This window comes from Mucor mucedo (assembly GCF_025094135.1).
Source record: "Mucor mucedo strain NRRL 3635 chromosome Unknown EV154scaffold_117, whole genome shotgun sequence".
Classification (NCBI taxonomy): domain Eukaryota; kingdom Fungi; phylum Mucoromycota; class Mucoromycetes; order Mucorales; family Mucoraceae; genus Mucor; species Mucor mucedo.
This window is the reverse complement of record NW_026252401.1, coordinates 1-130,098: the sequence shown is the minus strand read 5'-3', so window position 1 is coordinate 130,098 and position 130,098 is coordinate 1. Positions and strand designations below refer to the sequence as shown.

Sequence of the window (130,098 nt, the reverse complement as noted above, 5' to 3'; positions counted from 1 at the left end):
ACCAATTTTTTCAAACGAATGAATGTATTAAATGATTCAATATGTATAAACAAAATTTTTTTATTTGGCTGAAGGCTGAAAGGGAGAGCTGATTTTAAAATATACACCCCCTTAATTATGCATTTGATCCGGTTTTTTTTTTTTTTTTTTTTTTTTTTTTTGGTAAATGGGTAAACGCTTACTATAAATTCGTCTAAACGAGTAAATGGGTAAATTTACCCAATTCGTTTTTTTTTTGGGTAAATGGGTAAACACTTACTAAAAAATTCGTCCAAACGAGTAAATGGGTAAAAACTTACTAAAAATTCGTCCAAATGGACGAATCAGGCGAAACATTATAGCCTTGGTGTTAAAACGCAACAGAATACTCATGCTCCCGACCCACTGATATGGGACAATGTTAACTGGAAACGATTCTAGCGAATAATATTAATTTAACTTAAGACGGGAAACAAAGTATAGATCTATTCCAAAACCAGAAAGGTTGACTCATCATTAAAACTCAGGAGAGTTGTGCAATATAAAAAGGATCAATTATTTTATAGCAGCAGAGTTCTTTTAGTCTATTTTTACCTCTAATAAAAATATACTTTTATCTCATTACTTTCCAATTGTATCAATTTTGTCAAATACCACATACAAAATGTGATAATAATGTAATGGATAATATTAATAAATGTCGTGATAATGCAATAGTGATGTATGGTGATAACAATATGTAATTTTATGGTGATAGATATTAGAGTTAATAATAATGTAAGTAATCAGATTGTCGAATTACTGAAGTAGTGTTGTGATATCTATATTTTAGGGTGTTACTTCCTTGATCGTTTTCTAGTAGCCTGATTGACATTGGGTACAAATCTTCTCTTTTGAGCTTTGGATTTCCTGGGCAGCAATTCGACTTCCACCGGCACATCTTGGTTCGGCGCGGATTGAACAACTGTCCGGCTAGTTACGTGATTTTCAAAAGCATTTGATCCATTAACATTTTTAAGCTTGACAAAAATATCAGTCTTGTAATAGGTTTAATAGGGTTAAGATTCAACTCTCAGTGGTTAATCAGTTAATAAGTAGATATATGCTTAAATATATAAAATAGAAGATAATGTATATTTGATACAAAGCTAGTGTTACAAATCAATTACTTCTGATTTGATAAAAAAAATATAAAGTATATAAAAAAAACAATGGTACGATAGGTACGATTATAAGTCCTTGTTACTTTATTTGACTGAAGTTTTAACTATGAAATAATGGGGTCTATTTGTTGTGTTTTGAGGTAAGTAAAAATTATAAGGCAGTTTATGAATAATTTGAGACTGTTTATAAGATTGTCTTTATTATGAAATAAAATGAACAAGTATTTATATAAAAAAGACTATCTGCTGTACCACTATCTTTAGTGTATCTTTGAAGTTGTTATCATTTTCCCAGTGTGTATCCTGTTACCTTTAACTGCTTATTTTGTAAATATGTTACACTTGGAATTACTGTCATCTTAGACACATTGTACTTCCATATCTTTAGTAAGCCTTTGTCACTGTGTTCTTGTAACCTTGTGATATGATAGTACTAACTATCTATATTGGGTAATTGATTCCTTAATCATTCTTAATGTATTGATGTCATAGATATAGGTTTATTTAATGTAGCAACAATATAGCAGATCACCACACTATTTACACTCTTTTGAAAGCTGACTGTTATTAGAATTGCTAGTCCATAAATTTATCTTGACTGTTGAATTCTACATGAATTCAAGGGTACGCTTGTCTCTAACAGATTGCTTCAATGATTTCTAATAATATTTTCTATCGGCTCTTCCATTGTATTCAATGTGTCAGAGTTCCAAATTTGGACAATTTATATCAATTTGGATTACCGATGATTTTTATTGTATGTGCGTTTAGCACAGCTAGGAGGTATTTATACTTGTTTGGGGAATATATAGAATGTGATAATAATGTGATAAAAATGAATATGGTGATAATGTAAAGTTGATATGTATGGTGATAGATTTAAAGATTGATTGTGATAAATATAAGTAATCAGGTTGTTGAATGTAGAAGTAGTGTTGTGATATTTATAATAAAGTGGTGTTACTTCTTTGGCCGTTTTCTATCGGCACTGGTTATCTGGGGTACAAACTTCCTTTTTAAAAGATTAGCTTTCTTTAAGCGGAATTCGATCTCAACATCCGTGATTAAGTCCGGTTCGGGTTCAAGAGACCGGGTCGTAATGTGGCTTAGCATAACAGTAGAACCATTTACAATTGTAGACTTCACAAAAATGTAAGTTTCAATATAGTTCTAATTCAACTCTCAGTGGTTAATTAGAAGGGGAAATAGGTAAATAAGTATTTAATACTGAAATAGAAGATAATGGTTTATTGTTCTAATGTTAAGGGATATATATACTAAATGTAAATATATAGGTGATGTGATAAATATAATAATAAGGTATGGTGATGGTAATAATAGTAATACTAGTAATGTTGATGAGTAATATAAACAGGTTGTTGATGTGAAATAGGTGAACCCGAAGTGGCGTTATGTATATACATTTAAGTGGTGTTATTCGGTTTGGGCCTTTTCCTATTCATGTGATTATTCTTGACTGGTACAAATCTCCTGTTCTGGTTCTTGGTCTTCTTAAGCCTAAGTTCGATTTCTAGAGGCATGTCTACGTCAAGGTCCGGACTTCGGGTCGGACTAACCCGGCTAGTCACGTGATTCTCTAAAGCATTAAATCCATCAACATTTACAAGCTTGACAAAAATTAATACGGTTGCGGTGTTGTTTGTGAAATCAATATGTTCCCCTTGATGTGATCGTTCCGAGACAAGACAATCAATCAAAAGTATTAAATAAGATGTAGTTGTATACGATGATGTTATGAACTGGTTCTTCTTTTCAGTTATTCAATTCAATTCAATTCAGTTCTATTCAGTTATTTCTATCCAATCAGGTAGTTCTAACACTAAGGTACACAGTTGTTTCTTAAGTAAAGTAAAGATTCTTTTATTATAATAAATTATAAAATTAAAGATATAATTGTCTATTTCCAATTCAGTCAATAGCCAATCATATTCGAGAAGCGTGACATTCACGTGTTTTTAGATGACGTCACTCATTCTCAGAGATAAACGTTACTTTGAATCCACGAACGTATCAAAATGTAATATGAATATAGCTAGTATTCGGGTTATCGTCGGTTGGACAATGGGTAGTGTTCTCAAACGATACGAGGGCAATAAATGAAAGGTAGCAGCAGACTATAATACCCAGCAAATAAATGGTCATGTTAATAAGTTTCGACAAACGATCCATTAATGCAATAATACACCTACGTTATTGGATGGCTAATAGAAATGATTCAAGTAGACAAAATACCAATAGCACACAAAACTACACACAGGTCCGAAATTTAGAGATAAAAATAAGATAAGATTTATTAAGATTCTGGCTTTTTGAGGGCCTTTTATATCTTTTACATTAATTGTGATTACATCAGATTATTCTTTGAAAAGCACGACATCTTGTACTGCAAGAGCAAAATGAGAAGATTACTCATACTATTACTATAAAGAGGGTGTATATCACACGTAAGACTAGATGTCAGGATCGATATTGCAGTAATCTAATCTTGTGTGAACAAGATGAACGAGGCAACACGAGAAGAGAACAAGAAAACAGGAACACGAACACAGACACAGACAACAGAAATATATCACCTCGCACTGAGTACAAATTGGTGACCCGCAACACAATTGACCAAAACGAGCTGAATCTAAACTTGTGCTCAGACACAATGTATTACTCTTTATGGACCTACAGTACTACTACAAGAGAAGTACGAATACCAAAGGTGAGGCAAACCTTGCACGAGGGCAAAAACACAAAGGAAACAAAGACAAACACCAAGCAAAACGAAAACAAAACTACCTTACATTCGCCTCATCACGACATTCCACACCAACCAAAGAGGATTTACCAGAAGGATCAAAAACGACTCTCGCTTCGGCCGAAGGTTTACGCGCTCACGTGAAAGTCATGTGATTGGCTCAATTGGAACAACCGACGAAACCAGAAAAGCATATGACAAAAATAAATGCGGTTTCTTGGTGTAGTCGGTTATCACGTCTGCTTAACACGCAGACGGTCGCCAGTTCAAGTCTGGCAGAAATCATTTTTTTTTATTTGCGTGGGCGTGTCGTGGCTTCGGTCACACAAGTAGTTTAATATTTAAAATAGTGTTCACTAAAATATAATAAAATCATCTTTTGATCTCCTAAATAATCTTTGATATATTCGGTCGTTACATAACAATAGTTCCTCGACAATTGGTAGCACCAGTTTATTAAAAAGAATTGTTTTTGTAAAAATAATAGAAGTAGTAACAACAACGATAACAAGAATTTCATGTTGGAACAATCTCAAGAAAATTTAAACAAATTTGAAATTGAGGAAAGAATTGAAGCTGCCTTACCAACTGCATTAAAAGCTGCTTACCATAAATTAAGAATTATAAAAGCAGAAGACATTATTGTACGAATTAAATCAACAGAGAAAAGAGAGGCACATTGGAATTCAATAATCAAACCATTAGTTGGAAAATATATATTGGAATTATCGAAACAACACTTAGAACATAACAACCAAGAATTTTCGAAGCAACACTTAGAACATCACAACCAAGGAGCATCAAATATGGCTGATCAATATACAAACGAATTATCCATAGCAAACACTATTGCACTTGCGGTGAAAGAAGGAATAGCTCAAGCAATTGGGGCAATCAATGCTTCCAATACAAACCAACAACAAAATAACAATATGGAAATAGATCTTATTATCAAACCGATGAAATACAATGGATCTAGGGATCCTTTCGTTATCGATAATTTCATCAAGGGAATAAATGATTACAAAGCATATAAAGAATGGGATGACGAGCAGACGTTTAAGTTTGCTCGTACTTTGATGTGCGACATTGCATCCATATGGCTGCGTAACTTGGAATTAAATGACAATGATGCACCAACTACTTGGACTAGCCTGCGTGCGAAAATTATTTCAGGTTTCAAGCCAACGAATTCAGCTTTAGTGTTTCGAGAACGTTTAGAAGAATTGCGACAAACAACCACCATATCCCAATACATTCAAGACTTTTTGACTCTAAAACTTGGTGTGCCAACAATGACGGACGATGAAGCGGTATCTAAATTTATCAGACATCTGAAAAATAAGGATGCGCGTGTACATATTCGAAATTTGTATAGAGGTGACAAATGTCCTACCATGGATGAAGCAATCCAAGCTGCTTATGTATTTGAATCTGCCCGTAATGAGCATGGAACATATTCATTTTTGCCGAACACCAACTCCATGTCTGTACCTCAACCAATCGATGATCCGATGGATCTCTCCGCACTTCGTGATATGGTCAATTATATCAGTTCCAATAGCCGCGGTATTCAACGTGGTAATTATCGTGGTGGATATAGAGGTAATTTTCGTGGTGATTTTCGGGGTGGCTTTCGTGGTCGTGGATTTTCTCGTGGGGAATCTAGAGGTGGATTTCGAGGGGGTTTGCGTGGGCGTGGTTTCTCTCGGGGACAATTTAGAGGTGGCTATCAAGGACATCAGCAGTATTATGAACAAGAAACTCGGTCATGTTATCAATGCCAGCAAGTTGGACATTTACAGTACAATTGTCCGCAAAACCGCCAAGAAGCTCATTATATGAATGATGGTTTTTATTACAGCGACAATTATGATTACGATAATGAACAACAACATGACTATTATCCGCAATCACATCCCTCTTCCCACCCCAATCCTACCCCTACCCCTCAACCAGTAATGGATAAATCTACCAATAAAGATAAATCTTCTCAACAGTATTCTCAAGAGCCTTTTATTCTTTATGCTGTATTGCCATCATCGGCTTCCTTTGTGCAACCGTTAAAACTAAATAAGGATATGATACAAAAAGATGTTGAATTCATGTTAAATGCAAATTCTACTCCTAACAAATTACCACTATATCGCATACTTATTAACGGTCATCCATGTAGCGTATTAATTGATTCTGGGGCTAGTGCAAATTACATTCATCCTCGACTTATTCCATACGTATCCAAAACAGCACCGACGATACAGGGTCAATCGGTTGAAACGGCGAATGGTCAATTAACAGCAATTTCAAAAATCGCATCGTTTTCAATAGCACTAGGAGATTATACTGATCGAATTGAAGCCTATGTATTTGATACAAAATTCGATGTTATCCTCGGTCGATCTTGGTTATCACAGGTTCAACCTGTTCCTCATTGGCCTACCGGTGAATGGCAAATCCGAATACGCAACAACCCATACCAGATAACAACTATTCGTCCTATGAAAATCCAAGTGCGTCAAGCAATAAATGAATTAAGTATCAAGTTAGCAGATCAACAGGAATCAAAACGGGATAAGCCAAAAATTACTGATATAGCAAATAGTACTAACAACGATCTCGATTTTTTGTTGACGGCTAAACAGCTCGACACATTGCTTAAGAAAAAGAAAGTAGAAGAATGCTTTTGGATCGACATTTCGGCAATCTATAGTCCAGAGGAGCTTCATGTTATGATGGAGACAGAATCAACAAAGACGCTTACGAATGAAGAAGCTGCAACAAAGAACATGAATGAGGCATGGTGTCAAGAATTCGCGGCCGCCTACCCAAAGGTTTTTAAAGGTTGCATTGACAGTTTGCCTCCAATGCGTGAATCAGTTGAGGACATGATTGTATTGGAACCTGGTGCCAAACTAGAATCGCGAGCTCCTTACAAAATGAGTCCTATTGAACTGCGTGAGTTACGACGACAATTAGATTTATTATTAGATCAAGGCTTAATTGAACCAACATCGTCGAAATACGGCAGTCCGGTTTTATTCGTAAAACGTGCGGCGGAAGGGAATCAACCAGCCAAATTACGCATGGTATGTGATTTCAGATCGGTAAACAAGGCAACAATATCTCAACGTATTCCTGTTCCCCGAATCGATGAATGCTTGGAACAGCTTCATGGCGCGCATTTCTTTACCTCGTTGGATTTGCAAAGTGGATTTCACCAGCAACGATTAACAGACGCTGACGCGGAAAAAACCACGATTAATACTCGATATGGGCAATTTCGATGGAAAGTAATTGCTTTTGGACTACGTAACTCGGGTGCTCAATTTATGAAAATGATGACATCTGTTTTAAAAGAATATATTGACAAAATATGTATTGTATACATAGACGATATTCTGATTTTCACCAAAGATAAGGATATTGATGTCCATAAGCAACATGTCCATCTCATTATGAAGAAATTAGACGAAGCTGGATTGATTGTTAATCGTGATAAATGTAAATTTAATCGCAAACAATTGACATTTTTAGGATACGATATCATTGCAAATGTTGGTGTCCTTCCTTCCAAAAAGAAAGTAAGTGCTATTATTTCCTGGCCGATTCCGAAAAATGTTCAAGACGTGCGCAAATTCATTGGCCTATGCCAGTACTATAAGTCATTTTTGCCTTCCTTTGCATCAATCGCGGCTCCTATTACGGATTTGACGAAGGGTGGTGGATTTAAGCGTAGAGAAATTGATTGGTCAACCGAATGTCAAATTGCATTTGATAAAATCAAACAAATGATAACATCGGCCCCAGTATTATTAACGCCTTGTATGACTCGCCCATTCCGCATAGAAACTGATTCTTCCGATTTTGGTTGTGGTGCAGTATTGTTACAGCAGGACCCAGATGATAACAATCAATGGAAGCCGTTAGCATACGAATCGCACAAATTTAGTACTCAAGAACGTGCCTATCCCGCTCAAGAACGAGAATATTTGGGAATACTTCATGCATTAAGAACATGGCGATGTTTTATCGACGGTAATGACTACGAAGTGTATACGGATCATTTACCGCTAAAATATTATCAGGATACCTCAAAAATCTCACCTCGTTTAGTTCGCTGGATGTCCGAATTGAGTATGTTTTCCCCGAAAATCATATACAAACAGGGTGTGGATAATATTGTTCCAGATTTTTTAAGTCGTCGTGATGGATCCAATTGTACTCCGAATGATATATCCTTTGAACCAAGATATTTGTATGATTCACCTGACACTTGCGCTGCAGTGAATTCGCTCAATAATGATCGGTCCGATGATCCTTTGATAACTGACCCTCTCCAAGACTGGCCCCTACATTATTTCAAAAATGAAGATGAATGGCCAGACCATTTCAAAACTCAATTAAAACAACAGCAAGATCGCTTTATGGTGAAGGATAATCATGTGTGGCGTCAATTTGTGGATAAATCAAAAACTACTGCTGATATGCCGGTCAAGGAAACATGGGTAAAATTTATTCCTTTTAAACGACGAGCAGACCTTGTTGAAGATTTTCATCGTGGATTTGGACATCAAGGAAAAATAACAATAAATCAACTCATGAAAACACGGTTCTGGTGGCCTAAAATGTTAAATGATATTACAAACTGGCTCTCTCAATGCCCAGAATGTCAATTACATTCACGCAAAGAAAAGAATGTTCATCATGCGCCAATGAAACCTTTAGAAGTCCCTCCTCCTTTTTCTCGCTGGCATCTGGATTTTATCGGTGAGCTACCTTTAACCAAGAACGGAAATAAGTGGATAATTATGGCAGTGGATTACAACACGAATTGGCCAATAGCTAAAGCCCTTCCCGTTGCTAGTGCGTCGGCTATTGTCAAATTTATTTATGAGGAAATAGTGATGCGTTTTTCTTGCCCTGTTGAAATTGTGACAGACCGTGGAGCCAATTTTATGTCGAAGATATTGAAGCAGTACATGGCCAAAATCAAATCACATCATATTTTTACCAGTGCCTTCCACCCCCGTACCAACTCGAAATGCGAAAGATTAAACCAAACATTTAAACATATGCTTACCAAATATGTTAAAGGAGAGGTACACAGCTGGGACGAATATTTGGAGTCTGCATTGTTTTCTTGTCGCATTCGCAAGCATGCAACCACAGGTCTGAGCCCTTTCTTCATGACGTATGGTGTCAATCCTGTACTACCAGGCGATTTATTACGACCTTTCATGGATCCGTTAACCGAAGAAGATCCTGAATTAATAGCGGAAGATGCATTAACCCACCTACGCTATTTACGTGAACAACGTTTTCAAGCCGAAGACCGTCTTAAAGTTCAAGCTGAAAAGGATAAGGAAAAATGGGATGCACTCATTAAAGGACAAGAAACTCAAACTTTCAAAATTGATGACTATGTGATGCTTCGACACGAAAGTAAAAAGGGTCTGGAATTCAATTGGATGGGTCCGTATCAGGTTCTCAAGCACAACCTAGACTTTAACACGTACCAGATTAAAGAAGTAGATGGAAAGGTTTATTCGTCCTGGGTACACACTGACAGACTCCATCCTGTAAAATATGACGGCTCCCCAATCGACAAGGCATGGTATATTCCGCGTATAGCAAGAGCAAAAGAAAAATAATAATTTTTTTCCTACCTTGAGCTCTTTTTGGAAAGGGGGTATTGTCGTGGCTTCGGTCACACAAGTAGTTTAATATTTAAAATAGTGTTCACTAAAATATAATAAAATCATCTTTTGATCTCCTAAATAATCTTTGATATATTCGGTCGTTACATAACAATAGTTCCTCGACAGGCGTGTAAGTGTCGTGGCTTCGGCCACACAAGTGTCGAGGAACTTGTCGAGGAACTATTGTTATGTAACGACCGAATATATCAAAGATTATTTAGGAGACCAAAAGATGATTTTAGGCCCTCACAAGCAACAAATTTTTTTTTTTAAAGATCCCGATTTAGGACTTTATTATTAATTTTTTTTTTTTATTTTTTTTTGTGAAAGGTTACAATTTTGCCAAATAGATGAATAAAAAATTAAATGGATATATATAGGCGATTATTGGTCATGAGTCGGAGACTCTGACTGTGTTACCAATTTTTCTTTATTTATCGAAAATATATTATAAAATAAAAAATAAAATAAACTTATACAATTATCAATTTTTCTTTCGCAATTTCGGTACTCAACCATTCGAATTACTTAATAGATCTATGTCCAATGAGCACGATGAATTATTACGACGTCTTCAAAACCTGGAGACGTTATTGCAACAACAACATCCAGCACATGCAGCAGCACCTGTGGATACTCACCTTACTGCCCGACCAACTGCAGTTGATCTTCAACCTTATGATGAATTTTATGCTGTTCTTCCTGATGCCGCCACAGATTTCTTTCGCTCGCCTCTCTCAGAAGTTGATCGCCGAAAATTTCTCAACCTCTGTCCTTCCAACCTGGATAGACGTTATCGTGCACCAGTATTGCAACGTTCTATCAATGCGGGATCACTTACTCGCAAATTTGATCAACAACTTGCCGACGTGCAATATCGCTTATCTGGACTTACTCGACCGATTGACCTTATGGCACATAATCTTGCCCAAGGACGTACCCCAACTATTGCTGATTCTACAAACTTTATTCGTACGATCCACAGCCTACTTTCTGATGTTGCCTCACATATCACACAACTTCGTAGTGATAACATCTGTCGTGATGCCGGCTTGCCAACTGTCCCACTTGCAGACAACTCAGACGATGAAGACACTTTGTTGGATACGACTCGTATTTTGGAACAATCCAAGCTCTCCAAAGCCCTTCAAGATGCTCAATCCAAAAGTCGCACTTCCCGAAAGAAAAAGGGAAAACGTTTTAACAGTAATACAAGATCCACTACTGTCGAATCAGAAGATCAACCCACCAAATCTTCTGACAAATCTAATTTATCTGGTACCACTTCAAGACCTACCACACCTTCTGCTCCTCGTGCTTCGCACTCTTCTTCTCACAGCTCTCGGGGTTTTCAGAAACGCTAACGCCTCAACCTGTTGGCGGACGTCTTCAATATTACCAAGACGCATGGACAAAGATAACAAACAACCAATGGATTCTCGACATCATTCAAAACGGATTTCGAATTCCCCTCACCGCCAATCCACCTCTTTGTCCTACCACTGCTTCAGTCAGGTTCCCGACAGCAACAACATCACAAGCACGAACAGCAATCGAGACAGAAATCTTTTCACTCCTAGAGAAGAAAGCGATAGAGACAGCCCATGGTCCCGGTTTCCTTTCCCATCTCTTCACCGTTCCCAAGAAAACAGGCGATCTTCGTCCCGTACTCAATCTAAGACCATTAAATCAGTACGTACCACGAAAACCGTTCAAGATGGAAACTATTCAACTCGTTTGCAAAATGATTCAACCTCAAGATTACCTTACCTCTATCGACCTACAGGATGCATTCCTCCATGTACTAGTTCACTCAGCATCTCGGAAGTATCTTCAATTTCGATGGAAGAACAGCACATTTCAATTCAGGACACTGGCATTCGGCCTATCTCTGAGTCCGATGGTATTCACGAAACTCCTGAAACCTCTCCTAAGTTGGGCACGCCGGAAGGGAATAAGGATATCTGCATATCTAGACGATCTAATCATTACTGCCAAGACCAAAGAATTGAGCCACCTCCACACCACTCAGGTGTGTCAAAAGTTGCAGGAATTGGGTTTCCTTTTCAAAGAATCCAAATCTCACCTCATTCCAACACAACAGATAGATCACCTAGGATTCACAATCGACACAACAAACATGTCACTTTCAGTTCCAGCATCCAAGCGCCGCGACATCCGTCGGGAAGCCTTGAAAATGTTACGAACCAAGTCGTGCAGTCTCCGCAATCTATCATCGTTTATAGGGAAAGCACAAGCAACCACTCCAGCCGTCTTTCCAGCCAGGTTAAGAACTCGAGAACTACTACAACTGAAGAATCAACTACTTCACCAAGGGATCTCATGGAACACAATGATTACAATTACACCACCAGCTTGCGAGAACTTACATTGGTGGATCAACCACTTAACCAAATGGAACGGTCTATCATTCTTACCAGAGACACCGAAACAAGAGGTATTCACAGATGCATCGAACAGCGGATGGGGAATTGTGATCAACAATCAAGTGATGAGTGGAACATGGACTCCAGAGGAATTAGAACAACATATCAACTACAGGGAACTAGCAGTGATATGGAAGTGTGTGAAGATGAAACAACTTCAGGGTCAGGTAATACGCATTTATTGCGACAACACATCAGCAATAGCCTATGTACGCCATTTTGGGGGGACCCGATCACCAGCACTCATGGAATTAGCATCAAAAATTTGGAACACTTGTTTGAAAACCAACACTCGCTTGCATCTCACATATATTCCGTCAGCAATCAACCCAGCCGATTCCCCATCACGGCAAATGATCACTCAAATCGAATGGAAAATCGATCAACTATATTACCAACAGTTAGAGAAACTATGGGGGATACACAACGTCGATTGCTTTGCGAGTCGAGAGAGTCACCAAACTCAACACTACTTCAGTTGGAAATGGGACCCTCAAGCACTATCAACCAATGCATTCCTGACCCCATGGAATCGATGGAAGAGAGTCTTTCTATGTCCGCCTTGGAACCTCCTGCCACGATGCCTTCAACATTTGAATCAGCACCCAACAACAGCAACCATAATCACGCCCAATTGGCCGAGTGCAATTTGGTACCCTCTGCTTTTATCCATGACCAAGGAACCACCTCTTCTAGTACCATCCAACATGATTCACCCCAACCTCCAAGGAGACGACCTATTCAAGAAGAATCAACAATGGGAACTTCTGGCTTGGAACATAAACGGCAAAGACTTCAATTAAATGGATATGATGACAATGCTCTTGCTATTTTTCTTAACCCTGAAGCTCAACCTTCAGTCCATAGATATAACCCTATCCAACAACAATTCATACGGTGGTGTGAACTACATCGTTTTAATGCTTCTAGTCCTGATCCTGCTCAAATCGTTAACTATCTTTCTTATGGTCATCTAACTTTAAACTGGAAAGTGGCAACCTGTCTCAATTATAAATCTGCAATACTTGAGTTATACGACCCATCTGCTCGTCAGGAAATACTAAAAGACTCAAACTTTATCAGATTTTTTACCAACTTGCGTGCTTTAACCATACGATCTTTCGACAGACCCGACTATGATTTAACTCCTGTACTTGACAAACTTCACTCTTGGGGACCGAACAATCTTCTTACTGCCGAACAACTTACAAGGAAACTGTGTTTCTTATTAGCTATTACTGGTTTTCTTCGTCATGCTGACCTTCACCGTATCAACATGCTGAAAACTTCTGTCCTTACCACCACTTCTCAACTCAAACTGGTTATAGACTGTCCAAAAGAAAAACGTGGAGGCTCTCCTATTGAACGTGTTGTATTTATACATCAACATCCTGATTCTCTTTTATGTCCTGTTCTAGTGTATCAAGAATATGTTGCTCGTATTGCTACTACTCCTTGTCTCGGTCCTCATCCTACTAGACCTTCAAGAACAATTGGTTTTCTCGTACGTAGTCTCAATGATTTCAACTCATCTGTGTCTGTTCAAACTATTAGCCGACATGTTCGTAGCCTACTCAATCATATCACGGTGCATGATAGCTCTGACCAACGTCACCCTCCTCCTCGTGCTCGTGCTGTTGGTTCCTCCAATGCTGCTTTACATGGTGCTAACCTGGATGATATCTTAGTGCATGGTTCTTGGGCTTCTGCTTGCGTATTTGACAACTTTTACCGGTTATCTCGTCAAACTGTCACTAACTTTACGACTATGGCTCTTTCAAGTAATCCTCTTGGTTTTAATACTCTGAATCCACAGTCAGAGTCTCCGACTCATGACCAATAATGTGTTATTTGTGTGAGTGAAATGAAACACTCACTTACATTATTGGGAGTAGGAGGAGACTCTGACTGTCCCTCCCTCCCTCCCTTATTTTATATATATATTTATTTTATTCCTGAAATTGCGATTTCTTTTATTGATAATTGTATAAGTTTATTTTATTTTTTATTTTATAATATATTTTCGATAAATAAAGAAAAATTGGTAACACAGTCAGAGTCTCCTCCTACTCCCAATAATGTAAGTGAGTGTTTCATTTCACTCACACAAATAACACATTAACAATAACATCGAATTTTCTCCAGTGCCAAAATTTTCGAAATATCCCAATAAAGGATTAAAATCCAACGACCCCAGAATCCTTCTATCAGATGAAAAATCAGCCAAATTGAGCTACTGAACTCACCAATGTTTTTTTTTTTTTTTTTTTGATAAAAGAGTTGTGTTTGTGATCCTCTTCATTTTTCTTTACCAATTATTAACTATCCAATGTTATTTAACCAAATGCCTTTCCAAAAGTACACTACCATCGTCATATGGGATTCAGCAAGCACCAACGTTTTGATCGAGTTGTTTTCCGATTACGTTGTAAACGTGGGTGTTATTCGCTCACCTCAAGCAAAGCTGAATTTGAACAAGGCAACGGAAGATGCTTTTAATGCCAGTGACGCTATCAACGGTAGAAGGGACTTTGCAGCGATGAATAACAAGTGGATTCGCCTCTGTGATACGTTCAGAACCAGACGAGACGATGCTAATTCTACTGGTAGTGCACCTCTTCAACACTGGGAGTTTCACGATCTGATGGAACAGGCAACATCGAGAATGCAATAAAACTGTAGTGGAGACTTTGTTGTCGGTAAAGTGTAGAAATGTCTGATTCCATAATCATATTCATATCATCATCAAGTCCAAATAAAATTTATTGCGATTCAGCAACTACTGTAACAATTTGAGATAGGTTCATTTTGTTTTCTCTAGAAATAAAAAGTATATCGAAACAATACAGTCCTTGAAAAATAATAACAGATAGGTTAGCATTTTGAGTGAACTTTATATTTTAATCGTTCAAAAAGGGTCATTAAAAAGCAACGTCATGGATTTTGGAAAAAGCTTTCTTTTGGAAGTCTGAAGTAACCTTTCACAAAAAAAAAAAAAAAAAAAAAAATAATAATAAAGTCCTTAATCGGGATCTTTAAAAAAATAATTTTGTTGCTTGTGAGGGCCCTAAATATAGAACATCTTATCGATGTTTGTATATTTAGTTGTAGAAAATAGGCATCCAAATATTCCATGCACTACTTCTCTTATACACTTACAGTCGTATAAGTTGTGTTTATCAATATATAAGTAAATGAACCATTTATATAAATAGCTGTTCTATTCTCTCTATGGGTAGCTAATCCATTGAGAGAACTATTAATATTAAGTTTCTCTTTCTTATATTTCTTGATTTGATCGGAGAAGCTTCTCTTCCCGATTGGTGATATCGTAACTCAGTGGTATAGAATTCTATATCCAACTGTCATTCGTATATCGATTTTAAGCCAATCATGCAATCTTTTTATATAGAAATATGTACTCATAGTAGGAGTCGTTGTGTAGCAGTATACAGGTGTATGCTGTTACTCAATATTAAAGGATGTTTTTATTCCATGTTTTTATTTTATTCGATTTATTTGTTTATTTTCTAATAAATCATACCCAAATACGACACTATCTTCTACAACCAAATATACAAATTTCGATAAAATATTCTATATTTGGGATCGTATTTTATTCATTACAAAGATAATAAATAAATTATCAACTATTATGTTCTACTGCCAACTATACTTGACAAACAAGTATGCATCTTTTACAGTAACCGTTGCATAATCTGATAAATAGGTGTCTTGTAACACTAAAGATTTATTAGAGTACCCGTGCTCCCGATCCACTGATATGGGACAACGTTAACTGGAAACAATTCTAACGAGTAGTAGTCATTTAACCCAAGGCAGGAAACAAAGTATAGATCTATTCCAAAGCCAGAAAGGTTGACTCATCATCAAAACCTAGGAGAGTCGTGCAATATAAAAAGGATTAATTATTTCATAGCAGCAGAGTTCTTTTTACCTCCAATAAAGATATACATTTATCTCATTATTTCTCAAGTGCATTATTTTTGTCAAATACCACAGATCTAAGGGTTCCCAAAATGCTCTTTTAACGGCAACCATGTTGATTCCAGGTATACAAACAATGGAAGGTATCTTGTGGTTAGCTCGTAATTGCCCCTCATGGCACTCCAGTTTTGCTCCCACTCTTCTTCATCGAAACTGTTCATACATCTATTCCATCTGATCATGAACTCGTTCCAATCATCATCTGTTAAAAAATAACCTTTGCATTCGGCCAAAACCTTCTTGTTGATATGCCAACTAGTGTTCGAACTTTTCGAGCTTGCACCGATCTTGCGCCAGTTCGAACGAAGCTCGAACCGAGTTTTTGTACTCGAGCTTGCGCCACTTTTTTTGGGTTCGAGCGAGCTTCGATCGATGCTCGCTCGAAGCTCGCTCGGCTAAAATGTCGATAGTAGTCACTTTAAAGTTAAGGTCCTTGAAAGACTACAGATGGCATTTCCCCTTGATTTTAATCTTTTCTTCCCTTTACCATTTTTTTTTTATTTATGCTCTAATAATTCCAATTAAAATGCTTTGGACTTTTATTTAATTGTACAACCAACAAACACATTTACCATAGAAAATGAAACACTGTTGCACACTATACCCAACTAAGCCAATTTTTTACAGCAACCATAGTAACATGACGTAGCAGAATTAATTTAAACTTTCATGTTCAAAAATCCAAATGTATTATAATTATGGATGCAGTAATAGTTTGATTTAATTATCCGAATTTGGTGTTATAGCTGGTGAAAAAAAAACTTTTCTTTTCCTTTTTCAAACTTCTATTTCAATAAATAACAATTTTATTATCATAATTTTCTGTAATTAACATCACTTTGACGTGCACTTTGTGTAATAAAAAGGGCGAGCGAGTTCGAGCTATCGTATTCGCAACCGAGCCGAGCTTCAGAAACTTCGAGCGAGCTCGAGCTGCAAAAAAACGCATGCGAGCGAGCTTCGACTGGAACACGATCGAAGCTCGCTCGAGAGTTTCGATCTTCATTCCGAACACTAATGCCAACGACAGATAAGAATTGTACTGGAATCAAAAATGGTCTCTAAAGCGCCTTTTCATGCCAAATTACGGTCAATAGCAATAATGCTGGGATCAAATGGTTCTACATAGCACCAAAACAGCTTCATACGTAATGTTGAAACCGCCCACTCATAATTGGCTTGGGTTTCGTCTTTTAAAAAACACCACATACAAAAAATGTCTAATTGAAGCAATCAATGCCAACAACGTGCAACAATGGCATACCAAATTTGTTGGTTTTGTACGTGCAATCTATCAAAAGCACTTGAGGGAAGGAGCTCCCGAAAATCATCGTCAGAAAGGTTAGGGGTGTTTTCGTTTAATAAAGGCATTAAAACAATTAAAAGTTCAGATAAACGTAACGGGATTGGGATGAAAGTAAAAAGATACAATTTATTAATGCTTTGACAGAGCAGCCCCGCATAAATATCAAAATTTAAGTGAAATCGAATTCGCAGTTTCATAGGTCAAAAAAGGCCAAAAAAAAATCGAGGGGGTGAATAGAGACTTTAATTTACACTGTACTAAAAAGTAAATTATACTGTTTGGAAATCAGATTAGTGTTTTTTTCCACCATTTTTTACACTATTAGTGTAAACACTTTCACTAATCTGTCCTTGAAATAAGCCAATCGCTTCTGTCAATATCCCATATATAAAGACCAACTTTTTAAAATTCATGTTATTGGCCTTCTACTAGTCTGTATTTGGACAGTGATAAAAGTCACTGTGAATGCTGTAGTGTAACACTTAATGAAAATCTGAGTCCCCTAAATTCTCTAATATAACAATTCCATTATTATTTATATATTACTGAGAATAAAAGCGCAGCCTGAAGGCCTGTAACCACATCTGGAGTCGGAGTCGAGGCAATTAAGATTGTCATAGGAACGACTGACAATTTAATTTCTATTTTGCGTTTTGGAATTCTACCATTAATGTTAAAGTGTTCTGTTTGATGTTATCATTTTAAATTAACCAACAGGTGGTAGGGTCTCTCCCATAATTATTCAATTAGGCATAGTAATTCATTTATGTTCCTATCTAGTTGTTTTTTTTAATATGATCAGAAATGAACGCAGTTTAAGAACTCGAGTAACACGTCCAGATAAATCAATACTCACGATAGCAGCAATAGCATCAGGAAATATAACCCCGTCTAGTTGGATGAATCAATGATGTTTGTTGAACCCTGTTTTTCTTGTTGCAGAAGAGAATAAAATTTGTTAGTTACCGTCGATTCTGATGAAGATATGTAAGGAAATCGGCCATTACATTTCACTAGTAAACAAAAAAAAGCAAAAAAAAATTTCCTATGCACTTTACGATTGCGTACCTCATATCTAAAACAAGCATTATAATATAATGATATCGGTTAAATTGGAAGTGGCATCGCATTATTATAATCTAGTTTATCCCGAAAAAATTTGACCTTTTAAGTTATAATATTATTGTTTATAAGTTCAGACAATTGCCTTATATCAGCTGGGTAAATAAAAGACACAAAATACGTTCTTCTTTGAATGAGTGATTTTGACAATGTCCTATCTTTTGTACTAAATAAAATACAGCAGGTAGTATGCAATCAATCTTTGCGACGGGTGTTTAGTTACTGCCTTTCCTTCAAAAAACGATACCACGGTTTACCTGTAGTGCAACCCAGAACTTAAAATTATCCAAATTTATATGCCATTGATTAAGATCTTGACATCTTTGGGCGATATCTTGTTGTACAGTATTGATGAATTTGTATTTAAACTTGTGTCTAATTTTATTTATTCTATCGATATAACAGTGAACGGACAATACGACGATGGTACCAGTCAACACAAGAGGCTTATCACTGGTAATTGTATAAACTTTTGCCGTGGAAATAAGACTTGAGCAAAGGGTCCATCGTAAAATTTTTAGAGTAACACTCATACAGACATTTAGGAAGTTTTTCGTACCTCGAAAGCACAAAAGACAGATGTAAAAAAAAAAAAAAAAAAAAAAAAAAATGTCGACGCATTCGATCAAGTTTCTAGTGTTATTTCATCGGCCACATTACATCTCACAGTGCCTACCAGAATTTTGTAAGTTTTATTGAAAGCATTGGTAAAAGATCTTATCTAACTAGGGATGGTATAGTTGAGGATTTTTTGTAACATACACAACCGTAGTTTGTAACTAAAAAATTCCTTATCTCTCATTGCCGAAGGAGTAAGTATTTTGTGTATATTACAGTTGTATGTCAATAAAGCAAGCTTACCACAGATTAAAGTCTAAAAGTGTTTTGTATTGAACGAAAACATGGTTTTATGTTCTGATAATCCCACGTACCCAATTTCTTTTTATGTGATCTCTGATCTCCAGCAGATTTCTCCCGAGTGATTATATTAAATTTGATATACTTTATATCAGTTATTTTAGATACGTGAGCACGACGTATGGTATTTCCTGACTGTGGGTATAGACAGCAATTAAAAAAGGGGATTTTTAATGATACAATCTAATTTAAAATTCTAAGGTTTCTATCAAGCACATCCTCTACTTTATGACGCACGCCAAACTTTCCATTTCTATCGTTTTCAAACCATTGTACCGTATCTTCTACAGTTCTTAAACTGTGCATATATTTGGAATCCAAAATTTCCTTTTCTGAAGGTAAAGCGTAACGTCTGTAAGGAAGTTCATGGAAATCTTGATCGTTGGAGAAGAACAATTTTCTTCTGATATTTGCGTGGAACCGCTTTACTTTGATGTCTTTCTCCAAATCTATATCTTCTAATGTAGCAGGGTTCCATTTAGGCTGTTTTTTAAGCACAACATGAGAAGTTACACCTTCAATAAAGTCATGAGCATACTAATATGTATCCGTAAGTATAAATAAGATCACGTTAGATGAATACCCACTTACAGGTATAGTCTGCCACAAGACATGTTCCATTCTTAAGCATTCCTTCAAGGACAACTTGGAACCACGTCTAATATGCTCGTGTGTAGTTTTAACGGCTGATGGAGAACGTTTCAAGATTGTATCGATTGTTTCAAGCGAGAGTTTAGATCCATCAGCTTTTAAGTCATCTAGGACATCTTCCATGTGCTCGTGTTTAAAACATGTATCAATGGTAATTCTATTTTGACCGTGTAAGGTGTAAGTAGCAGGTTGATGATCTTTCTTTACTGCAAAGTCTTCGATGGTTTGATGAACGATATCATGTGTAACATGGTCTAATTCGGCTAAACGCGTTTCCAAGGCTTCAATGCGAGAGGAAGGGACAAAGTGGGTTGCAAGTCCGGCAAATCTTTTAAGAAATCAAAAAATTAGCATGACTAACAGTAAAACCACTAAGAAAAAAAAAAAAAAAAAGTACATTACAAGGCATCTTCTCCTTTCACAATTCTACTTGTGGCACCCATATAAGCACCCAAATGTCCATCTAGTCGAGATAAAAAGAAACTTGCACCCACATCACAAAATAAACCAATGGCAGTTTCGGGCATAGCAAAAAGAGTATTTTCTGTGGCAATTCTGAAAGGAGCAAAACTACATAAACCACCACCTGCACCCACTGAAAATAAAATAAGTTTATCTCTGACCCTCTGATTCCTCTCCCTTCTCCTTACTTGTAATTCCATCCATTACAGCAATATAAGGTGTCTTCATGGTGCCCATAAAATGAAGCATATCGTACTCTGTTTCGATTTGATGAGCCAAATCATCATGTTTTTTGGGATCTTTGACGCTACAGACAACATCTAAAAGGATGAAGATAAGAGATGATATTAGCTCAAGATGAATGGATACCCTTATTTCAGGGTATACCTTTTACATCTCCACCAGCACAAAGGGCTCTTCCCCTCCCCTTAAAAAAGACTACTTTGGCTTGATCCGATACTTCCCACGACTTGTTTTGAAGTGTCAATCATAGGTAATTATTTTCCTCCGCAAAAAAAAAGAGGGTTTACCTTCAAGTTTGGATAAATGATGTCGACCATTTCCATATCAAGTGCATTTAACACACGGGGCTTATTGAGAATGAATTGACGTGACCCCAAATGTTTCTTAATAAGAACCGTTGGCTATGAGAAAAGAAAGGGTTGAGGATCAAAGATTATTTTTGCTGTAGTCCTATTTTTACCTCTACAGCGTTATGCTTTTGAGTGAACTTTCAAAAGGTGCAAACTGTTAATATTTGTGTCTTTTTTTTTTTTTTGCTAGAAACATATAAACTGCTTACTCCTCTTTTCAGAACAAGTTGCAATGTTCTCAAAGTCATTTCTTTATAATATGCAAATGGACGTAAAAAGGAACGTTTTGTTCGTTCTTTTTTCCCACATTATAACGAGTGTCGGAGCTATCTCCTTTTTTGATGACTGATAGCTTTTGTACAACTGTGTCAATGTGTTTAGCCTTTTCAATGGTTTAGCCTCTTTAAACGCTGCACTACTCCACGGTGCCAATTTGGCCGTTTTCAGATAGTTTTGCGCGCTTGTAAATATCAATCTGCGCCCAATTTGAATCATTGATCATTTTACTTTACCTGTTAAATTAATGCGCCTTTTGTTATCTCACTTATTCTCGTTTGTTAAAATAAAAACTTTTGACTACCTGATGGTCATTTTATCAACTTCGTCCAAAAAAAAAAAAAAAAAAAAAAAAAATCCCAGTATAAAGAGGATGATAGGACAAGGAGGGAAAATAAAAAAAGATGAGCCCAACCAGCTGATTGAGATCAATAAGTACACTTTTGCCTACCCTTTACCTTATTTACCTTTCAATAAAACAAATTAGACATATCTACAGTTATATACAAATGGATTTGCATTCAAGCGTCAGTCCAAAGTAAGGATTATTTGTCACCTGATGGTAACAAGAACCAGTCAATTTTAAGCGCGGTCCATATTGGTTTTCAATCCTTTCAGGTTTCTCTTATTGATCTTTGCGCTTGGATTCCTTGCAACAGTGGTGATGGGTAATTCCTTTTTGGCAACGCAGGTGATTTTGTTATCGCAGGGAGTAAGTAAAAAGGGAGCTATAATGCAACAAGTTCAACTTGACAGACTACCCCTCAGTATTCGTGTTTTTTGTAATATGCGTGTGAAAACGTTGCCAACACCAGACAGACTAGTAGCAGTAGGAGAAGGGTGTTCCACCACCACCACCACCACTGGACGGTGCCTTAATTTCTATTGATGCATGATTTTCAAGCCCCATCGTATATGTTGATGAGTAATAGGTCGTTGTGCATGGCCATATGAACGGATTTAATAATGTAGATCCCAATTTAACGTTAAAAAAACTTTTTTTAATTTGTCCAAAATTTAAAAGAGCTGTAACCCTACATATTGAGCATGGCCCTTAATCAAGCAGTTATATAAAAGATTAAATAACTTTCAACGATGAGTTAAAGCTAACATGGGTTTTTGTATAAGGTAAACTATCCATTTTGGGAGGTGTAAACAATGATGTGTGTGAGAGAACAGTGAGGAAAAATTTGTTTATTTTTCAGCTTTAGGGGGTAATTGGTTACGCAAATTTGCTAATATTTATAAATGGGGGGTGATGATTAGAAGAAAAAAAAAAAAAAAAAGAATGAAAAAAAAAAAGAGATTAAAAAAAAAAAAAGATGATAATTATAATGATGAATGAAGCTTGTTACAAAAGGTTTTTTTTTTTTTTTTTTGGTGTGTTGAAGGATAAAGATGTATATTTACTTGCGTTTATACATTCTTCTAGGTGGTTTTGGTGGTGGCAAAGAAGTCTGTTTGGCGTACATGTATTAGTAATCCAGATTAGAAACTTTTATTTCCTTTATTTTACCTTGTCAATGTATTCCCAAGATTCATCTTGAGTGTCAATATCATCAAAGGATCTCTTGGATGATTTATCTTCCAATAAAGCTTGAATGTCATGGAGAACATTAGCTTCACGAATGATTGTATTTGGTCGGCGTATTTGATAGTATTGATAGACAGATTGTTGTGGTTGATTGACCGATGATTGATAGATGGATTCAGAGAGTGATGCTTGAATACTATCTTCCAAGACTTCCTGATTGTCGGCAAATGATTGACGAACAGAATCCTCATAAATTGAATCATTGAGCATGGATTGGCCAGATGGATCAAAACGAGGATCAGTGGACTTCTTATTGGGTTCATCATCAACAAGATAATTGTGTTCGATTGGACATGAACAGAGTTTGTTGGGCTTCTTTTGTGGCTTTGAAGGAGCAGCAAATTGATTTGTTGTGGGCGTAAAGTCCATGATATAATCATCTTGTGATATTATGTCATGCTGACGATTCTCACAGACCGAGACTGGTTCTTCAAAGCAGATAAATTTTTTTTCGGCGCACACATACTTGTAAGCAGCAAAGGCACCGTAAAGAAGAGCATGTGAAATAGATTCTACAGCAGAAACAGCAATCGAACGAAGACGTTTAGCGGGAGGATACTGATCCTTTTCAGCAGGCACCTTCTTGATGGATTTGATTCTTCGTTGGTGAGGGTCATACTGTACCTCTTCGGCATATTGCTTCAACTGGTAGGGGTCATAACTACTGGAAGCGATGCTATAGTCATTATAAGCGGTCTTGACATTATTTAAGCGATCGTACATGCGCGCAAGATAGCGACGACGATAACTGGAAGACTCCAATGAAACTTTTTTATCAAACAACATTCTTATTAAAAGAATAAAAGGAAAAATAATAAAAAACGGCGACTATTAAATAAAAATAATGTTTTCTTTTTTGCTTGTTGAAATAAAGCTCAAGATCCGTAAATGATGCTTTTTCAGTTCTTTTATAATAAAATGAAGCTATGAAAAAAAAAAAAAAGGGTTTTAAAAGAAGAAAAAGGATAAACAAAGAGATAAAAATTATAGGGAGTGATGTGAATATTTATACCAAAAAAAAAAAATCACCAGACCTTCTGTTACAATTTGTTCCCGCACACACCGTTTCAACATATCTCTAATAGATTGTACATCAGTGTATTCAGCACAGATACAGAGAGAGCCACTTTATTACATCTATTGCTGCTTATTTACCTTTTTACAATTTTCATCTATCCTCATACCAGACCTTCATACATATGTAAACCTTCTTCACCCCTCTTTCAACTCCTTTAGTCAGTCACTCTTGCACTGAACCGGCAAATATTTTAAAATCTTAAATATTGCCATATGTTTGTTCTTAAGCAAGTTCGACTATTCTAATGTAAAAATAAAAATAAAACTGTAGACTGAACATTGCATAGAATACGATCAGCTCTTCAAGGGCTAACAAAGAAACCCAATGAAGAATTACCGGCTTCTACAGTCTATTTTAGATCTTGCTCATGTAGACACCATGACTGTACAAACACGCTCTTCTGCTTCAATGTGAGGGGGTCGCTGACGGTAGTTGTCCGGTTGAGTAAAACATGTATATCACTACCAAATAAGTAAAGTTTCCGTCCTTATCCCCGGTGTACCACCTGTAATGCTAGTAGAATTTAGAGTGGCGTTGGATTATATCTCTAATGATCAAAATACAAAGATTTATTAAAACCTTGGCAAAAGGCATCTCGTTTATCATAGCCAGCCTTAATTTCCCTTGCTTTAATTTATGGCTGCAGTAAGTATCATGTCTTTCCCCAACTGTCCTAATTATACACTCGTGTCCCGAGTGATATTTGGCTCAGGGGGGAAATAAGGAAAAAAAAAAGATGTCCCTGGGCAAATATCCTAAGCGTAATTTACTATTTGCCAAGTTCACAGCACTACGGCCTTATTCTAAATTTTAATGTCTCACATACCAATCTTTTTGCTTGACGTTTGTTTAATTTATATTTAAATGACAAGCGTCTATCTAAAGCAATTTTCAGGTGATATCTAAACTTTACGAACACACACACACACACACACACAAAAAAAAAAAAAAAAAAAATTGATTTGCACAATGCATCAGCAGACTTTTATATTTTTCGTACTTGTTCCGCACCCAAAATAAAAATGGCAAACCATAAAGGATCACTCGTTGCTTCCGTTGTCTCCAGCACTAAAAAAGGTCACCACAATTACGGTCTACTTAAAATAGAACACAATGAACCCACTTCAATAATCACTAGTGTCGATGCCGTAGTCTTATGTACCTTTGCCATTCCTTTTCATATATCCATACCCGACTTTCTTAGCTTTGTTGCTCCTGTCGACTCTTTTGTGAGCCACTATAGAGTGATTCGGTAAAACAAAACATAAATGCCTTTTAAAAACAAAAGAAAGAGCTTGCACATTAAAATAAATTATTAGTGACACCGTGCCTGATTCTTACATGGTCTTGATGAAGTTTCGAGATCCACGTTCAGCAAATGATTATTATAACCAATATAGCAACAGACTCTTTAGTTCCATGGAGGTAAGAAAGAAAGAAAGAAATAACTTGACCATGACAAGTTATTGAAGGCAACGATACTAATAAAAAAAAGTGTAGCCAGAGCGATGTCAAGTGGTTTATATTGAATCTGTCGAGACCGGATCTCACATGTCCCCGTTTCCTTTCCCAGAAGCAGATCAGGAAAGCGAGGAACAATTATCTGCTTGTCCCGTCTGCTTAGAACCCATGTTGGATACCTTGACGGGATTACTAACAATTTTATGCCAACATACCTTTCATTGTCATTGTTTGTCGAAATGGGGTGACGGCAGTTGTCCCGTATGTCGATATTCACAAAAAAAGCCTTCCAACGAACTCGAGCAACAAGAACAAGAACACAAATTAACAAGAACAATCCCAGAGGAAGATCGTAATATCGGGGATCAAGAGGATCCCAATGAATGTGCAGTCTGTAAATCTGTGCTTCACCTTTGGGTTTGTTTGATATGTGGGTATATTGGATGTGGAAGATATGCAGGATCTCATGCGTATGATCATTATAAGGAAACAAGTCATCTCTATGCTTTAGAAATAGATACACAGCGAGTGTGGGATTATACAGGTGATGGGTATGGTGTATCTATTAAAGATAAAAACGTGATTGACTGACCCCGTCTGACTTTATGATAGATATGTGCATCGATTAATACAGAATGCAGTCGATGGAAAATTGGTCGAATTACCGAGTAACACCGAGAACGAACATGCTGCATCTCAGGTAGAAATAATAATTATGTATGTGTGATAAAGGTCTAAAAACAACTACGGGACATAGGAAAAAGAAGAAGCAATAGCATTGGAATATAACTACTTGTTAACATCACAATTGGATTCTCAACGTATCTACTATGAAAACCAAATGGAAAAAGTATTTAAAGAGATATCTGGTTTAACAATGCAACTGGGACAACTGACAGAAAAAGCAAATGAAATCAGATCCAACAATCATAGGATAGAGACCGAAAACAAGGTGAAGGAAAAGGTCATCTCAGATCTTGAAAAGGGTAAAGAAAAAGCGGATAAGAAATTGGAAACCTGGAAAGAGAAATCTGAATCTACCAAACATGTGTGGCTAGAAGAAAAAGAGGTATACATATCAGAAATTCACATTTATAGCACGCACACACACACACACACACATTTATAACTCTTGTCGTTTTGTAGATAACAAACTCGCTATTACAAAACAACGTAGTGATTTTAAAAAGCATGGAAGATCAGGAAGCGGCCATCAAGGAATTGAGTGACCAAGTGCGAGACCTCATGTTCTTTTTAGAGGCGCGTGAAAAAGTACAAGGTCATCCTGAATTAGAAGGTGGAAATATCGAAACACACACGCCACAACAAAAGCATGGCAAGCGTAGAGGTAAAAGATAAATGTTGACTGCTACCACAAAAATAAATGATTGTATTGTTTGTTGATTCAAAATATATGCGATTTGTTTTATTTTAATGAGTGATAAAAGAGTGAGAAAAGAAATTTAAAGAGTAGAGAACAATTCATGGTACTTGGGCAAAGGCCAGTACTTATCAGCACAGAGCTTTTCCAATTGATCAGTCAAGAGACGAGCCTTTTCGATGACAGGAGACACCTTGGTACAGGCATGGTCAGCAGCAGCAAAAGATTCTTCAATATGTTGAGCTTCAGCCAAGACACTTTCTAAGCTTTCAGCAGCATCTTGAAGACCAGTACAGATAGGAGCTAATTGAGACAACCACTTCATTTCGGGTGCGGATTCAGCACTGATTTGCTTCATGAAAGCAGCAGATTCAGAGAGTTCACGACGATAACTGAAGGCAGCAGGTAAAACGTGTTCAATAAGCATACCCACAAGGGTTTGTGCTTCGATATGGATTTCCTTGGTATACTTCTCGGACAAAATATGATAACGAGACTCTAATTCGGGTTCGGTAAAGACACCGAGACGCATGAACATCTCCTTGTTCTTGGGAGTCAAAAGACGTTGGAAAGCTTCAGGACTCTTGACAATGTTGGGAAGACCACGCTTGGCAGCTTCTTGAACCCACTCATCAGAGTAGTTATCACCTTCATAACGAATGTTCTTGGTAAGGGTAATATACTTGCGGATAACAACGAGCATATCCTCATCAGAGGCAACAGCCTTATCACCCTTTTGCTTCTTAAGATCATCTCTGATCTCCATGAGTGCAGAGGCAATAGCAGAGTTAAGAATAGTGACGGGGAAAGAAGGTGATTGCTTGGAACCAACAGCACGGAACTCGAACTTGTTACCAGTGAAGGCGAAGGGAGAGGTACGGTTACGATCAGTCATATCACGGTTCAACTTGGGTAAAGTAGCGACCTTGAGATCAAGAGTGGTACCAGTGACACGCATGTGAGTGGTTTCAGTACCAGCCAAAACCTTGTTGACAGGACGACCTTCTTCAATAGCGTTCAAGACTTCGTTTAATTCAGAACCCAAGAAAGCAGAAATAATACCGGGAGGAGCTTCTTGAGCACCAAGACGATGGTCGTTGGAAGCAGAGGCAACACCGGCACGGAGAAGATCACCGTGATCATAAACACCCTTAAGACAGGCAACCAAGAAGAGTAAGAAACGGTAGTTGGTTTCGGGAGTAGAGGTAGGACTCAAAAGGTTGTCACCACGGTCAGTGGATAAACTCCAGTTACAATGCTTACCGGAACCGTTAACACCCTTAAAAGGCTTTTCGTGGAAAAGACATTTGAGCTTGTACTTGTGAGCAACACGATGCATGATATCCATGGTCAATAAGTTGTGATCGACAGCAAGCATAGCTTCCTCAAAGATGGGAGCAGCCTCAAATTGACAAGGAGCAACTTCATTATGACGAGTCTTGATGGGGACACCCAATTTGGCTAATTCAAGCTCAATTTCGCTCATGGCAGCCAAGACACGAGTAGGAATCTTACCAAAGTAATGATCTTCAAGTTGTTGATGACGAGCGGGAAGTCCACCAATCAAGGTACGACCACAAGTCTTGAGATCAGGACGGAGAGCATAGAGAGCTCTGTCAATCAAGAAATATTCTTGCTCTGTTCCCAAAGTGGTGAAAATCTCCTTGGTGCGAGGAACATCTATTAAAAATATTGTTTAGTTATATATATTTAAAAGTCAAATCCCAAACTGAACCAATCATCAAGCCAACTCAGTTTAGAAAAGGTAATAAATACGTACCATCCTCAATAGGCTCAATAAGATGAAGGATTTCCAATGCAACCTTGGAGATGACAGAGGAAGATCTCAAAAGAACAGACTTTTCATCAAGAGCTTCACCGTTATAGGAAATAAAGACGGAAGGAATGTAAAGAACCATGGTTCCGTGAGGACCTTCTTGAAGGAACATGGGACTAGCAAACGTTTGTTTAGTCTTTTCACTCGAGCGTTCACACACACACACACACACACACACACACTCTCTCTCTCTCTCTCTCTCTCTCTCTCTCTCTCTATTACTCACCTCTTGGTGTCCCAGACGGTATAACCACGAGCCTCAAAAGTGGTACGCATACCACCGGAGGGGAAAGAAGAAGCATCAGGTTCAGATTGTAACAATTCTGATCCGGAGAAGGTTTCAAGTGCAGTAACCTGTACAAATATTTATGAATTAGTACAACGACACACAAGGGAAAATGATTGATTGATTGATAAATAAAACTTACATCAGGAAGACCGTTAGAGAAGGTAGTCTTCAAGGTGAGGAAAGAATCGTGCTTTTCAGCAGTAGAATCATTCAAGGGTTGGAACCAATGAGTGAAATGAGTAGCACCACGCTCAAGAGCCCAAACCTTGGCAGCATGAGCAATAGCATCGGCAGTGACCTTATCCAAGGTTTGACCACCCTTGAGTTGGCTGGAGAAAGTCTTGAAGACAGGCTTAGGAAGTCTGTCAGACATTTCTCTGGTACCAAACACGTTTTTACCGAAAACTTCAGACATGAGTTCTTGTTTACCATTGTTCTTGGGGAACTCTACAGTACGATGGTTTCTACCTAAAACACCAGTGACGATATCCACACGAGCTTGTTGGGACATTGTTTATATATATATATATATAAAAAAAAAAAAAATAAAGATAAAGAAAAAAGATTATTTTGGTCAAAATTAAATCATTATATTGCACTGTTTTTTTTTAAATATCCGCGCGTCCCTCCCCCACCCCCCTTCCCTTTTGCCCCCGTTAAGCTTTTTTTTAAATTTTTAATACCGAGTCACGGGTGATCTACATTGTCTAATTATAAAATTCCCATGGAAGCGCTTGTTTCTTTGTTGTTTTAAACCCGCAGAATTATTCATTATGTAGAACTGGTCTTTTTAAAATTCATGTTTGGGGTAAAGACGGCTGTGCTTTTTGTTTACATGCATCTAATAATAAATAAAATCAAATGAGCCTTGCAAATAAAAATAAAAAAAATTATTTTAGGCGCAATTTAGAAATGATAAGAAAAAATAGTGCTTCTTCCTTTTGAGGCACAATTTATTTCTATGATTAATATCTTGCCTGCACCCATATTATACTCACAAATATAGTAAAATATACCATTCTGTATTGTCTGACAAAAATATTATGTTGTCCAGAATTAAAAAAGGGCACGTTACACGCGATTGTATTTTGTCGGATAACATTTCTATATTTTATATTTTTTTCTTTTTCTGTTATCAGTTGGGGGGAGGGCAAAGATAACACACGAAAAAACAAACTTTACCCGCTTTGATCGCGCTTTGTTTTTTTTTAGGGTAAACGACCCCCCAGTACTATTCAAACTCCGTTCCGAACCCATTCTGGATCTGCATCATTTCGGCTTTTGTTTGATCTACGTGAAATAACACGTAACATCTCTACAAAAAAAAAACATCTATAAAAACCCTAGCTTGTAGTTACAGCTTATCTAGATCATTATTATCATTTTTACCTCTTCATATTATGTCTCTTACTGCTACTCTTACTTCTGCTGCTGCTGCTGCTGCTGGTCATCGTCTTGGTGGTGATGAATTTAAGCCTGAACAAAACCTTTCTGACTTTGACGGTTACAAGTTTGCTCCTATTCGTGAATCTCAAGTATCTCGCGAGATGGTCACTCGTTATATGAATGACATGCTCTATTATGCTGAATCTGATGTTGTCATTGTGGGTTGTGGCAGTGCTGGTCTTTCTTGTGCCTGGGAACTCTCCAAGGATCCCTCCTTGAAAATCGCCATCATTGAACAAAGTGTCTCTCCCGGTGGTGGTTGTTGGTTAGGTGGTCAACTCTTTTCTGCCATGATTGTTCGTAAACCTGCTGACAAGTTTTTAGATGAACTCGAGATCCCTTATGAAGAAAAGGAAAACTACGTAGTTGTCAAGCACGCTGCCTTGTTCACTTCTACCATCCTTTCCAAGCTTTTGATGCGTCCCAACGTTAAACTCTTTAATGCCACGGCTGTTGAAGATTTAATTGTCAAGAACGGTAAAGTTGCTGGTGTTGTTACCAACTGGACTTTGGTCACTCTCAATCACAACACCCAATCTTGTATGGACCCCAACGTCATTGAAGCCAAGGTCGTTGTTTCCGGTACTGGTCATGATGGACCTATGGGTGCCAGTGGTGTCAAACGATTGGAGTCTATTGGCTTGATCAAGGAAAACAAGGGAATGCTCTCTCTTGATATGAATGCTGCTGAAGATGATATCGTCAGATATACGCGTGAGGTTGTTCCCGGCATGGTTGTTACTGTATGTGTTACTCTTTGTGCAAGCACAAAATTACCCACGACTAACTTTTTTTTTTTAATCTGTAGGGTATGGAGTTGGCTGAGCTCGATGGTGCTCCCAGAATGGTACATCCCGACACAAAGATGACTCATACTGCCGATACGCTTCCCCATCGATACTAACACTATTCTATTTAGGGACCTACTTTTGGTGCCATGTTAATCTCTGGCCAAAAAGCTGCCTACGCTGCTCGTGCTTCTCTTGCTAGACAAGCTGCAGAAGAGGAGAAGGCTTCTGTTTCCATCTAAAAAAGTGTTTCTGATATTTGGCGTCTTTTTTTTTCTTCTGTTATTATTTTTTTATATAGGTTTTGAAAGTTGGTTGTTGGAATAGTTTCTTTTTATTTCTGTACGACTGGCTCTAGGGGTGCTTGGTACAATCTTTTTTATTTTGTCCTTGCTGAGATCATACCCTTCGAACGTGATTTTCTGCATAATAGCAGCGCACGGAAGTTAGCCCATGTCAAATTCTTTTTTCCCCTCTTTAATAAAAAAAAACAATTTTTGTTCTTTGTCTTAAAAATGGGTTATTCGTAGCTTATGTCGGAATAGAATAGAGCTCATAAACTTGGGACTGGATAAAATATGAGCACACTTACAAAAATATAATCACAGTGGTGCACTCAGTGCTTAAAAACCCGCCACCTGTAGTAAGAACCCTCAATCAGTGGGTGGTAAACACGTTGAGCTAAATTATCTTCTAGGGCGGATGATTGTAACACTTTCTTGTAAAGGCACATTACGTGAGTGCTCCCAACTGAACAAATTCTCAATGTCTGCTTCTAATCCACGCTCATAATCGATCTTCGTAAAGGATAATCCCTCATCTGTTTCCTCATAAAAGATACACATCTTTATTTAGTAAAAAAAGATTCAAATAATTTAATCATTCATTTCTTGGAATATTTTAGATGTGATACGAGGTAAGTGAAATATATACTCAAAGTTAAATTTGAGCATCGGTGGTATGACTTGCAATTTATTTCTTTTAAAAGTAAAAGTAACGATGATGATGGCAGAAAATACCAGTCTCTCAATGACGATGCAATACACCGCCAAAGGTTAAAAAAATCGAGTATTTAATTCTTCCTCACACAGTCTCTGAAAAAGACAAGGATTTCTGATAAAATGCAGTTGGCGACCTTTTCAACTGGCACATACATACTCAGCACAGTAATCAAGTTTGCATCGTCTTAATGCAATTGTGGACGATGGGGTTCCTGTACGAATACACACACTGACTCAGCAGCATATGTAAGTTCGTTAATTGTTAAAGGTGCCGTCATGTCTTCGTGTAGCTGTTAAATTTAAAATTGCACAAGTGGTAATTATTTAGTTGTTAACAACAAACACTATCATAAGCTATTAAAAGAAAGAATCGGGGTTGAGGAATATGTCAACAGATATACAAAAATGTATAGTTGCCCTTATTACATGATAGTCGGGTGCACTGTATACCTTATTTATCGCTCTAAATAAATCACAGGATAAGGAGTGATAGTCGTTTAACGTGGCCATTTATTATGCCTCTCTTGTTTCAAAAGTTTATAATATGGTCGAGCTTAGACCGCGTACTTTATGGTGGATATTGTGATTATCAGTTTGGTACTTTGGGAAAGCTAATGTACTTCCAAAGAGTATAGCATGACCGGTCACATATAATTTAGTTTTCTCATCTTAGTCCAAGTCCCCCTTCGATACCATAGGAACAATGTTCGGGAATTAAAAATAAAAGACTAACAAAGCAAGTTTTGATTTTCATGCAGTCATACCCAAAACCTTAAACACTAATTAAAACTTGTCCAAATCAAAGTATCGGCTTTCTTTATGTACAGTTAAAAGGGAGAAGTGCTATGTTATTTTGATTCCTTTTATTTTAAAAAAGAATAGTCGAGAGTCTATCAGTTAGCGATTTACTAAGAGAGACAATTAAAATTAGCAAATATAATTGGGTTTGTGCCTTTTAGTTTATTACCTGCTTCATAGCATCTTTCTTACCCTTGCGGTCAAGGATAGCAACACGACTCTTATCCAACTTGAGGTTGGTGATGACAACCTTGGAGGGAGAGATACCAATAGGAGCAGTGGCACCGTTTACCTTCTCGCGGGAGACACGATCAATGTGAATAACCCACTTCTTACGGTAGACTTGGACAACCTTACCCTCACGGCCCTTATAGGTACCGCGAACAACCATGACCTCATCGTCCTTACGGACAGGAATAGAGCGACACTACATGGATTATTAGATTTGAGAGGAAAAAAAAAAAAAAGAAAAGATGGAAGGTGTATTTACGCTGTGCTTTTCACGGAGTTCCTTGGATAAAGGAGCACTCATAATCTTGCGACGAACATCGGAGGTGGCAGAGAAATGGGCCTTTCTGCTCTTACGGCGAGAAGAACTAACGTCTAAATGAAGGTCATGTTACTAATGAGCCCAAAAAAAAAAAATCAGGGTGGATGTTTTTTTTTCTTAATTTTCTCAAATCATCCATCCATTAATGAAGTACGTACCAGCACTGAATTTCATGGTTGAATAGGGTGCACAGAAAGAAGGATCGATGTATGCATCATAGCTCTATTCCCTTCAAAACTTCTCGGACTTTCTTGTGGGGGGTCCCGTTTCTGTATTGTCACCCCCCATAAGCTGGGAATTTTCCACGCATAGTTGGAGGCAACACTATAAAAAAAAAAAAATCACTCCGGGCCGGACATGACCAGATAATTCATACTGACTGTAACGCGTTTGATTCGCGTCTGTTGATTTTTTTCTTTCTCTCATTTTCCATTTGACTTCAAAAAAATGTCTCTCGTCAATATTTTAAATATCCAAGTTTTAGACAACCCCACATCATTTAAAAACCCTTTTCAATTTGAAATTACTTTTGAATGTAACGCCCCTCTTAAAGATGGTAAGCTTATAAACAAAAGAACCTAAAAGGAAAAAACGTTAATTAGAACGTGCTTGTAGATCTTGAATGGAGAATGATTTACGTTGGAGCTGCCGAAAGTTCTGAGTATGACCAAGTACTTGATTCTATTATGGTTGGCCCTGTTCCTGTAGGCGTTAACAAGTTCGTTTTCTGTGTAGGTTACTTCATTTAAACAAGACACACGCAGTGACTCATCTCTTTCTTATTTAGGCTGATGCACCAAAAATTGAATTGTTGCCTATTAAAGACTTGTTGGAAGTAACCGTTGTGTTATTGAGTTGTCTTTATAACGATAAGGAATTTGTACGTGTTGGCTATTATGTGAACAACGAATACACAGACGAAGTCTTGCGTGAGAACCCTCCTGAGCAAGTCATCATAGATCAGTTACAAAGAAACATTTTGGCAGATAAGCCCAAAGTTACAAGGTAAAATTGACAATTATTCAAACATTGTATATTGCATATTAATTTTGAATTTCCTACTTTTAGATACACAATTGATTGGACCAACCCTGAAAATACTATTCCTCAACAAACCGAGCAATCAGTTGATCAGGTATGATTTAATTACAGTCAATGATATTACCTGCTAACTTTTTTTTTCTTGTCTGTAGGATATGATGGTTCAATAAACAAACAAACAAACTCTTGAGAAAAAGCTTACAAAAAATACCATTTATATCAAAATCTTTCACTATTATGTACAATAAACAATCTAAAAAAAAAAAAAAAAAAAAAAAAAAAAAATGGAATTGAATGATAAACAATGAGAGTTTATTAAGACGTATGTAATGCTAAAGTTTATTTGTGAGTGTGTAATTTATTCAACAGAACATTGGAGAGGTCCTTTTGAGCGAGATTGGCTACAAACATCTCTGAGGAAATTGAAACGACGAATGTATCTGGTGGTATTTTTGATTACTTCAAGGCTAATCTCTGGTTCTTCTTCATCGTCAGTAACGTCTCCACACGAAAATCCGCCTGATGATTGTTGTGCTCGTCTTTTGTTCTCGTTTAATTTAATCGCGGCCATTTGTTCTTCGAGTTTAGAAAGATCGTTGCTTCTACTAACAATTTCTCTTTGAATATCACGGATTGCTCGATGAAGTGAATACAAGGTAAGTTCACTATATAAACAAAACTTAGTTTAATATCCTATGGCAATAACCCCTCTTTCTGCTTACCCTGCATTATGTTCATTCTTGATCTTATTGCGCTTCTTGTATTCTTGCAACTTAAATTCCATATTGCTCAAGGTAGACTCATAAGCTTCAGCCTTGTTTTCAATCATACTTAATTCATCCTTTGTTTCGGCGTCCATTTCTCTTTCATCCAGTACGTCAATAATTTTGTCATCAAATTTCTTGCCCAAAACAGTTATAATATGCTCTTTTTTGTCCGTCACTTTTAATTAAAAGCCTGTCAATAACATATTCAATTTGTTTATCATTTAACTCACATTTTTTACTGGCTGCAGAAAGAGATTGGAATGATTCCTTCATTTTGGTTGCCTTTACTTGATCCTCGGCAATACTTGCAATAATATTTTGTGTTAAAGTACCATATTCAGCAACGTCGCTCAAGTTCCACACAGAGTTCTTGTCTTTTAAGCTATCCTCTGTTTTCTGTCCACGGGCCATTGTGTTTGCCTTCATCACATCATTAATCTTTTCATGGATCGAACTTAACTCATCAATTTCTTCACACACATTGATATAAAGTAACTCAAACTCACGTCCCATACCATCTAAGGCTGTAGGCTTGAGCTTTTCTTTACCCTTGACTTCAGAAGTAGCTTGTTTAGTTTCAACTTCAGATCTTTTGCTTTCTACAGCAGCTGGTTTTGATTCAGCAACAACTGCAGCTTTCACTTCAGCAGGTTTGGGTTCGGCAGATTTGGCCGCAACAGGACTTTTTACGGTAGTAGGAGTAACCGGTGATGCACTCTTGGCTTCGCTAGGCTTGGTCAGTGGCGATGTTTCTGTTTTGGTTGCTGTTGATCCAAATGTCGTATTACCGAGTGCTGTAGGTGAGCCAAACAGTGGTTTACTTGCAAGAGAGTCCTTAGCCACTGGTTTCTTTTCCGCAGATCCCCCAAATGTAGTGGTGGATCCAAATGAAGGTGAAGTTGTAGGTGTTGTAGCTCCAGGCACTGTATTTTTTGCAAGAGATCCAAACCCACCACTACCAAGAGTAGCTGTAGATCCGAATGAAGGTGTAGTAGCTCCAGGCACTGTATTCTTGGCAAGAGATCCAAAACCTCCGCTACCCAGTGTCGCTGTTGATCCAAAAGAAGGTGTGGTTGTAGGTGTTGTGGCTCCAGGCACTGTGTTCTTGGCAAGAGATCCGAAACCTCCGCTACCCAGTGTCGCTGTTGATCCAAAAGAAGGTGTGGTTGTAGGTGTTGTGGCTCCAGGCACTGTGTTCTTGGCAAGAGATCCGAACCCTCCGCTACCAAGAGTAGCTGTTGATCCAAAAGAGGGCGTAGTTGTAGGTGTTGTGGCTCCAGGCACTGTGTTCTTGGCAAGAGATCCGAATCCACCGCTACCCAACGTAGCTGTCGATCCAAAAGAAGGTGCGGTGGTAGGTGCTGTAGCTCCGGGTACAGTGTTCTTTGCTAGAGATCCAAAACCTCCACTTCCCAGTGTCGCTGTTGATCCAAAAGAAGGTGTGGTTGTAGGTGTTGTAGCCCCAGGCACAGTGTTCTTTGCAAGAGATCCAAATCCGCCTACAGCAGAAGTCGAACCAAATGATGAGGTAGAGCCAAAAGCGGAGGTGGCGGGTTTGTTTGCTGCGGCACCAAATGCAGACGTAGTGGATGAAGAACCAAATGATCCAAAGCTTGATTTGGGTGATTCAGTGGATGTCTGTCCCAATGACATACTACCAAACGAACTCTCTGAGTTTGGTACAACTTGGTCGGATTTGGCAAACGAGGACAAAGGCTTATTAACTTCAGGTGCACCAAATGCAGGTTTGTTAGCGCTAGAGCCAAAGTTCGTGGTGGATCCAAATGTAGGCACTGCTGCGGCTGGCGTATCATTACTAGATTTGGCAGTGGCAAATCCTGCCGAGGGTGTTGCGGGTATCTTTTGTGCTGACCCTAAATTAGAAAAAGAAGGGAGCCCTCCAGCAGCAGAAGAACTAAAACTTCCGAAACTGAAGCCAGAAGATGCTGGTGTAGGTGAAGTGCTACTTTTACCAGATAAAAGATCGCCAAATGAACTAGTGCTTGTAGATCCAAATCCAGAGAAGTTTGGAGTCTGTGTGACGGTAGGAGTATGAGCAGCAACAGTAGGATCAGAAGCGGGAGCGGTAACCGGTGCTGCTGTTGAAGAAAATGTAGGCGGAACATAAGGTTCGCCTCTACGAGCAAGGTCTATGTTATAACAGTGATAAGCACACACATGACCTTCATCATTGAGAAAATATAAGACGGGCATGGGATCAACGGCTGTATCATCATCACCAGCATCGAACGATGGCAATTTTTCATCCGCAGTATAATCGATGGCCATACCAAGAGGATAGGTGTCCATTGAGGTCTCAGTAGATAAAGGCAAGAAAGCTAAACCATTCTCGGGTAAAGACCAAGTAGCCCATTCTCCTTCTTCATTTTGTCCAAGAACAGACACGTCCGTTGATGCAGCATTGGTAATAATGACAAGATGCTTGATTTCCTTTCCTAAATCACGAATAACTTCCATATAAAAATGATTTCCTCGTCCTTCTGTTGTAAATATAGGTGTGATTTCAGCTAAACGAATATAATCAGGCTCAGTGGATCCATTTGTTGGTTTTCTGTTGATAATATATCCATCATTCACAAAATCATCATCATCACTGGTACGTGGACGGCTATATAAAGCGAGGAAAATATGATTTTCGATCCATAACACGTCCTGAACTACGATTGTAACTTTTTAACACAGGATTATTTCAACTACTTGGTCAGAATATTTACCATATCTGTTTGTTTCTTCTTCCCCATGACCTGCACTCATGGCTGCAGGAATAGGTAATTCCGATTTTGCTACGCCCTTGGCATCAAAATGTAAAAGTTGTCCTTCAGTAGTTCCACATACAATTTGCTTTCCCTTGGGAGACCAACAAATCGCTGATATATTGTCCACGGGAATATCACACTGCGTATTTCCCGTATTGATATCGATAATTTTACAATGGTTGTCGTCAAACAATAAAGCTGTCAAGTTGGGAAGTGCTTCTGGATTAGGTCGTAAATCTTTAATATTGAGTTCCCAGTCGTAACTTTCGATTGGTATAACTTTCTCTTTCTAATACAGAAAATCAAAAAATAATAATAATAAGTAGATACATTTAAAAATACAAAGTTTCAAGAAGTTACTTTGGTCAGGATATCGTTGACATTATAAATGAACAAATTACCACCTTTCAAGCTAACCAGAAGCAAAGTCTCGTCGCCAGAGAATCGAACTTGTTGAACTGGTTTTTCCAGAGGGACACAAATAACGTCTTTATCAATGGTGACAGCAGCACCATTGTTGGCACTGTAAATAGCTTGTCGAAGTGATTTTGTGGTGCCAAAAGTGAAGCCTTTTATTTGTTTTTCATTCAAGCTTTAATATTTATACATTAGAAAGCACAAGTGTAAAAAGATTACCTTTGGTTGTAGCTGAAGCGTAATAACCATTCTTATTTGAGACGGCAAATAATGAAACAGTAGCTGGATACTTGGTTACTTCGAAAGGTTCCTCTTGCAAAATAACTTTGGCGTCAGGAACAAGACCTGTAAATTTAAAGAACTACGCATTTTATTTAGTTTTCCTCTCATTAGAAATTAAATGTTGAGACACGCTTGTTTACTTTGACGTCGGTTGGGTCAATGAGCTCGTTAGAATCTGCCAAGGCACTATACGGATTCATTTTGGTTTTGTTATAAAAAAAAAAATACGCGGTCAAAAAGTTGAAAAAAACTTTGGATATCAGTCAATACAAGTCACGTTTCAATATGTTTGATATATGCATAAAGTCCAATCCACGGGCCATAATCATATCAATTTTCTAAACTTAATGGGATAACCGTTTTTTCTTCTTCATTATTGATACATGCTACTTCTGAAAGACGGATAGACAATCACCAAGGTTCAGAATTGCTTGTATATACGCGTGGGGCTATTTGCAGATGTTCAATCAACGGTAAAAGAAGGCTCTTTAACAGGGATACAGCAGCAGTTCTAAATTTTTGCCTAATATTAAATTCATTGATGGAAGAAGATTAAATACCAAAAAATTAATCAGAACAGCAAAGCGGGAATCACAGAAGAGGGATCCAGAAAAAAAAATCAATAATTTTCCGCCATAATTATCATTATAGTTGTATCTTAACTTATAGTTACTCTTTTACTAAATTACCTTGTCCGACTAGGTAAGCAAAGTATCTGAATTTTATCTTCGCTGTACAAAGATTAATTACTTTTGTCTCAATTTCATTTCTTACTCTTCCAAAAAAGGCAAGCCAAACTTCTAAATAATAGTAACATCGTCTGAATATCAAGTGTAAAAACTGTAAGCGGATAGATTAATCGGACATGATAATAAGCAATTATCACAATGCATTAAGGATAGATAATAATAGATTCATGAATCAAAGTTAGTGTTCAGAAATTGTACCTGCAATAATTAGATAAAACATGTTTGGTTAGCTGTTCGCTCAGGCTTTTGCACATATGAAAATATTTTAAATTTGCATCAATAGGCCAAAGCAAACGACTATAGCCTATTTCTCTATTCGCTTGCTAACGACGATAGTGGGTCGAAAGACAGTTTTCTACAAGAAGCATTAAATGCAACTATCAAGTCACTGCTCCATGGTTTTCTTTCTTACCCTGTAAATAAAAACGCGTAAAGACTACGCATACATACACACAAACAAAAAAAGTTTACGTCTATACGCGTAGTCTAGCGGAAAGCAGATTAGAAGGCCGCCTTATATAGAAGAAACTAAACGTTCCCCTTTGGTCGCTCGTCCTTTTTTTTAAAAGCGTATAATACAGTCCTTCCTTTGAACAAATATTTTGAATATACGCTTGCATTTTTAGTAGAAGGTATGGTATACCAATTGGTCACTTGCATGCTAGCACAAGATATTTAGAGCCTAAAAATTCATGGCAAGGTGAAGAGAAATAGTTAAAGTACACCTGTACTAAGTTAATCGCGTAGTGCAGTTTTTCTCGCTTTGCTTGATATATATTAGAAGAGGTACATCACGAAAGTTTTTTGATTGTGCTATTGTGCATTTCTTGATTAGTTGAGCTGCCATTTTCTGTGACTTTCTAAAAATTTAAAGTTTTACAGCATTAAAGTGTTCATGACAAATCCGGGGTGAACTAGTCTATTTACTCAATAACCAAATATGTTTGCTTCTCGTCGTATTGCCGCCTCTATCATCCCACGCGTTGCTTTAAACGCTTCAGTACGTCCTGTACCTACAGCACGTAAAGCTTTTGCTACTACCAGCATTGCTCGTTTCTTAAACACCAACACCATCGAACAAAAGCGCGCTACCGTTCAACGTAAACTATTATTCCGTGAACACACGTGCAGAATCATGTAATTGACCGATTTTTGACCATAGATCCTGCTCCCCAATGGTCTGCTACTTCTCTTGTGGATGGTGAATTCAAAGAATTAGCTTTGTCAGACTACAAGGGAAAGTTCGTTGTCATGGTCTTCTACCCTGCCGATTTCACTTTTGTTTGTCCTACTGAACTTTTGGCCTTCAGTGATCGTATTGAGGAATTCAAGCAATTGGGTGCTGAAGTTGTTGGTGTTAGCGTAGAGTAAGTGGTTTTGTTGATAAATTAAAATGCGTATATTACTAACACACGCACCTTTAACAGCAATGTTCACTCTCATTTGGGTAAGTGGATAGATGATAGATTTCGATACAAATATTCAACTTTTTTGTAGCCTGGACCAATGTTCCCAGAAAGCAAGGTGGACTTGGATCAATCAACATTCCTCTTGGTTAGTTATCTTGCTAATATGAAGATGAATAATTTCGGCTAAATGTTTTAAATAGTTTCCGATATCAAAAAGGAGATTTCCACCAACTACAACGGTTAGTAAAAAAAAAAAAAAACGCCGTTCAATCTAGCATCTCGTATTAATGTGATTATACGTAGTCTTAATTCCTGAAGAGGGTTTGGCTCTTCGTGGTTTGTTCGTCATTGATCCCAAGGGTACTCTTCGTGTTTCTACTATTCACGATTTACCTATTGGCCGCTCTGTTGATGAGACTTTGAGAGTCATTGAAGCCATCAAATTTGTTGATGAGCACGGTGAAGTGTGTCCTGCTAACTGGACCAAGGGAGAAAAGACTATCAAGCCTGACCCTAAGGGATCTCAAGAATACTTTAACAGTGCCAACTAAACTAGTACATCAAAAATGAATAAAAAATGTCAACCTGTTTTTCTTTATTAAAAACATAATTAAAATGTGGTTGAATCTTCTGGATCATAGTTGTCGTTAATCAATCTATAGACATACGTTGGTGGGGCAGATCCGCTATAAATAAGAAATATAAGTATATGTTGGAACATAGCTAAAAGTATAACTTACAGATTATGGATAAATAAACTGACATAATCAGGACCAACATAATCGTAATAAGGATCAGTTATTGTCACCTTATCAATAATCGGTCCTTCTTGAAAGTTCAAAACATTTTGAGGAGATACAGTGACATTGAAAGCATCAGCTACATATGCAAACAAAGGCGACAATTTGTATAGTGCTGTACAGACTAGAACTGGAGTGGAATGATGTTTTGCTGCAGCTGCTAATAAATGAGAACCCGAAACAGAAACAAGTGCGCCGTTTGCGAGAACTAGGTTTTATGCATTAATAATGATACATACCTGTCTAGTCTGGTCTAAACTTACCAGCATGAGCCCCCAAGACTACCTTATTGACTCGAGGCATTGCTGCAAAGATTGCCGAGTCAGCAATAACCGTAGTATCAATACCGGCTTTGGATAATGAAAGTGCCATCTTGTGGCCCTGGTATCTATATGAGTCATAATTAGTTTGGCTCCAATTTTTACTTATGTTTAACGTTCTAACTTACGTAGGAGCAGTTTCAGCGACAATGACTTGAAATTTACGCTTTTGGGCAGCCCTCATCAAAAATTCCTGGACAGTGCGAGATATGCCAATTGTCATAATAACCTCACTAATATACGATTTTAGAATCTACAAGTGACCCACTTTCTTAACACTTACTTGGCATGAATAAAATCCAGTGCTTGATCTGCAATTCCTTTATAAATGGTATCTAAATCAGCAATAATTTCCTCGGTAATTTCTTGAATGATCAAAGGCTTCAAATTGTATGTGTCCCTAATTCTTTTTTCGTTCTCCTCTCTCTTTTGTTCTCTGACAGTTAAGGTAGACATGTCAGCCAATAACCTAAACATTGACGCCTGGGTCGACAATTCAGGGTGACCGTTTATTGAACCATTTATACTACTGGCGGTAGAAGACTGTTTGAAAATATTGGGCTGTTCCTCTTTATCTGAATCCTCAAATTCGTCTTCCTCGAAACTGGAATAATCAGGTGTAGCTTCTCCACGTTCATCTCTGCCATCAGTTTCTAATTCTCCTCGAGAAACTTCACGGATAACTTTTAAAACACGCTTTACAATATTACCCACGGCCAATTCTAAAGTATAATGAGAAACTGTTTTTTTTTCTTATTGGCACTATTCGTTATTTATGTTACCGTTAGGCTGAGCAGAAGCAAGTCGAGCACCAGTATGTGTAATGATGTCAATCAATACGTTAGCGTCACGCCAACGAGACGTAGAAACCACCTGTCGCAAGATAGTCGCTGTTTCTTTTGCTACATAATACGAGCCGAGAATTTGTCTAGGTAAAATGTCAAAGCAAGTAGAGATGGTATCGCAATTTTCATATATTACCGTCGTTTGAGCTTTTGAATGAAGTCCACCACTTGAGTTTCCAGACCTACTGGAAGGCTCATTATAAATAATTGAAGAAGGATAATCACCTTTTAAAATTGACGCCCACGGTATTTTAAAATCCAAGCCTCCACCGCATTTCTTGGTGTAGCACCAAGCATCATATTTAAGCAAACTCTTTGACCGCCCATTTGTTACTTCAAGTCACTATGAATTGTCTCTGTATATTTATTTACATGTATTTTCGAGACACGTAACCTTGTATCAAGGATGGACTACCGATAAAAAGACTTTATCCACCCAGTAAGGTGTAGATTGTAGCCTATAAGTCTGTCCATTAGGACTGATAAGCAGTTTATGTTTTAAAAAACAATAGGATCGATAGTAGTTGAAAATTACATCAAATGCACACAGCTTTTTATTAATAAAACAGTAAGATGGCACACTTAACTCTGAGAATGTGATAATGAAGCATTTGCTTGTCACTTTAACGTGCATGAATCCCTCCAATCATTTTAAAACTCACTTTTTCAATGTTGTTGTGGTACAGTAGTTCATTTAAAGAATCAAATTGATCGGGTAGACTAAAACAGTTGAGATGTATTAAAAGAAAGATTGCATGAAGGATTATAGAATCGACGATTATGTAATCAGTATTTTTACAAGCTATTGACATCTATGTCTATCTTGCCCACATTAACTGTAGATACATTATTAGATTCAACCAGCCTTACTTATTTGGTCATAGATAGCTCTTGTGTGCAGGACCTATTCGAGACTTCACAACTTCTCTATTGAGACAATGCATTATAATAAAAGCAAATCTTAATATACTATTTAAAGTAGCTATGATAGAAAAATGTACGTACTAAGACGTCCTGATTTTTTTGAATTGCTGTATTCCTTGTAAATGCATATCATACAAACAATTTTCAACATAAAGCCCGATGAAGTCGATCAAAGAAGAACCTAATTTTTCAGAAACTCAACAAAAAAAAAAGTGACTGTCACATCAAAATGTAGCATTTTTTTCATTTTTTTTTTCTTCTGTTGTTTTTGAAGGCTTCTTTAACTTTATCTTTTTTAAAATGGACGGTTACCAAGGTGCACCTATTCGTCAACCTGTTGCTATGGCATACTTGTGTGCTGGTAAGCTTTCTCTTCAATTGAATCACATTGTCATTGAATTTTTATGACTTACCTTTTTTTTTTCTCTTTTGTTAGATTGTGGCGCAGAGAATCAATTGAAGCCTAGAGAGCCCATCCGTTGTCAAGACTGTGGTCACAGAATCATGTACAAGAAGAGAACCAAGAGAAGTAAGTGTAGAAAAACATTTGAGCCATGATTTTTGTATTGACCATATTGTTTAGTGGTCCAATTTGAAGCTCGCTAAACAGAAAAACAAGTGATTATGTATATATCTAAACCACACGCACACAAACATAAAAAAAGAACTGTATTTGCCAAATAAATAAGAACAGAGTAGTATAGAATTTAAAATTTGGATTTACAATTAGGCGGTAGTACTTTGGTGATCATTAAGTGGGGAGGGATTAAAAGGACTCGTCGATACAAACTATGAGCACTGATTGTTTATAAAAGGACATAAGGCAAAGCTGGCATCCCTTATCCTTCTGTAATCGAGCAAAGAAAAAAGGATACCGTCTACATAGGATTACCGTGGAGCTTCAAAGTCAATATCCTTTGAGGCAACTTGAACATATTTATACAGTTTTTATTAGAAATAAGGACAATTTTTTTCTGTTATTGTCTGTCTGAATTTATGGTTATTCTATAAAGTAAAGGCAGCGGATAATGATCTTGTATTTTCATAGGAATAACTTTTTATTTTGGAGAATTACCTAAGTAGAAGCTTGAAAAAGTTGTGCTCTTTCTACAATTGGGTTTTAATTGTCATAGTACAAGTTACTTGTGAATTAAATAGTATAAGGGTTATACTTACCCTTCGTAATAAGAGGATATCTTTATGTCTAAAAAGCAAGCAGGTGCCTGAGAGATAAACATGCTTCTAAATTATGATTTTTTTGACAGACCTGAGATCGAATCTCAGGCCGTTGTCGACGTCACATTTGAGATATTGCTGATTTCAAGTGGCGGGAGTTGAGCCTGGCCTAAAAAAAACATTTCAAAATTTGGTCCCTCTTTTCTTGTATATTGTAGTGAACTTCATTAACATACAACAAAACACCCTACTCGTAAGTGTTGAAAACCAACTGCTAAAATGAAAAAAAAGTGTGATGGTTAGATACTGATCTTTTTTACTCTCTTTTTTATTTTTCATTTAACCTTAATCAACTTTTTTCTTGACCAAATCAAATCTTCAATTCATACATGTGTACATTCACCTCACATTCGCAACAAAATTCATTCTGCATCAACCATAATCTATACCTCATCCAATTACCACACTTTGATAAATTCGACGATTTACAGTTTTTTTTTTCATTTCCACTTCAAAAATACAATGCCCGTTAAAGAATTCAACACCCCCTATCCTGTCATTGACACCGATCCCCACTTCGGTCGTGTTGTCCGTTACATGAGACCTACAGATTATGCCGCATGGGCCGCAGGTACCGCTGCTGCTCCTGCCATTTTATTGGGAATGGGTAAGGATTGGAGTCAACGTCAAATTATGCGAATGAATTTTAATGGACAATTTATGAATAGAAAAAATGGATCCCGTTGGACCTATGCGTAACTTACGTCTCCCTCTCCGTATTGCCACTATTGTTGGTGCATTCGGTGGTTTCTTGTATGCTTACCAAACCAGTTCTCGTAAGTCGACTTTATTATCATAGTTGGATGAAAATGTCAAACGTTTCTTTTTTTCAATAGTCCGTTTCTGGGGTTGGACCGAAAATGCCGCTGAAGTTGCCAAGGATCACGCTGAATTGAGCCAACTCGCAAAGGAAGGAAAGCCTTTGTATGGTGAAAGTTACATGCCTGAGCACGTTCAAAATGCTTCTGCCAGAAACACCAGATACGCACAATTGAAGTTCTGTAAGTCAAAACTGGAACCAAGAATAACTATATTTTTTTATTAATACATTTGTGTTTTGTATAGCTGCTTTCCCATGGTTCAACTTTGCCAACCACAACAACCATGGTGTTGACACCTCCAAGTACACCGAATCCTCTTAAACATATAATATCAGCACTTTATAAAAAAATAAAAAAAAATCGGCTTTGTTTATCAAATTAAGGTTGAACAAAAGTGATTATATTTGAGTAAAAAAAAAATAATTACATTAAATGATTGGAAGGAGGTTTGTGAAACTATTACAGTAAAGAAAAATTATGGTTTGTTATAATGTAGTATTAATCTAAAGGTTTGGATAAAGAAATTATATAAAGGAAGGTGTTAATTTCTTTTTATGAAGTTAGCATGTAGTTTTTTATCATGATGTGATGGTGGCGCGACTCTTGCGTTTGCGGTATGGTTGTCGATGTGTATGATCCTTTTCTAGTTTGGAAACATGGTGTTTACCGTTACAACACATACGAACATCTTCTAATGCTTCATCATCATCATCGTATTCCAAGTCGACATGATCGTCTGTTGTGGACATTGATTGTGCGGAGGATGGCTGTTGAAATACATCATGAAGACGACGGAAACTGGGTCGATTTAATAATGATCCTGAGGTTCCACTAGATACAGATCGGTTGTTTGGGTTTTCGGCTTTTTTGGTATCGTTGAGAAGTGTTAAACCTTTACCGGATCTATCTCTAGAAAGCAAATGTGTGATAGCCTAAATCAAAATGTTAATATCTCGTCAAATATACCGTGAAAAAGCTTACCTCAAACCAAAGATCGTGCTTCTCCATATTGGGTGCGGTTACTTTGATTTGTCGATGGCTTGTTTGAATCAAGAGACTGACATTGGGTGTTCCATCAGTAGCGTAAGAGTAATTGGGTACAGATGTGATATTTTCGATCAATGCTATTTAAAAAAAACGTTAAATTCATGCGTAACTTCACAGACAAAAAAATATTTACCACTCTTTGCTTTAGATTCGTTTCCGTTAAGACCGGGGGCAGATACAGACCAATACAATGTGCGAGTGTAAGGATGGATCCAAAAGTATCTTTTATGACTCTTCTCAGAGAAACCACCGCCGACAGCCTTTCTTGTATATTTGTAAAGCCAGTCACCAATCATAGTCTGAGTGATCAAATTAATCATGGTAGGATCTGTGGCGCCAGTGCTACGAGTGACAGCATCGTATTGGGAAGAGTTCAGAGAACGCAGTTGTTCATTAGTGTTACTTGTAGAAACACTGGAGGCATCCACAGATCCTCTCTTGGCATCGAGGCGCTGTTGTTGTAGTATAGCAGTACGTTGAAGATCATCGTTACTGCGTGCAGAGTTGCTTTCCAAATCAGAGTATTCTAATGGACCCTTTCCTTTACTGTGCAAAGAAGATGGTGACATGGATCTACTGTCTGTGAAAGTCGAAGAAAGGCCAGCCTTGTTTAATAACTCATGGGGTGGTGGATTGGCAGGGCGTTGAGGGACATCTGCAGCAGTAATTTCACGCTCCTCAGGCTCCTCAGGCTCTTGAGCAAACACAATAGAGGGTCCGATAGTCAATTCAGGCCGTTCTTTTTTGGGTTCTGTCTCTTGATGCTTCAAGTTTTCAAAAAAGTCAACATGACTTGAGTCAATGTTAGGTAATACGAAGCGATCACGGTGACGCTGAGCAGCCTCGTCATAAGGCAAAAAGGTGATTGTATCTTCTTCTCTGGGTGAATGAACCAAAACGTTACCAAAATTTTCATCGCCGGGTTGTTCATCATCATCATCATTTCTTGAAGTTCTAGAAATATCAGAAGTTGGGGTAACAATAGCAGGATCTTCATTCTTAGAGTTCAGACCATGAGCGTGGTGTTTAGTATTGTCTAACACATCATCCTGATTATTTTGACTTGATTTGAGGGACTCGGCATTTTTAAGAGCTAAAGCAACAGCAGTGGCAATAAGAGAATCGGTTTCTGCTTTACTGTACATTTTTTCAGCAGGAGCGACATTACCGAGTTCCTGGATATCTTGTCCCTGTCTTGATCTTTCGGATACATTATTCAATTGATGGGGCGCAATCTTGTTTCCTAAAGAATCCTCACCAATGGCAAGAGTATTCACATCAGAAGGAATGGATCGGAGAGCATCGGAGTCCTCTTCATGATCAGATACCGATTTGTTGTGCTTAAGAACTGAGGCAGCTGCAGCAGTAGCAGCGGCAGCAATCATAGCATTCTTCTTTAAAGAGGATGACCCTTCTTGACCATCTGAAACAGTCTTCTGATTGTCATCAGATCTATCAGAACCAAGTTCGTTTTGAGTATGAGGAAGCACCACGGGAATTAAATGACTTTCGCTCAAATTGCTGTTTCGGGACTCGGGTTTCAAGTTATTAAAAACAGCACTATCGATGGTACGTCTACTAGATGGCTTGGAATTTGCGTCAAAGAATTCATCCTCACTATCAGAGAAAGTGTGGGATGCAATGGGAGGTATAGGAAGGATGGCACCTATTCCGCTTGCTGTGTTTTCTTCTTCACATTGGACTCCGATATCTGTCGATTCTACCTCATATTGTACGTTCGCATCAATGGCGTTAACAAAATCATGCTGAGCAGATGCATCTGCTGTGACGGGACTATCACTTTGCACGCCACATTCGACTGTTTCATTTAATTCGGACTGGGTGCTGTGATCAACACCTAATACATCATACTGCGTCTCGTGGTCAATTGCATCTAAACAGAATGAGTTTAGTAAATTCGGCTATAAACTTTTTAAATTAAAAAAATAAAACAAAACAAATATGCATACCTGTAGTGTGTTGATGTTGAACAGAGACATCCTTAGCTGAGCTCTCATATTGAACAACTGAATCCTTAGTTTCCACAAATTCGGACTGAATGAATGCGTCAACTGCAACAGCAGGAGTACTTTGAACACCAATATCAACAACTCGGGTTTCTTCAAATTGGGTTTCCTGATCAATAACGGAAGGCCCTTCCGATTGTGTGCATGAATCAACAGCGGCTTCCAAAGAAGCTAAACGGGATGCAGCAATAGCTGTAGCTGTGGCAAGCGCTGTGGATACAGCAGCAGCTTCAGCAGCGGCAGCGGCAATCGATGGGTCTTCCTCTTCAAATTGTGTTGAAGTACTAATGGCAGATTCTAACGAGGCAGAACGTGAGGATGCAATAGCCTCTGCAATAGCAGCAGCAGCAATTGAGGGGTCTTCGGGATCACTTTGAGTAGAACTATGAACGGCGGCTTCTAAGGCTGCAGTGCGTAATGCTGCAGCTGCAGCTACGGTTTTAGCAAGAGCGATTGAAGGGTCTTCGACTTCAGGTTCGTCGGATTGAGTAGACGTGTCAATAGCAGATTCTAAAGCGGATGAACGAGAGGCAGCAATTCCGGCAGCAATAGCGGCCGCAGTTGCAAGAGAGGCGGCTTTTGCAGCAGCAATAGCAATGGAAGGATCTTCTTTTTCAGGCTCGTCAGATTGGGTGGAGCAATCAATAGCTGATTCCAAGGCTTTGGAGCGAGATGAGGCTATGGCCGCGGCAGCAGCGGCAGCAAGTGCAATGGAAGGATCTTCCTTTTCAGGCTCATCTGATTGAGTGGAGCAATCGACAGCAGCTTCGAGGGCCTTTGCACGATTTTCAGCAATGGCAGCTGCGGTAGCAGCAAGAGCAATCGAGGGGTCAACGGGCTCAGGCTCTTCGGATTGAGTAGAACAATGAACAGCAGCCTCAAAAGATTTAGCACGAGCAGCGGCAATGATGGCCTCTTTTTCGGCAAGAGCAATGGCAGGGTCGACAGGCTCAGGTTCATCTGATTGAGTTGAGCAGTCAATAGCAGCTTCCAAAGCTTTGGATCGTGATTCAGAGATGGCACCAGCGATGGCAGCAGCACTAGCAGCGGCACTGGCAGCGAGAGCGGCAAGTGAAATTGATGGATCTTCAACGGGCTCTTCAGATTGGGTGGCGGTATCGACAGCAGCTTCTAAAGCCGCAAAACGGGACGCAGCGACAGCCGCAGACGTTTCGGCCAACGCAATGGAAGGGTCAATAGGATCTGATTGAACAGAGCAATCAACGGCTTCTTCTAAAGCCTTTGCACGAGATTCGGCGATAGCAGCAGCAGTTGCATCAAGAGCAATGGAAGGATCAATAGGATCAGATTGAACAGAGCAATCAACAGCTTCTTCTAATGCTTTGGAACGAGATGCAGCAATAGCAGCAGCAGTCTCTGCAAGAGCAATAGAGGGATCGATAGGATCAGATTGGATAGAACAATCAACAGCTTCCTCTAAAGCCTTGGATCGAGCAGCAGCAATAGCAGCAGCAGTCTCTGCGAGAGCAATGGATGGATCAACGGGATCAGACTGAACAGAACAATCGACAGCTTGCTCTAAGGCCTTGGATCGAGCAGCAGCAATAGCAGCAGCAGTCTCTGCGAGAGCAATGGATGGATCAACGGGATCAGACTGAACAGAACAATCAACAGCTTCCTCTAAAGCCTTGGATCGAGCAGCAGCAATAGCAGCAGCCGTTTCTGCAAGGGCGATGGAAGGGTCAATTGGATCAGATTGAACAGAACAATCGACAGAATCTTCCAAAGCTTTAGAACGATAAGCAGCAATGGCAGCGGCGGTGGCAGCAGCAGCAGCAGCAAGTGCTATGGAAGGATCCTCAGGCTCTACACCAATAGGAGTTTGAGATACCAATTCTAATTCTACGGGCTTGGTAGGCTCAACGGACATGGTAGCCAAGGATAATTGCTCCAATTTGGAACTATCTGTTTGGGTAAAAACCTCGTTCACTTGGGCCTCGGGTTCAGGATCTGTTTGTGTAATCATCTCAATACCAGGAATAGCTTTGGGCTCTTCATAAACATCGGTTTGAGTATAAATTTCAATACCGGTAGGTTTCATCAAGGCATCGACACCGACAGCAGCACCTACACCCGCAATCAGACCAACAGCAGCGTCTTTCATGGATGAGGTAGCGGGCTTTGACTCTTCAGGTGACTTTTGTGACATGGCCATACCCAATTCATCTCCAAGAGATCTGGTTACAGGATCGGCGGTTGAATCACCCAATGTATTGAGAGGTAACATAGAATCGTCCATGGGGTCTGTGTTCACTTCTGCATCTACCATTACAGGCTTTTGTAACTGATTTTGAGATTGGCTACGAGATAACTCTGAAGAGAGTGGTGTGAATCCAACTGTTTTCTTTTTGGAGACAGTATTATCAAAACCGGCATCACTATCATCAAAACTATCGACCTCTTCACTGTCATCGAGCTCTGACATGGAAGAGTAAGAGTAGATAGAATCGCCATCAGCAGTAGCATTTGGGGATGAACCTTTAGGTTTAATACGCCCACTTGTAGGCTTTCTACTGCCACGTCTCTTTGTGGAAGAAGAAAGGGAAGCTTTGTGTGGTCGCCTAGCAGGGCCTAACCCGTCCTCTCTTGTAACAATATTTGATGATGATCCACTTGCACCACGTGTTGGTCCAGCATCTACCCACATACGTGGGTCATTTTGTAATTGTTCGATTGTTTCTTGGGAATCAGCCAAAAGTTTTTTAAATTCGAACTTCTCGGTTTTTTCTTTATGCAGATTAGACCGTAAATTCGACACCATACGATGAGCGTGAGCCAAAGAAGTCTTCAGGGTCTCGACTTCCATTGCTTGGTTACGAGCTGGTGCTAGTTTTGGTGAAGATGGGGGCGAAGATGTAGGTGAGGTTTCATTATTTACAGCCAGAGTATTGGTTGTTTGATCATCAGTTGTGTCTCCAGAACGAGGATTTACTTCCGTGTCTGTTGATACGTGTTTACCAATACGAGATTGAGCTTTTGCGATTGCTAATTCTGAGGTGAGTGCCTCGATCTGCTTTGATTGATCTGACTTTTCACGTTGGATGGCAGCAGCATGACGACGGATAGAAGACATATCTTGTTCGTGACGTTGCTTCATGGTATCAATTGTATTTGTTAATTTCTCTTCTTTATCACGAAGTTTTTCAATTTCTGATCGTAACACATTCACTTGTTTATCCAATTTGTTTTGTTCTACATTCGCTTTGCTGAGATTTTGTTGGAGTTCGGTCACACTGATTGTTAATTCTTGTTTTGCCAATTCAAGATTCCAGGTTTCTTCCTTCAATTTTTCTAGATGTTTGTTAATTAAAAAAAATAAATCCCTTTTTTAAATTAAATTATATGTATTACCTTCATTTTCTTCTCGTTGACGCATTTGCTTTGCCATTGCTTCTGCGGCCCTTTCAAGATCAGCTTTTTGGTTCTCTAGCGTTCTTAACTTTTCCTCCTTCTCTTGTAATAAGGCCTGCATTTTTCTAACCTCTAGTAACAGCCCCTGACCAATTTCTGTAGCAAATTCGATATCGGTGTTTCTGCGGTCAGTATTCGGTATTTTTGATCGGCGTTTTGTTGGGGTTGAGCCAGTGGGTGGTGGAGGCAAGGGTAGTAAAGATGTAGAATCATGTCCATGTGTTGGAGGTAAAAGTGTAGAAGTTGATGGGCTAGGCAAAGGATCTAAACCAGAGGTCGTGCGTTGATTCAACAGCTACAAAGAGAGAGAGTGAGTAAAAAAAAGGAGTTTAATAAAAAAAAGTTCAGTCAGATAGGAGTACTTTTTTATGGTTACCTTTTCTTTATTACGAATAGATGATATACCTGGTGATAAAGGATGACTTCTATAAGAGCTCAAATCCCTTTCAAGTGATCGTAGTCTATCAACTGAAACTGGCTGTATTTCATCATTTGAAGTTGGATTGTTGATCACAGAGTCTATTTCTTTTATTCTATCTTGAAGTTGACTAACTTGTCTAGCCAATACGTTTTTTCCAATTCCGCTGCTTGTTTCCTGCAGTTGCTTTTGCTTTTCTACTAACTGCTGTTCAAGCTCCTGTCTCTGTCTCAGCTGAGAAGTTTTATTATTCTGACGAATTGAAACCGATGTAGAAGATGAAGGTGTTGGCAAGACGGGATGAGGGGTATTACCTGAAGTAGGTGAGGATAAGGAGTGTTGGGGAGGAGGTGAACTCATATTATTAATAGTGTATGTTTGTATTTGCGTGAGTTTGGTGTATGTGTATGTGCGTGTGTGTATATATTAAGGAAAGTAGTTTAAATTATTTTTATGTGTATGTCCTCTTTTTTTTTTTGTTTCAAAAGAAAAAAAATAAAAACGAAACGAAACGAGATTACTGTATATTTGACAAACTCAAGTGGCACATATAATTAAATATATATACAGTTATCAGTAAAAACACAAAGAGGAAAGGAAAGAGGAAAGAGAGTAAGAAAAGAGGAAAGAAAGGAAAAGAGCGATAAAGGAAAAACTAGAAATGGGGTGACGAAATAATAATAAGGTGGTTTGGTTCGTGACTAGTTAATTACTGCCCAAAGCTGTAGGTAAATCTGGCTCGTATCACGCTCAAATAAAACCCAACCTCGTTTTTAATTTTCTCTTCCTTTTCATTTGCAACTGAAAAATGTCGTCTGGTGCTACATTTATATTGTGATTATATTATGAATTACTTGGAAAAATATTCTTGCCTAATGATATGTTATTTATTTATTTATACAGAAACAACGGTGTGACTATGCCTGCCTTAGGACTTGGCAGCTGGCAATCGAAGCCTAACGAAGTTTACGACGCTGTCCTGACCGCAATCAAAGCAGGGTATAAATATTTATATAATGCATTAAATTGCACTTTACTAACACATGATTTATAGATATAGACACATTGACACAGCATATGTTTGCAAGTATAATAAATATAAAAATCTCGTGTATTTTAATCGAGAATGGTAAATAACAATTGAAATACGTAGACCGAAATGAAAAGGAGGTTGGACTGGCAATCAAAAATAGTGGTGTTCCTCGAGCAGAATTATTTGTAACTACCAAGCTGTAAGTGTCTTATTTACCCATTTGTGAATAACATAGCATGATGCTTATTTAATACAAAAGCTGGAACAACAATCACCGACCTGACCTCGTTCAAAAGGCAATCGAAGCTTCACTCGAAAACCTGCAGTTAGACTATGTGGATTTATATCTCATGCACTGGTAACCCATATAACATGATGACCGTATTTCAACTAACTAGACTTTAGGCCAATCGCTTTCCAAGCGTCAGAGTCAAATTTTCCCAAAAATTCCGATGGAAACATTGCTGTAGATAATTCTATTGATTACATAGATACCTACGCTGTAAGCATTTGATTCACACTGACAAAGCGGTTTTTCTATTTTTGGAATATCGGCCCTTAATTTACCCGGTTTACTTATTTTTAGGCCATGGAGAAACTAATTCAATTAGGTAAAACTCGTGCAATTGGTATCAGTAATTTTACACTTGAAAAGGTTGACCGTCTATTAAAAAATTGCAAAATACCCCCGGCTGTCAATCAGGTAATAATCATGATCATTATTGTTTGCTCACATTTTTGACATACAAATATTTAGGTTGAATTACATCCCTATTTGGCCCAATCTGATCTAATTAAGTTCTGTCAAAATAATGGTGTTCATGGTAACAACTAGTCAAACTTTAAATATGGACAATGCACTTAATTATTTTTTTCTCCAGTTACTGCATATTCTCCACTCGGTAGTACTGATTCTCCAGTCATGCAAGAATCGGTTGTGGTAAGAAGTAAAGACAGCAGTATAAAAAATAGCATCAATTAACGTGATTAAAGGTTGATATTGCAAAACGTCATAATGCTTCTCCAGCCCAAGTCTTGTTAGCATGGGGTATGCGCCGTGGATGTTCAGTTATTCCCAAATCTGTAACAGCATCGCGTATTATCTCTAATTTCCAAGTCATTGAGCTTGAAGATGGCGATTTTAATGCCATTGAAGAATTAACGAAAACGGTCGAACCTAAGCGTTTGGTTGATCCATCTCCTTTCTGGGGTGTTGATATTTATGGTTCTACTACCAAATCCAAGTTATAATGACAGAGAGACCTTCATATTGTTTTTTTATTGTGTGAAAGCAAATTAAATTTTTGTCTAGTCTATTTTATTATTATAATATACAATGAGGGGTTGTTTTAACAGCAACTTGATTTTAATCTTTCGCGGATTCTTGTGTCCAGCCATAATCTTCCACTTTTATCAGATTTGCACTCCTTCAAGAATTCGGAAATCAGACCTTCCACTTTATCCCTCCTATCTGCTATTGACCAAGCATCCATTAAAACTGTGTAAGTAACTGTATTTGGTTGATGTCGTGCGCTATTCTTCATCAAGTCGAATATCTTTTCAGCCGTTTCAGGCATCCTGAACTTTCCACAAGCATTGATTAGAATAGTATATGTATAAGCATTGGGTTCTACAGATTGAGCCAACATATCCCGATGAATTTTGAGCGCACCCTCGATTCCAATAGATTCGGCCTGCATTTTTAACAGGATGGTATAAAGTGCCGCATCAGTCTTGATACCAGCCATGGCAGCTTGGTGAGCGATTTGAATAACAGCTTCGGGCATATTGGGGTACTCGCTATGTTGTTTCGATAGAGATTTTAATATACAGGATATAACAACTTGATTCGGTTGAACATTTTCATCCAACATGGTTTGGAACCATTCAAGCACAGATTTGATATCGTTTCGTCTAGAGGAAGCCTCAATAAGAGCACTATACGTATAAACATTGGGCTTAAGTTCGTTTTGACGCATCTTGTTGTAATAATAGATGCAAGTTTTAAGATTATGTGCATTCGCTCGAATCAGTTCCGTATATGAAGATATATCTGGTATGACGCCTAGGTGATTCATTGTTTCAAATATATAAGATGCTCTATCTGCTGACCCTTGCACCGCAAAAATTTGTAAAACAGCATTAAATGATTTGATCGTAGGTCGTGTATTTTTCTCCTCCAGCAGCTTTTCAAATAACTTGAGAGATTCGTGATAATTCTTTTGCCGCCTGTATGCATTCATCAAATTTACAAAAACCATTTCATTTACATCCACCTTATCTGCGTATTTTGCTTGTACTGTGTCTAACACCTGATGTGCCTTTGATATATCCTGATTCACTAATATCCTCCATATTAACTCGTCTAACGCATCCGCCCTTATCGACTGTTTCTTTTTGAATATCCCTACCACAAACTCATCAATCAGGTTATGAGCAAAAGTTTCGCTTTTTTCGTATCCATGACAAATATTTGCAATACGTAACACATCCGCTGCTGACATATATCGACTGTCAAATTCTGACGTTCCGGCACCATGTAATGCAATTAATTGCAATCTTGACTTGAGTTGATTTTTATCCAACGTTCGATCCTTCATCATGAACACCATTAATTTGATACACGTATTTCTAGGTAACTTATCGATTGTGACTGACGCCTTGTGCAATCTATAAAACAAATGCCATGCCTCTCTTTGGTCCTCTACTCGAATTGCTCGTAACAGTTGTTTATGGCTTGATATTGGTATTTCTTGAATAGATGATAAAAATAACAAGGAAGAATTATTCTGCTGCACATAATCCAATAATTGATCCAATTGGCGTTGTCGAAGTTTAGTCGCTTGTTTGGCGCCACCAGCCAATCGTTTACAAAAGTCCAAAAGAGAATATAACGAGCAGCACATATTAAACGGGATAGTATCGTCTTGTTTTGAAGCAAGGGTAATAAAGAGCGACCAAGCTTTGTCTGCATTACGAATTTGAATGGCATGATCCAAATCGGCTAAAACAACAGTGTCCGATAAATTGAATAGACTGAGTGATCCCTGTAACCTGGATGCGGCGGTTGTTGTTGGGGTTGGGGTTATGACATTTCTTTTAAATGAAGCAGTGACAGGTGGTAAAGCGATTGGTAAATTCTCTATTGTGGCTGTAGAAGTGGACATGGTTCGGATCAGTGTGGATCGTCTATTGTTGGGTATGAGTCTCTGTTGTTGTTTTTCTAGTGGGAAAGCATTAAGTAATGCACTTAAATGCGAATTCCGCCTACAAGTTGTTGGTATTACAGAACTTTTCCCACTATCTACAGGTGTACTTAGAAATCTAGACACATCTTTTAAATGAGTCGTAGACTTACGCATAATACGGGGTTCGGGAAAGTTGAGAAAAAAAAAGGTCTCTTTTTTTAGCTTTTTTTTTTTTTTTTTCACGTCCCTTATTTCTGTTGCTTTATTAAGGTTCCCCCCTCCTGTCGTGGGGTTGTTACGCCTTGTTATTTAATTTCTGGATTGAAGCCAAAATAATTTGCTAGGCACACAAAGGGACTGCTTAACGTGACCACTCGATGACGCGCACCCGCACTGCACGACTGAATTTTTGAGCGGTTTTTAAAAGTAGAGGGCTGCTTTGCTTTTGATTTTTAGGCTTTTTGTTATCTTTGTATAGTAAAATTAGAATTGGAAGGAATGTTTGTAGAATTCATACGAGAGAGAAACCAGTGATTGAAGCTGTTTAATTCTTCGAGCTCAATTTCGGTCAAAGTATATTGCTGGCGTTTAAGTTAATGAATGTTAGAAAGCAGAGTGTCAAAATCTATTGAAGAATTGCTTGGAGCGGTGAGAGGAGCTTGTTCAGTTGGAGTAAGAAGAGCTGAGCTATCAGGCGAGCTCTGGGGAATGGTTGAGAAAGTGGGGTCGAAAGAAACTATTCGATTTAAGGTTAGTAAAAAAAAAAAATGAAGCCGTAAAGAATTTAATAGTATTAATCTTTACCTTCAAATACAGACAACCAAGACATATCACACTTCAACAAATACATGTGTTTGCATGCGATATTGTTAAAGCGGAAGTCAGGGCAGCTGCAAGTGATCAGTTAAAGATCGTCCACCACGACATCATAAATTACACCAGAAGTCGAGAAAGAAGAAACAACAAAACCACTTCTACCAGCAGAATCAGTTCTTGCAGTTTCGATGCCATACAGTGTTCTTTACTACATTCCAAGAGTATTTAATTTGGCTTAAGATATCAGGTTCTTTCTTTTTTTTTAATATAGAATATCTCTTTATATATCCATAAAAATATGACACTTCGAAAATAAAAAAACAAGAGGGGAACAGGCTACAGGTTTTTGATGGGCAAAGCAACCATGGAGCGTCTAAACCGGTTTTTGAAGCTGATGACTATATTTATTCCCGCGTTAGATCAAACGTTAGAATAATTTTTAGGTCTTTTGGATGAGACTTTGGTCCCCAAATAAACTTAAATGTCCAATAAAAACTTTACATGTGCCACTTACTCTCGGTCAAACTCTCACTTAATTTAAAAGAGTTTTCGATTCTCAAACAGCTTTTTTATTTCAAGCCGAAAATCACCCACTTAATCTGTAAGATATTTCGATTTTCAGTCAAATCCACAGTCTCATGTTTACTTTATCCTACAATTATATGATACTATTAGTAAGATCCTGGAAGCTTAAGACAGAGAGTTTTTTTTCTACAAACAAAAACTAAATATAGCCTAAAACCTAAAACCTGAAATTGATCCCGATAGTAATACATCCACAAACAACTCTTTTAGAGCCATGTAAAACATACACATCAAATTAAATTCGTAAACCTGGTTCCCATCATCATAAGGTAAAGAAATTATTATTCTCAACTTGTCGTCGAAACCCCATATTATACAAAAATGACGTCTCTAACAACATTTGATTTGGTATATTATTATTTTTAACTTATAAAAGGGCTTTTGCGACTTTTTCTTTCTTTATTTCTTTGTTGACCAAAAGAAAGGAAAAAAGAGGACGGAAGTATCGTAAAAATAGGCAAGTATAAATGATACTTAATCTATTTTATTTAATTTTGTAGACAAAATACATATCAAAATGTGGTTGTTTACTTTTGAGCTGATCGTGCTGACCTTTGGTTATCTTTTCCTTTTGTACTGCCCAATTTTTTCCTCATGAAAGGTTTTTTTTAATGGAGGCAAAAGGTTTTTACTGATGCCGGGGTTGGTACCAATACAACATTTATCTATCGGAGGAAGAAGGCAATCTAGAATTTGGTTTCCGTTACAAACAGTGTCTTACACTGCCACAGGTATGATAATTTTTATATATGTTCTATGCAAAAAGTCAGTCTTAAAGTTACTTTTATTAATTTATAGCATTACTTCATGATGTATAGCCTATTGGAGCTGTTCCCCCCGTGTCCAGTGGGTATTATCGGGCTAATGTTTCTATAGCCGCGGTTTCAACACTGTTCGGTCCCCCATCTCTTTACCAAGTAAGGTCATTCCGCATGAAAAAGCCAAAGGAAAACTCTGACGTCATTCTTTTTTTATTCGGGTATATAAGGAGATACGCACTGCACTGTACGGCTGTTTAATATCCTTTTTGTTTCAAGACATGCAATTGACTCATTCAAGCTTAATCCTTCAGCGATCGAATATATATGTATATACACCGGGCTATAACAATAATTAAATCAGTTATATGTATATAAGAACTGAATTTCCCATGGACATATATGAAAAAACTACCATAAGCATGTAAATAGCTTTTTTATATTGGTTGTATTTTTTTTTTGACATCTCGCTAATGCCACACAAACAATTGCCATAACCGGATTAGGCATAAACAAAGCTATGATGAATTATAAGCAGGAACGCCAAATATTCTGGTTAAACCCCGTGACACAAATGATTATCGGTGACTGCCCTGCAGATGTTAAACGCCTGTTGGCCGTCGTAGCGTAATCCAATAAAATAAGATTATCCCACGGTTTGAACTTTTGATTTTCTCTTTCTTTTCATCTTTGTAAAAAAAATAGAAGAAAAAATGACCGCAGAAGTTATTTCGACCTTAACAGATAATGTGTTGCCTATTGACCCCAAATGTCTTTGGAAACCCTCTAACCCTCAAGACACTCAAATGGAGAAATTCAGAGAACTTATGCAAACGAAATATCAACAAGTAAAACTGGGTATGAATCCTTGCAAAAAAACCAAAACTCTTAAATCATTGAATTAAAACAGATGCTGGGTTATAAATAGGTAATTATCAGGAACTATGGAAGTGGTCTGTTGAAAATCCCGAAACCTTCTGGTCTGAAGTTTGGGATTATACAGATATCATTGCATCTAACAAAGGTTCCCATGTATTGGATCGCTCCGAATTGATGGACTCCATTCCCGTTTGGTTTAAAGACTCTCGTCTTAATTTTGCAGAGAACTTGCTATGGGCTAAAAAAGATTCTGATAAAGTAGCCATTATATCTACAGGAGAAGGTCACGGAAGACGTTCCATCACATACGGACAGCTTTACAAGGACGTTTTAAAATTTGCTGAAGCTTTAAAAGCATTGGGTGTTACAAAAGGTGATCGTGTAGCTGCATATATCCCCAATTGTCCCGAAGCGATCATTGCCATGTTAGCAACCACTAGTATAGGTGCACTTTGGAGGTAATATTAGGTTGACCTGGGTTATTTATTATATCTGCTAACTGTATTTTTGTATGACAGTTCCACTTCCCCCGATTTCGGAACCACCGTGAGTACAAGAAAAAATGGAATATGCCGTGGGAAAAAAAAAAGATTCTTATAAATCATTCTATAGGGTGTTCTCGATCGTTTCACACAGATTCAGCCTAAAGTACTGATCTCTGTAAACTCTGTCATCTACAATGGCAAGACACTGAACCATATCCCTAAGCTTGAAACCGTTGTCCAAGGTAAACAGCATTATGACAATAAAATCATGTACATCAGTCTAATATAAAATTTACAGGCCTTCCTTGTCTCAAAAAGGTAGTCGTCATCCCTTTTGTTGAACCATTGAAAGAAGAAAACTATAGCATTGCAAACTATACCTCTTGGTCTGACTTTTTGCGCAGTGTTCCTGAAACCAAGTTACCTACTGAGATTAAATTTGAGCAATTGCCTTTTAATCATCCTGCATTCATCATGTTCAGTTCTGGAACTACGGGTTTACCAAAGTGTATTGTGCATTCTGGCGCCGGTCTTTTACTTCAATTAAAGAAAGAACATATCCTTCATGGTGATTTAGGACCCGATGACGTTCTCTTTTACTATACTACCACTGGCTGGATGATGTGGAATTGGCTTGTTGCTGGCTTAAGCGTTGGTGCTACCATCGTCCTTTGGGATGGTAGTCCTTTCAAGCCTGCACCTATCTCTTTATGGGAGTTGGTAGACGAATTGAACATCACTCACTTTGGTACATCTGCCAAGTACATTCAATCTCTTCAAGAAGCTAATGTTCATCCTAGTAAGCATCTTACCTTTCATGCACAGTATATTTTATTTATTTATATTCTATTATAGAGAACCTTTGTAAATTGGATACTCTTAAAGCAGTGTATTCCACCGGATCTCCCTTAAAGCCAGAGAGTTTTGATTTTGTTTATCAACATATCAAGAAGGATATTATGTTAGGAAGTATTACTGGAGGTACCGATATCTGTTCTCTTTTTGCTGGTCATAATGCTGCTCTTCCTGTATATCGTGGTGAGATTCAATGTATCTGTCTTGGTATGAATATTCAGTCTTGGGCTGATGCTAATAAGCCAGTGTATGCTGAGGCTGCCGACCTGGTGTGCGTTACACCTTTCCCTTGTATGCCAGTTGAGATGTTCGGTGATGGACCTGAAAGAGCTAAATATATGAGCGCTTACTTTGATGTCTATCCCAATATTTGGTACCATGGGGATTTCGTTTGGATCAATCCACAAACCGGAGGTGTTGTAATGCTGGGAAGATCTGATGGTACCCTTAACCCTAATGGTGTTCGATTTGGCAGTGCCGAAATTTACAACGTTGTTGACAAGTTGAATGTTATTAGTGGTATTGAGGACACTCTATGTGTCGGTCAAAAAATCAAAAACGAGGACGATGAACGTGTCATCTTATTTCTGAAGATGAAGGATAGAAACTCCAAAGTGTCTGATGACTTGGTAAAAAAGATTAAGACCACCATTCGCAGTGAGTTAAGCCCCAGACACGTACCCGCATTTGTGCTTGCAATCGCCGATATACCTGTAAGTAAAAGCTATTTCTTTTTGATGTGGGGGGCCAAAACTAATTTTTTTAAAGTATACTATTAATGGAAAGAAAGTGGAGGTAGCTGTCAAGAAAATTTTATCCGGACAAAAAGTCACTGCTACTGGCACATTAAGTAACCCTGAAAGTCTCGGTCTCTACTATGACATTCCTGAATTATCACAATAATGAGTCTTTATATAAATACATATATTTATTGTTTTTGGTTTGTATATTATTAGATGATTGTTTGAAAATTAATAAATACTATTTCTTATTTTACGTGTTAATTTATCGCTGTCAAACGATTTTTTTTTTTTTTTTGGAAAAACATCTTTTGATATTAAATCAATGCGATGAGTATACTATTATAAGAGGCTCTTAACGTGCTCACATCATTCTGATAAGTGTCTTCAATTGGCTTGCTTTGAATTATTTAACATACCAGTTAGTGATACGAAACTAGTGCCTAAAGACATCTACGCATAAGTTTAATAAATTAAACTTTTAACAAATAAATAGCTGGCCCGGATTTTTTTCATACTTTCTTTCATCTTCACGGTGCATGCTGCTACGTAAAAACCTTTAATACATAACCATCTGCAAAAAATGTTCTCTGTTCCTTAAGCCTCAGTTTTTATTAGATATGCAGTTTGATCTTCAAGAAACTACAAATAAGGTCTGCAAAAAGCAAATTGGATTAGTCAAGTGTACAAATCACATTTTATAGAGAAGCCCGAAGAGCAAAGTTTTTTCAGAAAGTGACATTCGACATAAGCACTGCATGTCGTTCTCACGTAATACACTAGTGGCACAAGCTTAGTAGTGTCCCAGCCCCTTCGGCTTGTGTTACCTTCTACGACTAAGTTAAAACCACATGGTTGTATGTGATATCATGACTTTAAACAACAAAACAAACAAATGTTAAGAAAAAGGTCAGCGGATGTAAATCCAGCCTGATGTAATTACTAGACCAGAGGTTTGTTTATACTAAAAATAAAAATTTGGTAGAATAGAAGAACTAAGTTTGCCGGATATAGTTACTTACTTGTTCTTCTTCTCGTTTTATTAATTTTTAACATAAATTATCAAATGTCTTACCCTCAGCAAGTAATAACAACTCAACCTTCTCCTGCCTATGTTATGAACTCCCCACCAATAGCATATTCTTATCCACAGATGCCGAGCAGTAAAGTATTGTCCACTTATTTCTCTAATACTTATTAATATTACGTAAATACTTTAGTGCAGAGCTATTATCAATCAAATCAACCACAGATGATGCAGCAACAGCCAATGGGTTATTATCCAGGAGGCCAACAAATGCATGATAATCATAGTGGATGCGGTGAATGTTGCATGGGCTTATTGTAAGTCAAATTAATATGAAACCGAAGAAAGCTTGTAATAACGTAATGAATTAGATGCCTAGGTGCATGTACGGTCTGCTGTGTCCAATGCTGCGGAGGAGGAGATGAATGCTGCTAGTTTATATATGTACATAAACTCTTAACGTCATATAGATTTATAATAAATAATACGTACAACTTTTTTTTTTTTTGGATATTATCATATGTAACACATATCTTGTATATATTGCGACTGCGTCGAGAAATGTGTTGGGTATATAATGGATATTTCTGTTTTATTTCGGGTGGTAACTGCATGCTAAGTACAAATGATGGTATTTACCTTTGGTGTTTTAATGTGAGCACAGGTTTAATGACTTATTCATTTACCCAGTGCTGAGCCATCGATATATTTTGTATGTGTTATAAACAATGAGACCGAATTTGGTTTAGAGGCTTTTTTGATGTAGTCACCCTCCGAATTCGTTCTTTCGAATAATTTCCCATACTGCGGGTCAAACATAAGGGGCACCATAACTGAAAAATTGCTATAGTTTACTTTGTTCATGTGATACATTTGTAATAACTCTTGTACAGCACAACATAGTCAAAACGATTGATAAGCAAAATCAGTTTAATATAACAGTAAAAAATTACCACTTGATTTAATGAAAGTATGAACTAAGCACTTGTTTTTGCTCAAGTGAATAATACCGAAGCTTACCATTAGTCATCAATTATAACGTTGTCTGAATTTAAAGTGTAGTACTAACATAAAGGCAGCATTGTTAAAGCCGTAATTTGTGGTATCACTGTAGACACTGGCATTTAAACTGAAGGAGTGTTTTCCAAAGAGGCCTACTTGTTATCAATCGTTTTTTCTATAATATATTATACATAAAACCAGCCTTTCTTATAAAATGTAGATATATTACTGTTAGATTAATTTGACAAAGAGTTCAGACACACAGCAGAACTATTTCTTTACGTTTTAAAGATGCGCTGTGTTTTAGCTTTTTGAACAACGTGAATAAACTTGCAAATGATTGTCAACACTTTACCGAATAAATATGAGTAGATATTTCTAACAAACACGAGTCTTGATATTCACTTACGTGATGCCCAATACCAATGGGATTTATACGAAATCACACTTCCTCTTTAATGTGACGGTTAATTTTTCGGTGTAGGTTTTAACTTTTCGATGTGACCGACCTTCCAATGAATTCAGCTTATAAGTTTCCTCCACGTTTTGGAAAAAAAAAAACTTTTTACTTCTTTCTTCTTTTCTTTTCAAATTAATACAATTAAAAATGACAGATTTATCTACACTTACTAAGAAAGGCCATGTCGAGGTTGGTCATAAGCGTCAATCGACACCTATAAAAATTTACTATGAACTCCATGGTAATGGACCTGAGCGGGTTCTTTTGGTTATGGGTAAGCGCTTCGGATAATCCCAATTGAGTAATACAACTGACATATCTTGTATAACTAGGTTTGAGCAGCTCATGTAGTGCATGGGATTTACAGGTACCAATTATTAAAGAAAAAAGGAAACATATAATCGGAGTTTACTGATAAACGTTGTAGACAAAATATCTTGCAGAAACTGGAAAATACACTGTACTCGTATTCGACAATCGAGGAATGGGATTCTCAGGTAATATAATGACATAAAAGTTGTTGAAAAAGCTAATAATCGTTAAAATAGATGCACCACTTGGTATATATTCGTAAGTTGTCATTTTTTTTTATCCTTTTCAGGAACCAAAGCGACTAATTTTAAACTCAGAACCTCCCAAATGGCTGCTGATACGCTTGATCTCCTAGATCATTTCGGCTGGAACGACAAAGTACATCTTGTTGGTATTTCAATGGGTGGTATGATTTCTCTCGAATTAATCTACGCGGAAGCCACCAGATTTCAATCAGTTGCTTTGACAAGTACTACTTCCAAAAGAAATGTGCCCACTGTAAGTGCTTAATATAGAAACTGCTCTTTTTTGTATGCAGTAACAACCTTTTTTTTTAACAATTAGTGGATGGCCGTATCGACACTGTCCAAAATTATATTAATATATCGAGACCCTAAAGATCAACTGAACGCAGCAATTGACTTACTATACCCTGTGGAATGGCTTACACAGAAACCTCTTTCGGCTACGTCACCGCATGCTACAAACAGAGAGCTTGCAATTAGCGGATTTATCAACCATACGAGCCGATCTCGTCGTCAAACTCCCCAAGGAAATATTGGTCAGCTCTTAGCATGTCTAACTCATTATGTATCAGATGCTAGACTGTTGAAAATCAAAGAAAGTGGTATACCCATCTTAATCGTTACTGGAACTTTTGATCACCTTGTACGATCTGAATATTCGTATCACATGAAAAAGGTTCTTGGTGACGGTGCTAGATTTGAATTATTTGCAGGCAGTGGACATGCTATTCCAGAGGAGCAGCCTGATAGATACAATAGTTTGTTAATTGATCATTTCACTGCCTCTACTTCTAATAATGAAGCCTCTGCGTTTTCTAAGCTTTAAGCTAAAATGATGGAACTTATGATAATTTCAAAATGAATAAACACAACGCATATGTACCCTACCCATTTCAAAAGATCTTATAATACAATACCATTGGTGTTACATAACCTATCTGTCGGAATTGATTTCTACAAAACTATATCATTTCTTATTTTATTAACTGATGGCAGTCCCCCCGCCCCCCCCCCCCCTTTTTTTTTGTGGCTCATATGTTCGAAGTGCTATGAAAAGTTGGATGGTGTCACTGGTGCATTTAGGTAAAATTAAAATAACAAATAGCTATACTAACCATACAAAGACATGTCTTTAAAGTGAGCATTGGACTCAATTTACAAATATAATATTTAACACCTAAGGTGATATTAAGGTGAAATCCAGCAAAGAATGCGATATAAGTATTTTTATAGGAATTCAGCGAGATATGATCAAGGTATCAATTTTCTGATAATTATATTGAAGAAAATTTCTCGTAATTATGATATATCTATACTCCCTACAAGCATTTATGTAAATGCGGTAACATCGGACTGTATTACAAAACAGTTACAATTTTCTTATTTACGAAAAACGAAGGTTCTTTAACATTAAAAAAAAAAAAGCAAAGAAACTCGAGGCTGAAGTGAATCAACGATAAGGTGGCGTAAAAATGTAAATTTCAAACAAGTTCATCTGAATTTTTCTGTTTACCGACTTTAATTCTTCCCCGTGTCTAGCATAACCGTGCAATACTGAGCGATCAGATACCTTTTTTGTGCATCGTGTAATTGTCGATTAGAAAGCCCGTATTCGTCTAATAGCTATCAATTCTGTATGGTATTATTTGAAAGGATTACTAAAAAAAACATGGTGTTTGGAACTTAGCGAACCACGTAGATGCATACATTTTTCAATTTCGTATCAATTGATTCTTTTCCTTACATTATGTAATTAAATGGTATCTATAATACCTCTAAATTTTTCTGACATTGATAATTACTTTTTGGCTGCTTTTATTACCTTATTTTTCTAGGTTGAGTTGCTGACACAATCAAGCTGTAATATTTTAAAACAAATTCATCTGAGAACATTTCATGCAAGTGTAACATCCTAATATAGCTGTAGAGAGAGACAAGAAAAACTATGAATAAACAATAACAACAGATTTCTGCTTAACGGTCTTGTTCGTTTTACAGCTCATTCGTTTATGGAATAAAATTAGTCGGAATGTTAATTGTCTGCATACATAGTACCCTTCAGTTTAATTGTTTAAGACGTAGGGATATGTGGCGTTAATCAATCCAGTCACTTCCCGGGTTTCCGGTTTTCATTTGAAAAACAGTGATCTATCATTATATCCCCGGGCCTTTTAGCCACATTGAGTATTGTACGCAAACAAATAAAAAGTTGTTTATGTCCCATGAGTATCACAATTACTTTGCCAACAACTCAGTTAATATTCTATTTACGCTCACGCCGTATTTACAGATTTTTTTGGTTGCCATGAATATTATCATGAGCAATGAGTTAAAATTTTATCTTAGTAGTTTATGCAGCAAGACTTAAAAATTTCATAGAGATAGTAGAAAGTTTCTGTCATTTTTCGGTCAAACACTTAGTTTTGAAATCTTCCTCTTGCTTATTCATACTCATGTTACACCCTTTTTTAATATTTCTATAAATAAGAAGACAAAAACTCAAGAAAAAAAAACTAAGAATTAAATTAAGATAGCTGAAATCTGTCAACGATGAAGCATTTGAGTCTAATCATATTGACTTTATATTTAACAGCTATTGAACATTTTATAGCGCAGAGTGCCGGAAGCGGTCATGATGCAGGTAGGCCTAAGACAAGTTTTGAAAGTTTTAGAGCTTAAACATGTCTTTTATTAATTTAGCATGCGAATACTTGGCTAACAGAATATACTGTTTTGGCGGTTCATCATGGATCACCAAATCTGTTACAAGGACAGGTATAGCTATGCTTGATATATTACGTTATAGCGGGAATACGACAGACGTGTTGAACAAGAATTGGGTATATATCACTACAAATAATGAAGATCTTGTTAGTACTCCAAGAGGACTCCCACAACATATGCGTCTTCCAGACGAAGATATCATGATAATAAACGGAGGCTTTTCTCATAGTATTGTTAATAAGAAATTGACGTATCAAACAATCGCTTTTAACGCAAATGATCACACTTGGAGCTCTCTCCCAAATTTTACACAGTCCGGTTACGATAGACAAATGTAAGTAAACAAGAGAAAAGCATCGAAATCAAAACTTGTGAGTATTTAAGTCCTCTTTTAATTTTAAGCTATTCTGCATCGTCGTTTTATGTTCCAGGACAAGGAGTCGGATTCTATGGTGGCGCGGAGGAGTAATATAGATACGTACTACTTCTTTAAACAAGCATTTACAATAATTAATTTTATAGCTCTTATGAAAAGGGCTGGACATATCCGGATATTAACATGACTGATTATATTGACACAAGTGATACACTAACAATCGGTTTTACAAAGCTTACTTTCTTTAACCTTTCAAAAAGTATGAATAACGTAAGTTTTACAATGTCCAGAATTGGTAGCTGTCAGTAATCAAAAGTTAGCCTTGGTCAGAATACCCGTTGGAAAAAAACCGACTGGCCTATTTTTCTACAAGTCAAGTCTCCATTTATGATATAATAAATAACCGTATCCTCTTGCTGGGAGGTACATATCAGAATCCAGCCAAAAAATATCATTATCAGGTGTTTTCCTCTTCCCCCTCTTTTAACCTGGCAAATGGAGAATGGACTACGCAAAATTTTACCGGTGCTGCTATCCCCGAAGTCAGAATACGCCATACAGCAACAGTAGGTAAGAACATAATAGAAACTTCTTGTTCCTTCGAAATGTCTGCTGTAAAAGTTTGATTTAACATATTTACAAAAGTCGGGTCCGATCAAAACCATGTCTTACTGTATGGTGGCCGAAACTCATCAGATGGTTGGGGTAACTACTACGAAATACATTCAAACACAACTGAAATTAAAGATATCTTTATATACAGCTGTTTCAGACTATTGCTATACCTTAGATCTAACCAATAATAAATGGATGTTACAAGATATTCAGCCCGGATACAATGTAATCTTGAGGAGATCTAGTCACTCAGGTGTGTGTCATACAATTTTAAACATATCTGTGTGCTTATTTGTTTATATATCAACAGCTCTTCTTGTAGATAAAAGCACTGTGTTTATTGTATATGGAGTCAACGAAGACGGTGTTCCAGCGAATTCGACGCTGATTTTAAATGTGTCAAATCCGTCAGTTGTCTTGGCTATAAACAGCTACGAACACCCCAAAGCGGACGATGTTCTTTCATTTCCAACGCCTACGATTAAAAATAGTAGTGATGATACAAACTATAGCGATTATCCAACAACATTTCCGATTGACGACACCCCATCTCATGACGAGGCAACCGCATCTAATCCTAAATCTGGTAACACAATATTATGGCCAGAATATCAATCAAATATATATAAAACCATTGGTATTGCCGTGGGGTCTACCGTTGGAGTGAGTTGCAGCGTATCCAATTATTCAGATTAATAACAAAAACTTAAATTGACATGGTATCTTTGAAAATTAGTGTCTAGCTATTATAGGAGCTCTTGTTTTCTATTTATGTATAAAAAAAAGATCTGAAAAGCATCAGCGTGAAATTGAAGAGTTTGAACGGCGAAGATGCGAAATTGAAGCCCTTCATAAAACAGTACATATCGAAGAAGAACCAATGATAGTCAATTGGGATGAAATTGATAAAGAATTTATTATCACTCCTATAAAACCCTATGGCTGTCATAATAATCCAGGAGATATAACCAATGGGACTATAAATTGTGGCCCTTCAAATCCTCCGCTTAAAATACAAGAGATAAAGCGCCAGCTTCCTGATGATATTTCCCATTATGATCATAATTTATCTACTAGACTAGGAGAGCCTGCAAACCAAGATAATCAAGTTACAGCAATTAGACTCCCTGATGCTATCAATGAAGACGTTTACAATTTAAAAGACGTTCAGCTAATCCAAAAGCCTGATGGTTTTTGAGTGTCTCCATCAATAAACTATATGCGATTAAAATATTGTAACTATATTACCATGTGGAGTTTTATTTTGATTACTACTCTTTAGCAAAAATTGTAAATCCAAGCTCACTTCAAGACATTATGTGTTTTTCTATAGAGTTTTAGGGATTTAATTAACTTACTTAAATTTGACAACAAAAATGTTAAAATTTTATAGCAAAAGGGAGCTCTGAAAGAACAATTTGAAATTGAGAAATGATGAGGTTAAATAGCAATCCTTCATTTTAGATAATAAGTTTTTGCTTATAAATTTTGTTACTGTATAACTTTATATTTAATCTATCAAATAATTGAGCAACCATTGCTATATAAAGTAGTGTATATCGATTGCTGTCAATTTTTGTGGACATCAATCCATAAATTATTATAAATGCGGAACAATGATACCCGGACCAATTAAAACGCACATTGGCATCTCCTTAAATACCCGAATAAAAAAGAGTGACGTCAGAGTTTTCCTTTGGCTTTTTCATGCGGAATGACCTTACTTGGTAAAGAGATGGGACCGAACAGTGTTGAAACAGCGGCTATAGAAACATTTCTAAGTTTCCTTGTGATTTGCATGGTGTTGAGCTAGCCTTGTTACAAATTTCGCGTTAGTATGAACATAAACAGATATGATAGAGAAAAAAGTTATATCACTTACCCATTAATCAGATAACACCCACTGGACACTGGGGGAACAGCTCCAATAGGCTATACATCATGATGTAATGCTTTAAAATAAAATAAACTGTTAGACTGACTTTTTGCATAAAACAAATATAAAAATTATCATACTTGTGGCAGTGTAAGACACTGTTTGTAACGGAAACCAAATTCTAGACTGCCTTCTCCCTCCGATAGATAAATAGTGTATTGGTACCAACCCCGGCATCAGTAAAAACCTTTTGTCTCCATTAAAAAAAACCTTTCATGAGGAAAAAATTGGGCAGTACAAAAAGAAAAGATAACCAAAGGTCAGCACGATCAGCTCAAAAGTAAAAAACCACATTTTGATATTTATTTTGTCTACAAAATTAAATAAAATAGATTAAGTATCATTTATACTTGCTTATTTTTACGATACTTCCGTCCTCTTTTTTCCTTTCTTTTGGTGAACAAAGGAATAAAGAAAGAAAGAAAAATCTCAAGAGGCTTTTTTAGAAGTTGAAAAATAATAATATATCAAATCAAATGTTGTTAGAGACGTCATTTTGTATAATAAGGGTTTCGACGACAAGTTGAGAAAAATAGTTTCTCTACCTTGTGATGGTGGGAACCAGGTTTATGAATTTGATTTGATGTGTATGCTTTACAAGGCTCTAAAAGAGGTGTTTGTGGATATATTACTATTAGGATCAATTTCAGGTTTTAGGTTTTAGGCTATATTTAGTTTTTGTTTGTAGAAGAAGAAAAAAATTCTCTGTCTTAAGCTTCCAGGTTCTTACCAATGGTATCATATAATTGTAGGATAAAGTAAACATGAGACTGTGGATTTGACTAAAAATCGAAATATCTTACAGATTAAGTGGGTGATTTTCGGCTTGAAATAAAGAAGCTGTCTGAGAATCGAAAACTCTTACAAATTAAGTGAGAGATTGACCGAGAGTAAGTGGCATATGTAAAGTTTTTATTGGACATTCAAATTTATTTGGGGACTAAAGGCTCATCCAAAAGACCCAAGAATTAGATGGCGTTTGATCTAACGCGGGAATAAATGTAGTCATCAGCTGCAAAAACCGGTTTACAAGCTCCATGGTTGCTTTGCCCATCAAAAATATGTAGCCTGTTTCCCTCTTTTTTTTCTTTTGAAGTGTCTATATTTATGGATATATAAAGAGATATTCTATATTTAAAAAAAAGAACCTGATATCTTAAGCCAAATTAAATACTCTTGGAATGTAGTAAAGAACACTGTATGGCATCGAAACTGCAAGAACTGATTCTGCTGGTAGAAGTGGTTATGTTGTTTCTTCTTTCTCGACTTCTGGTGTAAGTTATGATGTTGTGGTGGACGATCTTTAAATGATCACTTGCAGCTGCCCTGACTTCCGCTTTAACAATATCGCATGCAAACACATGTATTTGTTGAAGTGTGATATGTCTTGGTTGTCTGTATTTGAAGGTAAAGATAAATACTATTAAATTCTTTACGGCTTCATTTTTTTTTTTACTAACCTTAAATCGAATAGTTTCTTTCGACCCCACTTTCTCAACCATTCCTCAGAGCTCGCCTGATAGCTCAGCTCTTCTTACTCCAACTGAACAAGCTCCTCTCACCGCTCCAAGCAATTCTTCAATAGATTTTGACACTCTGCTTTCTAACATTCATAAACTTAAACGCCAGCAAGATACTTTGGCCGAAACTGAGCTCGAAGAATTAAACAGCTTCAATCACTGGTTTCTCTCTCGTATAAATTCTACAAACATTCCTTCCAATTCTAATATTACTATACAAAGATAACAAAAAAAAAAGTTAATAATAAACGCGCCCCTTCCCTCTGCCTAAAAATCAAAAGCAAAGCAGCCCTCTACTTTTAAAAACCGCTCAAAAATGCGGCATTGTAACGCGTACGTCATCGGTTCAATTTTTTAAATAGGCCACCGACTGGTTAATTTTTTTTTACTGTTTACCACCTCCTACATTAATTTATTACCTTACCATGGCCCACAACGTTTTACGCACCACTACTCGAACGACCAAAAATGCTTCGTGTTTATTAAGAAAAGCGCCTTACAGCAACCGAGCGACCAGTTGGTTTCGACGATTCTTGAGTCCTTCAGAAGAGAAGGAACTTTATTTAGGCATTACTAGTTCCTTTCGTGAAAAGTTGGTCGAACAGTCGAACAAAAGCACACAAACATACAGCCACATTATTGAACACGCCTTCTTAGGGATAAAATCTACCAAAGTGACCAAAACTGGAATGTTAACTATTGCCCGTATTGAACAACTGAAAATTGATCTTGACACAGCAGGAAAGCAAAAAGATGTCAAAAAGCTGCAACAGTTGGAGGCGGAAATGGATGATGCAGATTTGAAAACTGTCACTATTTATAATCGACTGATTCGGTCATACTTATGGAGCAACTCAGTGGACTTGGCTCATCAGGTTTTGATCGGATTCGATCAACGTGGGTTAGTACCTACAGCTAGATCATACATTTATCTCGTACAAGCTTACTTGAAAACCGACCAGTTGAGTCATGCAAAAGCTTTAGTGGAAGAGATGAAGCAATCTTCTTTACTCAAATTAAGAAACGATTTCGATTACAATATAATTTTAAATTTTTACAAGGCTTCTGGTGATACACATGCTATTGACTTTTTATGGCGTGATGTCGTTTTACATATTGATACCATCAAACCCAGCAACTCACTATACATCTCATATTTGGAACACTTGCTGTCAAAGCAAGAGATCAAACCCATTTCACAATTAGCTCAAGAATATCTGACACATTCACCCCAAGCATCATTACAATTGCATCAATATATTACCTGGATGAAGGCAGTAACATTATTAGCTAAAAATAAACAGGACACCTACAAGTCAGAACGTCTTTTATTACACTTGATTAAAAAAGCACCACCAAAGACCTCTTGGGATAAAGCAAAGAGTGGTATTTCAACCATCGTTACGTCGTACCTGAATGAAGATCAAGAATTAAAAGCCCTGGCCTTTTATTATAGGTTGGGCAAAATGGGTGTCCCTGTACAAGCGTTTGAACCTCGAACTGTGAAGGCAATAGAAGCTGTTGTAAAAAAAGTGGAACAGGATGGGGATGAAAAAGCTATTATTGCCGAGTTAGAAGGCCTTGTTATATCACACATTTAAATAAAATGAAAATTGTTCGCCGGTATTATGTCCATGATGATTTTCGCATGCAAGTAAAATACAAACAACAATAAATTTTAATTTAGATAAAAAAATTGCAAAGATATCCCTCTAAAATTTTGACCTCTCCTGGAATTCAATTTGACCATTTCGAGTCATCTCTTGCACCGCTTTTTTAGCTACCAAGATAGCATCGTGACCGTAAAGCCAAGGTTGGAAATCCCCATCCGACCATTGTAAAGGACTTTCGACCTTAGCACTTGAATTTGCCTTTCGAAGTTTGTCTGCTTCTCTCATTGCTTTATCACGAGCTATTTGTTCTTCACCATCGGGCAAATGCCATGTATGACCGTTTTCAAGTGAATTCTTCTGTATCCTTTCTACGCGAGGTCGACGTATATGCTCATATAAACAAAGAAACTCAGGGATACTTTCCACAGAGTTAATTTGAGATAGCAGGACGCCCAAGGTTGCTGCATCTTCAATTGCCTGAGCAGCCCCCTGAACACAAGATCATATATGTTAAAACATTTATTAAATGCATGACTGCTGCATAGACTCACCTGAGCGAGATGTGGTAGCATCGCATGTGCCGCATCTCCTATTAATGCAATATGTCCGCCACAACTTACCCAGCGATTAAGCGAGGGAATATCAGCCAAAGTCCATTTTTGGCTTTGCGTAATTTTACTCAAAACTTTGTTGATAATCGGGTCAAATTTAAGATAGGGCTCTTTCATTTCGTTCAGATTTCCTGACTCATTCCATTGAGTTAAAGAGGCTTCACCTGGGTGGGACATGACAACATTGTACAGCTTGCCCCCTTTTATAGGATACGCAACTATATGGCATTTATATCCAATCCAAAAGTCAGAATTATGATTTTCTAGAAGATGGGAAATTTCGGGATCAGCTTGTATAGCTGCTGCGGGCACGGTTGCGCGGTAAGCGCAGTTATCGGATCTTCTAGGTTCTATTATTTTCTCCGGAATAACAGCAGTACGCACTTTTGAACGGATCCCATCAGCGCCTATTATCAGATCCGCCTTAAATACAGTACCATTGTGCAATCTAACGCTTGTTTCGGCATCATCAATATATTTTACCTTGGCATTCACCAGAACTTCAGCACCAATTTCTGTTGCTGCATTGCATAACAGCTGTATGTAATCAGCACGATGAATAAGAAAGTAGCTAAATTTTATAGGTAATGAGTAAGAGGTGGGCCTGCCTAATACGTATATACTACTTTACGGGTAACCATATTTGTCTTCCAGGTCTGGATTTAGCCTTGTTGCTGAAATAACTTCTCCATTAGCATATCTTCTAATATTCATATACTCTGGCCAAACCGCCTTTTCTTTAATTTTTTCGAGCAATCCCCAAGTGTCAAGAATATACGATGAATTTGGAGGTATCTGAATTCCAGCACCCACTTCGCTTAACTCTCTAGCGCCTTCTAATACAGTTACATGATGTCCGGCTCGACGCAAAGCAATAGCTGTAGCCAAGCCCCCAATACCACCGCCGACAATAAGAACAGAAATCTTTATTGCCATTTTTTGAGGCAGTAGGAAAAATAAATAAAAAACAGGAAAAGAGAGATAGAGAGGGAGAGAGATTGGGCGTTATATGCAACTTTATCTTCGAATGTTGGTTTTTATTCCAACAAATGATCATCATCTTATGTAGTACGTAATGTATGACTGTATTACAGTTGCAGATAGTATGCATTGTTTTTCCGCCCGACCACTTTATACAAGCCGGCGTTTTCTTTTTTGGTTTCTTACCAAAAAAAAAAAAAAGAAACTCTAATTTTCTTATTCATGCTTATAAAAACGAACAATAATGATTTAGTAATAACTGTAGTGATTTATGTAATCGCCTTTACAATACATTCTTACATAATAACTGAGCAAAATTTCTGGCGTAGCCGACACAGTTTCAAGTAAAAATTAGGGCGTTACGTTGCTGAAATTGTATAAACTGATGCCATAAATCTTATTTTGGGAATATTAGTTTTTACTACTCTATGTGTGTGTGTTTTCGAGCATAGTTTCGGGTTAGACTGGATTAAAATAATGGTTTTTATAAATCTAGCGATCTTCTTACTACCAAAAAGCTATTTTGAAGTTGTTAGTTTAAATATACAGTTCATGCTTGGTCTTTTGTTTTTAAAAAAGATTAAGGGGAAAGTCAATCATGGTTACAAATCGCCTTTTTTTAAAAAAAATACCACCGTCACCATCAAATATTGTGCACGGACCATTTCTGATTTAAGTTATGGTAAGCCTGCTTTATTTAGGTATATTCAATATTTTAGGACCATTTATAATGTTTGGCTCTATCCTTCTAATAAGTAGACAAGAATGAACACTTGAATCAGTGAGCCTCGCAACCTAGATGTGAGACAATATTTCAAAACCATAGTATGTTTCTTATTTGTTAATTTAGAATTAATACTCTGTATATATGTACTTTATTCTTAAATTTATAAAGTGTAAGGATCACATCATATAGACAAGTTCTTTAGGGTGTTTTAGAGACTAGTTCTTTTAAATAAAATAAAAAGATATTTATAGCCTTATAATGTACCAAACAAGTCAAAGGCTTTTCGTGACTTAAACAAAGAAATAAAAACTCATAACAAGCTAGTTAACGTTAAGAAGGAATTCTTTGTATCAAACTGATAAATGTAACACCAGATTTTCTGCCCCCCCCCCCCATTTCAAAAAACTGTAATAATAAAACCGCTGTCTAAATTGTGGCGTATCTTTCCAAGTCAAGAGGTTTTGATGGCTTCGTGAGGTCATAGGATCTTAGTGTCTAACTCAATAAATAAAGGCCTTAACTCATGAGAAGTTTATGTGCTTTCAGTAATTCAGGTATTGACATTCATGATGTAACTTTTTCCAATGCTATGTATATACCACAAACTGTATTCATAGGGGTTATCTACGCGTATATCAACGCCAATACAGGAAGGAACAGGCTCTGGGAAGCTATATCGGTATTTTATTTTGTTCATTGATAAAGGTGACATAAAACCTGTTGTAGTCGAGTCTCATTTTTTTGTACTGACAATTCTTGATGAATAAATGATCAGAAAATACAAAATCTCTTGTAAGAGTCATGATTTACGTATTTTTAAATTTCTTTACAGTCGCATCTAATCTCAGTTACAAATATATGAAAAAGTATGTGTCATAATTGAGTCACAAATCAAAAGTTCACAAAAAGTACAAAAAAAAAAAAACTTTGACCTTTTTACATAAACACATAGTACAATGTCTTACGCACTTAACTTTGGAGCTGGCCCAGCTAAAATGTAAATACATGTGTGTGGGTGTCTGTAATACTGACATGGCATTAACCAAATAATATTATGCAGCCCCCAACCTGTTCTTTTAAAAGCACAAAAAGAATTTCTTAATGTTCATGGTACTGGAATGTCTGTTATGGAGTTGTCTCATCGTTCAAAACCTTTTGGTGCCATTCTCGAAAAGACCAAGAAGGATTTGACGGATTTGATGGAAATTCCTTCCAATTACAGCATTTTGTTTATGCAAGGTGGAGCTACCACAGAATTTGCTTCTGTGTTTTATAACTTGGTTGCAGCCAAGCAAGATGAGTTGAAAAAGGCAGGCAGAGAAGGTGAAGAAATTGTGGTGGACTATCTTGTGACAGGTGCATGGTCTAGCAAAGCAGCACAGGAAGCTGAGCGCTTAGTACCTACCGTGATTGGTAACCCTGTTCGCGTTCATCGTGCTTTGAATGTCAAGGCATTGAACGGAGGCAAATTTGGGGCTATTCCTCCCCAATCCGAATGGCAACTCACCGATCCCAAAAAACACAATGTAGCTTATGTTTACTACTGTGACAACGAAACTGTGCATGGTGTTGAATTTCAATTTATTCCAGAGGTTGATGCCAGTGTACCTCTTGTCACTGACGTTTCTTCCAACTTCTTATCTCGTCCTATCGATGTAAGCAAGTTTGGTATTGTTTATGGTGGAGCACAAAAAAATCTTGGCCCTGCCGGTGTTACTATCGTAATTGTTCGCAATGATTTGTTAGTGGATATCAACATTGGACCTATCCGTCCATTAATGCTTGACTTTAAAACTGCAGCCGATAATGATTCAATGTATAACACACCTCCTACTTTTGCTATTTATATGGTTGGATTAACATTGGAGTGGTTGAAGGATCAAGGCGGACTCAAGGCAATCGGAAACGTCAATGACCGTAAATCTGAAAAACTTTACAAGGTGATTGATGAATCCAAACTTTACAAATCTCCTGTCCAGCCCAACTGTAGAAGTCATATGAACGTTGTTTTCAATTTAACAACCGAGGAGTTGGAAAAAGAATTTTTAAAGGGAGCTGAAGAAAGAAATATGCATCAACTCAAGGGTCATCGTTCTGTTGGTAAGTTACAAATTATCTCCGTTTATGGATAATATTTTTTGTCTTACTCTTTTAATTTAAGGTGGTGTACGTGCTTCGATCTATAACGCTTTACCAGAGGAAGACGTTGATGCATTGATTGAATACATGCTTGAATTTGAACAGAATCATTCATAATAAATAAATAAAAAAATGTCACAGGTGTACAAATTCATGCTAATTATGCACACACAGAAAAGAGAAAAAAAGTCTATACTTGACAAGCGGGTCACACGCTATATAAAAATAAAATTACAGTTATAAATGATATAATGCATCATGTATGATGATTGGTGTATTGTATATACATCCTAATAACAAACCAATCAAAAGGAAACGATAGAAAGATTAGATACTTGTATCACAAACCATCCCATCGTTTGTTATAAACTCTTACCCCTCTCCTCCCTCCCTTTTTTTTTTTACTTTTTCTTCTTCTTTCTTTTCTTCTTTTTTCTTTACAAGCAGAGACAAAAATATCTTTTATAAAAGTACGTGTTTGTAAGTGAAGTAAATCAACATTACTAGCCTTGACATTAACCAAAAAAAAAAAAAAAAAAAAAAAGGTATTACATGGGCACCAGTAATTTTACAAGTAAACTGCATAACGTATAATGAATAAATAAGACACTAATATATATATATATATAGGTCATAGCACATTATTATTATCGACAGTTGATAATGTAATAGGCACAAGGTAAAAGCAAGAAAAAAAAACTGTTTCAATATTAAAATTGATCTGGTCTAATACAAATATAGCGAACAGGATGATTTTCAACCCACTGCAGAAGGATTAATTCGACTTCGAGAATTACATGAAATTCACTTGCCAACCATCAACAAGAGCTTCAACAATCATTGCATAGTTTTCAATTTTCTAGTGATTTAAAGCGACATGGTACTTTACCAGGTCATCGTATTATTATGAAACCTATTGACCGCAAAACACGGACAGTCGGAAGTCCTGTTATGACCAGCCATTTTCGCCGAAAGAGTTTGCCTCCATTATCCGAATCCCCACCAAAAGATATGTCGTCATCTTCTTCTTCTACGACCATCCATACACCTCCTATGGAAGACGATGACGTCCATGTACCTCATTTGCATAACAGATTGAAACATCAAAACCAAGCCATTTTGACCACCTATGATGATTGGAGGATTATTCTAACAAACAGTATAGCACAAGACGTGCTTGTCAGTCATTTACATGACAAGATGAATGAAGAGGAACACATGTTACTTGTAGGCAAATCCGTAATGGATCTGATTGAGCCATTTTACCAAAACAGGTTAAAAAGCATGATTGTGAAACGAAAGAATGAGTTGATTCACTTTGATAATACAGGTGGTATGGTACTTGTTTGTGGCAACGTGGTAAAACATATACTGTTCATGTGCATACTTTATAGCAAACTTTATAGTAAACTTTTTTTATTGCTAGATTCCTATTATAAAGTTAGATGGTACAAAATCTTCGGCTTCTCTTTGGCTTAAAGAAAAAATTAACGAATCGGGAACTTCTGTATTCATTTGGATTTTTGAAGAAGTCTATGAAAGTTCTATTTCCGTGTCTGTGAATAATGAGGTTAGAGATACATAAGAGAAAAAAAGTTTAGAGCTATAGAAAGAAAAGCTTATTTATTCATTTAGGGAATCATATCCGAAATAACAGATCAAGAAAGTGTGACAGACTTGTACGATTATAATGCAAAAGAATTGTTAGGGCAACCATTGACAATCCTTGTACCCTCTATTGGGCTTTCTGATTGGCAAGAAGAAATCAGTCGACTGAGATTTTATGGTAGTGTAACCAAAAAACAGGCACAATTTCCTATAATTGTTCGCCGACAAGAAAACACAGTCCGCATCACGTCTATGCCAGTGATCGCTGGTCTGATGACCATCAACGGAAACGGCACCATTGAAGGGTGCAACGATATATTTGTAAAATATTTACTCGGCTTTTCTCAACAGGACCTTTTGCACAAAAATATTTCTCAAATTTTACCGCAGTTTCCGAATTTACTTGCAAATTTAAAACGAGACGATTTATTGCAACCTGGTTTAATCATCAACAATATTATCTGTAGAAAGCTACTCATTCAAGAAGACTCCGTCATGATGGTCAATCATAACAAGCGTTTATTAACACACACACCCAATAACCAACCTTTACCTGTTCTGCTTGCTATACATAGAGATGGTACTCCCCTAGAAGTTCAATTACAACTGAAATTGGTCGATACAGATGATGATGGAGAAGAGTTTGCGCTTTGGATTTCGTTTGATAGAGAGACTGTATTTAAACGTTATGGACATCATCATCTTATTTCTACTCCTTTAATGCATCCACCACTTTCTTCTTCGCCTGAGCAATACAGATCGCCAAAGGTCACAAGCACAACTCGTGATCTTTCTCTCAATAAGAAGAAATTCAGCCCTGTTAGTGAACAAAAAGAAGAAATAAATTATTCTGCACAAACAAAATCTACTACCATTGACGATTACATTATTCTCGACAGTCTCGGCCAAGGAGCTTACGGATTAGTGAAATTAGCAATCAGAAAAGATGATCCAAGTCAGGTAATTTCCTATTATAGTTTATCTGTATTGTATATTTTATTTATATAGATGTCCCCAATTAGACAAAAGTTGTGATCAAGTATGTTATCAAATCGCGTATACTGGTAGACTGTTGGACAAGAGACCGGAAACTCGGAACGGTGCCCGTTGAAATTCATATATTAAATACACTCAGAAAGACACCGCACGAAAATTTAGGTGATATGCGTAAGTGTCAAAATCCAAAAAATACACTGATATTTAATTAACAGTAGAATTGTAGTGGATTATTTTGAAGATGTAGATAATTATTATATCGTCATGGGATTACATGGAGCAGGCATGGACTTATTTGACTATATCGAGCTAAATAATCATATCGAGGAAACCGAGATATGTCGCATGTTTAAACAAATCGCATTAGGAGTGAAGCATCTACACGATAACAAGATTGTACATCGAGATATCAAGGATGAAAACGTGGTACTAGACCACCAAAATGGCGGGCTCAGATTAATCGATTTCGGTAGTGCTGCTTATTTAAAGCCAGGCAGAAAATATGAAACTTTTGTGGGTACTTTGGATTATGCTGCTCCAGAAATTCTACGCGGGCATACTTATTCTGGGAAACCCCAGGATGTATGGGCTTTAGGCATATTGCTATTTACTCTTGTCTATCGGGAAAATCCCTTTTATGATATTGATGAGATTATGGGAGGAGAACTACGAATCCCCTATGTTTTATCAGAAGGTAAAAGACTATTATTCTGTGTTACGCTTTAATCTAACATGTCCATTCTTTTTTATAGGCTCAGTTGATCTTATCAGTAAAATGTTGGAACGTGATGTCGATAAACGAATCGACATTCACGAAGTGCTGGCACATCCGTGGTTAAATTAAAAGAAAAAAAAAAAACTCCCCTTTCCCTTTTTGTATTTTCATTGTAGATTCTCATCATTTTATTAAAAATCCTATTTTTTTATTATCTAAATTGCTATGTATGTACAATAATCCATTATTTTGTTTAAAATCCTCTTCCAAGACCAGTGTGTTCAACAATGTTCTTCATGATTCCTTCCTCTTCACATAATTCAGGATGGATATATAACAAAGTCTTGGGTTTGGCGGGCTTAGCGCCGATACGACCCGTAGCAAGCTCAGGCTCGGTGATCATCCAGCTGGTAAAGATACGGCTGGCAGGTCCAAGTGCATCCAAAGGAACTGTTGTGACATGATCTCTGGCAGTGAATGAAAGTGTATGGATCGTCAATTCCTTGGGTAATTCACTCTCTTTAGTGCTGCTGGGCATTGTGATCTTTGTCACATAAGGGGACATGACCCACTGAATCAATCCAGTAGAAGCGGAACTGGTAATAACAGCTATTCACAGACGGGTCAGTTTATTAATACACATACAAATTCGTTATCTATTACCTGCTCCAACAAGAGCTGCTTTGGCAACAAAAGGGACGGGCACATCAATGGCAAAAACAAAAGGAGAAATACCTGTACCAAGGCCAAGCGAAGTGATTGAAAAGAGCTTCAGCTTTTTGGCGACATTGGCCAGGGGTCCGTTATAAATGACAACAGGTTCATCCTTCTCAACATTCAAGTTTCTTCTCCATAATGTGGAAGCCTTACTGGCGGTAAATGTTGGGCGGGCAAGTGCGGTTGCTCCTTTGACAAATGTCTTGCTAGAGATTCTCAACATGTTTGGTTAAAAAAGATTTTGTCCCGAACTTTTAAAAAAAAAGACTACCCCCAGCTACTCATTACAGGTACGGATTTCGGGCAATCAATTGTGACCCTTCTTTTCATTCATACACGGGCAAATGCATTAAAGCTTGGTTTCCGTGAAAGTATTAAAAAAAATTTATCACAGGTTATGCATGAAAAAATACCTGTAAAAAGCTGCAGTTCATAAAGGCAAACCATGTGCATAAAGGTGGCCATGATAAAACGCCTAATCAATACAGCAGTATCTTATCACTTTTTTCAATTGAACAATGTTTATCAAGACATAGATATGCAACTTCTTGCCATAGTGTTTTACATGTTGTGGGTACCAGAACATTCGATCCAGTGAAGAAATATTTGCTACTATAACAAGCTTCCATACACTCATTTACAGCATACTTATGCGAAGTAACCAGAGTAACAACTACCAACCATCCTTTTAGTTTTCTTCGTTAACGCTTTAACTAGTGTTAAACTGTTTGTTTTTGGTCTGACTATTAAAGTCTACACATACGTAGCCTTTTAACCCACGTTTCAGTTTTACCAAAAAATGCTGAATTACGGCATTACGGATAATATTTGTTAGCCATACATACTTTTATAATGTTATCTCATGAGAATGCTGATAGTCTTAATACTTTTAAAAAGGAAGGATTTCTCTTGTTGCTGTTGTGGTCTTCATATCTAACAAGCACTGAGGCAAAAAATAAACTTAAGTGATACATGTCGAGGCATATATTTTTCGGTTCTCAATCCAGAAACATCCCATATTCTCAGATATCATCCCCCAAAGTCCACCCCTATGAACAGAAATGTAAAGAGGCAATCATGGACTTGCGTACTCCAGTCATAAACTACACTTTCAAAGCCGGACTCACTATTTCGCGCACATTTATTGGCTCCCTACACTATTCGGAGCAATTATATTAGCTCGCTAAATTTGGACTGACTATAAGCGTACCCACATAAGTCTAAGAAAATGTTTACGTTGATTGACATGCCATATCATCCAAGTATAGTTTATTTTCATAGGATGATCTATAATTGTTTTTATAAAATAAACTTTTATTAAATGCTATTACTGAAACGTTACCAAACCTCCGACTTTCTTGGGGTATTCGCGAATATCTCTATTTTACCATGGCGATTAAATAAAATCATTCTGACATAAGCTCTTGTTTATCAGCCTACGAATAGATCTCGCTCACACTTTCCTTCAACATACAACTTTTCTTTTTTCTTTGAATGGAAACACCACGCCCAAGATCTCTACTTTGGACAACAATACCACAAGTCGGACAATGGTCAAAAGGCGGGTCTCTTAGGGACAGCCAAATTTTCTTAGGGACAGCCATTTTTCTTAGGGACAGTCAGGGTGCGCGTAGTCGTAATGTTGGGATTATGATACTTTCATAGACATCAAGAGGTCAATATAACTTAACAACTTGAAATATTTACACATTTATTACAACAAACATATTGTAAACCAGTATATGATCTTTATAGCTTGCTTTCAGCTTCTCGTTTGGACGTTAGCTTAATATTTCTGCGTAAGATTAAGATCAAACGAGCTCAAAGGCGAAAGAGTGATGATAGAATTGTCAAAAGAAGTATAAATCGTTTAATATACATTTATTCGTAATTTTTACATTGTTTTTGATTGTATATCCTTGTTCCCAGGTCTACAGAGCATCCAAATCACAGATTTTACGTTGCGACTACGTGCACTTTGGCTGTCCCTAAGGAAAATTTGGCTGTCCCTAAGAAAAGCGGTCAAAAGGACTCTATCGGCAACGGATTTAATAGTATCCTTGACCTAACCGACAATAGGCCTAAAAGAAATGGGTAGCAAAGTCTTTTTACAGAAGAAGATTGTTTGAAGCTTAATAGCAATTGCAACAAGCCGAAGAACTGGGGTCAGATAGACGACGACATACAAAGGAGTCTAAAAATAATTGAAGAGCTTGCCGTCCATGACTCAAAGAAAGCATGTGTCAAAGCTCTCTCATACCAAGCTAAATATGCCTTAACAATAATGAAGTCTGCATTAAATCCTAAGTCTGGGGGTGTAAGTAGCTACGAACGCAATTTATCTATTCGTTGTGTGTTTTCTATAACTCATACATCTCTTTTTTAAGGTCGAAGGCTTTAAATAAGAAGAGCAGTCCCTCCAACACGAAGTTTACGGAAGCAGACTTTGTTATTTGTGGAAAAATGGGTTATTTGACACAGAACAATAAGAGATAAAAAACAGTCGATATTGCTTGTAGAGGTTTTATTCTTATACAAAATGAACCTCTATACCAAAGAAAGGGGGGTATATATAGTTATTTAAGCCGTGGTAAAGTTATTGGATATTTAATATTCACTTGGTGTTGTTGGCCGTATCTAGATATGCCTGATGAGACTTATATGAAATCTCTTCTAGTGAACAAAGCTTTTCTGAGGAAGGTTCTAACGAAGAAATCTCTAGTCAAGAAGTCTCGGAAAAAGGAATTTATCATTAACACAAAATTTAATTTTTATTCTATATTATGACATAACCGGAGTACAGAAACTGACCATTATTATTATGTCTATGATTTTAGATGAAAAGTGTAGTTTCCGGATATGATTGAAAACAACAAAAAGAGGTAGAGGGATATTAGAATGGATAAGACTTTAGAAGGTGTGAATATGATGATGACATCCACTGACCGGTGTATGAATTCATTTCAAGTCCCAAGAAACTTTTTTTTAAAACAATCCCTGTTTAACCGTTTGTCTGTTTCAAAATGAGTACCAGTGAGTTGGGATGCCAACATTGTTTTTAAATGATGAGAAGAACTAATGTGTCTGAATTATAGTTAAATGTCCTCCCGGTATTAAAGTGTTTAACAAGATTGCCGACTTTCGACAATGGCGTCGTAGTTTATTGTTAGATAAGAAGACCCTTGGTTATGTTCCCACCATGGGAGCTCTCCACCAAGGTCACCTCTCTTTAGGTTTGTGGAATGAATTTTCGATCGAACAAAACAAACTAAAAAACAAACAAAACCAAAAATTTGAAACACAGTGGCAGCAGCAAGAAAACGTTGCGATCATGTTGCACTCACCGTGTTTGTAAATCCTGCACAATTTGCGCCAACAGAAGATCTCGGCACTTACCCACGTACTTTGCAAAAGGATTTAGATTTATTGGCGAGTTTAGGTCAAGGTGTTGCATCCGCTGTACTTGTGCCTCAAGTTGAGGAAATGTATCCTGCAGGTATCGAGTTGGATGTGACGAAACAGAAGGGTACTTTTGTGGAGGTCTTGGGTATCTCCAACCAATTGGAAGGTACTACACGTCCCAATTTCTTTAGAGGTGTAGCAACTGTCGTATCAAAGTTCTTGAATATTGTAAGCATATGTAAGCAGTGAATGACGCGAATCAAAAACTAAATCAACTTTAAGGTTCAACCAGAGGAAGTGTTTTTTGGACAAAAAGACAGTGAGTTTTAGTACAATATTGTGATAAAGCATACGCTTATGCTTCATTGTAATTTTAGTTCAGCAATGCTTTGTTATCCGTGATATGATCAGGGACCTTCATTTCCCAACCAAAATGCACATTTGTCCTACTGTACGTGAAGAAAGTGGGTTAGCTTTATCCTCTAGAAATGTTTACTTGACACCCAGTCAAAAAGAACATGCACTTGTTTTATCCCGCTCGTTAAAACACATGGAAAGTCTTTATCGAGCAGGTACTCGTGATGCAACAACACTTGTTCAGGCAGGTACCAAACTTATTCAAGATGAACGTAAAAAAGTCCAAGAGGATGGAGAGGATTGGGAGATCAAATTGGACTACGTTTCTATTAATTCAGGAAAGGATCTTAGTGAATTGAAAGGAGACATTCTAAGTGAAGATGGATGTGTTATCAGTATGGCTGTATACGTTGGGGATACGAGACTTATCGATAACCTTTGCTTAGATGTTGAATTAGCTGATTGAAGAGATGCGTTGAAAGTCGCATTTTAAAATTGAAACACACAGTGTCAGGATTACTTCAACTTTGGACTCCAGGACAGACTGTTTAATTTTTAACTGATAGAATAAATCTGTTCATGTAAAACTACTTATAGTGTATTTAATTCTATGTATGTCATAGTATAGGTATTGTCTACAGACTTGCATGCAGACATCATCTTACTACCGTAGCCAACTAGGATAACCTTTTCAACGGTACGTTAACACCTTCGTAACTCTGTAAATAGTTAAAGCTGTTCCGAGGCCAGGATGTAATGGATAAATGTTTTCTTGCTGCTGGGCGAAAAGCTACAGACTTTAACAGAAGAAACTACTGAAACATGCTTGGAGACATGCTCCACGTTATTTGAGTGAACCAAAATTTAAAAGTTTATAAGTATTTGGACCCTGATGATATCGTTAAGGTCTATCCGGCTCTTCTTGATTTAGCCCGAGAAACTATTTTCATACACAAACCAAAGAATAATACTTTAGCTTAAGCTTGCTTGTGCAAAAAAAAAATCAGATAAAATGGACTGTGCTCTATGTTGTTGTAAGGTACTTGGTATGAAATTTAAAATAAAGAGCAAAATGAATAATAATAGATGTGTTTATAGTGAGCACCAGACTGTGAAAGTAGTCAACTTGTTTGAAATAATAATAAAAGGTAATAGCTTTGGATAACTTTAGCAACGAAATGAGTTCAATGCAGAATTCGAAGGAGTGGTAATATACAACTGAATCATTAATTTGATGATTTATAATGGAAGTTATATTCAGGTATAATTAATATCTTACTAAATTCAATAACTAAACATATGAATTAAGATGGAACTTAACAATTTAAAAGACTAACTGAAGAAATGTTTATTTGTTTTTTGAGAGGCCCATTTTATAGAAAAAGGGGTAAAAGGCAGTCAAAAAAAAAAACGGGAAAAAGGTAGTGTAACAATGTACACAATAATGTGAAAATTGCTGAGCAGACTGTATCACGTTGTGTGGGCTTACTTCATAAAAACCAGCTAATGCTTCCTTTTTTCTTTTTTTACGAGAATGATTTCGTTTTTTATACGAACACTAGTAATAGGAGCTATTGCTGTTATTTTATTCAAACAAAATTTGATAATATGGGCTAATCAGTCTTTGCACAAACACTTTGGCGTGATAGTTGGCAATGAATTCGGGTTCTCTTATAATAAGCGGAAGAGCGATTACCCTGTTATGATAACACTTTACAATGTAAATATCTGTAGAGATCATATAATTGATTCTCCTGGTCAAAGATCTGTCATGGAAACGATTCCTTATCTACAAGGCATTGTTACAAGAATTGTTTCGGGCACTACACTTCGTATCAAACACCTGGTATTGGAAAAGGACAATGTGAATACAACTCTTCACGACGTTGTTATTCAACCAATGCGAAACCCCGACTTGGTAATTCGTGTCAAAACTGGACCTATCCAATTGAGTACGCAAGATGCTGCTACAGGAAACATTACAAGCGATTCTTTTGTGACATTCACATTCAAAAATAAAAGGTTGAATGACGTGGAGGTTAGAATAGGAAAAGCAACTTATGACAAACCTGAATCTGTTGACCTTTTTGCTGCAAATGCACGAAGATGGATAAATTCAGATATCATCCGTGTAACAGTTGACTCGATTGATTTTCAGGGGGACTCTTCTTGACACTTGTATAAATAAAAGATCCTTTTCTTTTATCAAATGTAAAGATGCAATAAATGACGATATATGTGATTGTCCATATGTATAGAATTTGTATGCTTTCACATTAGATCTAGGGACCCGATAATATCTCAATTTTTTTTATTATTATTGCCAGAAGAGGGTAACCGAGTCATCAACTGTAATTTTTAATTACAATTGATGCAGGCAATATACACTGATGATTTATCTTGTCATTGTATAATTTCAACTCTCTTTTCTCATATTATCCTGTATTATGCTTATACTATATATTTTATTCGTTTGTGCTTCTAGTACTACACACAAAAGGTTACTCACTTTCTGTTTGTGGCATACATCTGTGCATTTTTTTACGGTACCCTGTGTGCACATATTTACATACACATTCATTGGCCTCCTCCCCTGGCCTATTTTTTCTTTTTCTTTTTTTTTTGTGGGGGGAAAAAAGTAAATCCCGTGCAATTACAATAGCCCTCAAATAAAATTAAGGAGCATAAGGGAAAGATGAAAATGTTGATCGTGTGAATTTGTACATTTCTTTAAGAATATAAGTTACCCCTTTTTTTTTATAATAGATTTAAACGAAAAGTGTAGTAGTACGAGTCTAGAATTAAAAAAAAAATTGTAACGTATTTTCAACCACCCCTTTTTTAAAACTGCTACTTTCTTGTCAGGACAAAAAAAAAATATACGCCCTGCACTCAACAGCACTAGATAAACGGAAGGTTCCCCTTTTCTTTCTGGCAGGTGCTTTAGAAGAGCCATAACTAAAATAGAGTCTGGTTGGCATCTTATCACCTTTTTTAAAAAAATTCTCATTTGGACATGACATGTTTCCGCTCCTGCAATATCATTCCACTAAAAACTGAGATTAAATATTGAGACTTAATATAGTCTAGCCGAGAGATTGTATGCCCTTTTTAATGCGTCCAGAATCTGAGCTTATCAAAGATAATAAACGCACTAGCCATCTTGGTGTTTTAAAACTAGAATGTCATTTGGAACCCTAAACAAGAATACTTTGTTTATTCATATTACGTCCTTGTGACAAGGATCTGCTAATCTATCATAGAGAGTATCATGGGAGCAGAAGGAGCTGCCTTTGAAGAACATTTATCAGAGGCACATGGTATCAATTCTACCCATAAAGTAGAAAGCTATACGAAGCTTGGTATTTGCTCATTCTAATCTTTGGGAGATGCACCGATAGGTAGACAGCAAATTGCGAGAAGACAATGATTCCGTATTGCAGTAAATTAGCATGAAGAGAGTACTTTGCTAGATAATGCCTGTATCTCTTTCAAAACAAATGATTAGCAAGTGATCTTTTTCCTTTGCCTCCATTTTGCCAAGCAAAGCTCGGGCCTTTTCTTAGCTTTCGTGGGGATAAACCCTTACTGCTCCAAACATATACAAATAAATATATGCACCCAAATGGCTTTTTGATAATTTGGAGAAGGCCGACGAAAAGCCACTTGCAAAAAAATGGGTGATGCATCAATAATAAACAAAGCAGCATCAAATCGCACGTATTCTATAAATCTGGTGATTTTTACCAGAATAACCTGTGGTCTTTTGTCACCTAACCAATAGAAATATATACAGTTTTCGTCAAGTGAATGAGAAACAAAAAGCTAGCTGATGATAATGACCAACATTGAGTGTTTTACATTGCGTGTCAAACACAAGCTCTTGAAGTAAGCATAAACAAACAAAAAAGGCCTTCTCAAGTGTTACAATGTTCTAGTTATCAGATTTATATTTACCTCCAACAGAGTTATGTTGCTATGTAAAAGTGTCTTTAGAACAAACCAACTTACAAGAAATATATATCGGTATGTTTAGTCTAGAAAAGCAAACTTACGGGTGCGACTATCACTTTTTGCATTCTACCGCTATGGAAACCCCGCTCACCGGGTAATTTTAAAAAACCGCCTGTTGGATGAGGAGGAGGAGAGAGAATGTGGCCGCACACGAAAACAAAAAAAACTGACCATTGAATTTATAGGCCGCCTGTTTAAAGAAGCGCCCTGTTTTTTTGTTTTTGTTTGGGCGTTGAAGGGAAGGATGAAAAAAGTTATGAAGAGCAAAGTTTGTATTTTAATTTGTGGCACATTCTTGTTAGACACGATAAAAAAGAGTGTACAACCATTGTCTCTTGATGCTTGTTGAGTTTGTACAAACTAAAATTAACTCCGCCAAAGCTTAATGCTTTTCATGATCCCCGTAACAACAACAAAAAAAGGGGAGGAGATTTTATTTTGTCTTTTATTCCCGTTTATCTCCAAAAAAAAAAAAAAAAATAACAAATATTTCTTTTTACTTTTTTTTTTATTTTTTTATAACATGTCAAGACTTTTATTTCATTCAAAAAATTTAGTATCCAAAAACCAACAACTTATCAAACAACGAAATGATGAAATTATTATGGTAAAAAAAAAAAAAAAAAAGCACACATTTACTAAATATGACTTTTAACTGATCTTTAAAATCAGGACAAAGTCACTGCTTTATATGAAAATGTCGATGCTTTATCACAGGTCGAATTTTATGCAGTAACCGAAATTTGCGCCTTGCCAAGGTACATGAACCTTGCATTATTTAGAGCAATGGAACAAAATGATGTTATCACACTGGAGCAATTTAAAGAGTAAAAACACCTATTTTTATTTTATTTTTGTTGGTGCACCAACACTAAATTTTTTTGTGTATAGAAATTGGGACCTATTGACAAAAGACTATGATTACAGTGACCCAGACTCATTAATATATCACATCCTGAAGAAGCCAGAGTTCAACTGTATCACACCTGATGATTTTTTACCCGTTTTAGAAGATATCGTATTGAACCACCCTGCATTACAATTTCTTGAGAATAATGTTACTTTTCAAGAACGATACAGTAAGGACCTTTTTCTTTTTGCACTTTATAAACTTGGCCTAATCCTTTTTTGGGTACTAGTTGAAACTGTCATTTGTAGAATATTCTATGACGCACAGTGTCCCACTGGCAAATTAACTTTGAAGCAATACTGTAAAACCAATTTCTCATCCATTTTAAAATCATTGGATCCAACCATTGATTTATATGCCGTAAGTTGCACGCACGCGGGGGGGGGGGGGGAGCAAAAAGAAATGTTGATCATGAAATGTACTAATTAGGGGCTATACCAAAAAAACTAGATTCACAACATATTTTCTTACAAACAATTCTATGTATTATACTGTAAATTATGGTCCCTGGATACAGACCATGACTTATCGATATCCGAAAGTGATCTATCCAATTATAACATGGGCACTTTGACAGGTTTAACCGTCGAAAGGATCATGGAAAATGGTCGCATTGCTGCATTCACAGACTCACAAACAAGAACAGAGGAGAATGACCTTGACGATAATGTGCCATACTTGACCTATTTCGACTTTATTTGTGAGTTTTTTTTTTCTTGTTTTCTTTATTGATGTCATTGTACATTAACGTCCTTTTTTTTATAGGGTTTTTCCTATCCGAGATCGATAAAAGTACGCCTTTAGCTATCGTTTACTGGTAAGTGCATTCTTTCCCGATCACATGTTTCATAAACTAATCTATATTTATATAGGTTTAGATGTCTGGATGTAGATGGCGATGGTGTACTATCCGCTTATGAACTTTACAAGTTTTGGCAAGATCAAGACACTAAGTAAAAAACCATTTTCTTGTTTGCGCGGAAAAATAGAAATCATTGTTTATTCATTTTTATCTTTTACAGACAAAATTTTTTTGGCAACCCCCAAGTAGATGGCACAATTCAGTTTGAAGATATTATACGCCAAATGTAAGTTCCTTGGTATTCATATAAAAAGTATAGGCCCTAATAAAATCACATTGTTATAGGAATGACTTGATTCAACCTGATGTGCCAGGACAATTCTCTCTAAAAGATTTGAGAAAGAATGGCTATTTAGCAGAACGGTTTTTCGATACATTTATCAATTACGATCGATTCCAAGTACATGAAGCGCATCAAGAAGGCTCTATTCGCCAACAAAAACTCTACGAACAAAAACAATGGCAAGAAAATGAAACACCCTATGATTCTACCATCTTAAAGGACGATTTAGGATTTCCAGTGTTATGGTAAAATATTGTTTATTAAAAGAGTGTCCTTTGTGTCGCTAACACTCTCGTTTGTTTACTAGTCATTGGAATGATTATGCGGACATAGAATATACACGTATCATTGCAGATGAGAATTATGCAAACTCATACGAAGATGACCAAGAAGACGACTCTTTAATGGGCTGTCAATTGGGAGAGGATGACGGAGACGACGAAGGAATTATCATGATTCCTTGTATAGACAAACAAGACTTTATCACAGAGACATCCAGTGGCGATGATGAAAATGGATTAAGTGATACCCTATCTATTTCTTCAACTACCTCTTCCAGATCAGAAGCAAATACCCCAGATTTACATGATGCAGATTACTTGCAAGAAACTACCTCAGAATCCGAAATCACGCAAGATGATGCATTGAATTCTTCCTTGTATAACTTGGGAAAAAACTCTCTGGGTCTCTCTGCTGATTTATCCGATTGTTTACATCAACATATTAATAACTAATTTATATAGAACTAATGCCTTTGGTATCATATTCCCCCAACACACACACACTGCTTTCTTCACTCTATTATTATAGGCACTGAGTAGGAAAGAAAGAAAAAAAAAACCCAAAAAAACTTTTTACTATAGCTATGTTAAATTTATGATAATAAAAAAAAATCTGTATATTTATAATCTAACAATAGATTTCTCTCCCCTATGAATGTTACTAAACTATTAAAATTTGGTTGTTTTGCTGGTTGCTATATCAGACAGCCAAGCATGATATAAAAAAAGGAAATTATACAAGATAAACACGATAGACACGATAGCAACCGATGTACCAATAGGGAACACGACGGAAATATCCTCGGCTCCTGAACTTTGTGTGCATGTCCATCAATAAAGAATTTTTTTTTTGGCTTTATAGAGAGCACCCATACTCGTTTGCCTACTAAACCTACCAGTCATTGAGTATCCTTCCCATAAAAACTAAAGAGAGAGAGAGAGAGTCACCACTCAAACAATGGACGCACGATAAAAAAAAACCAACAATAATAACAGTTCGATTTCTGAATGTTTGTTGTTGTTTATAGAACAAAAAGGCTGAACGATTGTTGATCTTTATTTATATTGAAGGATTTTTTTTTCTCTCGTATAAATAAAAAACACCGGGATATTCATAAGCGTAAAACATGGTGTAACTGAAAAACGCTCACGTTTTTTTCAGGAGAAATAACAAAAGAGTTTTCGATCTTGGGTTTTTGTCATTAAGTCGTGCATATATATTATACATACGTGTTATGAAACGCATATCATGTCCTGACAGTAAAAAAAAAATATATCATTATTCGTCAGCGTATTATAACTCATTGTTTATCTTTAATTATGTAATAATATATATATGTAAATATCTAGTGTTTCTAATATGTAAAGGGAGGGGGGGGGGGTACGAGAGTTATCAAACCAGAAGGTAGTAGGCAGAAACAATAGCTAAAGGAAAAGCTATAAAAGAACCAGAAATGCGCTCAGATGCTGCTGAGCTTTGGCCATTGGCGTCATATTCATTATTTATAGAGATACTAGCCGAAGCAGCAGCGCCCGACATGGCATCATTGATAGGTTGTGCAGCTTGCACGTTTGTTGCATTAGTACCTGCACCAAGGCTTATTTCAGCTGATGGAGCAGCTGGAGCAGCTAACACAGAAGAGAAGAGCACTGCAGAGACAAGGAGGATGGTAGTGAATTTCATTTTGTTTTTTTTTAATCGAGTTGTTTAGTAGATTAATGTAGAAACATATTTCCTAGTACATGTCTATTTTATATATTAAAAAAACGGTTTGACATACGCCATTGACATAATCGTAATTATAAAAAAATCATATGAATTTTGCTTGGTTTAGCTTGTGTGTTCTCGTGTAACACATAGGCTTCGTTTTTTTCATATGCTTATTTGCCACGTTTGCCCCATTGATGAGCCTACTAGTTACAGTGACTGATATTAATTCATTTTAAATTTCCTCGTGCCAACAGACGAAGTACCGTTCCGATCCGTTATTTGATGCTATTTGATTGTTGCTTGTGCCAAAACCAATGTCAAATCATGTAATCTGTAGCAATGGGTGGAATAATAGTATTAGTCCAGTATAGTCTGTCAGCACTTTAAAATTACTGAAACAGTCATCTATACGGGAAATCATTTTTTCAATTGAGAATCAATAATCAGTTTTGATGTATCCATGTACTTTTCCCTTAAAATTCCCCGCCCCAAAAGCAAAATTGAGCGTCATTCAGTATAGAAGACCATTCATACAAAAGACTATTACAAAAACCATCATTCCCCAACGTCCGGGATTTTTATATCGCCGCTTTGCAATGACTGTTTAGGGTGGAGACAGAGGCGATTTTTCTTTTCTGTTTAATCCCAAATGTCAACTAAAACAGCATTGGTGAATCTCGCGAAAAAAAAGTATTTCACTGAATTACCTTCCTTGAAAGTGCTTTCAAGACCTCACGACGAGCGATCTGAGGTGACAGTCTATGTAAAAGGTTTTTTGGCCGAAGGCGATTCACCTGAGAATTTTCAAGATTGGATGCATTCACATCGTTTACTTGTGCTAAGTTCATCACACAAATGGGCACCTTCTGCGTTAGGGTAAAAAAATAAAAGAAGAATCACTGATTCAATGGGAGGGTGTGGTCTCAAAAAAACCGTGCATTCTTATCTAGATACTCTTGGCCTTCTGGAACAGCAGGCTCACATATTCCTATTCCCTTGGCTTCTCTAGGTTCAACTGCATATTTAATTGCAAAAAACTTGAAGCAACTTAAAAACCTGCGTTTTCCAACCCCGGCATCGATTGCTGGAGCGGTTGCATTAGACGTAGGCATCCACGCGACTCGCTTAGCCTACCAGTACGGGGTTGCCAATGAAACCAGTCAGGATCGAGCTGAAATGTTGGCTTGGCGATTATTAGATTTAAGAAGGAAATATGATTACCTTCGTGTGGTGGGCCATTCTCTTGGCTGTAGACATATCGTAGAAGCGTGCTCATTAATGAGCCCAGAAGAAAGGCAAGTTTTTTTTTTGTTGTTTGAAAAAGATCTCTTGCACCAATAAAATTGTATCATTTTTATTTTTATTAGACCAGACTCCATTCATTTATGTGCTCCCGCTTTGGTTGCACCAGATATTGTGAATCAGATCCGTAAAGATACAGGCGGTCTGGGTCGCATCAAGACGATAGTGTATCATTCAAAAAAAGACATTACTCTTGGTATTTTATTGAGAGCCATTTTAAAGGGCGAGCAATCCATAGGGGAAATCGGCTTACCGGATCAAGTTGGATTTGAAAAAGACTGGATGGATCCAACCGTTACTTCCGTCGATGTCAGTAAATCTTTAGGCGGTTTTTATGTTGGTGCTCATACGGATTATGCCGAGAAATTTCATTATTTTGCAAAGCCCTTTTAGAACAAATAAAGAAAATGAGACCATGTACTGTCTCTGAAAATATTTCTTTTTATAGATCTTTTTAAGTAAAGAGCTATTTTTCTGTCATTTCAATTGGTAATAACACTGGCTTACATTCAAAGAATCCCCTGTTTTTGCATCTCAGCGGAAGCACCGTGGTAAAAACATCTTAATGCAGTAGTTGTCCTCTGTGCGATCACCCCAATTGTTCGCCGCATTTTAATAAACCTGATTGTATTACGCCATTTTGTCTTTATTACTTGTTCTCATTCGTGCATTTAAAATCTACATTTATTTTTTTAAAAGGCCATCTCCCTGGATGCTACGCTTCAGTATATGGTTAGACAATCTAGACAGGAAATTCATTGGCTCTTCACATACATTCGGGACGTCAATTCCTACCAGCTGTTTCACTAAAATTTCCATATAAAAAAGTAAAAATTTTCTGAGCCGATTAAAAATATTCTGTCTAATCCCTTCTTCTCTTAAACCCATTTTTTTTTTTCCTTTTTGTGTACATGAAACTTAGATCAGGATAGTTAATAAATATGGTGAGCACGATACGTCAAAGAACAAACGAACTCAAGATCGATCTGTCATCGACAGAAATTGTTTTGCTTGGTAATGCTTCCGAGTCAGCTGCTAAATTGCTAAGAGGTACAGTCTCTTTAAATTTGACTGAACCCATGAAGGTGCGATCCGTTACTTTATCTTTTACAGGAAAGATGAAGGTGTCTTGGTCTGAAGGTAATTATTCTTGTGCATGTATATTTTGTGATTAGCGTGTATGACGTATTCATGTTTTGTTCATCTTGCAGGTATTGGTCATCATCAGCATTATCACCGCAAAGAGAAGGAACTCATCACACACAACTGGCAGTTTATCCCCATCATCGATCAAGCCAACAAAAAGGCTTTTACACTGGGGGCAGGGGAGCATAAATGGGATTTTGAATTATTACTGCCGGGAGATTTACCGCAGTCGCTGGAAGCAGAAGGAGGTCAAGTAGTGTATCGACTAAAGGCCGTTGTTGAGCGTACTGCATTTTTACAGAATATCGTCAAGAAGAATGTACTTCGAATTGTGCGTTGTATGCTTCCTACCGAATTCGATCTGATGCAAACCCTCGAGATCCATAACACTTGGGCCGAGAAAATGATGTATGATATTCTTTTGCCTAGCAAAGTGTATGCTCGTGGTCATCTTATTCCCTCCACATTTCACATTACGCCCATCGCACCCAAGCTACATATAAGGACACTCACTGTTTCCTTGAAAGAATATTGTACCTACACAGCAAACGATTGCTCTAAGACAGATACCCGAATCGTCAAGACGCAACGTGAAGAAAATCCGTTTCTGACACAACCGGGAGATGCCACCAACGACTCTATCTTTTGGTCCAAGACCATTTCGCTAGATATCCCTCCTATGTCGTCCCAAATGGCCTTTTGCGACGCAGATAACGAAATGATCCGCATTCGCCACAAGCTAAAATTTGTTATGTGTCTGGTCAACGCCGATGGACATCTGTCAGAACTTCGCTGCTCTGTACCCGTCATCATCATCTCTTCTATATCCGAACAGACCGAAATCAATAACTTACCAGCCTATGAGCAGGCTTGGCGATCGGTTCTCTGTCTTGAATCAGGCCCTTCCACTCCCATCTCGGAGGGTGCAATCACACCACCTATTGCTCATACTTCTCCTATGCCCATGAACACTCCTAATACCACGAGCCATGACGTGGATGAAATTCCTCTAGAATCACCTAGTGGTGAACCATTGTGGTGGAACGGCTCAAACCTTTCAAGAGTGCCGTCTTATCGCACAGCTGCACAACAGGAACCTGTGTCCTTATCTACTTCTTTGCCTTCATATGACCAATTGGCTGGTTCGCCAAGGCATGCCGCCATGTTTGGTCAACTCACCATGTCTTCTGGATCACCTCGTTAGAATTACTTTCATTATATATACATATCGTACAATACACACACTCTCTTTAGCATCTTTCTTTTCTTCAAATATTACATTACCAACAGAGTCTTTTTTTTTTTAATAACTCATAATAAAAACTTTACATCAGGTTATATTCCTGATAAATTTCTCAAGAATACGTAGCGATTTGATTAATAAACAAACACTTTTGTGTCCAAAAAGATGTAGAGTTATTTGTTGATTTAAAGAGGACGCGATAAACATCAAGTTAATTGTCTTTCTTAATCCACATAGCTAGGTACTATGTCCATCATCGCTTAAGGCTTTCTCTTTTTTTATAGTTAAAAAAAATACATGTTCCAAAAGAGATGGTTTTCTCAAACTCAAGAACCGCAACTCTTTGTCATAGTTACGCCGCAAACACCAGGAGCAATTGTTTCATCAAAACTAAAAAAAGAACAGCTGCGCGGTAAACGTGCCTCAGCAAGTAGGACAAAAGCAATGATGTCAAGAGTTTAAAACATTCAGAACCGAAACACAAGTACATATATATTATACTTGATCGCCTGTATCAGACCATGTTATCTGATTAGGAAAAAATAATCAAAGTAGAACCATCGAGAAATTTATAATAAAGATTACCGAGCAGACAAGACAAACCCCCGTATTATAAATATACCCCGGATTATTAATGTGCGCTAATAAGCCACATCAAAAGTACAAAACAGAAAAAAGATATTTTATACAAATTATTTATTTTTATCAAAAAGTAAACAGTGTTCAAAAGATTAACCTGAAATAGAAATAGAGAATTAATAAATAGATTCTATGATGTTTCAAATAAAAATAGAGAAAATGTTTTTTTGTTTTTTCATTTCAGACATAGGCATAAATTGTCCTCATTCTCTGGGCACCGGTGGGTCCCCACAAGCAGTAAACCACCGTGGTACCGGCGTGAGCCCCAAAGCAAATCAGACGCAAATTATAATCATCACAAAGAAAAACAAAAAATCCATTTCGACTGATTTGTTAAATATTTACCTTTTTACACTATTGTTGAACAAAAAAGAAAATTTACTTAAAATAACTCGTAGAATTACGATATTTATACTTTTTTTTTAAAAAAAAAAAAAAAAAAATTATTTTCGTGATTTTAACAGTCAGTAAACAGTCCCCCTGAAATTTTTCTGGGATCTTCCATCCCCCATTATTTTGGGCTCGGATGCGTATCCATACGACATTTGGCTATTTAAGACATGAAGCGGCAATTTCTCGGTAATTATGTTGTAAATAACATTCCTGGAAAAAACCAAGGTGTTTTGGCATAATACATCAGAATGTTCTAGCCCTTGAAATCCAATGATATCAAACTAACCGCCTTATTGGGTAAAGCTGTATACCTAGTGCACATGATTCAAACAAAATCAGCCCTCCCCATCACACTGTTACTCGACCTTACAGCTGGCTAATTGCCAAACATTCACATTTTAATGATGTAATAAGCTATCAACATTTGTTCATAGCATGCTTTAGCCTTAAAAAGACTTTAATTGATAAATTCTACGTGTATGGTATGTGAAGATTTTAAATAGAAAAAAATACGGTACAAATAACGTGTTTTAGTTCAGTAATGTGTGTGTGTAAGTTTTGTAAAAACATCCTACAGTCTTTATTTCAGAGTAATGTTTGTTAAAACTTCGCTTAGAATTCATATGTACACAAATATACAAAGTAAATTTAAGCGTATAATTATGTTTAACTTCCATAAGGCAATGTTACAATGCTACCAAAGACGAGTTATAATAAAATTGATAGGTTGCAAATATAGCATAATGCATCATTATTTTTCTTAGAAAAAAAAAGTTTCAATCTTTTCACACGATGTCTATGTTTACGTGTTTTAGAAAGGATGGAAAAACTTTTTATATAAAAGTTTGTACTTTTCAGAAGCTAGAATCCATATAAAAGTGTGGACAAGGACGTGCTGAAAGAGTTACGAATAGTATTGAAGAATTTATCCAAAGTAAAGCAGACAATTACACTGCAGAAAAAAAAAACTGCAGGAAAATAATTTTAATAGTCGCATAAAGCTGTTTACTAGGACAACTGAAAAAAAAAAAAAAAAAAAAAAAAAAAAAAAACTTTGCTATTGGGAAAATGTTGCTAGTATTTTTCTGTTAGCTAAATATCTGCTATTGTTCTCGATAGTGCAGATGATTATTGGTTTTTTTTTAAAAAAAATGATAAAGTCTATTATTATCTCTGGATATGCTTAATCAGTGTAACAATCATGATCGATGTATTTGCAGGCAGGCGTTGTTGGAAGCTGACAATCTCAACGACAATGTAACTTGAGTGATTAATGCGAGTTTGGAATCAACCGAAATGCTAACCTTTTTCAAAGTATAGTCAAAAATTCACGTGAGAAAGAGTGAGAGAGCTGATTTTGGTAAACACAAGATAGCCTTTTTTAATCTTGTGTTTCCTTTACCGATCTCCTTCTGGTAACACCCTTTCTTTTCGTTTTATGTTTAATGTTTTTTAAGGCACACAAAAATAGGAGCGATCTTTTTTTCTTCTTCTTCTTCTTTAATGGCAGCGATCAATGTTACTCGATGACTTATAGGAGTATGAATGATTGATTACACTGTATCACAAATGCTCTTGATTATTGTTATCGGGATAAACGATAGGAAACAAACTTTGTAAAGATAATACGACACGTTGGTTCTACAGGGAGTGATAAATGGTTATTCTTTCTGGCTATCAGTGATTTTACATTCGTTTAAAAGTGATAAGATATAGCCGGTGTCACTGTGCGGCCGCGGCGGGGGCAATTTCAAATACAGATAACAGATATTTTTTATAATAAGGGGTTTCTATAGAAATCCGAAAACTGGGGAACACGATATTCATGCTTTTCATTTGTTTATGTAGCAAGAATATTCCAACTGTGAGAAGTTTTTGTTGATTAAATAGGTGCATTGAAAAGGTCGTACACAGCGGCGAACTTTTTTTTAAAAAAAAAAAAAAATCCCAGGCCCTAATTTGGCAAGACCACAAGGCACAAGTATTCCTCATCTTACAAATGATTTAAGCTTCCGACCATCTTAATCTAGCAATGTCAAGTAATAAAGACTTCAACGTTAAAGAAGTATAAGCTTTTATAAATTGATCGCCCTTGTAATAAACGATCGCCCTTGCAAATAATGAAAGACAAAAAAAACATTGACAGGTAATTTATAAGAAAGGGTCGAAATACAAATGTCCACCGATCAATTAAAAAAAAAAAATTATAAAGAGCCATTCGCTAACCTCAGACCAGCAGCAAAAAGGTTTTGGGGATTCATACAAAGACAAAAAGTAGTAGATACACATGACGGTTTTTTTTTGACCCCGCGCGTGTTTACTTTAATTTCTTTTTTTTTTCCTCCCCCCCCCTTCCCTTTTTCTTTATCTTTTTCTCTTTAAAGACACACCTTTGCCCATCACATTATTCCCCCTCGTGCCACCGACAAAAAACTGCTTACGTTATGAAAAAATCTCGAGATGCAATTACAATCTACCACGATAACTCTGAAAACAGCGAGGATGACATAACAGCTGCTGTTGATCCAGCAATACCAGCAGCAAAGGTAGCCTCCCCAACCGTGGCTGTACAATTAATGCCTTCCAATGCAACTACAAATGCAATATTGAGCTTAAAAAACAATCCATTTTTTCATGATAAACGTAAATGGGATGAATCTTTTACTGCCGCCGAAAAAAAAGAGCTGACGGGAAACATTGTCAAAGCTGCAAGTAAGTTTTGATACATTACTATGATTTTGACGCTTTTTAATTGAAGATGTTATGTAGAGGACAATGACGGAGAAACATATGTTACATTACAAGAAGAGGAATATACTCTATCAAATTTGTCACATGAGGAAGATGAGAGTCAAGGTACGCAATAGGATGGCGCAAGTCTGTGTTTTAATTTAACATATATTCTCTCTCCTTTTTTTTTTGTAGAAAGCGATGATGTGGATTCCACTATCAGTAAAAAACCAGGAAGAAAACCCATGGCGGATGAAGAGCCTCTTTCCGATGTAAATTAATCCCTACATATCTCTATAAAATTTGATATCTACTAACGCTTTTCCTCTCATTAGTCTGATCAGGATCCAAAAGTGAAACGCAAAGCACAAAATCGTGCAGCGCAACGAGCTTTTCGAGAAAGAAAAGAGCGCTATGTGAAAGAGCTAGAATCCAAGTTGAAACAAGTCCAAGACTCACATATAGCTTCAGCATCACAACTTGTACGAGAAAACCACTTGTTACGATCCATTATTTATAGACTTGAATCCGAAAACTATGCTTTAAAAGGTTCTCCCATGCAACCATATCAATACCAAACTACATTGCCTCAGCATTCTCCATCACATCCACCTCCATCGCCTTCACCATCACAGACCTCTCAGGAACAACGTCACAATGGTTCATATCCAACCATTGCACCTTTGTTACCTCAGCAACCACTTTTACCTGCTTACCTGTCATCATCCACATCAATTTCAAATCACCATTCCGCCAACCCTATGATGATGTTAGCCTCTAGTCCTTTACAACAGTATCCCATGTCGCCGGTCGTTTCTTTAACCAATAATTCACTCTCCTCGCCAACGATTGCAAAAAAAATCCCACTTGCCATCTCCAAAAAGGTCTCACCCAAGAAGACACATACTGTTCATCCTTCTCCTCCTCCACCACCACCACCTACCGTAAATAATCAACCCTTAGAATATACATTTTCGATTAGCACACCAGCATCACTTCGACCTAGTGGAGGAGTCACATCATCCAAGCATACCCGATCCGAGCCAATAGAATTAGTGCAGTTACATCCTCCCAGTGGTAAACGGACGGAATCTGTTCCAGATGATGAAAGTGGGAGTATTGTGAGCGATCACACTAGCTCGACTGTAAATACAACACTTGGTAAAAATATAAAGCAATTGGAGCTGGACTTGTTTGATTGTCATATCGATACCACAGAAGGCCAACTCTTTTGTGAAAAACTGTATAATGAAGTTTGCAATGATGCCTTCAATAGACTGTTATCGGAACCTTTGTTTGATCAGATGGGTAAGCTAAATTTATCGATCAGTACATACCCTGTGCCCATCGTCACGGGTCATCACAAGGCCCTGGATGAAAGTAGTGAGGAGGAGGAAACAGAAGAAGACTCCCGACAGAAATCGATATCCTTGTCTCCATCGCCTGCACCAGCATCCTCATCAGCAGCATCGTTGGCACCAACACCATCATCACCCTCACCGACTGAGAAACGGTTATTGACTTGTCCGGAAATTTGGTTCTTGTTAAACAAGCATGAAAAGATGCATTGCTTTACCACAGATCAGCTTTGTCAGGCAGTGAAAGAATTGGCAAAATGTGCTGATAAAGGACCTGTATTGGAAGAAAAAGATCTATATAAGATCATGTCCAATATGGATCGAGGTTTTATTTAGACATATTTTTTTAAATAAATAAAAAAAAAATTTCCGCCTGTTGTGTATGATCTTCTTGCTATTTTGCAAAGATCTAATATATATTTCAGAGCCATCTGTTACTTTTTTTTTTTTTGCATACAAGTTATATCATCATAATGTGTCGAACATCTCAAACAAACAAATGAAAAGGGATATTTTTAATAAAATAAGCTTTCTTTTTTTTTTTGGGACACCTCCATGAAATAAATTCTCCTTTTTCTTCATGTTTCTAGACAAATATATTCATGGATATAATTCACCCATTGTACAAGTCGTATTTCTTGGCCTGGTGTGTTTATGTTGTCCTGGCATGTTTAATGCATTATCAGGACTGGGAGCAGGTGGATCAATGAGCAGTAATGTTGCCTTGATCGATGCTGCTAACGGCGCTCTTTACGGCTGTTTCGCTATTGTTGGGTTCTTTGCGGGGTCTGTCACCAATACTTTCGGTGTCAAACACACATTAACGGCAAGTAATTACACAGATAAAAAACGCTTATCTATATTTTTTAACACATCGTCTTTATATATAAAAAAAACAGCTGGGTTCAATCGGCTACATGATTTATTCGGCTGCCATGTGGGTTTATGATCGAAAACAACTCTCCGGTTTTGTAGTGGCAGCAGGTGCTATTTTGGGTTGTTTAGCTTCTTTTTTTTGGAGCGCTCAAGGTGCCATCATGATGTCCTACCCAGAGGAAAAAGACAAGGGCAAATTTGTTGCCATCTTTTGGGCACTGTTTAATTGTGGAGGCATTTTAGGATCCTTGATTGCGCTCGTATTGAATTTACAGAACACCACAGGCGGAGTTTCAACAGGGACGTACACGGCGTTTGTTATTGTCATGGGGATTGGTGTCTTATTCTCCATGACTTTAGCCAACCCTTCTAATGTTGTTCGTGCAGACGGTACACCTATTGCAATAGCTAAATCTGCGCATTGGAAAGAAGAGTTGAAAGGTGCAATGTCGGTGTGGAAAGAATGGCGTATGCTAGCCTTAATCCCAGCCTTTTTAGCTTCGAATTGGTTTTATGCGTATCAGTTCCGAGTCAATTCAATCTATTTTGATCCTTCAACAAGAGCCTTGAATGATCTCATGTACTGGGCACTGCAAGTGATAGGAGCCATCATGATTGGGTATCTTTTAGACTGTGAAAGATTCAGTCGACGTAACCGAGGCCTGATAGCTTTGGGAATTCTGTTTGTTCTTTTGAACCTAATCTGGGCCGGTGGTTTTGCATTTCAAATGACTTTTGAGGCAGATTATCAAGACCCGATTCATTGGGATCATGAACGTTTTGGTGGACCCTTTCTCTTGTTTATTTTATATGGATTTTCTGATGCTGTGTATCAAACGTATCTGTATTGGTTGATGGGTGCCATGTCCAATGATCCAGCACTTTTAGCACGCTACGCAGGGTTTTATAAGGCAGTGCAATCAGCAGGAGCTGCTACTGCCTTTGGTATTGATGCCTCTCCTATTCGTCTCAGATATGAGTGTCTTATTTGTTGGTTGGTGGTGTGTGTGTCATTTCCCCTCATCTTTTTGGTAGCGAATAAAGTAACAGAAACCAATGTGGTGTCGACTAAATTGGATGAAATCTTGAATGAGGATGTATTATTATCAGCCGACGAAAAGCTATAGCGTAAGTTTATTGGTATCTTTATTTTGTATGGTTTCAATTATATCTTTTTTTTTTTTTCACTTAGATATTCCCCATTTATTTTCAACTTGCAAAGACGTTGCAATGTACACGCAGTTTCATATTTATATCATTAAAACAATAAGGCTCACTTACCAACCTATAAAAGTAGTAGTGAGCTATTATTAAATAATTGACTGCTGAATGTTTTTTTTTATAGCGCGCAGTAAAATCATCTTCATGGCTGTGTGTCAAATGATAATCCACGATAAGAAAGTGTCACATTTCTTTAGAAACCCTTTTTTTTTTGTTCTACAAATTTTCTTTGTGTTACATTGATATTCTCATTGGTGTAAAACGAGATGAAATTCTAATACGTGTCAGTTTAAAAGACCAATCCCCACCCTGAAATATTATACTTGTATAATTTATTATGTATATGTAAAAATAAAAAAAAAAAAAAGAAATGATGAAAATAAATCCTCATACTGTATATTGAAAGAAACTTTTTTTTAGCTTAACTTGGAATCCCATTTCCAATTGAAATACACTTTTTTGTTTTTTGGTTTAATCCTTGTGAGCGTGGTTATCAACAGTGGCAGCAGGGGTAGCAGTAGCCTCAGTAGCAGCACCACCACCAAACATGCTGGTAAGACCACTCAATGGGTTATCGGCAACAAAAGGTCTAGCAAGAGGACCTTCGGGAGCATCACCCCATAAATGAATCAAGGCTTCCTTATGAGTAATCAAGTTCTTGATAGGTAAAATAGATTGCATCAAGAGAGGTTGAGTGAACTTGAATTGGAAATGCATCACTGAGATAATAAGAACAGAGGTCATGGTAGATTGAATAAATTGCTTGAGTTGATCAATATCATAATCTTTGACAGTGGTGGTGATAGTCTCGGGAGCAGTGGCACCAGACATGGGCTTGGTAGGAGCATTGTATGTCAAGACAGTGGTGTCTATTTTACCATTAGCATTAGTATACACAAAGAAAAAAAAATATTCCATGACTTTCCAATCTCATCGGACTGAAAGGAAAGCAAAAACGCGTCCATGTCGAGATGACAGGGATGACATTGTTTGCTTACACACACACACACACACACACACACAAACTTACCATTCTTCTTCTTGATGAGGGTCATCAAACCGTATGCCAAACCGACAACAAGGACTTGAGCACTATAGTAACCGATTCTGGCCATGTTCAAGACATTGGGATCCTCCCAGTCAATCTTTTTTGCTAATTGCATGGAGACCAAAAGGAAACCCATGTTGAATAAGGGGTTGGAGAGAAAACCTGGAGAGCCCATGTTGATTTAATTTTGTTATTTTTTTGAGAAAAAAAAAAAGATGAAGAAAAACATGAAAACATATTGTCGTCCTATTTTTATAGTCAAAATCAAGTCATCATTTGATTGGCTGAGTTTTGACTCCCCGGGTAAAACACTGCCTTTTTGGCCGATTTCCCTTATACCTTTTTTTAACTTGATTGTGCCGAAGGAACAATGCTTTACAAAACCGTGTTTAAAAAAACGCGTTTAAAATATATCCTTAAATGTGGTTTTATTATAAGGAAGTTTTATTATCTTCATGTCATATCACAATCAACCCTTTTTTTTTAAATGATGTACGACATAGCAGGGTCTGACAGGCAAATGGCTTACACATACAGTGCGACCAGTAAATTTTGTCCGTTTTGAAAAATGAATGGCGATTTCAGAAAAATAATCAAAAAATGATTGGCCACTCGTTGTCATTTTTGGAAAATTATTTTGTCGTATTTAGGTCAAGGCGAATTGTCGTTTCATGAACATGTTAGCTTAATAGAGTTGGGAAGTTAAATATTGTTGATTTATCTTCAACTACGGCTATGAAAATACTGGAAACAGAAGTTGGTACTGAGATATTCAATGAGACAATCGAGGCAACTAAGACAGATTCCATCCCATTATTTGAATACGCTAGTAGTCTTAGTAATACACTGTATGACGCCCCTCTATCAATTCAAGTATTGCACCAAAAACTATATCAAACCGGATTTCGCAATGATTTCGATCCCATCACCCACAGCAATGGTGCTGTGATAATTGAGAATAAAAAGGGAGAATGTCAATTTGAAATAAAGCAAGTAAAGAAATGAGACTCTATAATCCTTTGTTATAAGTTGGCAAATTTGTCATGATAAAAATAGAGGACCTTTTTATATTCAATTATTCTTTCAAGATTTTTCCTGCGCAGATCTAATCGACTATTTACCCGCAAACTGGGACATGGTAGAGTTGGATTTAGAAATCAGTTACATATGAAACATAGTTTATTGTTATATACAAGGAGCTAGGTGACCCATATCCGGTACTTCTAGTGCATTATCGTTTATCCATTCAATCAAAAACTAGATGCTTCGGCAGCTACTCGACCAATCCAAGAAAGATTACGAAATCTGATCTCAGTTTGACATGTATGAAGGAGCTGGTACTGTGTCGAACCAATAGAAATTTATTCGCAATATGGTGATTATAATACATAGGGTATATGTATTATAATTGAGTGACAAGATAAGAGTAATTGTATTCGTGGAATTAGGCGTCAAATACGACAGGTGCCTTTATTGAGGTAACGGTCCGTTATTCTTAAGTAGTGCAACAAGGAACATTTGATTGTTATATTATATGTATTTACATACAAATAACTCACACATGTATAGCTTAGATCTGATGAGCTCTCCCCAAAACGCTTTGAACAAACTAATGCTTGAGAGGACGGCTGCTTGTTATTTAATCATTTATATCGTTAATCAATTATTTCTCTCAAGTTGACTGGCTGAAGAGGGAACTTTATCTAACTGAGAGATAGAACAAAGTTTGATGGTGCCTTGTTTAAGGCAGGAGATATGTTTGCTTCACCGGCACTTGTCGAATTCGCTGGAGGTGTCAATGACAATACATCAAGTCTTAAAAACTCAAATGATATCAAGTTGTATGTAAATATGATTAAAATTATGGAGGATACTGGTGCTGATAAAATGTTTTGCATGCGCTGTTACGGTAATAATATGCCTTGTTTAATCCCAATCAATTGAAACTGATGACCTCCTATGTGTTAGACCACCAAATATTTTTCAGAAAGCTGATAAAATATGATGGTGCAATGTACCGGATCATTGATGCAAGTATTGAAGTGCCCAATACACCACAAAAACTGTTAGCATATCTGAAGGAAATCCCATCGATTTTTGCTTGGAAGCACGGCATAATAAACCAAATCGCTGGATTACAAATGTGCTTATTTTAAAAACTACAAGCTTATCTTACTGCTCATAGACTCATATATTAAAAATGCCAGCATGAAATAAACTTAAAACTAATATACATAAACCCATAGTAAATCTATTTTTATTATCGTTTTTGAACTAGATAGTGGGGAATTTATTCTAAAAATTTAGCAAACGGACTTCAAGAGTTTGACCAATTTAACCTCACGTAAACCTCCAAAATCATTCAAAAAGAGGGTAGCATTGCTACGTCTACAGTAAACTCTGATACTACATTTGAAGGTTGAATAGAATCATACCAAGCTTACATAAAGTAAACATTTATAACACAATGTTATTCAGACTAGGATATACAATTCAACGATAGGGAATAAGTCAGTGCTGAAACACTACTAGAGGTATTTATATCTCTCCAGAATACTGAGACTACTATTCAGTCTTTCATGCAGGAGGCTGCTTATACTTATCTATTACTTTAGTTTATGACAAGCATTTCTAAAATTTTTGGTAAAGTGAGAATGGAAGCGCCATACTTGGATATTCGTCAAAGTCACTTTTCCTATTTCCAGAGGACTTTCATTCATTTTCCTCAAAAGGACATAATTTACCGGCCGCAACGTATCACTCTAAACAATGTAGTTAAACCCGAATCGCAAATCCCTAGAGATGCTGATCCTTATCTATAAAGTACAAGCTTAGGATTGACTTGTGCGAGATAAAAGAGTTGATTCACAAAATGAAAAATAGAGTAGCCAGCTGGCACTGCTATTGATAAACTTTTTGATTCGTTCTCAATCACCGCAAAGATGGAAAACTTTAAAATACGAGCAAATATGACTGCTAAATATCTGCATTGGGTATTCTATCTTTTTGGGCACCCCCTTCGTTCTTTTTTTTTTTCTTTTTGTATCTGGAAAACAAATAGAAATGTTGAAGCAAGCATGCAAGTCGTTCTTGTCAAAGAAAAGCTTTCAGCAAGGAGAAATCAACACGTTGTGTAGTCGTCTTGGCCTCTTAAAGTTTTATACAACTACAACAAAACCCCATGTGTCAGAAAGAGACAAAGATCTCAATGATGTCTACAAGCACTTGAGTCCTGCCGAATTACTTCGTCAAGAAGCTCAAAAGGTGGAAGTGGAATGTTTCTTGCGTCCACGTTGTCTTTGGTTGGAAGAAGAAGACGCCAAAATTATAAAAATGGTCAATGATCTTGGTAAACGTTGGACTTTCATTTCCAAGCATTTCGTTGATAGACCACCCAGCACTTTAATGAACCGTTATAGTCTCTTGACAGACGGTAAAGGAAGAGGTCCCTGGACAGACGAAGAAGTCAAGCAGTTAAAAGCATTGGGAAACCATAGAAGTCCAGACGAAATCGACAATTGGCAAGAGATTCAGGCTAAGTTACCCGTATATCGTCCCTTGTTTCTCATTAAACAGAAATACACCTACTCTTTAAACCCTGTCATCAAATTCGGCCATTGGTCTCAAGAGGAATCAGACAAACTGGAGCGATTAATAACCAAATACGGTGAGAATGAAATAAGCATGGTTGCCCAGTTAATGGGCACCAGAACAAAAAGACAATGTCTGGAGCGTTGGCGTTGGCAAATGGCTTCCGTCAAAAAGGGCCGTTTTTCTCCAGAGGAAGATCGCAAAATTATCCAAGCTGTTCAAAAATACGGTGAAAATTTCGCGGTTGTAGCTAAAGTCATCGACAGTGACCGTACAGCGCGTCATATCTCTCAACATTATCGTAATATCCTGGCACCTGATATTGATAGATCCCCTTGGACACCAGAAGAACAATTACGATTATATCAAGTCTGTTTAAAAAATAACAAAAACATGATTACCACAAAGAAGGAATTGGGTTCAAGAAGAGCCATAAGAGATCTCTGGAATCATTTTAACGCCCAAAAGAAATACGAGGAAGCTTTACCTTTAACCAACACAGATCATTCTGAACGAGCACAAGAATTACAAAAGGAGGATGAAAAAATAACAGTTTAATAAATATAGGGAATCACTGCTTTTCTTGATTTGGGGTAATTTTTAAATTCATTCTTGTACCATTCATGTGTACGTATTGCTCTTGGAAATAGGTTGGATACAGTCGCTGCCACAAAAATATAGGCTGGAACGCTGTATGCAGTTGCAATCGCAAACCCCATCCATTCCATGGTTTCACTAAAATAATTAGGACAGCTAACATATTCAAATAATCCACCATGTGGGATAGCATATCGTTTCTTGCCTGTCATTGTCTTTTTCCGTAACTTGAATAGCAACGTGTCGTGATATATGTTACTAACAAATCCCATTACCCATAAGCTCATACCAGCCCAGAACTTGTACTCGTAAATAGATTGGCTATGACGTGCTACCCACATACCATTTGTATACCCATTGAGCATATTAAAGGCAATGGAACATACAAATGCCAGCACATGAAGGGGTGCCATGGACGTGGCTCGTAATGGGTAAATAATGCTTCGATTGATGTAATGGATTAACCAAGCTGACGTTAATATTATTTGAAAGGGTGTCCACGTAGGTCGTGCAATCACGACTGAGGTTGCAAACATGACGGGCGATACAAACTCCATAATAAACCATCCCCATTTCCCAGATAAACTACAGTCAATTCCAAACTTTCCTGCAAATCTACCTACAGATCTTTTAATGACAAGGCAAGGGTTTATGCTATCGAAAGCATAGCTTACCATAAGGTGCATTCACAAAGAGAAGAGCGGGTGCCATGATAAATGGTAACGTGGCATAGATACCAACTGCTGTGTTATATGTGGTCGTTTTTAGCCAATATTGTGAAACTACATCCATTTTAAGTGAAAGATAACTTTGGGACCGAAAGGCGGGGAAGCTCGCTCCATTTGAAAGGAATAGCACTTATATAAAAAAAAGCAGTCTTTTCTGTATTTAATGCGACCAGATTTGGGTCGCAAACTTGTTCTTTTATTTTTTTTCCTTTCATTACCTTTTTCATCTGAACAATGCTATCCAGCAGCTTGTTAGTTGGCTGTAAGAGCTCCTTGAGCAGCCTTAAAAATCCCCGCGCGTTCAGTTCAAGTGCAACCCTTTTAAATACGAAGCGGGCGCTTACTTCAATCAACCACCGTCGACCACAGTATGCGCGAATGACGCCTTTGTTCTTGGGTGGTATCCGTCAGCATGGTGGTCATCACCACCATGATGCCGACCTTGTAAACTCTTTAAAATCCTCTAGTGTAAGAGGAACACGCATCACAATTATTGGTCTGGCTTCCAATGTGGGTTTAACCGTGACAAAAGGTGTGGCAGGTTGGTATGTAAGAAAGATACTTGTCTGATGATCCAAAACCATATTCCTCCTAAACAAATTCTTTCTCTCTTATATATATATATATATATATACATAAAAGGATGATGAATTCTGCCTCTTTGCTAGCCGAAGCTTTTCATTCTTTTAGCGGTAAGAAAACCCACATCATGATAGGAAGAATGCAATGATTGATTTCTGTGTTATAGATTTATTAAGCGATTTTGTTACCCTGTATACGTTTAAAATGTCCAGAAAACCTGCGGACAGCATTTATCCGTATGGATATGGTATGATTTTTTTTTAATTTTAAAGATTTTGCGTAATACAAAGCTAAAAAAAAACCCTTTTTTAGGAAAATTCGAAACGGTGGGTTCGGTGACAGTCTCTTCCTTATTATTAGCAGGTGCCGTGGGTATTGGATTTCATTCATTTGATCTCTTGATTCAGACACTGCAAACATCACCCTTGTTCGTGTCGGATACCACGGCCACCGTGGCCGCTGTAGCAAGCACAAGCGTGGCAGAATCTTCCCCTTCTGTTCTTGGATCACATGGTCATGGTCATGATCATGGTGGCGTTCTAGATCCCAATGCGGCTTGGTTTGCGTTAGCAAGTGTTGTTATCAAGGAATGGTTATACAGAGCAAGTAAAGTAGTGGATTTCATGTGTTTGATATTTTCCTGGACTAAAACCTTTAATTAGCTATCAAAGTCGGGGTTTCTGAAAGGAGCGAAGTATTAATTGCCAATGCATGGTAAGGATATAGATATATATATAAAAAGGGAACAGTAATTTAGAATATATATGGTATAGGCATCATCGTTCAGATGCATATTCAAGTGCTGTTGCCTTGGTAGCGATTGTAGGTAGTTATGCAGGTATGCCGGTATTGGATCCATTGGGTGGTATTGTTGTATCAATGATGCTTTGTAAAAGTAGTGTTCGAATCTTGGGCACATCGATTCGAGAATTAATGGATAAGGGAATTACACCAGAGGAACTTAATTCGATCAAATCAGCTATTAGTAAAGTGAAGGACGAGGAGTTAGCCCTTATCAACTTTCACTCGGTTCGAGGACGTAAGCAAGGACCATTTAATCAAGTTGATTTAGTATTACAACTGAGCCCTACAGTGACGATGCAAAAAGCACATCAGCTGGAGGAACAAGTACGAAACTCTGTTAGGGAAAATTGTGACAATATTCAGAACATTTTGATTTATTTGGAAGATGCTGCTGCTGTACCGAAAAAAGACAATCATCAACATCACCAACATCATCATCATCACCATGAGTAGATATATTACAACTGTTTATTTATTATTGCTTCATTTTTATTAATTTCTTGTTCGTTTTTTCTTTTCTCTTACATTTCTTCTTTTATATACCATTTACTTACATTACATATTTTCATTATATTTATATTAAAAGAAGGAAAGTAGACATTTAGAGTAGATTATATTTATATGGAGTTTATTCGTTACTACTGCTGTTTTGAGGCTGATTATATTTTTTTTTTTAAAAAAAAGAAAAATGTGAAACATTAAAGAATGTTTATCTTTCACTACTAATGACTATCTTTGGTATATTATATTGTTTATCATTGTAATCCTCTTCCACTTCATCTTCATCGTCAGAATGAACTGATAGCTCTGTTTGATCAATTGACGTGAGATCGCTGTAACCCTTATTTTGAAAGTTCAACGGACTACTGGTAAAGATAAAATAATAGTATTAGACCAAGTGATATGTGCTACAATACTACTATGCATGTCCTTACGTTTTTCTACCATGGCTGGATTTGATAATTTCAATAATCATTTGGGACACTGTTAGAGAGAACACCTAAGCATTTCGTAAATGCAATGTGAATATTTGTTATTTTGAAGTATGAGGCAGAACATACCACAGTAAGAAATAAGCCCGTATTAAAATACATGACGACAAGCATGTATAATAGTCTAAGCGTAGTGACAATACCATAGAGTAATGTACGGACTGCTACACGGCTTATCCGTTCTATTGTAGTGGTGGCAGCAACAAAAGTGGGATGAGATGCAGTCAATTTATGATCTAGATAGTAAGTAACCATTCTTTCCAGCGCACACATGCATCCGATAAAGAGATATCCGGTTAAAACTTCACTGTGTGCGTCTAATGCCAATGGTTCAAATAAGAGATGAAGACCATCAGAGTCTATATGGACTTGTTATTTAGAATTTAGGTTGAAATACCCACTAATTTCAGATATCCTTTACCACTGTGAAACCATTGTTTGCCGTTTTCCATAATTAAAAAAAGAAATGAAAAATAAAAGAAATGTTCAAAAAGAATTTGTCTTTTTGACATATTTCTTGTTGTACAAAGCATGTGTTTGAAAAGCAGCTAGTTGATGACGCACAAAAGCGTTTAAAAAAAATGAAAAAGAAAAAAATGCTGTGGCGATATATTATCCTTTCTCCAAAACCATCATCTCGACACCATGGTAAACATTTCAACATTTTTGCTCATAGAATCTCGGCGCTTGAACACTAAACCTTTATTTTTATACCTAAATGTTAATAGGGCATGAAAATTGACGTCAAGGTATGAGAACCTACTTTTGGATGAGGAGACGAAAATCTTATTGTTTCTTTTTTTTAGCGCAAGTTACTTTCTCGATCAGCAAGAGTAAAAAGTGTCGACATTCATCCTACAGAACCATGGTTATTGTCTAGTTTATACAGTGGACACGTCAATATTTACAATTACGAAACTCAGGTACACTATATTCTGTTTAAATGTTGATGCTAATGCTCATCTTTGTTAACATACACTTCTTTAGCAACTAGTAAAGACATTTGAAGTATCTGATTCACCAGGTAAAAAACTTGTTTATTTATATACATATTTTTTAAGCATAAAAAAAAAAACTAATTGCAAGTAGTTCGAGCCGCCCGATTCATTGCCCGAAAGAATTGGATCGTGACAGGTTCAGACGATGCACAAATTCGAATTTTTAATTACAATACACATGAAAAGGTTACCAGCTTTGAGGGTCACCCAGATTATATTCGTAACTTGGCTGTGCATCCTACAAAGCCCTTTGTCTTGTCATGCTCCGATGATATGACTATCCGTTTATGGGATTGGGAAAAGGCTTGGAAATGCGTTCAGGTCTTTCAGGGCCATGACCATTTTGTTATGCATATCGCCTTCAACCCAAAGGATACCAACACCTTTGCTTCGGCAAGTTTAGATGGCACAATTCGTATTTGGTCGCTAGGTTCAAGCCGATCCAACTTTATCCTCGAGGGTCATGAACGTGGTGTCAATTTTGTGGATTATTATCATGGCGGTGATAAACCTTACCTCGTCTCTTGTGCCGATGACCAGTAAGCTTTTTGTTATTTTAATTTTTCTCTAAACTATCTTAGTTAAACTCTTTTTTTTTTGCAGTACTGTTAGAGTATGGGATTATCAAAACAAAAACTGTGTACAAACACTTACCGGTCACCGTCAAAATGTTAATTTCGCAGTATTCCATCCCGAGTTACCCATCATATTATCTGGATCAGAAGATGGATCTGTGCGTTTATGGAATTCAGATACCTATCGTTTAGAAAACACCTTGGATTACGGATTAGAGCGTGCCTGGTGTATCGCTTGCCAAAAGAACGGTAATGGTATTGCGCTTGGTTACGATGAAGGCTCCGTCGTGATCAGATTGGGTCGTGAAGAACCCGTCGTTTCTATGGACGCTTCTGGTAAAATTATTTGGGCCAAGAATATGGAAATTCAAACAGCCAACGTCAAGACCGGTATTGATGATGATATCAAGGATGGTGAACGATTAGCTTTACCTATCAAGGATTTGGGAAGTTGTGAGGTATACCCTCAAACATTGAAGCATTCACCCAATGGCCGATTCGTATCCGTATGCGGTGATGGTGAGTTCATCATCTATACCGCTTTGGCTTGGAGAAACAAGACATTCGGAAGTGGGCTGGAATGTGTCTGGGCGACTGACTCAAATACATATGCTGTACGTGAATCTACAAGCCGTGTCAAGGTCTTTAAAAATTTCAAGGAAAGAGCGGCATTCTTACCCAAACTCGCTTATGCTGCTGAAGGCATCTATGGCGGAGGTTTACTTGGTGTAAGATCAGATACTTTTTTGAATTTTTATGATTGGGAAACTGGCGTACTTGTTCGACGTATTGATGTGGAATGCAAAGATGTAAATATTACTATATGTGGGGTAAAATGTATAAAAATTTAATTTAATCTGTAGGTTATTTGGTCGGATGCGGGTGATCTCATTACGATTGTGTGCGATGACTCTTTTTATGTCCTAAGATATAATCACATTGCCTATACTCAATTTTTGGAAAACGGAGGAAACACAGGAGAAGAAGGCGTAGAAGAAGCCTTTGAATTTGTCACCGAGGTGTCCGAAAGTGTTAAAACAGGTTCTTGGGCTGGCGATTGTTTTATTTACACCAACGGATCTAATCGATTGAACTATCTTGTTGGTAGTCAAGTATATACCATTAGTCATTCAGACAAGTAAGATTCTATACTTTGTATTTAGGTGTGTCATGCTCATACTTTATTTATTTTAGACAAATGTATTTATTGGGATATTCTCCAAGAGAGAGCAGAATTTATCTTGCTGATAGAGTAAGCTTCATATACATACGCATACATATGTGTGTTTGTATATATATATATATATATATTAACATTCGGGTTAATGCACGGTTAAACTAATTATGCTTCTTTTAAAGGATGTCAATGTTTCCAGTTATTCGTTATCGTTGTCAGTGATTCAATACCAAACTGCAGTCTTACGCGGTGATCTTGAAGAAGCTCACAGCCTGATTGAGAGTATCCCCGCATCCCAATTAGGTCGCATTGCGCGTTTCCTTGAATCTCAAAATTTAAAAGAACTTGCTCTCGACGTAACCACTGACGAGGACCAACGGTTCGATTTGTCTATTCAACTAGGAAAGTTAGAGCTGGCTACAGAGATTGCAGAAAAGACCAATAGCGTGGCTAAATGGAGAGTGTTGGGAGATCGTGCCACAGCCGACTTTAAATTTAAATTGGCAGAAACCTGCTTAATCAAGTCGGATGATTTAAATGGATTATTATTATTTTATATCTCTTCTGGGAATCAAAAGGGCCTTCGTTATGTTGCAGACAAATCAAGTAAGTTTTGATCGACAGATTTGCATGATAAAAAAAATTAACGTACTTGTGGTATTTTTAGTTCAAGAAGGAAAACACAATATAGCATTTTCTGCATTGATGAGTTTACAAGCAGTGAATGAAATTTTAGACTTGTTAATTAAAACCGAGAGACTTCCTGAAGCTGCCTTATTTGCTAGAACGTATTGCCCTGACAGCATTTCTGATGTGGTTCAATTATGGAAAGCAGAGCTGAATACCAAAGGCAAGACCAAGGTGGCAGAGAGTTTAGCGGATCCAGCACAATATGCAAATTTATTTCCTGAATTATCATCAGCTCAACAAGTAGCTGCTACAGGTAAAAAAAAAAAAAGAGAAAAAAGAAGAAAGAAAGCGAACCTTTATACTAACTAAAACGTTAGCGGATGATTTAGTATCACTTTAAATTTTTTCAAAATGTAAACTCTTTTTTTTAACCCTATTTTTTATAAACATGACAATTAATATTAATAAAAAAAATCTTGATGATTTAAAGAGACCACTTGATACTTTTATACGACTAACATAATCTTGATATACACTATTTTTTTAAATTATTCGTGCAGAGCAAGGAGGAAATTCGTTCAAGTTCACAAAAAAGAATAAAAGGAAAATTAGTTTGATAATAATTGAACGAAATAAACGAAAATAAAATATTTTTATAATCCATTTAAGATGTTGTATCTGGATTCAAATTACCTTAATAAACTAAACTAAGAAAAAGTCAAGTAAGTCAGAAAAAGTCAAGTAAGAAAAAGTCAAGTCAGAAAAAGTCAAGTAAGAAAAAGTCAAGTAAGAAAAAGTCAAGTAAGAAAAAGTCAAGTAAGAAAAAGTCAAGTCAGAAAAAGTCAGAAAAAGTCAAGTCAAAAAGAGTGGGGTGACCAATTGGAGTTCAAAAAGTGACCAATTGGTTTTCGGGAAAGCGACCAATTGGCATTCAGAAAAGTGACCAATTGACGCTGGAAGCACTGCACTATAAAACAAGGGTAGTTGTCATTCTTCAAAATTAGGGTGTAAAAGGCTCGATTTTTTAATTTTATCTTTTTATCTAATTTATATTGTATTTGAGTAAGACACAGTGTATCTGTTACCACCTACGAACACATGTACTCTTCAATTACTCTAACAGTGTAAGGGAACACACTACTGGTACTCGTTCTTAATGTTTTATGTATCACACCGGCCTGGACAAAAGTACCATTTACAAAGGGAAATCATTGGATTTTCAAAAAAAAAAAAAAAAAAAAAAAAGAGAGAGATATAGACGATCTTCTCCCTTTGACTAAACTTCTTTCTCTTTCAGCTTTTAATCCTCTCCGAATTTTTAGGTAATCTTTATATGCTATTTTAGAAGCAACCTTTCTTATACTGCCATTATATAGTGTATCATGGATGAGGTATCTCTCCCGACAAAAGACCAGATTATGTATCGCAGTAAAGTCGTCAATTACTGGCATCGGTTGGAAGCAGTCGTCTTTGACAACATTACACAATTTTGTTAGAGTTGTTCATACTACTACAAAGCATGCATATTATTTTTCCAAGTATATATTCCTCAATGAATTGCAAGCAGACCCTCAATGTGACCTCAAAGAATATATCAACAAAGAATTTTTTGCTGAAGTATGGCTTTCTTTGGTAGACTATACAAAGGGAAATGCTCGTGCAGACAAAGTTATAAAGTATCGCAATTATATTAGCCGCCATTTACCAAGTTATCTGAATGTCACAAACTATCAAAGTTCAGACTGAAGTATGCTCAGCATTCTTCTCTGATCGAAGGAAAAAAATATATCAGTCGTATATCAATAACATCAGCATGAGATTTGGTCAACATCTTAGACAATCAATCAATTTTTTACTGAACGTCAAGCAAAGAAAGGCAGAAATGAAGCAAGCTCTTCTAGAACAAGGTGTCGACCCCAAAATCATCGAAGGTCTTATTTTCCAAGATGTAACTCAGACCGCAAAAAATTTCAAAATGGCCATCAGCACACGTCCCACAAACATGACTTTACTGCCACAAAATTCACAGGTAGAAATAAATGCATACAACGCGTTAAGACCTGTTTTGGATTCGTATGGTAAATCGTATTCTTTTAAAAAACACAGCATCTATTATGATGCAAAAGCGCAACCTGAAAATCACTTTATGGCATTTGTTCAACTAGCTCCTCTCTTCGAAACATTAGGTTTATCTCCTTTTCGTTGCTTTCCTCTCCGTCGTTCATGGTCTCCTGGTTATGTACAAATTGATAGTAAGATTCTTTGTCAAAACATTCTAGATATCAGATGGTCCAATAATATTGATAAGCTGGAATACTGGAAGCAAGTGGTTAATCTAAATGCGAAACATTTTAAAGCTTAAGAAGAGAACAAGCTCCTTCGGTTTCGCGGTACCATTCAGACAGATGGTGTTGGTATAACAGTTCTTAAGAAAAGAATAGACAGGCAGTCATCTTATACCTCAACCATAAAAGAGGCAGATGAGAAGTTCAAGTATATCAGCGATTTAAGTACTCAAGAACATAAAGCTGTGAATGGTCGATGTGTTGCTATTGATCCCGGAAGAAGAGACCTTTTATTTTGTGTCGATGAAAAATCTACTGTAGAAACTCCTATTAAGTTTCGATATACTAAGCAGGACCAAGACAAAACCAGAAAATCCAAAAAGTATCGTAATATTCTACAAGAAATGAAGTCGAACAATCCTGCTGTTTATCAAGCCGAGAATGCTCTTGCAGAAAACCAAAGCAGCTCACTGGAAATGGAGGCTTACCGTTGTTTTCTCGAACGTCTAGGTCAGAATTACGCTGTCCTCGACGATTTATATGGGTATACAACAACGTCTTCTCAAAACCCACAATTCATGCTCCGGAAGTTGCGTTTAGCTGCGTATTTTAACAAACAACGTGTTGACATGCAACTTATAAATTCTTTAAAGCAAAAGTTCGGTAAGGATGCGATCTTTGTCCTCGGAAACTGGTCTGCTCCAAACGCACGTTATCATGAACCAATTCGAGACATCGGATTGAGACGACTTCTTTTACGAAATCATCTAAGTCTATTACTCATCGACGAATTCAACACGAGCCGATGCTGTCCGTCTTGTCATAATTTGAGTCTAGAGAAATTTAAACAAATCGACAATCCTAGGCCGTACCAACGAAGCAACTATCCTTTAACCCTTTGCCATGGTCTTTTAAGGTAAACATATCTCCTTGAAACGTTTATAATTATTTTAGACTTTTGATGTAGATGCACCAATCAAACTTGTATAACCAAGATGCAAACCCAAGGATTCCAGTATAAGCTTGTAACAGAGATTTAGCCGCCTGTTTGAACATGATTTCAATAATTCTATATTTAAGAAACACTGGTCAAATCCCAGAACGATTTGCACGTCATGTCCACTCAAAAAAAACGTCCTCGAATAGGTGAATAATAATCCATGCCAGTTATCGCTGGTGTTACCCGTAATACACTTTTTGGTAAGGCTTTTTATTATTGCTTGCTAGATAACTAACTGTACTTGTTCTTATATTTTATTTCTGTTTATATTTCTCTACCTCTCAACCCTTTCCATGTAAGTACATTGCATTGTTTAACTTTCTTAAGAGAGCTCTAACGTTTTTATACCCATTTTTATTTCCATCATTGAATGATATTATATTTTATTTTTGAACGATTTTTTATTTCATTTTTGAACGATTTTTTCGCAACAGTGAACGAATAATTTCTAAATAAAGTGTAGTCTTCAGATACCCTCATTGTTTGAAAATCATGTCACCAGTTGTCCATGAACAAAGAGACGTCATTTAACCACAATGAGAAATGAGTTGAACGGCAATATAAATATGTACGTGTGTTTAAAAAAAAGAGAGAGGGAGAAAAAAAAAAGATGATATTTTCCATTACGACACCATGGTCTTACATGACCTTAGTGTTATTTCTCACATTGATAATTACACTCAGCTACTGTCTCTATAAGTTTCCCGTCCGTCGAACTGTTGTAGGATTTTGCGCTCTTGTTACTGCGATGGCTGGAGCGATTTGTAGCGTGTTGGCTGTTGCATGTTACCGCATGCCATCCGACCTATCAGTAGTCAAAGCACTCTTATTTTTCTACGGTATCTACCTTTCCTTTACGTTTGTACCCGGGCTTTACGCTTTTTTAATAATTTCAAGACAAGCGGAATGTCCCACAGGTGAACTGCTTTCTTTTTTAGGGTTTATATGGGTTTCGGTGACTATGTCTACAGGCCTGGCCATGTCAGTGACAGCAACACAAAATGGACTTTTATTCTTTTATTTGTCCAATTGGGTTCTTGTCTTAATCAGTATTTCACACCACGTCATGAATTTCTATCGGTTGGGCGGTAAAGCCAGCAAAACGATCATGGCTTATTCTTTGCTAAACATGCTGTCGGTGGTGTTCTTTGTGGTCATTGCGTTTCCGCCCGTCATAATATCGTCGGATATCTCATTTCTGTTATCGCTTGTTTTTTGCGATGTGCCGATAGCAGTAGCTATGCTGATCGCGGTATTAAATGGCTATCTTTGGACTGATCAAACTTTGGTAGGCTCAAAATTGGATTACGTCGAGGCCATTGTTTAGACAAAAAAAAAAAAAAAAAAAAATCGGATTTTCTCACACTAAAAGTGAAATGACAATAGACTATACTAAGAAATATAGCCATTCTTATCAGTAAAGATATCCCACTGAATACATGTTTCCATATACAAATAAAATACTGGGGGAGAGAAATAGCAGTGTCTGCTTTTAATTATATTTGAATGTCTTCTTTCTTTCTATAGCCAAAATCCAATATATTTTAACAAAAAAAAAAAAAATGTCCGAGTGAAAAGGGTGAAAATATTAAGGTTATTAAAGACAATTTAATCCTCAGAGTGGTACTCAAAAGGTTCAAAAGGTGCTGCTTCTTCTTCTGCTGCTCCTCTTGCTGTAGCATCTATAAAAGAGAGTTGATATTAGATAAAAATCTATTATTGAATAAAGATTGTGTAATTTACCTCCAGATGGGACGCGAGGTTGAATTAAATCTTCCTCCTCTTCAGGCTTTCTATCTACTAACATGATGATACCACCAACATGTTCTTGCTTAACTGGAGTATAACGTGAATCATCTTTGAAGGCAATGTGTCGAAGTTGAGCAGGAACAACACGAGCCATATTTTCAAGAATTTCAAAATTTTCTTCCTTTTTCTTCTTTTGCACAGTTGTTTTGCGCTCCTCCTTCTTATCATCCTCTGTCATCTCTTCGTCTTTAATACTAGGCTTATCCTCATCAATGTCCATGTGATCTCCTTTCTCCTTTTCGATTTTCTTTGCACGAGCCTTGGCCTTAGCAGTGGTGGACAAAACAGCAGTAGCCACCTTTTCAACAACAGTAGCAGAAGGGGGTTTCAAAGCAGGAGGATAAGCAAATAAGGATGCCTTAGCATTGGATACAAACTCAAATCGGGGTGTTTCAAGGTTCTTATTGAGACCAATAACGGCAGTAGGAGTAAATGCCAAACTGAGCATATGTGTTAAGGGGTACCAGTACCAGAACTGTGTAAATACGGCCATACCAACAATAGCAGGCATATTTGCATGTCCTGTTCTTGATAAAAGAGAGATGGTCACATTTCTTCCACCAGCATCAAGGATACCTTGAGCAAGAACTGCACCAAACTTGGCCATGGGGTCTTCGTGTTTATCGCCAATAATCTTTTCGTATAACTTGCGAACACCAGCTACCTTCGGGTTTGTGTTCTCTGTTTGTTGGATCAAGATCATGGCTTGAGACATAAAGGCACCTTGACGAACAAAATCAACAGGATCCTTTGTCATGGGTTCAAGGAGTTCAAGTGCATCGATATAGCCAGTACCAGCACATGAAATACCTAAAGCAAGTGTAGCACCATATCTCACATGAGGGTTATAACTCTCAGCCAAAAGTTGAACAATACGGGGGACTTGCTTGGGGTTACGCAAAAGCACAAAACCGAGTGAGGTAACAGCAGCACGACGCACATCATCATTGACATCACTGACGGCTACGTGAAGCAAACGGCGAATAGCCTTGTTATTACCAGTACCGCTATAAGCCATAGCAATGGTGTAGATACCGCCATAACGGAGCACTGGATCCTTATCTTCTAACAACTTCTTAATCAAATCATCTGCTTGCTCTTCTTTACCGTACATGATGAAGGGCATACCGATAGCCAGACCACGGATGATCTTTTCATGCTGAGTTTCATGTGCATATTGAAGCATTTCTTCAATTGCTTCCTCATTACCAGTACCGAGCATGATCAAACCCATGGATAAACCAGCTGCTTCACCAGCAACAGCGTTATCACCAAAAAGAACATTCTTAAGATCTTCATAAATTTCTTCGTTGGCAGTGGCCATACCAGCAACACCAAGACCAAGACAGGCACCGTGTTGAATCACATCATCTGAGGTATCCTTCAAGGCAGTCTTTAAGAAGTTTAAGACTTCAGCACCATGATTGGCGTTGATAAGACCTAAAGCGTATAACGAACCACCTTCAGAGTAAGAGCTGTTTCCGCTGACGCCTTCTTGGGGTAAATAAGGAGCCAATAAATTCATGGATTGAGCCAATTGACCCTAAAAGTGATAAATTGTTAGCATAAAGTGTTCTGTTTGCTTTGTTTGATTTATTTACCTTGTGAATCACACCGAGCGCAGCAGTAGCACTAAACTTTGACCAGTTGGTAGCTCTGGACAACCAATCTAAGTTTTGACGTAAGAATTCATCACTGGTTGTACCTGCTTGCATGAAAGCATTTGCAAAAGTAACAGCTGAGTGGTAAATAGAGTTTCTTGATTCCAAAGCATTCTACAGATAAAATGGTTAGACATTTTGCTCCATCTTTTCTAACCCACTCTTTTCACCCCCTTTTTTCTTTCTTTATCAATTACCTTTGTATTCTTTAAAATCAATAAATCAGTATGGTTGTTGCGGTATAAGAACTCAAGATGAAGACGGATAGATTCTTCGCCTGATAAGATTGACTTGATCTTTTTGAAAGGTGTATCATTCTTGGGCTATTATATAAGACGTAAGATAAACCAGCAGGATCATTTTTTTTTCGGGGGAAACCTTATCAACCTACCTTTTTCTCTTCGGCGGAATCAGCATTTTCCTCAATAACAACGGGTTCAACAGGTAATACTTGAGAAACCTTTGATAAAAACTCTTGGGTTGCGTTTTCCTCTAAATCAAAAGAAATCTGATATGCCATAAGCTACACCAATAAAAAGAAAAAGAAAAAACGCGTTTCCTTAAAGTCAATCCCTGAATTTGTTCCTACTTTTTTTTTATCATTTTTTAATTTACCTCGTTCTTCTTTTCGACCAAGCTCTTCAACATATCAGCGCAGGAAGTAGGATCGTTCAAGTGAACTAAACATTGACTGATAGAAATATAATCAGGGTTCTCAAGAGTCTTGTATAATTCGACTAATAATCTCAAGACCTCGTTACGGAATTCCAAGTTTTGGACAAGTGTCATGCACACATCAAGGACGTAAGTCAAAAGCTTGCTGGCATTACCCTTTTGAATGATGGACTTGACGACATCTAAGCGTCTGGATTCAAGCGCAATACCAATGGCTTGCTCATATTCACAATCTTCAGCACAACGTTGGAACATTCTTTCTACAATGTCTTGTAATCTAGGATCGATCTTTTCGGGAATCTCCGTACTTGTTCTAAGATTAATATATTTGTCAATGCACTTGGCTACGTTTTTTAAAAAAAGGGGACAGCGCGTTAACATATATGGGATAGATTTTTAAAACTTCAACAGGTGCTTGCTTACAGATAATAGTGGTTACGTATTCGGAATCTTCAGAAAGATCAAACGATTGACCAGCACCGAGTGCAAAGGTGAGGGAATCATCCAACTCACCCAAGTTGTAGTAAACCTATATATTACGCTTTAGCCTATATTGTAAAATTATCAGGGAGGGACACGTTCAAATATACCTTGGATGCAACTAAAGCAGCCAAGTCTCTTTGACTGAAAGAGGAATCTTCGTAGAGGATTTCACTAGAGTTTTGAAAATGTGTAAGCAATGGAATGCCATAAAAGATAGTCAGACTTACATTTTAGCAATAGAGTCAGATATCTCTGCCCAGAATTCATCAACAAGAGTGTTTAATTGTTGAAGAGCATAAACCTTCAATTCAGGTTGTTGCTCGTCGAGTAGAGCGATAATACCGTCTATGATTGGGGAGAGTGGAGGTTAACGAGAGTACTAGTGAGAGAGGGTGCATATCAACTTACTAGCAGATGTAAGAGCTGTCATTTGTGTATTTTTTTTAAGAAAGGACAAGAAAGTATTTCTTTGCCGCGTCCTTCTACTCTATATCACTGCTACACGTAAGAGGTGACGTAGATTTTTTTTTTTGTAAGCGCCGGTTTAATAAAAAGTTCCAGTCAATTTCTAAAATTTTAGGTTTTCGTTTTTTTTTTTTTTTTTTTTTTTTTTCTGAGCACTTACATAACAAAAGATGGCATTATCAAACTTTGGTAATTACGGGACTAGATCAAAAACCATTGAAGTTCCACTGCAACAGGAACAAGTCTTAGAGGTAGTCTGTGACGACTTGCCCACAAACCCCACCGAATTGACAGATATCTTTCGGACCGAAAACGTTGGACTCACCTACTACAGAATGTTGGCTGTAAAGTTTTACATAATTTCGCGTTTTGACGTCTGTATTAAATTATTTTAATCTCTAGATTGAATATTACGAACAAAATGAAATTGAACAAAGTATCAGTGTTGTTCAAGCTGGCTTAACAAGTGGTGAGCAAGAAAAAGGAGAACTTTTGCTATTAAATGTCTTTACTTACTTTAACGTTTATTTAGCTAGTAATTCACCTACCACTACACCACGACAAAAATTGCCATTATTAACCTTGATTGCTACGCTTCACATGCGCCTTGCCAAGCAAGAAGTACATAACGAGTTGCAACGCCAAAAATATCTGGAAGAAGCGACCCAATTTATAAATGAAGCTGATCGAATTCACAACCAATACGAACCCACATTTGTCGTAAAGGGTAATCTCTATCTTTTACTGAAAAAAATAGACGAAGCAGCACGTTCATTCAACATGGTGCTCGAGAAAAGACCTAACTGCATTCCTGCTCTCTTAGGAAGAGCAAAAATTCAATATTACGCAAAGAATTACAAGGCTGCCTTGAAGACGTACCAAAGCGCTCTCAAGTATTCTCGTGGTAAATTCTCGGGTGTCGAAATTCGATTAGGTATTGCTCAGTGTTTTGCACAATTAAAAATGTACACAGAGGCGAAAGCTGCTTTAAAACGCTGCATTGATATGGTACAAAAAAAAAAAAAAAAAAAAAAAAAAAAAGAAGATCCTGTGTGTGGATGAAAAAAGTATTAACTTTGTCTATTTATACAGAGTCCAGTTCCTAACGCCACAGCCTTAATAATGTTGGCTATCATTGAATTAAACGAATCGAAAAAGAAAGAAGAAGGTATTATTCAACAAGAAAATGCTTTGAGAAGCGGTCTTCAGCACATGCAGCAAGCACACGTTGTCAACAAAAAACATCCTGCTGTTTTAAACATGATGGCCAATCACTTTTTTTTGACCCGTGATTTCGAAAAGGTAGATAAATTCAAATTTATTGTGATTTCCTTATGAAATTGACATATTGTTTTGTGCAGACAATGACATCCGCTTCCAGAGCCTTAAATAACGCCTCCAACAATGTTACCAAGGCAGAAGCATCCTATCAGATTGCTAGAGCCCATCATCAAATGCAAGAGTTTGACGATGCTTACAAGTTCTATTCGCAAGCACTTGAATTAAACCCTGATCATATCTTGGCTCAATTTGGCATGGGACAAATGCAACTCAAGCGAGGAGAAATTAATGCCGCCATTGAAATTTTCGAGAAATTACACAAGTCCGAACCCGAATGTGTTGAAGTGATGAAGGTATTGGGATCACTTTATGGCATTTCCGATAAGAAGGAAAAATCGTTGGGATTGTTTAGCAAACTTTTAGAAAATACAAATGATGATCCCCTATTGGCGATGGAAATTGCGGAGACGTACGAAGAAAAGGACAGCGCAAACTCATTAAAATGTAAGCAGCATCGTAAACATTTATTACTGTTTTGGTTCTTATATGCCTTATTATTTAGATTACGAACAATCACTGGCACTCTTGGACGGGATACCAAAGGACGACGTAGTTTCTATGGAACGTGTGAAAGAGCTTAAACCAGAATTGTTGAACAATATCGCGGTTACTCATCAAACACTTGGAAACTTCTCCGACGCTGAACATTTCTACGGTCTTGCCATCCAAGAAAGTGAGACCAGCAAAGGGGACGAGAAAAAACTGAAGCTCACGATGAGTTATAATTTAGCAAGATTATATGAAGAGCGCTTAGAAACAGAAAAGGCCATTGCTATTTATAGGAAAATCATTGAAGACTATCCTGCATATATCGATGGTAAACTAATCGCCTACCTATTTATTCTCCTCTAATATTATTTTTTATAGCTCATTTACGCATGGGCGCGATAGAAATGTCATTAGGCAAACCAGAGGAGGCAATTGAATGGTATAAGGAGGTTTTCGATACAGATGCTACAGATACCAAGGCATGGATAATGATTGGTCAAGCGCAGGCGACTATTTCTGAAAAGTTATCCAAGCGATCTTATGAGAAAGTCCTCAAATTGTGTAACAAAGAAGATGTCTACACTCATGTTGCGCTCGGAAATTATCATGCGGCTAATGCGAGAGAATGTAAAACCGAAAAACAAAAGGAACAACGCAAGGAATCATATAAGCTTGCTGTCAATTTCTATTCTCAGGCATTACGACGTGATCCCTTGAATGTCTATGCCGCCAATGGTTTGGCCATCATTATTCTTGAAACTGGACACCCAGAGGAGGCTAGGGACTTATTCAACCAGGTCAGAGAAGCTGCTGTAAACAATGCAAGTGTTTGGGTCAATTTAGCCCATGCCTATGTTGAATTAAAACAGTACAAACAAGCTATTGTTATGGTAAAAAAGAAAAAAAGAAAAAGAAAAAAAAAGCACTACCACAAATCTAACCTCTCTATTGACAATTGTATATAGTACGAGAACGCATCAAGAAAATTCTATAATAATAAGGATGCCAACATCTTACTTTGTTTAGCAAGAACTCAATATATCCTTTCTAAATCCGAAAAAGATCCTGAAGTTATGTACGAAGCTTTAAAGAATACCGAAAAGGCGCTCCATATTTCGCCATCAGACAAGACGACACATTACAACCTTGCTCTTGTTCAACAATCTTATGCCCAACAAATATCAGATCTCCCTCAAGATCAGCGCACTTCCAGTAATATGCGTCGCGCCTTGAGTTGCCTTGAGTGTGGTCAACGTACTTTCCGCATGTTGATTAACGTTAACGAACACACTTTATACGATCGTAGTAAAATTACAGAACAGCGTGAACGTTATGGTGAAACCTTGCGTGTGCAACTGGACAGAAAGATGACGGAACAAATCCAATTTGAAGAGGAAAAGGAAAGAAAGTTAAATATCGCGCGAAAGAAGCGTGAAAACGAGCGCGCCAAGATCCTTTACGAGGAAGAAGAAAAAATCAGGTTGCAACAGCTGGAAAATGAGCGAATGGAAGAAGCTCGTCGTAGATTGATGGAAAAAGTTCGAGAAGATAACATGATGATGGCCAGCCAACAAGTCGAAGATGATGACTTTGACGAAGAAAAGAAGGCTAAAAAGCGTTCTAGAAAGAGAAAAGAACGTGACGAGGAAGAAGCTGAGGAGAGACAGGACGGTGATGAAATCGACGAAGATTCTGAAAGGGCTTCAAAAAGAAAAGACAAAAAGGTAAGAAATAAATAAGAAAGAAGGGTCGTTGCGTATTTTAACATCAAATCTGTTTGGAAGCAATACCGAAGTAAACGTATTATCGAAGATTCGGATGACGAGGATATGTGATTTTTCTCACTTTTAATAATAAAATTATTGTCAGACAGACTTGAATTCGAATTTAGAAAGTTGGAATTGATACCATGATAGCAGACACGCCCGAAATCAATCTTTGTCTGTATAATCTAATTCCATTGCGTAATATTATTGTGGTTAGCTAAGTCATTTTTAAGCTATTCGCATGAATGCTTTGCTACAAACTCCAAGAATAATTTGACATTTGGAAGACGAGTCTTACTTTGTACCTTACAATTCATTAACTTGATTAAGTAAAAATGGTCTAACTTGGACTGTGATTCACTTTAAAGATTGAAATATCAAACAGTTCAAAATGCTTTAAATAAGACTATTTACATCAACCAATACCAAACAACCGGAGAGTCTGAAGAGCTGGTCTATCGACAACAACTTTGCTGTAGTTATAGATACGATCCATAAGTATAGACGCCTTAACTTTAATTGTAAATCAGAAATGCTTGTCTCATAAACAAAAAGGAAAAAAAAGAGGCATCCCTGTGATTGAAGGGTAAAGAAAAAAAAAATAGTTAAAAATCCTGTAATTTACGTCATCCGAAAGCGCATTTAATTCTGCATATACTTTTATCAAGCAAGTATTTTATAAAAACTGTTCAATGACCTGGTAATTTTAGTTACAGCATTGAATTAAACCACGCTTTTCTTAGGTACAGCCAATTTTTCTTTAAGGACAGCGATTTAGCTGACATTTAGACCTGGGAACAAAAATATACAATCAAAAACAATGTAACAATTATGAATTAATGTATATTGAACGATTTGTACTTATTTTTACAATTTTATCATCAATCCTTCGCCTTCAATCTCGTTATTGATCTTAATCTTACGCAGAAATATTAGGTAAAGGCCAAATGAGAAGCGGAAAGTAAGCTATGACATACATACATTGGTTTACCATATGTTAGTTGTAACAAATTGTATCTAGTTCAAGACGATAAGTTATATTGACCTCTTGGTATCTATGACATATTAATCCGATATTGCCACTACGC

At 37.1% G+C, this 130,098-nt stretch overlaps 45 protein-coding genes and 1 non-coding gene across 46 annotated transcripts; 30 read left to right on the top strand and 16 right to left on the bottom strand.

Moving 5' to 3' along the window:
* Positions 1–4,117: 4,117 nt before the first annotated feature.
* EV154DRAFT_t105 lies at positions 4,118–4,191 on the top strand. The gene has a single exon. It is a non-coding gene; the product is annotated as a tRNA-Val (tRNA).
* Positions 4,192–10,339: 6,148 nt separating this feature from the next.
* EV154DRAFT_385041 (uncharacterized protein) lies at positions 10,340–10,897 on the top strand (the record flags this gene model as incomplete). Its single annotated transcript, XM_051595033.1, has 1 exon — positions 10,340–10,897. A coding segment is annotated over one exon (558 nt), but the record flags the coding sequence as incomplete, so codon positions are not given.
* Positions 10,898–13,112: 2,215 nt separating this feature from the next.
* EV154DRAFT_391670 (uncharacterized protein) lies at positions 13,113–13,832 on the top strand (the record flags this gene model as incomplete). Its single annotated transcript, XM_051595120.1, has 1 exon — positions 13,113–13,832. A coding segment is annotated over one exon (720 nt), but the record flags the coding sequence as incomplete, so codon positions are not given.
* Positions 13,833–14,396: 564 nt separating this feature from the next.
* EV154DRAFT_568090 (uncharacterized protein) lies at positions 14,397–14,726 on the top strand (the record flags this gene model as incomplete). Its single annotated transcript, XM_051606057.1, has 1 exon — positions 14,397–14,726. One exon carries the CDS (start codon positions 14,397–14,399, stop codon positions 14,724–14,726), a length of 330 nt encoding a protein of 109 aa, XP_051453408.1.
* Positions 14,727–19,525: 4,799 nt separating this feature from the next.
* On the bottom strand, positions 19,526–21,741 carry EV154DRAFT_522760 (ClpP/crotonase-like domain-containing protein). The gene is made up of 8 exons (XM_051603031.1): positions 21,322–21,741; positions 21,223–21,249; positions 21,050–21,163; positions 20,907–20,988; positions 20,708–20,839; positions 20,460–20,652; positions 19,998–20,385; positions 19,526–19,943 (listed from the first exon to the last, which is right to left on the bottom strand). Exons 1-8 carry the CDS (start codon positions 21,358–21,360, stop codon positions 19,590–19,592), a joined length of 1,329 nt encoding a protein of 442 aa, XP_051453407.1. The 5' UTR covers positions 21,361–21,741; the 3' UTR covers positions 19,526–19,589.
* A 942-nt stretch (positions 21,742–22,683) lies between these two features.
* Positions 22,684–23,980, bottom strand: EV154DRAFT_522756 (uncharacterized protein). Its single transcript, XM_051603030.1, has 2 exons — positions 22,905–23,980; positions 22,684–22,845 (listed from the first exon to the last, which is right to left on the bottom strand). Exons 1-2 carry the CDS (start codon positions 23,766–23,768, stop codon positions 22,795–22,797), a joined length of 915 nt encoding a protein of 304 aa, XP_051453406.1. The 5' UTR covers positions 23,769–23,980; the 3' UTR covers positions 22,684–22,794.
* Positions 23,981–24,975: 995 nt separating this feature from the next.
* On the top strand, positions 24,976–26,932 carry EV154DRAFT_522752 (uncharacterized protein). The gene is made up of 6 exons (XM_051603029.1): positions 24,976–25,312; positions 25,380–25,485; positions 25,561–26,072; positions 26,134–26,221; positions 26,279–26,590; positions 26,668–26,932. Exons 1-6 carry the CDS (start codon positions 25,083–25,085, stop codon positions 26,878–26,880), a joined length of 1,461 nt encoding a protein of 486 aa, XP_051453405.1. The 5' UTR covers positions 24,976–25,082; the 3' UTR covers positions 26,881–26,932.
* EV154DRAFT_522750 (uncharacterized protein) lies at positions 26,915–29,635 on the bottom strand. Its single transcript, XM_051603028.1, has 4 exons — positions 29,168–29,635; positions 28,966–29,093; positions 28,683–28,855; positions 26,915–28,582 (listed from the first exon to the last, which is right to left on the bottom strand). The coding sequence occupies exons 1-4, from the start codon at positions 29,537–29,539 to the stop codon at positions 26,985–26,987; spliced, it is 2,271 nt and encodes a 756-aa protein (XP_051453404.1). The 5' UTR covers positions 29,540–29,635; the 3' UTR covers positions 26,915–26,984.
* A 771-nt stretch (positions 29,636–30,406) lies between these two features.
* EV154DRAFT_522749 (thiazole biosynthetic enzyme, chloroplastic) lies at positions 30,407–31,778 on the top strand. The gene is made up of 3 exons (XM_051603027.1): positions 30,407–31,217; positions 31,283–31,321; positions 31,394–31,778. Exons 1-3 carry the CDS (start codon positions 30,429–30,431, stop codon positions 31,502–31,504), a joined length of 939 nt encoding a protein of 312 aa, XP_051453403.1. The 5' UTR covers positions 30,407–30,428; the 3' UTR covers positions 31,505–31,778.
* Positions 31,779–33,218: 1,440 nt separating this feature from the next.
* EV154DRAFT_539944 (translation protein SH3-like domain-containing protein) lies at positions 33,219–33,785 on the bottom strand (the record flags this gene model as incomplete). Its single annotated transcript, XM_051604382.1, has 3 exons — positions 33,219–33,488; positions 33,552–33,664; positions 33,770–33,785. 3 exons carry the CDS (start codon positions 33,783–33,785, stop codon positions 33,219–33,221), a joined length of 399 nt encoding a protein of 132 aa, XP_051453402.1.
* Positions 33,786–34,037: 252 nt separating this feature from the next.
* On the top strand, positions 34,038–34,922 carry EV154DRAFT_522743 (histone chaperone). The gene is made up of 5 exons (XM_051603026.1): positions 34,038–34,167; positions 34,227–34,342; positions 34,399–34,616; positions 34,680–34,746; positions 34,805–34,922. Exons 1-5 carry the CDS (start codon positions 34,059–34,061, stop codon positions 34,820–34,822), a joined length of 528 nt encoding a protein of 175 aa, XP_051453401.1. The 5' UTR covers positions 34,038–34,058; the 3' UTR covers positions 34,823–34,922.
* A 22-nt stretch (positions 34,923–34,944) lies between these two features.
* On the bottom strand, positions 34,945–39,118 carry EV154DRAFT_605990 (uncharacterized protein). The gene is made up of 7 exons (XM_051607508.1): positions 39,036–39,118; positions 38,833–38,974; positions 38,557–38,765; positions 38,155–38,485; positions 35,650–38,097; positions 35,375–35,594; positions 34,945–35,317 (listed from the first exon to the last, which is right to left on the bottom strand). Exons 1-7 carry the CDS (start codon positions 39,093–39,095, stop codon positions 35,011–35,013), a joined length of 3,717 nt encoding a protein of 1,238 aa, XP_051453400.1. The 5' UTR covers positions 39,096–39,118; the 3' UTR covers positions 34,945–35,010.
* Positions 39,119–40,565: 1,447 nt separating this feature from the next.
* Positions 40,566–41,664, top strand: EV154DRAFT_522737 (thioredoxin-like protein). The gene is made up of 6 exons (XM_051603025.1): positions 40,566–40,744; positions 40,807–41,011; positions 41,072–41,091; positions 41,142–41,198; positions 41,254–41,292; positions 41,357–41,664. The coding sequence occupies exons 1-6, from the start codon at positions 40,585–40,587 to the stop codon at positions 41,602–41,604; spliced, it is 729 nt and encodes a 242-aa protein (XP_051453399.1). The 5' UTR covers positions 40,566–40,584; the 3' UTR covers positions 41,605–41,664.
* Positions 41,664–43,249, bottom strand: EV154DRAFT_471173 (uncharacterized protein; the record flags this gene model as incomplete). The annotated part of the gene is made up of 7 exons (XM_051597868.1): positions 43,155–43,249; positions 42,956–43,101; positions 42,457–42,895; positions 42,302–42,406; positions 42,117–42,241; positions 41,794–42,061; positions 41,664–41,739 (listed from the first exon to the last, which is right to left on the bottom strand). Exons 1-7 carry the CDS (start codon positions 43,214–43,216, stop codon positions 41,664–41,666), a joined length of 1,221 nt encoding a protein of 406 aa, XP_051453398.1. The 5' UTR covers positions 43,217–43,249.
* Positions 43,250–44,188: 939 nt separating this feature from the next.
* EV154DRAFT_31516 (DNA directed RNA polymerase) lies at positions 44,189–45,007 on the top strand. The gene is made up of 4 exons (XM_051594929.1): positions 44,189–44,303; positions 44,379–44,471; positions 44,526–44,568; positions 44,673–45,007. The coding sequence occupies exons 1-3, from the start codon at positions 44,243–44,245 to the stop codon at positions 44,546–44,548; spliced, it is 177 nt and encodes a 58-aa protein (XP_051453397.1). The 5' UTR covers positions 44,189–44,242; the 3' UTR covers positions 44,549–44,568; positions 44,673–45,007.
* Positions 45,008–45,348: 341 nt separating this feature from the next.
* On the top strand, positions 45,349–46,420 carry EV154DRAFT_522732 (NADH-ubiquinone oxidoreductase complex I, 21 kDa subunit-domain-containing protein). The gene is made up of 4 exons (XM_051603024.1): positions 45,349–45,785; positions 45,847–45,954; positions 46,015–46,179; positions 46,244–46,420. The coding sequence occupies exons 1-4, from the start codon at positions 45,641–45,643 to the stop codon at positions 46,318–46,320; spliced, it is 495 nt and encodes a 164-aa protein (XP_051453396.1). The 5' UTR covers positions 45,349–45,640; the 3' UTR covers positions 46,321–46,420.
* Positions 46,421–47,123: 703 nt separating this feature from the next.
* Positions 47,124–53,283, bottom strand: EV154DRAFT_428217 (uncharacterized protein; the record flags this gene model as incomplete). The annotated part of the gene is made up of 9 exons (XM_051596404.1): positions 47,124–47,479; positions 47,582–47,785; positions 47,879–48,221; positions 48,477–48,865; positions 49,017–49,357; positions 50,963–51,191; positions 51,252–52,385; positions 52,446–52,800; positions 52,882–53,283. 9 exons carry the CDS (start codon positions 53,281–53,283, stop codon positions 47,124–47,126), a joined length of 3,753 nt encoding a protein of 1,250 aa, XP_051453395.1.
* Positions 53,284–53,685: 402 nt separating this feature from the next.
* Positions 53,686–55,299, top strand: EV154DRAFT_522726 (NADP-dependent oxidoreductase domain-containing protein). The gene is made up of 10 exons (XM_051603023.1): positions 53,686–53,757; positions 53,827–53,922; positions 53,978–54,006; positions 54,077–54,155; positions 54,216–54,314; positions 54,362–54,458; positions 54,543–54,659; positions 54,714–54,780; positions 54,838–54,896; positions 54,950–55,299. The coding sequence occupies exons 1-10, from the start codon at positions 53,732–53,734 to the stop codon at positions 55,205–55,207; spliced, it is 927 nt and encodes a 308-aa protein (XP_051453394.1). The 5' UTR covers positions 53,686–53,731; the 3' UTR covers positions 55,208–55,299.
* On the bottom strand, positions 55,300–57,415 carry EV154DRAFT_522725 (uncharacterized protein). The gene has a single exon (XM_051603022.1). It carries the CDS (start codon positions 57,316–57,318, stop codon positions 55,306–55,308), a length of 2,013 nt encoding a protein of 670 aa, XP_051453393.1. The 5' UTR covers positions 57,319–57,415; the 3' UTR covers positions 55,300–55,305.
* Positions 57,416–60,109: 2,694 nt separating this feature from the next.
* EV154DRAFT_428186 (acetoacetate-CoA ligase) lies at positions 60,110–62,425 on the top strand (the record flags this gene model as incomplete). Its single annotated transcript, XM_051596400.1, has 7 exons — positions 60,110–60,161; positions 60,232–60,640; positions 60,701–60,728; positions 60,795–60,909; positions 60,966–61,466; positions 61,523–62,235; positions 62,291–62,425. 7 exons carry the CDS (start codon positions 60,110–60,112, stop codon positions 62,423–62,425), a joined length of 1,953 nt encoding a protein of 650 aa, XP_051453392.1.
* Positions 62,426–64,876: 2,451 nt separating this feature from the next.
* On the top strand, positions 64,877–66,198 carry EV154DRAFT_522706 (Alpha/Beta hydrolase protein). Its single transcript, XM_051603021.1, has 6 exons — positions 64,877–65,025; positions 65,084–65,118; positions 65,179–65,248; positions 65,300–65,321; positions 65,381–65,561; positions 65,628–66,198. Exons 1-6 carry the CDS (start codon positions 64,899–64,901, stop codon positions 66,132–66,134), a joined length of 942 nt encoding a protein of 313 aa, XP_051453391.1. The 5' UTR covers positions 64,877–64,898; the 3' UTR covers positions 66,135–66,198.
* A 1,660-nt stretch (positions 66,199–67,858) lies between these two features.
* EV154DRAFT_574902 (uncharacterized protein) lies at positions 67,859–70,221 on the top strand (the record flags this gene model as incomplete). Its single annotated transcript, XM_051606442.1, has 9 exons — positions 67,859–67,949; positions 68,009–68,366; positions 68,435–68,497; positions 68,555–68,678; positions 68,729–68,978; positions 69,054–69,113; positions 69,172–69,276; positions 69,334–69,686; positions 69,760–70,221. 9 exons carry the CDS (start codon positions 67,859–67,861, stop codon positions 70,219–70,221), a joined length of 1,866 nt encoding a protein of 621 aa, XP_051453390.1.
* A 2,461-nt stretch (positions 70,222–72,682) lies between these two features.
* Positions 72,683–74,164, top strand: EV154DRAFT_31231 (uncharacterized protein). Its single transcript, XM_051594916.1, has one exon. The coding sequence runs from the start codon at positions 72,905–72,907 to the stop codon at positions 74,078–74,080; it is 1,176 nt and encodes a 391-aa protein (XP_051453389.1). The 5' UTR covers positions 72,683–72,904; the 3' UTR covers positions 74,081–74,164.
* A 1-nt stretch (position 74,165) lies between these two features.
* Positions 74,166–75,746, bottom strand: EV154DRAFT_31235 (FAD dependent oxidoreductase domain-containing protein). The gene is made up of 3 exons (XM_051594917.1): positions 75,335–75,746; positions 74,644–75,274; positions 74,166–74,581 (listed from the first exon to the last, which is right to left on the bottom strand). The coding sequence occupies exons 1-3, from the start codon at positions 75,637–75,639 to the stop codon at positions 74,192–74,194; spliced, it is 1,326 nt and encodes a 441-aa protein (XP_051453388.1). The 5' UTR covers positions 75,640–75,746; the 3' UTR covers positions 74,166–74,191.
* A 1,577-nt stretch (positions 75,747–77,323) lies between these two features.
* On the top strand, positions 77,324–78,953 carry EV154DRAFT_522687 (phosphoserine aminotransferase). Its single transcript, XM_051603020.1, has 4 exons — positions 77,324–77,408; positions 77,472–78,511; positions 78,573–78,841; positions 78,929–78,953. The coding sequence occupies exons 1-3, from the start codon at positions 77,368–77,370 to the stop codon at positions 78,665–78,667; spliced, it is 1,176 nt and encodes a 391-aa protein (XP_051453387.1). The 5' UTR covers positions 77,324–77,367; the 3' UTR covers positions 78,668–78,841; positions 78,929–78,953.
* A 650-nt stretch (positions 78,954–79,603) lies between these two features.
* On the top strand, positions 79,604–81,998 carry EV154DRAFT_539933 (kinase-like domain-containing protein; the record flags this gene model as incomplete). Its single annotated transcript, XM_051604381.1, has 6 exons — positions 79,604–79,909; positions 79,977–80,091; positions 80,208–81,118; positions 81,181–81,325; positions 81,381–81,848; positions 81,907–81,998. 6 exons carry the CDS (start codon positions 79,604–79,606, stop codon positions 81,996–81,998), a joined length of 2,037 nt encoding a protein of 678 aa, XP_051453386.1.
* A 124-nt stretch (positions 81,999–82,122) lies between these two features.
* Positions 82,123–82,809, bottom strand: EV154DRAFT_428243 (uncharacterized protein; the record flags this gene model as incomplete). Its single annotated transcript, XM_051596405.1, has 2 exons — positions 82,123–82,478; positions 82,533–82,809. 2 exons carry the CDS (start codon positions 82,807–82,809, stop codon positions 82,123–82,125), a joined length of 633 nt encoding a protein of 210 aa, XP_051453385.1.
* Positions 82,810–85,609: 2,800 nt separating this feature from the next.
* On the top strand, positions 85,610–86,811 carry EV154DRAFT_485544 (uncharacterized protein; the record flags this gene model as incomplete). The annotated part of the gene is made up of 5 exons (XM_051598761.1): positions 85,610–85,619; positions 85,682–85,819; positions 85,891–86,216; positions 86,271–86,307; positions 86,366–86,811. The coding sequence occupies 5 exons, from the start codon at positions 85,610–85,612 to the stop codon at positions 86,809–86,811; spliced, it is 957 nt and encodes a 318-aa protein (XP_051453384.1).
* A 1,045-nt stretch (positions 86,812–87,856) lies between these two features.
* On the top strand, positions 87,857–88,655 carry EV154DRAFT_522665 (uncharacterized protein). Its single transcript, XM_051603019.1, has one exon. It carries the CDS (start codon positions 87,880–87,882, stop codon positions 88,516–88,518), a length of 639 nt encoding a protein of 212 aa, XP_051453383.1. The 5' UTR covers positions 87,857–87,879; the 3' UTR covers positions 88,519–88,655.
* Positions 88,656–89,674: 1,019 nt separating this feature from the next.
* EV154DRAFT_485542 (uncharacterized protein) lies at positions 89,675–90,424 on the bottom strand (the record flags this gene model as incomplete). The annotated part of the gene is made up of 5 exons (XM_051598760.1): positions 89,675–89,825; positions 89,935–90,118; positions 90,207–90,279; positions 90,303–90,335; positions 90,401–90,424. 5 exons carry the CDS (start codon positions 90,422–90,424, stop codon positions 89,675–89,677), a joined length of 465 nt encoding a protein of 154 aa, XP_051453382.1.
* A 458-nt stretch (positions 90,425–90,882) lies between these two features.
* EV154DRAFT_568064 (uncharacterized protein) lies at positions 90,883–93,148 on the top strand (the record flags this gene model as incomplete). Its single annotated transcript, XM_051606056.1, has 10 exons — positions 90,883–90,966; positions 91,032–91,186; positions 91,251–91,438; positions 91,499–91,629; positions 91,720–91,969; positions 92,035–92,086; positions 92,142–92,222; positions 92,292–92,357; positions 92,417–92,659; positions 92,722–93,148. 10 exons carry the CDS (start codon positions 90,883–90,885, stop codon positions 93,146–93,148), a joined length of 1,677 nt encoding a protein of 558 aa, XP_051453381.1.
* An 893-nt stretch (positions 93,149–94,041) lies between these two features.
* Positions 94,042–94,379, bottom strand: EV154DRAFT_568063 (uncharacterized protein; the record flags this gene model as incomplete). The annotated part of the gene is made up of 2 exons (XM_051606055.1): positions 94,042–94,050; positions 94,116–94,379. The coding sequence occupies 2 exons, from the start codon at positions 94,377–94,379 to the stop codon at positions 94,042–94,044; spliced, it is 273 nt and encodes a 90-aa protein (XP_051453380.1).
* A 366-nt stretch (positions 94,380–94,745) lies between these two features.
* Positions 94,746–96,147, top strand: EV154DRAFT_574885 (uncharacterized protein; the record flags this gene model as incomplete). The annotated part of the gene is made up of 3 exons (XM_051606441.1): positions 94,746–94,749; positions 95,416–95,701; positions 95,774–96,147. 3 exons carry the CDS (start codon positions 94,746–94,748, stop codon positions 96,099–96,101), a joined length of 618 nt encoding a protein of 205 aa, XP_051453379.1. The 3' UTR covers positions 96,102–96,147.
* Positions 96,148–96,575: 428 nt separating this feature from the next.
* Positions 96,576–98,216, top strand: EV154DRAFT_545507 (uncharacterized protein). Its single transcript, XM_051604659.1, has 2 exons — positions 96,576–96,848; positions 96,920–98,216. Exons 1-2 carry the CDS (start codon positions 96,650–96,652, stop codon positions 98,056–98,058), a joined length of 1,338 nt encoding a protein of 445 aa, XP_051453378.1. The 5' UTR covers positions 96,576–96,649; the 3' UTR covers positions 98,059–98,216.
* A 3,489-nt stretch (positions 98,217–101,705) lies between these two features.
* Positions 101,706–102,866, top strand: EV154DRAFT_428214 (uncharacterized protein; the record flags this gene model as incomplete). Its single annotated transcript, XM_051596403.1, has 5 exons — positions 101,706–101,841; positions 101,899–101,985; positions 102,055–102,131; positions 102,195–102,668; positions 102,756–102,866. Coding segments are annotated over 5 exons (885 nt in total), but the record flags the coding sequence as incomplete, so codon positions are not given.
* Positions 102,867–104,059: 1,193 nt separating this feature from the next.
* Positions 104,060–105,221, top strand: EV154DRAFT_522647 (major facilitator superfamily domain-containing protein; the record flags this gene model as incomplete). Its single annotated transcript, XM_051603018.1, has 1 exon — positions 104,060–105,221. Exon 1 carries the CDS (start codon positions 104,135–104,137, stop codon positions 105,218–105,220), a length of 1,086 nt encoding a protein of 361 aa, XP_051453376.1. The 5' UTR covers positions 104,060–104,134.
* A 564-nt stretch (positions 105,222–105,785) lies between these two features.
* Positions 105,786–106,429, bottom strand: EV154DRAFT_539926 (inorganic phosphate transporter Pho88; the record flags this gene model as incomplete). Its single annotated transcript, XM_051604380.1, has 2 exons — positions 105,786–106,183; positions 106,345–106,429. The coding sequence occupies 2 exons, from the start codon at positions 106,427–106,429 to the stop codon at positions 105,786–105,788; spliced, it is 483 nt and encodes a 160-aa protein (XP_051453375.1).
* Positions 106,430–109,331: 2,902 nt separating this feature from the next.
* EV154DRAFT_450112 (uncharacterized protein) lies at positions 109,332–110,505 on the top strand (the record flags this gene model as incomplete). Its single annotated transcript, XM_051597200.1, has 1 exon — positions 109,332–110,505. A coding segment is annotated over exon 1 (1,080 nt), but the record flags the coding sequence as incomplete, so codon positions are not given.
* Positions 110,506–110,507: 2 nt separating this feature from the next.
* Positions 110,508–111,342, bottom strand: EV154DRAFT_428190 (3-oxo-5-alpha-steroid 4-dehydrogenase-domain-containing protein; the record flags this gene model as incomplete). The annotated part of the gene is made up of 2 exons (XM_051596401.1): positions 110,508–111,169; positions 111,225–111,342. The coding sequence occupies 2 exons, from the start codon at positions 111,340–111,342 to the stop codon at positions 110,508–110,510; spliced, it is 780 nt and encodes a 259-aa protein (XP_051453373.1).
* Positions 111,343–111,656: 314 nt separating this feature from the next.
* EV154DRAFT_574875 (cation efflux protein) lies at positions 111,657–113,370 on the top strand (the record flags this gene model as incomplete). The annotated part of the gene is made up of 6 exons (XM_051606440.1): positions 111,657–111,823; positions 111,921–111,970; positions 112,027–112,107; positions 112,173–112,466; positions 112,523–112,574; positions 112,634–113,370. The coding sequence occupies 6 exons, from the start codon at positions 111,657–111,659 to the stop codon at positions 113,115–113,117; spliced, it is 1,128 nt and encodes a 375-aa protein (XP_051453372.1). The 3' UTR covers positions 113,118–113,370.
* EV154DRAFT_522638 (uncharacterized protein) lies at positions 113,272–114,119 on the bottom strand. The gene is made up of 4 exons (XM_051603017.1): positions 114,078–114,119; positions 113,726–114,015; positions 113,600–113,664; positions 113,272–113,527 (listed from the first exon to the last, which is right to left on the bottom strand). Exons 1-4 carry the CDS (start codon positions 114,106–114,108, stop codon positions 113,374–113,376), a joined length of 540 nt encoding a protein of 179 aa, XP_051453371.1. The 5' UTR covers positions 114,109–114,119; the 3' UTR covers positions 113,272–113,373.
* A 79-nt stretch (positions 114,120–114,198) lies between these two features.
* On the top strand, positions 114,199–117,842 carry EV154DRAFT_450106 (coatomer WD associated region-domain-containing protein). Its single transcript, XM_051597199.1, has 10 exons — positions 114,199–114,304; positions 114,385–114,405; positions 114,463–114,579; positions 114,644–114,680; positions 114,746–115,193; positions 115,258–116,038; positions 116,093–116,367; positions 116,424–116,481; positions 116,589–117,012; positions 117,074–117,842. Exons 1-10 carry the CDS (start codon positions 114,302–114,304, stop codon positions 117,403–117,405), a joined length of 2,496 nt encoding a protein of 831 aa, XP_051453370.1. The 5' UTR covers positions 114,199–114,301; the 3' UTR covers positions 117,406–117,842.
* A 580-nt stretch (positions 117,843–118,422) lies between these two features.
* Positions 118,423–118,782, top strand: EV154DRAFT_428209 (uncharacterized protein; the record flags this gene model as incomplete). Its single annotated transcript, XM_051596402.1, has 1 exon — positions 118,423–118,782. One exon carries the CDS (start codon positions 118,423–118,425, stop codon positions 118,780–118,782), a length of 360 nt encoding a protein of 119 aa, XP_051453369.1.
* Positions 118,783–118,849: 67 nt separating this feature from the next.
* EV154DRAFT_545503 (uncharacterized protein) lies at positions 118,850–120,471 on the top strand (the record flags this gene model as incomplete). The annotated part of the gene is made up of 5 exons (XM_051604658.1): positions 118,850–119,121; positions 119,143–119,288; positions 119,316–119,365; positions 119,405–120,237; positions 120,354–120,471. 5 exons carry the CDS (start codon positions 118,850–118,852, stop codon positions 120,469–120,471), a joined length of 1,419 nt encoding a protein of 472 aa, XP_051453368.1.
* A 1,312-nt stretch (positions 120,472–121,783) lies between these two features.
* Positions 121,784–125,448, bottom strand: EV154DRAFT_605966 (armadillo-type protein). The gene is made up of 10 exons (XM_051607507.1): positions 125,358–125,448; positions 125,177–125,294; positions 125,057–125,120; positions 124,890–124,995; positions 124,407–124,810; positions 124,183–124,314; positions 123,989–124,114; positions 123,732–123,905; positions 122,065–123,673; positions 121,784–122,003 (listed from the first exon to the last, which is right to left on the bottom strand). Exons 1-10 carry the CDS (start codon positions 125,377–125,379, stop codon positions 121,930–121,932), a joined length of 2,829 nt encoding a protein of 942 aa, XP_051453367.1. The 5' UTR covers positions 125,380–125,448; the 3' UTR covers positions 121,784–121,929.
* Positions 125,449–125,569: 121 nt separating this feature from the next.
* EV154DRAFT_522614 (uncharacterized protein) lies at positions 125,570–129,542 on the top strand. Its single transcript, XM_051603016.1, has 9 exons — positions 125,570–125,758; positions 125,817–125,883; positions 125,947–126,422; positions 126,507–126,716; positions 126,776–127,199; positions 127,258–127,572; positions 127,623–128,134; positions 128,210–128,968; positions 129,029–129,542. Exons 1-9 carry the CDS (start codon positions 125,585–125,587, stop codon positions 129,077–129,079), a joined length of 2,988 nt encoding a protein of 995 aa, XP_051453366.1. The 5' UTR covers positions 125,570–125,584; the 3' UTR covers positions 129,080–129,542.
* Positions 129,543–130,098: the final 556 nt, after the last annotated feature.

What these genes read in the sequence shown, in the direction of transcription:
- EV154DRAFT_522760 (XM_051603031.1), bottom strand. Translation starts at nt 21,360, where the DNA reads ATGACTTTGAGAACATTGCAACTTGTTCTGAAAAGAGGA. An exon ending in AAAAGCATAACGCTGTAGAG is followed by an intron (nt 21,164 to 21,222) that starts GTAAAAATAGGA and finishes CTTTTCTCATAG; the next exon opens with CCAACGGTTCTTATTAAGAA. An exon ending in TCTTGTGGCAGACTATACCT is followed by an intron (nt 19,944 to 19,997) that starts GTAAGTGGGTAT and finishes GATACATATTAG; the next exon opens with TATGCTCATGACTTTATTGA.
- EV154DRAFT_522756 (XM_051603030.1), bottom strand. Translation starts at nt 23,768, where the DNA reads ATGTTGTTTGATAAAAAAGTTTCATTGGAGTCTTCCAGTTATCGTCGT. An exon ending in CTTGGGAATACATTGACAAG is followed by an intron (nt 22,846 to 22,904) that starts GTAAAATAAAGG and finishes TACGCCAAACAG; the next exon opens with ACTTCTTTGCCACCACCAAA.
- EV154DRAFT_522752 (XM_051603029.1), top strand. Translation starts at nt 25,083, where the DNA reads ATGGCAAACCATAAAGGATCACTCGTTGCTTCCGTTGTCTCCAGCACT. An exon ending in ACGAACATGCTGCATCTCAG is followed by an intron (nt 26,222 to 26,278) that starts GTAGAAATAATA and finishes TACGGGACATAG; the next exon opens with GAAAAAGAAGAAGCAATAGC. An exon ending in TGTGGCTAGAAGAAAAAGAG is followed by an intron (nt 26,591 to 26,667) that starts GTATACATATCA and finishes GTCGTTTTGTAG; the next exon opens with ATAACAAACTCGCTATTACA.
- EV154DRAFT_522750 (XM_051603028.1), bottom strand. Translation starts at nt 29,539, where the DNA reads ATGTCCCAACAAGCTCGTGTGGATATCGTCACTGGTGTTTTAGGTAGA. An exon ending in TCTCTAACGGTCTTCCTGAT is followed by an intron (nt 29,094 to 29,167) that starts GTAAGTTTTATT and finishes ATATTTGTACAG; the next exon opens with GTTACTGCACTTGAAACCTT. An exon ending in ACCGTCTGGGACACCAAGAG is followed by an intron (nt 28,856 to 28,965) that starts GTGAGTAATAGA and finishes AACGTTTGCTAG; the next exon opens with TCCCATGTTCCTTCAAGAAG.
- EV154DRAFT_522749 (XM_051603027.1), top strand. Translation starts at nt 30,429, where the DNA reads ATGTCTCTTACTGCTACTCTTACTTCTGCTGCTGCTGCTGCTGCTGGT. An exon ending in TTCCCGGCATGGTTGTTACT is followed by an intron (nt 31,218 to 31,282) that starts GTATGTGTTACT and finishes TTTAATCTGTAG; the next exon opens with GGTATGGAGTTGGCTGAGCT. An exon ending in TCGATGGTGCTCCCAGAATG is followed by an intron (nt 31,322 to 31,393) that starts GTACATCCCGAC and finishes TATTCTATTTAG; the next exon opens with GGACCTACTTTTGGTGCCAT.
- EV154DRAFT_522743 (XM_051603026.1), top strand. Translation starts at nt 34,059, where the DNA reads ATGTCTCTCGTCAATATTTTAAATATCCAAGTTTTAGACAACCCCACA. An exon ending in TAACGCCCCTCTTAAAGATG is followed by an intron (nt 34,168 to 34,226) that starts GTAAGCTTATAA and finishes ACGTGCTTGTAG; the next exon opens with ATCTTGAATGGAGAATGATT. An exon ending in TTAACAAGTTCGTTTTCTGT is followed by an intron (nt 34,343 to 34,398) that starts GTAGGTTACTTC and finishes TTTCTTATTTAG; the next exon opens with GCTGATGCACCAAAAATTGA.
- EV154DRAFT_605990 (XM_051607508.1), bottom strand. Translation starts at nt 39,095, where the DNA reads ATGAATCCGTATAGTGCCTTGGCAGATTCTAACGAGCTCATTGACCCA. An exon ending in TTGACCCAACCGACGTCAAA is followed by an intron (nt 38,975 to 39,035) that starts GTAAACAAGCGT and finishes TAAAATGCGTAG; the next exon opens with TTCTTTAAATTTACAGGTCT. An exon ending in AAGAATGAACATAATGCAGG is followed by an intron (nt 35,318 to 35,374) that starts GTAAGCAGAAAG and finishes TTGTTTATATAG; the next exon opens with TGAACTTACCTTGTATTCAC.
- EV154DRAFT_522737 (XM_051603025.1), top strand. Translation starts at nt 40,585, where the DNA reads ATGTTTGCTTCTCGTCGTATTGCCGCCTCTATCATCCCACGCGTTGCT. An exon ending in GTTGTTGGTGTTAGCGTAGA is followed by an intron (nt 41,012 to 41,071) that starts GTAAGTGGTTTT and finishes CACCTTTAACAG; the next exon opens with CAATGTTCACTCTCATTTGG. An exon ending in CAATGTTCACTCTCATTTGG is followed by an intron (nt 41,092 to 41,141) that starts GTAAGTGGATAG and finishes ACTTTTTTGTAG; the next exon opens with CCTGGACCAATGTTCCCAGA.
- EV154DRAFT_31516 (XM_051594929.1), top strand. Translation starts at nt 44,243, where the DNA reads ATGGACGGTTACCAAGGTGCACCTATTCGTCAACCTGTTGCTATGGCA. An exon ending in TATGGCATACTTGTGTGCTG is followed by an intron (nt 44,304 to 44,378) that starts GTAAGCTTTCTC and finishes CTCTTTTGTTAG; the next exon opens with ATTGTGGCGCAGAGAATCAA. An exon ending in CAAGAAGAGAACCAAGAGAA is followed by an intron (nt 44,472 to 44,525) that starts GTAAGTGTAGAA and finishes CATATTGTTTAG; the next exon opens with TGGTCCAATTTGAAGCTCGC.
- EV154DRAFT_522732 (XM_051603024.1), top strand. Translation starts at nt 45,641, where the DNA reads ATGCCCGTTAAAGAATTCAACACCCCCTATCCTGTCATTGACACCGAT. An exon ending in TGCTTACCAAACCAGTTCTC is followed by an intron (nt 45,955 to 46,014) that starts GTAAGTCGACTT and finishes TTTTTTCAATAG; the next exon opens with TCCGTTTCTGGGGTTGGACC. An exon ending in ATACGCACAATTGAAGTTCT is followed by an intron (nt 46,180 to 46,243) that starts GTAAGTCAAAAC and finishes TGTTTTGTATAG; the next exon opens with CTGCTTTCCCATGGTTCAAC.
- EV154DRAFT_522726 (XM_051603023.1), top strand. Translation starts at nt 53,732, where the DNA reads ATGTCGTCTGGTGCTACATTTATATT. An exon ending in CTGACCGCAATCAAAGCAGG is followed by an intron (nt 53,923 to 53,977) that starts GTATAAATATTT and finishes CATGATTTATAG; the next exon opens with ATATAGACACATTGACACAG. An exon ending in CATTGACACAGCATATGTTT is followed by an intron (nt 54,007 to 54,076) that starts GCAAGTATAATA and finishes TGAAATACGTAG; the next exon opens with ACCGAAATGAAAAGGAGGTT.
- EV154DRAFT_522725 (XM_051603022.1), bottom strand. Translation starts at nt 57,318, where the DNA reads ATGCGTAAGTCTACGACTCATTTAAAAGATGTGTCTAGATTTCTAAGT.
- EV154DRAFT_522706 (XM_051603021.1), top strand. Translation starts at nt 64,899, where the DNA reads ATGACAGATTTATCTACACTTACTAAGAAAGGCCATGTCGAGGTTGGT. An exon ending in TCGAGGAATGGGATTCTCAG is followed by an intron (nt 65,249 to 65,299) that starts GTAATATAATGA and finishes TCGTTAAAATAG; the next exon opens with ATGCACCACTTGGTATATAT. An exon ending in GCACCACTTGGTATATATTC is followed by an intron (nt 65,322 to 65,380) that starts GTAAGTTGTCAT and finishes TTTTAAACTCAG; the next exon opens with AACCTCCCAAATGGCTGCTG.
- EV154DRAFT_31231 (XM_051594916.1), top strand. Translation starts at nt 72,905, where the DNA reads ATGGCCCACAACGTTTTACGCACCACTACTCGAACGACCAAAAATGCT.
- EV154DRAFT_31235 (XM_051594917.1), bottom strand. Translation starts at nt 75,639, where the DNA reads ATGGCAATAAAGATTTCTGTTCTTATTGTCGGCGGTGGTATTGGGGGC. An exon ending in GAAGACAAATATGGTTACCC is followed by an intron (nt 75,275 to 75,334) that starts GTAAAGTAGTAT and finishes TATAAAATTTAG; the next exon opens with CTACTTTCTTATTCATCGTG. An exon ending in TGCTACCACATCTCGCTCAG is followed by an intron (nt 74,582 to 74,643) that starts GTGAGTCTATGC and finishes TCTTGTGTTCAG; the next exon opens with GGGGCTGCTCAGGCAATTGA.
- EV154DRAFT_522687 (XM_051603020.1), top strand. Translation starts at nt 77,368, where the DNA reads ATGTCTTACGCACTTAACTTTGGAGCTGGCCCAGCTAAAAT. An exon ending in GGAGCTGGCCCAGCTAAAAT is followed by an intron (nt 77,409 to 77,471) that starts GTAAATACATGT and finishes AATATTATGCAG; the next exon opens with CCCCCAACCTGTTCTTTTAA. An exon ending in CAAGGGTCATCGTTCTGTTG is followed by an intron (nt 78,512 to 78,572) that starts GTAAGTTACAAA and finishes TTTTAATTTAAG; the next exon opens with GTGGTGTACGTGCTTCGATC.
- EV154DRAFT_522665 (XM_051603019.1), top strand. Translation starts at nt 87,880, where the DNA reads ATGATTTCGTTTTTTATACGAACACTAGTAATAGGAGCTATTGCTGTT.
- EV154DRAFT_545507 (XM_051604659.1), top strand. Translation starts at nt 96,650, where the DNA reads ATGGTGAGCACGATACGTCAAAGAACAAACGAACTCAAGATCGATCTG. An exon ending in GAAGGTGTCTTGGTCTGAAG is followed by an intron (nt 96,849 to 96,919) that starts GTAATTATTCTT and finishes TTCATCTTGCAG; the next exon opens with GTATTGGTCATCATCAGCAT.
- EV154DRAFT_522638 (XM_051603017.1), bottom strand. Translation starts at nt 114,108, where the DNA reads ATGGAAAACGGCAAACAATGGTTTCACAGTG. An exon ending in CAAACAATGGTTTCACAGTG is followed by an intron (nt 114,016 to 114,077) that starts GTAAAGGATATC and finishes AAGTCCATATAG; the next exon opens with ACTCTGATGGTCTTCATCTC. An exon ending in CGGGCTTATTTCTTACTGTG is followed by an intron (nt 113,665 to 113,725) that starts GTATGTTCTGCC and finishes CGAAATGCTTAG; the next exon opens with GTGTTCTCTCTAACAGTGTC.
- EV154DRAFT_450106 (XM_051597199.1), top strand. An exon ending in TTTACAATTACGAAACTCAG is followed by an intron (nt 114,580 to 114,643) that starts GTACACTATATT and finishes ACACTTCTTTAG; the next exon opens with CAACTAGTAAAGACATTTGA. An exon ending in TTATGTTGCAGACAAATCAA is followed by an intron (nt 117,013 to 117,073) that starts GTAAGTTTTGAT and finishes TGGTATTTTTAG; the next exon opens with TTCAAGAAGGAAAACACAAT.
- EV154DRAFT_605966 (XM_051607507.1), bottom strand. Translation starts at nt 125,379, where the DNA reads ATGACAGCTCTTACATCTGCTA. An exon ending in CTGCTTTAGTTGCATCCAAG is followed by an intron (nt 124,996 to 125,056) that starts GTATATTTGAAC and finishes CGTAATATATAG; the next exon opens with GTTTACTACAACTTGGGTGA. An exon ending in ATTCCGCCGAAGAGAAAAAG is followed by an intron (nt 124,115 to 124,182) that starts GTAGGTTGATAA and finishes CTTATATAATAG; the next exon opens with CCCAAGAATGATACACCTTT.
- EV154DRAFT_522614 (XM_051603016.1), top strand. Translation starts at nt 125,585, where the DNA reads ATGGCATTATCAAACTTTGGTAATTACGGGACTAGATCAAAAACCATT. An exon ending in TAAAACGCTGCATTGATATG is followed by an intron (nt 126,423 to 126,506) that starts GTACAAAAAAAA and finishes CTATTTATACAG; the next exon opens with AGTCCAGTTCCTAACGCCAC. An exon ending in CTATCCTGCATATATCGATG is followed by an intron (nt 127,573 to 127,622) that starts GTAAACTAATCG and finishes TATTTTTTATAG; the next exon opens with CTCATTTACGCATGGGCGCG.